The sequence below is a fragment of the Xyrauchen texanus genome, chromosome 25, assembly GCF_025860055.1.
Source record: "Xyrauchen texanus isolate HMW12.3.18 chromosome 25, RBS_HiC_50CHRs, whole genome shotgun sequence".
NCBI lineage: Eukaryota > Metazoa > Chordata > Actinopteri > Cypriniformes > Catostomidae > Xyrauchen > Xyrauchen texanus.
Genome location: NC_068300.1, coordinates 7,117,192 through 7,259,691, shown reverse-complemented (window position 1 = coordinate 7,259,691; position 142,500 = coordinate 7,117,192). Strand labels below are relative to the sequence as shown.

The 142,500-nt window shown below is 39.2% G+C and overlaps 4 protein-coding genes across 4 annotated transcripts in view; 2 read left to right on the top strand and 2 right to left on the bottom strand.

Annotated features, from left to right (window-relative positions):
* LOC127618496 (protein-glutamine gamma-glutamyltransferase 2-like) overlaps positions 1 to 11,461 on the top strand; it is an 11,918-nt gene extending 457 nt beyond the window's left edge. The window contains exons 2-13 of the mRNA XM_052090986.1: positions 867 to 1,046; positions 1,770 to 1,997; positions 4,737 to 4,855; positions 5,029 to 5,157; positions 5,779 to 5,956; positions 6,667 to 6,796; positions 7,158 to 7,261; positions 7,339 to 7,581; positions 8,672 to 8,947; positions 9,085 to 9,245; positions 9,862 to 9,995; positions 10,291 to 11,461. Coding sequence (XP_051946946.1) covers positions 867 to 1,046; positions 1,770 to 1,997; positions 4,737 to 4,855; positions 5,029 to 5,157; positions 5,779 to 5,956; positions 6,667 to 6,796; positions 7,158 to 7,261; positions 7,339 to 7,581; positions 8,672 to 8,947; positions 9,085 to 9,245; positions 9,862 to 9,995; positions 10,291 to 10,438 — 2,030 coding nt within the window. The 3' untranslated portion in view covers positions 10,439 to 11,461. The remainder of the gene's footprint in view (positions 1 to 866; positions 1,047 to 1,769; positions 1,998 to 4,736; positions 4,856 to 5,028; positions 5,158 to 5,778; positions 5,957 to 6,666; positions 6,797 to 7,157; positions 7,262 to 7,338; positions 7,582 to 8,671; positions 8,948 to 9,084; positions 9,246 to 9,861; positions 9,996 to 10,290) is intronic.
* Positions 11,462 to 22,182: 10,721 nt separating this feature from the next.
* On the bottom strand, positions 22,183 to 42,695 carry LOC127618497 (regulation of nuclear pre-mRNA domain-containing protein 1B-like). Its single transcript, XM_052090987.1, has 8 exons — positions 42,480 to 42,695; positions 41,560 to 41,735; positions 36,795 to 36,924; positions 36,571 to 36,710; positions 36,326 to 36,450; positions 36,007 to 36,133; positions 24,953 to 25,128; positions 22,183 to 23,353 (listed from the first exon to the last, which is right to left on the bottom strand). Exons 2-8 carry the CDS (start codon positions 41,708 to 41,710, stop codon positions 23,204 to 23,206), a joined length of 999 nt encoding a protein of 332 aa, XP_051946947.1. The 5' UTR covers positions 41,711 to 41,735; positions 42,480 to 42,695; the 3' UTR covers positions 22,183 to 23,203.
* A 61-nt stretch (positions 42,696 to 42,756) lies between these two features.
* tti1 (TELO2 interacting protein 1) lies at positions 42,757 to 59,574 on the top strand. Its single transcript, XM_052090985.1, has 8 exons — positions 42,757 to 42,982; positions 45,161 to 47,498; positions 48,012 to 48,170; positions 49,744 to 49,892; positions 50,024 to 50,164; positions 50,824 to 51,028; positions 56,644 to 56,731; positions 56,861 to 59,574. Exons 2-8 carry the CDS (start codon positions 45,185 to 45,187, stop codon positions 57,060 to 57,062), a joined length of 3,258 nt encoding a protein of 1,085 aa, XP_051946945.1. The 5' UTR covers positions 42,757 to 42,982; positions 45,161 to 45,184; the 3' UTR covers positions 57,063 to 59,574.
* Positions 59,575 to 63,449: 3,875 nt separating this feature from the next.
* Positions 63,450 to 129,351, bottom strand: LOC127618498 (V-set and transmembrane domain-containing protein 2-like protein). The gene is made up of 4 exons (XM_052090988.1): positions 129,080 to 129,351; positions 81,764 to 81,933; positions 73,644 to 73,688; positions 63,450 to 66,974 (listed from the first exon to the last, which is right to left on the bottom strand). The coding sequence occupies exons 1-4, from the start codon at positions 129,195 to 129,197 to the stop codon at positions 66,642 to 66,644; spliced, it is 666 nt and encodes a 221-aa protein (XP_051946948.1). The 5' UTR covers positions 129,198 to 129,351; the 3' UTR covers positions 63,450 to 66,641.
* Between the last annotated feature and the right edge of the window lie 13,149 nt (positions 129,352 to 142,500).

Genomic DNA, 142,500 nt, shown 5'->3' with positions numbered 1-142,500 from the left:
TCCAATGATGCTTTTGCATCTGTATCAAGCTGTGCATGACGTTCTTGCCCATTGCAAAGCATGAGAGTCCATTCCTGTTGATTCCTCAGATGCTGGTCAAGAATTTGTGGGTCATGTTCCATAATTAGGACTTCGTCCAGAGTTAAGTCGCTCTGTAAATTTAAAGTAATTTAAACAAGTTGGACGAATTATCCATGATCCTGGATGAAAATCTTCTGTTGAAAGATCCTTAAACTCTAATTGATTGATAGGAATGTTGATACAGGAACGTTCTTGTCTTCAAGTCCTACTGACAAGTTCCTACTTATGAGTTCGGAATTCGCACAATGCGACTAGGGCATTGAAGTGATTTCGTCTTAATAAAGCAACAAAATAAAGAGAAAACAAACCACATTTGGTGTGTAATATATGCTTTATCATGTGCATATTACTAATATCATGCTGCCATAGAGAATGATGGGAGTTATGTCACACAATCCTGACACCTGATACTGGCTAAAGGCCAGAGTATATTTGTTTTCAGCATACATTTCAAAGTATACATACGACCTATACGGACACATACGTGGACAGTCTGCGTGTATTGTGCATTTGATGAAATTTGCAATGTACCGTGGCAAACCAAAGTATACTTGGGCCTTAAATTCTTTGTTTTGTACAGTACAGAAAGCATTCACAATTACAACCAATACCAGTCTGCTTCTGCAATGATCCTTGAACTCGGAGGCTTTAAGTCGAGGCTTTCCATGATTTTCCACTGGTAATCATGACATTGACGTTCATGTGTGACAGTCAATGTGTGATAAATATAATCATTCCAACGCCCTTTTTCAAAGATGGCTGTTCTCTGTTTCTGCCCTTCACAGCCTTGCAGATTGAACGCATTGATCTGGCATGTGAGGTGAATAACACGGATCACCGCACGCAACTGAACAGCATGGACAGACTGATGGTGAGGAGAGGCCAGCCGTTTACCATCACACTACATCTGCAACCTGGACCTCACTTTCAAAATGGGGCCAATGTCAACTTCATTGTCCAAACAGGTTCCTTATTCAATTCTGTCTTAATCTGATATTTAATAGAACATTTAATTATGAACCAAACACTGTTTGGCTTATAATTACAAAGCAGAAACTACTTTTTCAACTAAAGCACATATAGGAAATGTAACAGCTGTCACTAGAACTTGCAGTTGTATTCAAGGAAAGGGGTGGGAATAACTCTATCAGTTTCAATGTTGTCCAGGGCACAAATGGTGCAGAATGACTTACACACTAAAGTTTAATATTGCGGGTCAAGGGTTTGTTCAAATGACTAACCTTAATTATGAGCAAAAGTAATAGTGATGCTTGCCTTAGGACCAGGGATGGATTACCGATCGGCCAATGGGGCCAGTGCCCAGGGGCCCTTGACTGCCCGGGGGACCTGGTCGTTAAGGTTGCTAGATCTAGTTTGGTGATCCCCCTGCTTGAAAACCCATCAACCATTTAAATGACCACTCCAACAACTTTTGGAGAGAGGCCTGGAGATAATTGGCCTTTTCAAGTCATAATCCATCCCTGTTTAGGACATTGCATTACAGTGATGTTCACCGTCCGTTCAAGTTTACAGTGCTGAAAGGCTTGACAGTACCACTGCAGATAGTCATGTCATATTGCAAGTACTGTATATAATTAGAAACATGACGTTAAGGCTTCCAAACGTGCATGTCCCATTAAGAGGAGACTTGTGTTCATGCATCCATGTGTTTTTCTTTTTGATTTAAGGTCCAGTTCCTTCAGTGGATGCACAAACCGAAGCAAAATTCAGCGTTAGTAAATTCATCTCTAGATCATGCTGGAGTGCTACTGCTGACCTGATGTCAGAGAATACAGCATCTCTGACTGTGTGCTCACACCCAAATGCCCCTATTGGTGTCTATAAGCTGATCCTGGATCAGGAAGCTGGAGTCGTTCTGGGAGATTTTGTGCTGCTCTTTAACCCTTGGTGCAAAAGTAAGTTATTTAAGTATGTTGATGTTATGTTAAATCACTTGAATGCACAAGTCATATGCAACTCGACAGACAGACAGACAGACAGACAGACAGACAGACAGACAGACAGACAGACCGATCGATCAGACAGACAGACAGACAGACAGATAGATAGATAGATAGATCGAACAGACAGACAGACAGACAGACAGACCGATCGATCAGACAGACAGACAGACAGACAGAACAGACAGACAGACAGACAGACAGACAGAACAGACAGACAGACAGACAGAACAGACAGACAGACAGACAGACAGATAGATAGATAGACAGACAGACAGACAGATAGAACAGACAGACAGATAGAACAGACAGACAGACAGACAGATAGATAGACAGACAGACAGATAGATAGACAGACAGACAGACAGACAGACAGACAGACAGATAGATAGATAGATAGATAGATAGACAGACAGACAGACAGACAGACAGATAGATAGATAGATAGACAGACAGATAGAACAGACAGACAGATAGAACAGACAGACAGACAGACAGATAGATAGATAGATAGATAGATAGATAGATAGATAGATAGATAGATAGATAGATAGATAGACAGACAGACAGATAGAACAGACAGACAGACAGACAGACAGACAGATAGATAGATAGATAGATAGATAGATAGATAGATAGATAGATAGACAGACAGACAGACAGACAGACAGACAGACAGACAGACAGACAGATAGATAGATAGACAGACAGACAGACAGACAGACAGACAGATAGATAGATAGATAGATAGATAGACAGACAGACAGATAGAACAGACAGACAGATAGAACAGACAGACAGACAGACAGACAGACAGATAGATAGATAGATAGATAGATAGATAGACAGACAGACAGACAGACAGATAGATAGATAGATAGATAGATAGATAGATAGATAGATAGATAGATAGATAGATAGATAGATAGATAGATAGATAGATAGATAGACAGACAGACAGACAGATAGAACAGACAGACAGACAGATAGACAGATAGACAGATAGATAGATAGATAGATAGATAGATAGATAGATAGATAGACAGATAGATAGTCAGACAGACAGATAGATAGATAGAATGTCTTAGAGCATCTAATAAATGACTTTGCAACCAATATTGACACATTTCTACCTTGTCATTGTTGGCTCTTTATGATTCATTGCTTGTGTAAAAGAATGTGCTAATAAAGAACTGTAAATGTAATGAAGTTCTCCTGCCCATCATATCTCAAGGATATACACTCACTGAGCTCTTTATTAGGAACACGATGTGTCCTAACAAAGTTCCCAATGAGGTATTTTTCAGTTGTAGCCCATCCGCCTCAAGGTTCGCATTCTGAGATGCTATCCTGCTCACTACAATTGTACAGAGTGGTTATCTGAGTTACCATTGCCCTTATGTCAGCTCAAACCAGTCTGGCCATTTTCCATTGATCTCTCTCATCAACAAGGCGTTTCCATCTGCAGAACTGCCACTCACTAGATTTTGTTTTTGGCACAATTCTGAATAAACTCTAGAGACTTCCCAGGAGATCAGCAGTTACAGACAGGGCCCGTGGGTTTGTGGGACCCTAGGCGAAATCATGAAAATATTCCCTATCCATAGAACCACTGCAAACGTGATGAGCAGATTATTTTAATAGAAAGCACCAAAGAGAAGCACGATAATGTAGAAGCAGCTCATTAGATGACAAATAACATGTCCAATAGCTGTTTTTCTCAAAATGAAGACGTTAGATTAAAATGTGCATGCATGCATAAGGGAATATATGTATTTTAGTCACCATTTTATCACCTTATTTTGGTCACCTTTCAACTTTTTTTCTAGAAGTACAAATAAACCATTGTCTCAATTAATATGAGGTCATGGAAACTGTAAGTAGGGTAACATTTAACAATAAGGTTTGCATTACGTTGAATTAACAATGTATAATGCAATTTTCCGGCATGTATTAATCTTGGCTAATATAAATGTATAAAAATGTTTTTATTGTTTGTTCATTTTAGTTCATATTGTATAAACTAATGTTAATTTATGCAATTTTTATTGTTAAAAATGGACTAGTATATGTAGATATTAACATTAACCAAGATTATTAAAGGTGCTGTAAGCGATTCGTTTTTATCATGGAAAAGTATGCAAATAAAATGTGCTACTCCCTGAAAAATATTAATGAAATAAGTGTTGTGAGATATCTCACCGGTCTCTGTGACATCTGTAGACTTTGTAAACAGCAAATAAGAATGTGTCCGTTTCACCTGTCAATCAATATGCTCGTTCTCATAGTGTTGTATTTGAAGCAGATCATTGAGGCTATAATTCATAATGTTTGCCAGTTGAGGGCGCTGTTGTGCCACTGTTGAGTTTGACAGCCATAGCAACAAACAATGCTGCTGTTTTGGTCTCAAAATTATCTTTGGAGGGCGGGGTTTTGGAATGAGGGGCGTGGCTAATTAAACGGCTCAGTCACGTGAAAGCTTCAGGATGCTAAAATCACTTACAGCACCTTTAAGTATTGTTCATTGTTAGGTAATGATAACACAACCAAATACAACCATAAGTGTTAGCCATTAAAGTAACACAAATGGACAGCACGCCAAATCCATTTAAATTAAAACACTAGAACTACATGAACCAGTGAACATGTGAAATGTAAATTTAATGAGTGAAATATTTTTGTTTCTTGTTTTAGGGGACTCCGTGTACCTGATTAGTGAAGCTGAAAGGGAGGAATACATCCTCTCGCAGGATGGGCTGATCTACCGCGGGATACCCAAACGTATCACAGCCCTCCCATGGACCTTTGGACAGGTACTAAACCTCAAAACTTTCAGAACATCCTTAGGATAACTTTACAATAATGACGCATTCATGAATACCCCTTAAACTCTTTGTCCTTGTTGATGTTCCCTATTGAAATCACTTTATGTTAACCGAACAAGGATATTACAGATTCCCAGTAATAACTCGTTTTGTCTTCATAGTTTGAGCCAGGCATACTGGACATCTGTCTGCAGATTCTGGATGAAAACCCCAAATATATAAATGATGCAGCTCTGGATTGTTCTGAAAGGAGAAACCCAGTGTATGTGACTCGAGTGCTCAGTGCCATGGTTAGTAACGCCCCTCATAAAATGTTCCATATTCCATCTGCCACATTCCAAACAATTCCAAACAGGAATATGTCAAGCCACTATAACTGCAATTACTGCTTGTTTCTCCTATCACCAAAAAAAATGTCCTTGAGTACGTGAGAACACACGGCAATAAAGCTCATTCTGATTTTTCGGCCTTTCAATGATAGTTAGTGGAGAGGAGGCAGGAAATGACAGGGGAGAAGAGTGGGAATGGGATTGGGGAGAAGAGTGGGAATGGGATTGGGAATGGACCTTATGAGCTGGGAATCAAACTCGGGTCACCTGCGATGCATCAACACCACATGTCATGAGCGTAGCACGCTAGGTTACGGCTCTGACCTGATTCCTCTTCTGAAGACTAGAGGGGTGCAACACATACCAAAGAATATATCAGAACATTGATTAACAAAGATAAATTTGATTTATACTATAATGTAAACTAAATTTAACGAGATAAAGTTGGCTAATAATCTGTGTTAAAGATCGAAAGCGCAGTAGTTGTTCACTATTAACAAAACAAAATGTGTGCGCTTCATAAAATACAAACTACTGTTTGATTTCTTGATTTGTTCATTGGCATTGTCTTTTATTGCGCAGATCAACAGCGATGATGATAAAGGTGTTCTGGAGGGTAACTGGTCGGGTGAGTATGAAGATGGTGTGAAGCCGACCGCCTGGAAGGACAGCTGCACCATCCTCCGGCAGTGGAGTAATGGCAGCTGTAGGAGGGTGCGTTACGGACAGTGCTGGGTGTTCGCAGCTGTCGCCTGCACAGGTGATTATTAACTACTGCACTAATTGCCACAAGTCAATTAAGAATCATCAAAACCAGCAACTACATCCTTATACTGTATTTTTACAGTAACATAGTGAACTCACAAGTGGACAGAGGTTTTTATATGCTCATTTTATTTATCCAAGGTGGTCTGTTTTCCAGAATTGGTTTTGGGAAATTCCATTCATTATATCAGAAAATTATCTATAATGAGGCAGTCATCATAGATGTGGTGAAGAGCATTTAGACATTTCTAGGTTCATAACCAGGGCTGGACTGGGAAGAGAAATCGTCCTGGGGTTTAACATGGCAACTGGTCCAACTGCTGAGCAGGGGGGAGGGGGGGGTTTGGTGTTCGCTGTCCTTTTCTGCATATTCCGGTGCCATTTTGTAGTCCATTCCGCATAATGCGGCGGCACATTTTAGCTTACCGCGGCCCATTCGGCACATTTTGCAGCCGGCCCACCAGCCCGCTCTGTTCTCCCGATGGCCAGTCCGCCCCTGATCGGCCCCAAAGTGCGTCGGTCCACCGGGAACAGATTACCAGTCAAGCCCTGTTCATAACCCCCACTTTTTGGGAGATAATCGTTAATAAAATCCATATCTTAACGTTTACCCTTACTTCTCAAATTGTTTGTGCTAATGAGACCCATTTATCTCATATTATTCTTGTTCTAAAATCTCTGCTTTGTGTTTAAATTGTGTCCCAGTGTCCAGAGCTCTTGGAATCCCATGCAGAATTGTCACCAACTTTGGATCAGCACACGACAGCAATGGTGATCTTTTAATGGAGCGTTTCTACAACGAATTTGACGATAACATATCTGACGACTTCATATGGTATGTTAAGTGACCTGTAGATGATTACAGAGTTGTTCACATGGACATTGATTCAATTCCTGGTAGTTACTAGTTGCTGTATTATTGGTTGCTAGTAGCCTTTCCTACGTGACCCACAGGGATCATATGACCTCCATAGTGTGCACTGCCAGTGTGCTTGAAGGCGAATTGTGACAATGCACATTTTCATAAAATTAGACTCTGCCCAACTTTCCACACCATCAACCATCACAGTCACATATGTTGCCTCAAATCGCCAACAATCATTGAAAACGAACAACATCCTATTGCTTTGTCGCTATAAACTACAGTCAACTTTATTCTTCAAATGTTGTCTCGATCAATAGTTGTCTTTCTTCAGGAACTTCCACGTATGGGTGGAGAGTTGGATGACACGTTCAGACCTGACACTTGGGTACGAGGGTTGGCAGGCAAGCGACCCCACACCCCAGCAAAGGAGTGATGGTGAGCCAATAATCAATATGCATGATAGAGCAGCTGAAATTAAGTCAATGAAGAAATAACTGCCCTTCCTCTGTCAGGAGTGTACTGTTGTGGCCCGGCCCCTGTAAGAGCCATTAAGGAGGGTGAGCTCACTGTCCAATACGATGTCCCGTACGTGTATGCTGAGGTGAATGCTGACGTGGTGGAGTACATTAAACTGAGAGATGGAAGAGTGTTTAAGATGGGAGGATCAGCTACAGCAGTCGGGAAGTTCATCAGCACCAAGGCAGTGGGCAGAGACGAGAAAGAAGACATTACACACAACTACAAGTATCCAGAGGGTAGGGCAATTCTTGTTACTTCATTCAAGCAGCATGATAGCCTTCTCCCAAATGGCACATTTCACGTGGACTTCCGGTTTTGTGTGATTTGCTTTGCTTACATTGGGTCACCCATTTGTCATTTTAAGAGTCCGGAGTGGTGTTGGCGTAGTGGGCTAAAGCACATAACTGGTAACTGGAAGGTTGCTGGTTCGATCCCCACAGCTACCACCATTGTGTCCTTGAGCAAGGCACTTAACTCCAGGTTGCTCCGGGGGGATTGTCCCTGTAATAAGTGCTCTGTAAGCTGCTTTGTATAAAAGCGTCTGCCATATGCATAAATGTAAGAGTCAGAAAGGAACACCCCCTTTATGGATGCAATGCACTCTTAAACAAAGTCTGCACATGTATGGGCTTCGCAGCTGACTACTATCCAGCTGTTTTTGTGGCATTACATCATCTAATTGTGGACTCAAGACAAGGGCTGAGGGTGGCATTTGGGACAAGTCTTCATAATGCTGCCCTAAAATATTTTGGAACAACCTTAAATAACCAGCAGCCATAGTGGAACAAAAAACCTTGGCTATTTAGTGTTGTTATATTTTGCTTTGCTGAAGCTTAATGGTACAGATGCTTTCATGTTAGCTGGGATAGGCTCCAGCCCCCCGCGACCCTGTACACAGGATAAGCGGTTGACGATGGATGGATGGATGGATGGATGGATGGATGGATGAAGCTTAATGACCAAGGTTATCATTTACATTTTCATTTATGCATTTGGCAGATGCTTTCATCCAAAGTGACTTACAGTGCACTTATTACAGGGACAATCCCCCCCGGAGTAACCTGGAGGTAAGTGCCTTGCTCAAGGACACAATGGTGGTGGCTGTGGGGATAGAACCAGCAACCTTCTGATTAACAGTTATGTGCTTTAGCCCACTACACCGCCACCACCACTACATACTTATCATGCTGGTATAAATGCTATGCTGGTACAGCATGAACTCTCTACTCTTGAGAGACAGAACTTTAGATGGTACAGCTCTATTGTGATGTTAACAAATCCCACTGCTCCCTGTCAAGTGGCTAAGAAAGATTCAATTCTATTCAGGTTCTGAAGAGGAGAGAAAAGTTAATGAGAAAGCGAATCATCACAACAGACTCGTACAGACAGGAGAGGAACCTGGTTTACAGATCAAGATCAGGGTGACCCCAGACATGCAGATCGGCTCTGACTTTGACGTCTATGCGCAACTCAAAAACAACACCATGGTTACAAAGACCTGTCGGGTTATGTTCTACGCCCAAGCTGTATCCTACAATGGCAAACTCGGAGAAACCTGTGGATTGAGCGAGTTTACAGAAATTAATTTGGGCTCTACTGAGGGTAAGCCTGGTTATTGCTTTCCGATATTCATTTGTGTGGTCATAATGCTTCTTTAACTTTAAAGTTCAACTTAAAGCTCATATGTATTCAACAAGTTCCTTTTTAGAACCATAATTCTATCTCCTTTGGATTTCCAGGTGGCAAGGTAACTCTTCGACTGGAGTATGCAGAGTACGGTAAAGCCATAACTCAAGACAGAATGATAAAATTGGTGGCTCTACTCATCGATGCAGAGACACGAGAGTTCTTCAGAGCAACGAAGACCATCGTACTGGACAGCCCTGAAATAACTGTTAATGTACATTTAATCTCTGATCCATTTACACAGGAATCTATCGGTCTATCTGTCTATCAATCAAGCAAATTATACTCCAGCAATTGCATAAAATCTGCTTAAAAATACCCCAGCAACTAGCTAGAACACCCAAGCAACTCCATAGAAATGCCCTAGAAACCATCCAGAGTACCCCAAAAAAATCGATACTGGAGAACGTCCAAGCAACCAGCCAGGAAACCCTATCTGTCCTGCTGTTTGTCTGGAAGGCACTATTGTCAGGCAAGGTTTTGTCAAGACATCTGATTATTCATAGAATTAGATCTTAAATTTGAAAGCAAAGACTGTCGGCTTTAATTGGCATAAAGTATTAAATACTTAGAGGCTTGTTTTGTACATTTTGAACTCTGCAGACATTCTGGGGCTAGTAAGATTATGCACATTTTAGCTCAATCCAGTTCTGACCTTAATTTACTCTGGACCTAATTAGAGCCAATCTAAATCAGGAGGGTCTTCAGTTGCTTGTCCTTCACTATATGAGTCAGATAGCAAATTCCTCAGCTCAGCCAGTACATATTTAATTTGAATGAATTTCTCCTTGACTGACAACACTAATGAGGTGTGATTCTGCCTCTTGCAGATTTTGGGCGTTCCAAAAGTGGGCCGGAGCCTTGTGGCCGATTTAGCATTGCTGAACCCACTACCAGAGCCCCTTGAAAACTGTGTGTTTATTATACATGGTGCCAACCTCACTGACCAACCAATTACTCATGAGTAAGTCACCTGATCCCACGAGGTGTAAAACTACATTCCCCCACTCCGCCAGTGAACATGCCTAGTTTCCTTTTCAACACATCTCATGACTGATTTAGAGTGCTCTTAGCTACTTTTTTAAATGAGTGCCCTTCACTTAATATCATCTTCTCCAGCTAAGATCTGAAATCAAATTCATGTACATGTTCAATTATTGCACGCCATAATTATTAGTCACATTTTGCCTTGTTTTTTTGACTATAGCACACAAAAAAGTACAAGTCTCGTGGCTGTAACAGTGTTTTTTTGTCTACAGGGTTGGAAAAGTTGGCCCTAAGGAGTTTGTCACCGCTAAATTGGAGTTTACACCAAAGCAGCCACGACAAAGAAAATTAATTATAGATTTTGCCAGTGATAAACTTCATAATATTGAGACTTATGAGAATCTTGTAATTTATGAATAAATTTGCCGATTTTACTTATGGGTAATGTTATTGATCTTCTCAAAATTACAAACACTTTGAATAATGTTTTAATAAAATCACATACAGTACTACAGGAATTACAATAAAAGTGGTTAAAATACAGGTTGGATGCACCAAATGTCGGGGGGACCAAATTAAGTATTGTGGGTCTTGCCCCCACCCCCAAGATCCCCAAATATTTATTCAGGTACCAACATTTTGTATAGGACTGAATAGTGTGAATAGTTTTGTTGGAAGAACTGTTTCCAACAACATTTTATACTGTCTATATTCACTACATTTATAATTTTTAACGTGTATAGGGGTGCGGCAGATTTAAATTGCCAGTTCATCTACATGTTTGCGTTAAATCAGATGGTGTCAAACTAGGATCTACCGAATGTGCTTTGGGTGTTCGTGGACAACCAAGACTCTGAAGAGCAAGTGAAAGTGAACACTTACTGAACTGTACTGATTGTAAGACATTGGTGTACTTTTTTTGGACCGTTCTACATCCTCCGATCTTCCTGAAGCTCACGGGATTGCCTGTTCACTGTCAGATGGATTCTGATCACCAGCTCAAGCTTAATAGTTACATTGGGTGTCGTTGCATTTCCTAACTCTGTTTCGATAGAACACCTTGTTTTTTATCTCTAAAACTGTACAGTTGCTTCATGGTCCCGAAGGCATTGGTGCGTCCTGGACCTGGTGATGATGTCATCAGAAAGAGGCTGTGAACCAGGATCAAATCAAGGCATTTTGGATCATTCTAACAGTCCTGCTTTATCATTTTGTAGATTTAGAGAGGTATATTTTGTCCTGGTCTACTGCCTTGTGTTCAGGTATAATGTCAGGATTTGTACAGCCTTTTCTGTATCTTATAAGAGTAAGCAAACTGTGCTTTTGTTAAAGGCACTTCCATGAATAGGGTGTGCTATGGTGTGTCAAAATTAGAGGCATGAATCCAATGTTTTTAAGAACTAATGGATAGACTATATAACACTATATATGACATTATATGTCTCTGGGTGTAAATAAGGTTGCTCTGAAAAACTGCTTTTGTTTTGTTCCTAATCACGTCAACTGTATCTGACAAATATTTTGTGTTGATATGAAAAAGCAATCAAAATTTAAAACAAGACATCAATTATTTATCAAAGTATCCAAAAACATCTCCATGTGTCCAAAAAACTCTCCAAACAAATAAAACATAATTGTACATAAGAACTAATTACACATGCAAACACAACAATGACTAAAGGTTTGCACAGCATAGAGACATGATTTTAGTAATGAGATTTCACAGAGTGAGTTTCATTCTGTGTCATTTGAGTCATCATTGAGTCTGTGTCGTGTATTTGGCGCCATCTCCTGGTTGTCACATGTAACATTGTGCTTCATGTGGATTATCTAATGATCTATGCATCATGTTCTGTTAAAGTTTCTGGAAGTTATAGTCGAATATATGCCATATAAGCAACACCAACATAATTGGCAAAGTTATCTATTACTTATCTATTACTCACTATATTTTTGTCTACGAGTAAAACAAATACTACTCTTTGAGAGCTTTCCAACAATATATGACACATAGCCATTTGATCAGTTTGATGTTTTTACTGAGTGCAATAATATGTACAGTGCAATTATTTTAAATAAATCATCAAAATGGAGCACTTCTGATTTGTCTGCAAATTTTGAAGCACTTCTTCAGTTTTGGTCATAATGCATGCAAGCATTGGAAAGTAGTGCTTCTATGCTTTATAACAATACCTATTTTGTGTTGGTCAAGACTGAAATTGTTAATATTTAGATTTTTTTTTTAGGGTTAATCACCTTGAACTAATCTGAAAATGACAAATACGTGTTTTTTTCTATAAAATAAATTTGATCATTTCAGAGATTCATTAACATATCTTTAAACTCTTTAAATTATATGAAACAGCCTAGTTACATTACTTGTTTTCATGGTTTTCTTTGTTACATTTTCACATATAGGCCTACATCTTGTGTGTCTGTGTGCGTGTGCCATGTGGGGGAGAGAGAACAGCTGGAGTTTGTGGGGGCAGAATGTGGTCAAATGTTTGTTAAAAAGGAAGCTTGGTTTTTCCACAAGAAGTCTTTGTTTTCTAAGATGTAGACCATAATTGTGAGAGTTTTTATGAATTGGTTCTCGCAGAGTTCTTTGACTTTTACGACATCTTATACCAGCCTTACACTAACATGCATGACTCATGAGCTACTAGCTAATGTAGTAAGTTAGCTAAGGCAATATATCATGGCCATACAGGCTAATGTACTGTACCTAATGGAGACACTACAGGTGAATACAGTAAAATTTGTGTCTAATAAAGTCATCACAATCGCCATATTGATATGCAAATTAGGTGTTAACTAATTCAAATGCGCTAATTTGCTTATATTTGACAAAGCACTGCAGGTGCACCCATAAATAACTATGAGAAGTGCCCTTTCTTCCACTTGAGACCCTGCCTCCCAAAATCATTACATCCACAGACCAAGAAAAAGAAGAAACGAAAAATATGTCTTGCGTAACATATTATACACGGTTAACCTTGAATGGAAAGAATGGCTTAAACCACCTGTTTGTGTAACATAAATCTATCATCAAGAGACTCAGTCACACAATCACACACAGCTCATGTTTAGGAGAAAAAAAACCAGGTGTTTGTTGATTACCACAGACCATGTTTATTAATATTTGTGCAACCTTTAAGCCCAGTACCCCCCCTGGGTACTGGCCCCATTGGCCCGGTCGGTAATCCATCCTGCAACCAATACAGATGGTAACAAAGGAAAAAGTTTCCCACTTTTAGTTAATCTTCTCTTCTTGTCCTAATGCACTTCTTGTCTCTGTACCTGCCATCCTATTCACGAGGGCCAATAAACTATTGCTCCTATACATTGAATGGAAGTCAATCATCCCATAATAACAGTAAGAGACTACCTTGACTTTGAGGCATTTGTCCAATATGTCTACCACTAACATGGAGCAGATGGAGCTGTAATAAACGATCGAGACATGTTCATCTCGTGGTATCAGACCAGCAGTTCAGATCTCAGCATCAGACTCAGTCTACCGTTACACCTGCATTTGAATGATCCCGGGAACTACAGCTGCAAACCCAATCAGCAATAAGAGCATCTTTCTTCACATGAAACAACTTTTATCCACATGATGAAGGTAAAATAGCATTCCAATGTATCTCAAAGGTGTTCAGATGGGTTTCAGTCTGGTCTTTGTGCAGGCCAATCAAATTTCTTCTACACCAGCCTCAATAAATCATTTGTAAAACAAAACACAGAATTCCACTAAAAGAACATCGTACCTACGGTCAAGCATGGTGGTGGTAGTGTGATGGTGTGGGGATGCTTTGCTGCTTCAGGGCGACTTGCAATAATTGAGGGAAACATGAATTCTCTACCAGAAAATCCTAAAGGAGAACGTCCGGTCATCAGTCCATGTGTTGAAGCTCAAGCACAACTGGATTATGCAGCAAGACGATGATCCCAGGAGTAAGTCCAGCTCTGAATGGCTCAAAAGAAGCAAAATTCAAGTTTTAGAGCGGCCTAGTTAAAGTCTTGACTAGAACCTGATTGAGATGCTGTGGCAGGACCTTAAACAGGCTGTTCATGCTCGAACACCCTCCAATGTGGCTGAACTAAAGCAATTCTGTAAAGAGGAGTGGGCCAAAAATCCACCACAGCGTTGTGAAAGACTGATCTCCAGTTAACAGAAGTATTTGGCAGCAGTTGTTGCTGCTAAAGGTGGCACAACCTTTAAGATTTAAGGAGGCACTTTTTTGCTTCAATTTGTTTTTCCAAAGGTTTTCTCTTCTATTGTTCAACATTCAAGTCATTTTGGTATATAATTGGATTTCCTGCATAGAGATGCAATTTTCTTTTGTTCTTTGTAAATGCACATTTTGCTTCTGTTTTCAGATTCAAGATTCAGTTCTGGAAACTCAGAAATATAAGAAATGAGTCACAACAAAGAACACAAATTAATCTCAATTAATGCCTTTTATTAAATAAAACTCATAACAGTCACATTCACATTTGGTCACATTCTCCATAAAAATGCAGATTCACATTTCAGATCACACAAACGAGATAAGCCACTTTGAACGCACCATGGCCTCGATTAGAAAAGATGATATCACTAAATATCTCACACGTTTCTCAGAAATGGATGATAAGACTATATATATATATATTGCACATATTGTTCTAATCATAATCCAATATTACCACGTTCTGTGCAAGACATTTCTTCAGTGAAACTGAATATATGTAAATCAATCTACTTGTGCATATTTCTTTGGCATCTTCAGTTATTACTTAATACTATGTCAGCCTCGTTGCTGATATGTGGAATAAACATCCTGAAGATTGTGAAGATCATATTCCAGTACAGCATAATGACACTTGTGAAGCCAGTGCGCTGCATGACAACCATAATGTCTCACACAAAAACTACTAAAAATAAACGAAGACAAAAGATACATTTTTCAAAACATCAGCATTAAATTGTTACAATAAATCTTGGCATATTTTCAAAAACTGTGCAATGCATTACAAAGCCTCCAGTTTGTAGGTAACACTAGGAGGAGTCTCGAAGGGGCAACAGATCTTGCTATAAGAGGAGCTAAAAGTACAGTTTTATAAACAGTCATAAATACAATTTAAATAAAATAATGGTCATAAATAAGAATTAAAATGCTGTGCATATGCAAAAGTGGAGATGTGCACATTGAAACAAAAACAACACAAAATGATAGGTTAACAGAGAGAGAGAGATTATGTGGCACCATATCAAGTTTTCTTGTTCCGCAGTTCTACAGAAATTACACTGAAAAACATTTCTGTAATTTTAATGATAAAAGACTGTAAAAATGCTACAGTAAAAAAAAAAAACATTGTTTGGTTAACGAGTAGTTCCCTTAAAATATACGGCAAATATATATATTCAACAGTTAGTTCCGGTCCTCGAATCTGATTGGACGAGAGACGTTCCATGAGCACTGATGTTCTGACACCTTCATCACTCCGCTTGTGTTCGTGCTAAACAGAAGTGTAAGAGCGGTGCAGATGTGTTAAGAGCTACTGTTTGACTTTTATTTTTTTACATTACATATATTAGCCAGCAGATGGTGGCAAAAGATCATTTGTGTGTGTAATATGAGCCAGTTATGTGATGTGAAGCGAATCCATCAGTCAGTGTTTACATACAACAGCGCTCCGTGATCGCTTGTATTCCCGTATAATTATAGGACAAAATGTATATTATGTTCAACAAGAGAGTACAACAATAATTGGGCGTTCCCAGAACTCCCTGCATGACCCATTGCATTTCATTATATTTTATAGGAATAGTAATACTTCTTATTTAAACCACAGCTGCCAGTTTTGAGTTTTTTTTTGTTCAGTGTAGGGACAAAAAAAAAAGGGGAATGTAACATGTGGTGCTGTCTCCCTGTCACTCTATTAAGACATTCCTTTGTTTGTTTGAGCAGCCAGAGAGGTCAACTTCTGACTTAAGCAGCGGCATGACTTTCGGGTGGGACTACAGGACCGGTAGGAAAACACATTTAGTAACACTCATTACCATTCCATTTGGTGCCACAAGTGGCAGGTTTTATAGACTGTGAAAACTTTTCATGTAACGTGACTTCAGGGAATCTCTAAAATAAAAGTAACAAGAATCCTGACTAAAGGGGGCATGGGTAGCTCAGCAAGAATTGACACTGACTACCACCCCTGAAGTCGCAAGTTCGAATCCATGGCGTGCTGAGTGACTCAAGCCAGGTCTCCTAAGCAACCAAATCGGCCCGGTTGCTAGGGAGGGCTGAGTCACAAGGGGTAACCTCCTCGAGGTCACGATAGTATAGTGGTTCTTGCTCTCAATAGGCCGTGTGGTAAGTTGTGTGTGGATTGCGGAGAGTAGCATGAGCCTCCACATACGGAGTGCTGTATGTAATAATGCACTTGTGGTGAAGGAATCCTCCATGCTCTGCCTCTGTTCTTTGGGCTACACAACACATTCTGGCTATTTCTCCATCATCTCGTTAATCTTGTTGTCCTGCCGCTCATTCAGTTGTATTTCATTGTAATCCCTCTGCACGTCAATACAAAAAAAGACAGTGTGTTATGTGAAATGAATGTAATAGTTCTGATGTTAAAGCTACATTTATGATCATTTTCAAGGTTCATTTTCATGTCAAGTAGTTTTACAAATTCTGAAAAATTGAGGCAACTCGGATAACCACTCTGTACAATTGTAGTGAAAGATAGCATCTCAGAATGTGAACCTTGAGACGGAAGAGCTACAACCGCAAAAGACCATGTCGGGCACTTTATTAGGACCATCGTGAGTCTAATAAAGTGCTCAGTGAGAGTATATCTTTGTAAATGGGTCCCTTGTGTGGGCGGCACATCCAGCCCAAAATGGACAACCAATGGCGGGAGTTGGTTTGTTTGAACTTTAATTACTGGCTGCCAAGATCAAGAAACCATAAAAAAAAATTGTTGTACAATTAACAATTTTGATACGGTGTTGGGTCGCCGCTTGATCTCCAATGTAAAATCTAGATCCTGTAGCAAAACCAGTTGAAAAGCTCTGATTTAAAGCAACATACGCAGAAGGTAGCCATAAAGAACATCCAAGATGCTCCTTAATATACCCTCACATTTTAGAAACAAAACTGTTCTGAACAAGACGTGGACGAAAATTACTGGCAACTGCATACTAATAAATGCCAATTAAAATCTTGTTGCAAAATTTAGTTTGCTACATTTCCCTGAGATAACACTTGCCTTCCAATGATTCCAGCAGAAGACACCAATGATGATGATAACCACAACGATGACAACAACGGTGACAGGGAGTGACCAAAATAAGTGCCAGAGCTCTGTAATAAATGACAATAACAGAAAACGACTTTATATCAGCTAAAACTGTATATGTACCTCAGTCAGCTATATCTTATTGTGAATGACAACATTTACAAAACAAACTAGCCCATTATTTATAAGTCCCCCTTTTAGCAGTTTTGAATAGTACTTTGAAGTAAGCAAAGGTTGCAGGGTAAATTGAAGGAATAGTCCACCAAAAAACTAAAATTATTTTATAATATTCGTGACCTCATGTCGTTCCAATCCCGTATTAATTGAGAATTCATGAGAAAGTGCAGATGTCCGATTCATGAAGGTTAATTATGGGCATGCAGTTCCCTATTCACCAGTAGGGGTCAAACCAATGGTTGTGAAAGCTGTGCAATGTCCTCCTCTATTGAATGACACTAGATCCATGCCTCTATCTCCTTCAACAAAAAAGCCATTACAAAAAGAAGGTTAATTTTGGCCATGCAGTTCCCTATAAAACCAGTAGGGGTCAAATAAAAGGTTGTGCACTGTCGTCCTCTATTGAATGATGCGGGTTTCGTGCCTCCATCTCCAACAAAAAAGCTATTATTTACAAAAAGAAGGTTAATATTGGTCGCATCGACCAAGATCGGCATGAAAGAATGATTAATTCATGAATTGGACATGACTACTTTTCTCATGAATGCATGTTGGCGAGCTGGACCGGATGTCAAGATTTTTAGTGAATAACAACTTAAAATTCAGTCTTCTCACCTAAAGCCATTATATGACTATAGAAGACTTGGAATACAGTGCACGAGTCATTTGGACTACTTTAATGATACTTTCATGGTACGTTTTGAAGTTTGAAAGCTTTTTTTTTGTTTTGGCGAAACTATCCTTCTTTCAGAACAGCGTGAAATCTAAAGTGAAAAATGTGATGTTTACAGTATGTGGCATCAGAGAACTGCAGAGCTCAAGCATACCTGGCTCAGTGATCTTGACTGCTTCATTTGTTAGACCCAAAACATGAAGAGTGAAATTCTGGACACGTGTATGACCATTGAGGGCCACAGTGTACAGGCCCGAGTTACTGATGTTGACATTGGGTATGACTAGACATACATAGCCTTCAAGTATCTGGAAACGCACAGCTGGTGAATCGTTTTGACAATTCCCGTTATCACAGAAGTATTGTGCATACAACACCAATGCATTTGAAGTGGAGTTTCCTTGGAAATATATCATCAGTTGATCATGTATTCCCAGCAGAGAAGCATTCAAGACTTGTATGGTCACCGTTTCTCCAATCGAAATGTCCTTAGCATTTGTGACATGGAACAAGAAGCCCACTGAAAAAGAAAAGAGATTCACATCGACTCTGATTAGTGGACAATCAAACAGGTTGAATGCCTAAACCTAGACTTGGTCATCCTTAAAGGCATATGGACACTTTTGGGCAATTAGATCACACTTAAAAAGGAATGAATGCCATTTAACTCTAAACAAAATATGAAACCAAGTGTCATATGTGCTTAAACGCTGCTAGATCTTCATTCAGATCATTACTACTGTACTCATACATTACAGCTGGTTTGTTCCCAATACTTCATCTTCATAATTCATATATTAAGCCCATGTGAGCCTTGTATATGGCATTTATTTTACTTTGTTGACAATACATAATGTCACACAATTGCTCCGCCCATGGATTTTTTTCCAAACTAAATAACATGTTGCCAAACCAAATGTGAAACTATTAGCTTTGATGGGACACAGCGACTTTAGACAGTGGAAGACCACCAGATGGAAGTAAACCATAAATTAAAGCTTTGAGTAACCAGAATTTCTTCATGACTGATGTAAAGCATGGCTCAGTTAATAAGCTCTCAACTTGGGTAATATCCATTGGTGTAGAATTGGGGGGGGTCGTTCTATTCAATGATACTGGTTTAGTGCCTCTGTTATTCATCAACAAAAATCTATTATAAAAAGGTTAATTTTGGGCATGCAGTTCCCTACTCAACCAGTAGGAGTAAAACCAATGGTTGTGAAAGCTGTGCACTGTCCTCCTCTATTGAATGACGCAGGTTTCGTGCCTCCATCTCCAACAAAAAAGCTATTATGAACAAAAAGATGGTTAATATTGGTCGTGGAGTTCACACACCAAGCTACTGCAAAAAAAAACACAAAAAAATTGCACTCTCAACGGTCCCTTACTTACCGCTCTTCCCGGGGTAACTCACATTTTGACTGCATTTGCAGGCCAATGCTCATAATATCGAGTGAAAAAAATGAAAACAAGCTGGTGGAATATCATTAGCACTGTTTACATTAATACTATTTTGGAGTAAGTATTTGCTAATCTGTTATCTCCGTTTGTCGCTGAATGTGTCTGGAATATACAAAATTTTGGTACGATAACTTAACGCTAGAATCAGGGGCGTTTCCAGCATTGAAGGACATCCGGGGCTTAGCCCAGACCATTTTATTTTCACACTAGCAACCACTTCCCTGTAGTCCAGAGCTGGTGAGAGGGTATTATTTGAGTTTTGCTCTGGCTGGGCCTGTTTCTACAGTTCCTAAATCTTCCACTCTAGTACTATCCTCAACATCCTCTCTCCTCCCTGAATCATCTGTGATGCAAAAGAACAGATACAGCACATAACTTATTGCAAATCAGCTTCAAACAACTAATTCATCAAGTGCTACATATGTCAAATTGTGGACCAATACCATTGAAGAAAATGTACTGGGAAGAGCAGATCAGTGGGATTGCCCTTAGATCTGTCATGATTCTTGAATTTTCATGTACATTAACATAAAGTCATCACAAAAGAGTTATATTATAGTGAGGTAAAAAAAAATTTTAATATAAATAATTAATATTTTTTGACATAAATAGTCAAAATGATGTATAAGATCCGAAGTTAAAGCAATACATGAATGACTTTAGTCTAAGTTCATTGACACACCATGGCATCGAACTGTATATAATTCTCATCATCTCTATGAGAATAATTCATCTGTCAAAATCCTTTCATTAGGATCATTAGGATCATTGAGATAAACAATGTTTCACTTTTAACTTTCTCTAAAGTAAAGTGACTGATTAATTGTTACCAGTTTCCATGCCTGATTCTGGCACATCTTTGCTACCCTCAAAGTGTATATTTACAACAAACTAATATCACAAAACAAGTCACACATACAATTTATCCGACGACTCCGGCGTGGGAGACGGGTGAGCTAACAAGGAGGCTAAATGCCTTAACCACTTACTTCCTTCGGGAAAATCCCCAAAGCCTCATTTGCTTAATTTTCGCTGTCTTTGCGGTTAACTCGCCAATAAGTAACTTTAGTTGACGTCAACGACAGTGCTAGCTCCTCCCCTACCTGCTGCATATTCAACAAAGAGGAAGAAACGGAGTCGCCCATAGGCTACCGGAATTTATAGGCAAAGGAACTTATTCTATAGGCTAGATTATTTATAAGACCCATGTCTATTTTTACAGGCTGTATGCAGTATGTGCAAAGCCAAAACACAATGAAATAAGGCATCTTATGATTTTGGGGGTTTACACAGGCTTTTGTCCGGTTTCATATTTGTCAGTCAACTATTCGAAATACATTCGGGGCTACACTCAAAACATTCGTGGCTGAAGCCCCGGCAAAATCTAGCCTCCGTCTGACGCTGGTACTTTGCAAACCAGAAAAAAACGTTTCTCACATGGCTGTCCTTTTATATACGCCTTCCTTTTTTTTCTCGCAATAGTCTCAATGATGTAATAACTACAACTTCCTGCATTATCTCTGAGCTGAGGAAACAAATTCCTTAATTTCACCGTCGGCTCCCTTCATAAACAAATCTTTGCGATTGAATGGAACGCTTAAATGAACATTCCATTCTCCTATTCGTACTCGACTATGACGTAATAATGATCGCTACACAACGCATTTAATGTGTCACACTACTACTATACATTATTGCAATGTATAATAGAGTAACGTTATAAATCCCGTTTCCGTCTGTTTACTGCTCGTGTTCACATATCGGTGCGATTCATTCATCGGATTCCCCTTTTAGGAGGCTAAAGAGAACTTCGGGGTAGTCCTCTGGGTTCGCGATATTAATAATAAAACTAATAAGCATGTGCGCACTGTAAATGTATGTCTTTACGACGAAAGCAGACCCGCTGTCAAAAGAGAAACAATGTCCGGTTTAACTTTTCAGCACATGGCTTACCTGGAAAACACGTAAATATAAGAGTAGATAGCAACACGTTGACAGTCTTCATTATTGTTGCTCCTCTTATGACTTGATGTAGCGATATATGCAGCCAGGCGAATTCCTCTATCTGTAACGGAGCCGGTGTTTTGACGATCTGACCAACTTCTCAGAAAGCGCTGCTATGTGACTGCTACCTAAACGCACTGCGTCCCCGCCCCACTGTGTTGCGGTTACCTGTGGTTGGCACACACCTGAGAGTGTAGGCGTTCGTCTTTAATCGGTTTTATTTCGTTTTTTGCCCATAGACTGAACACTAGCACTGTAGCAAAATGTCTGAGGTGCTAGCTATTGCTGTTCAGTTGCATACAGTTACAGAGATGACTGACAGTTACGTAATGATTTTTCATATTGTTTTGTTAATCTATGCATTTGTATTATTTGAGTATTTTCATTCACACGTGTTTTAAACTGGTAGTGGTGCTATTTTTGTTTTTTGTTGTGTACATTTTGTTTCAGTGTGCATATTATCCGTCCATATTCTGACCGTGACCTAACTCTGTCTGACCTTATTGACTCCTGTTCATTCAATGAAGAATATGCAAATGAAATATTACCAAGAGATCAAGTTTATTCTTTATGCTGCAAAAGAAGTGAAGCAATCCATGTTCTGATAAACATGCTGCAAAGTTGATCCAGTCATGGGTAGCCAAAGACAAAATAACAATACATCTTATCATTTCTATTGTCTCTGGGTTGACTTACGCAGTGTATATCACAGTCACTCTAATCTCTGAACTATAAAACATAATTACAATGGAGCACCATGAATAACTTTTCGTAAAGATTTAAAAGACGAGAAAGAACGGTCTCAGATGTGATCAGAGGTTTGAGGGGTACATTATAAAAGGTCATTTGAACAGATTCAACCCGAGTTAAACCGGTTCTGTATATATTTCCTGGATGCTTTATCTTCAGATACCACAGCAATTCAATTCTGAAGCATTTAAGAACATCAAAATGCTTACCGTTATATTGTGCAGTCATGGTTCTTCGGTGTGGCCGTATAAGAAATAAAAAAATGGCTATTTTTCAGAAATATGAGCGCATCATTATATTAGCTAAAAAACCCAGAGAACACATTTGAAACGAAAATATAAAACTTTGAATAGTGTCTGATGGTGAGCATTCTCTTGATATCATGAACGCAGTCGGAAGCGGGGTCATTTAAAATTTTAATCCCATATTCAGTCTCTTCCAAAACCACATAATATGCAAATCTAGTCCTTTAAAGCAGAACAACTAAAAATCTACTGATGTAACACAAAACAAAGGGTGTTGCGTTTTCACAGCAAAGTCACTCAAAGCAAATATTCCACACTTTGAATCAGATTTAGTTATCGGCCGTTGAATTTGGTCGCACTGACATTTCGTTCGTGCAGCAAAAATCGTATCGGCTGCCATAAAACCAAAAGAAACTGCACACATGTGGGCGAGAGCTCCGCTGGTGGGCTAGAATCGTCGTCCTGTTGGTTTCTCAATCTCTGGCTCCTCTCGTGGTTGTTTTGGAGCCGTTCTGATCATAGAGGGACTTTGAGTCTTTAGAGGGGCAGGTTTGGTGGTGCTGGGGTCAGATTTAAGGGACTAGACCATCAGTCAGTGGAAAAGAGATCTCCAGCGGACGGGAGTGGGGCGAGCCCACCAGTAACGTTCGGTAAGAGAGAAAGATCTGGAAGACTTTGGATGTGCGACTTCAGTTCCTTCCGCACTTGTGTGACTCGAGCAAGTTTCTGCTTGTATTCCTGCAGCAACGGCAACAGATAATGGATTCATTGATCAGTCAATGTATACCAGACATTTAACAGCAATTAGTGATGCATTGTGTTAAAGAAATAGTAAATGCGGAGTCGTTCCAAACCTGCATGACTTTCTCAATTTTGAAGAATGTCCGAGTCTCTTTATTCCATAAAACAAGCTTCAAAATGGACAAAAATCATCACCATAAATGTACCATGTCAGAAGTTCGTATGGCTCAAGTCTTCTAAAGTCATATAATAGCTTTATGTGAGAAATGGACCACATTTTAAGTTGAGACATGAATAAGACAATATTTTAATTTAAGTTTGTTCCTCACACAAAACAAACACACGGCTTTAGAAAACTAGGCCTAGGAATTTAGCATACGAGTAATTTGGACTTCTTTTATCATGTCGAAAGCCAATTATTATTATTACTCTGAGAGCAAACTTATAAAGAGTAACTCCTCCTGAAGCGTTTAAGCTACATCCACCAAATCCAAGTCTAAAGTGGTCTCTAGGTGTTCTGATGAGGACTAATGAGGTCTAATGTGGTTTTTGGGGGGGATCTTATGAGGTTAAATAGGATCTGCAGAGGTCTAATGTGGTTTATTGGAGGTCCAATGGGACTTGAAGTCATGTAAAAGGGTATGAAGTGGTCTCTGTGGGTTTTCATGTGGTCTAATATGTTTGTTTTGAAGGTCTGATGTGGTCTGAAGTAGTTTCTTGGGGATCTTATGAGGTTAAATGGAATCTGAAGAGGTCTAATGTGGTTTATTGGAGGTCCAATGGGACTTGAAGTCATGCAAAAGGGGATGAAGTGGTCTCTGTGGGTTTTCCTGTGGTCTAATATGTTTTTTTTGAAGGTCTGATGTGGTCTGAAGTAGTTTCTTGGGGATCTTATGAGGTTAAATGGAATCTGAAGAGGTCTAATGTGGTTTCTTGGAGGTCCAAAGGGACTTGAAGTCATGCAAAAGGGATGAAGTGGTCTCTGTGGGTTTTCATGTGGTCTAATATGTTTTTTTTTGAAGGTCTGATGTGGTCTGAAGTAGTTTCTTGGGGATCTTATGAGGATAAATGGAATCTGAAGAGGTCTAATGTGGTTTCTTGGAGGTCCAATGGGATTTGAAGTTGTGTAAAAGGGACTGAAGTGGTTTGATCTCTGTGGGTTCTAATGTGGTTTAATGGAGGTCTGATGTGGTCTCTAGTGATTCTGATGAGGTCTGATGTGATCTAATATGGTTTAAGAGGGTCTAAAGTGGTATTCTGTGGTTTCTATGGGGCTGATGATGTCTAATGCAATCTTTTGTGGTCTAATGTGGTCTTCCTGAGTTGTTATTGGTCTGTCTAACTTTCTGTCTCACTGAAATACCTGTCTAGTCTTCAAACCTCAAACTTTTAAAACTGTTTTAAACTTTCAGACAAGGCTTTGTTAAGCCACCATCAAAGTCTACAAACTTGATCTATCTAGTTTTACCTTTATTATGCTTTTTCTCCTTTCAATGAATGGCTTGGAGATGAAAGAAAGTCAAACGGGTTTGGAATGACATGAGGGTTAATGGAGTTAATGATTTTGTCCCTTCAAAGCAGTTAGGACTCTCATACCTCCAGTTTCTTCTCCCTCTCGTTGAGCGCCTCCTTCTGGCTTTGGATGTATTCTGTGAGCATGCGGGCCAACTGCCTTCGGTCCTCTAATTCGGCCGCCAAACGTCCGTTATACTCCGCCAGCAGCAGACACGCCTCGTCCACTGTCTTTGAAAGTTTATCTGCGGCTTCTTTATCTGCAGAAAGCAAAACACAGAGATACACTTCCAGTTAGACAGGTCACACGAGTCATGTCTAGAAGGTAACCCTTGTGGTTGCCCAAAGTGTCGCTGTGTTTCTAGAGAAACCTACCCTTACACCTAATCTCAACCCTCCTTCTTAATATAACACTACACCTAAACTTTGTTGGGCTGCTGGGATGCTACCTTCTAGAGACAGCCCATCAAAGGCTGCGTCAATCTAGCATTATGAACAAAAAACTAGAATTGAAACCTTTGGGTTTTCTAATAAAACCCCAACCTCTCCAGACTGAACTATAGGGCTAGGTATTGATAAAGATTTCCATATTCGATTGGACTCCGATTCAAAAGCTCTCAATTCGGTATTTCCCACTGGGGATATTTCAGTTATATTGTCCATTTTGCTAAAATAAAGCTAACATAGATTTTATGCACTCGAACCTAGACTAACAATCACAACCAATCACATATATATCATAAAAACATGAGATATGGGGTCTGGGACAATAACCAGACTTTTAATTTTATAGATAAAACACCATTATGGGTTAATAAATCAGCTGGAAGTCCATTCCAGTCGTGGGTTGCTTTAAAAGCAAAAGCCCAAAAGCACTCTTTCGCTAATGGTATTTCACAATCACCCCTATCGCATATATATATTTTGTTACATGTTTATTGTTTACGTGCATAATTTCCATAAGGGGTGGTTAAAAATATCGATTTCCCGACGCATCGCAATCATAATTTGACATCAATTCTTAAATCCCTAGATCGATCTTTGACTCTACGTGCAACCCTTTACTACAATGAGAGGAAATCACTTGCATTTTCAACCAAATTCTGCCCTTTGTGACTAAAAATGTATATATTTAGCAACTGGCTGTTAAATGTTTAACTGCATGTTAAGAGTAAAAGTTGTTCCGTATAATGCACGTCCAAAGACAAGGTCCACAAAACCCATTTGCCATCGAATTATGTCTATTTTAATACCCTTTCTGTTCTCTACAGTCAGTTGTTGATCAAAAACAAAAATATTTAGTTCTAATCATGAATAGCACATAAGAGATTAAAGGCGCTCATTTACAGACGCTCTTTACAGAAGTGAGTTTTGTTAAAGAGACAGTACCGGTTTTTAGTATGTTCAACAAATCAATGTAAATACTTGTAAATAGTACACATTATGCAATCAAACAATAAACATGTAATAAAATATATGCAATATAATATCATATTTATTGATTAAATACATTGATTTGTTCATTTTTAAAGCTAAAATGTGACTAAAATTATATTTAAAAAAAACATAATTAGTAAAATGTATATTTACGTAATGTAATTAGTTAGAAGGTCCCTTGTATAATTACCAGCATTAGCTGGGAGAGAATTTCTTTCAAATGTAAGCAAAATGGAGGTTATAACTAAAATATACCCATATAAATCAAAATCAGATTCGAAAGGAGAGCTTATGAATCGAGAAATCTGTATCAATACCCAACTCTAATTTTCATCGAGCTGTAGAACAAGTACTAAAATGGTACTGTCTCCTTAAAAACAGGGGCAGTTCAACGAGCGTCTCACAGAAATGTTTCGATTGAGCCCACATTAACAAGAGTGGAGTCGCGTGCTTAATTACTGTATTGGTGCTTTGTGTGATTAGAATCACATGCTTCTGTTTTTGTTGTTGTTATTTTTATCAACAACTGAATGTAAAGAACAGAAAGGATATTAAAATAGACATTATTAAATGACAAATGGATTGCGATTGATGATTTATACTTCTGCATCAAACCTACGCCGTAACCTGATGTGCACCTAAAACTACAGTTTTGATTGGTCCGTATGTAACCAGAGACCGTTCCCCAGGATAACAAAAACAAAAATTCTGAGCAAGCGGTGTATTTTCTCAAAGATTATTTATACGCATCAGGGGGCCTGGGTAGCTCAGCGAATAAAGACGCTGTCTACCACACCTGGAGTCGTGAGTTTGAATCCAGGGCGTGCTGAGTGACTCCAGCCAGGTCTCCTTAGCAACTAAATTGGCCCGGTTTCTAGGGAGAGTAGAGTCACACAAGCGCCGTCCGGGAGAGAAAAGCGGTAAGGGCTAAATGATGACTAACACCTGTGTCTAATTTCAGTAACATGAGGAGAGCGGCATAAAAGGGCAGCAGTGACGGAGCATGGGGGCCCGACAACCCGTCCAAGGAAAAAAAACCCACAACACCGATATTGTGTATAGTGAACAAGAGAAATAAAAAGCTTAGCCCTTAAGCTGACACCTGTTTCCGTCCCTTCCTTTGGCGGTTGTCACATTGGTGCGAAACCCGGGAACATTTATTTTTTTTTATGAGTTATGGAACAAGGTGGAACATAGACTCCTCCCAGCTGGTGGAAATCCTCCATTCCCTCGCTACTCTCCATCAAGGCCACCAACAATCCCTGCTTGAGCTCCGGCAGGATCAAGATCGGCGGTTCTTCGAGATCATGCGGGCTCAGGCAGAGGACCGACTTGCTATCTGGAGCCTCCTCAGCCAGGAGGCTGCGTCGGCCCCAGCCGCGACCCCGGACATTCACGCTACGCTGCCCCCGCCCACGTTACAGAAGATGGGGGTAGCAGATGATCCTGAGGCCTTCCTCGACTTATTTGAGAAGATGGCTGAAATCTGGGGCTGGCCGCCCGAACAGTGGGCAGCCCGTCTAATTCCTCTCCTGTCCGGGGAAGCACAACTCGCGGCACAACAACTGCCGGCGACTAACCTCCTGGCTTACTCTGACCTAAAGAGGGCCATTCTGCAACGGGTTGGTCGGAGCCCGGAGGAGAATCGCCAGCTCTTCCGGAGCATGAAGCTTGAGAAGTCCGACCGCCCGTTTGCGTTTGCTCAACGGCTCCAGGACGCCTGTCGCTGGAGGCAGCTGTTCAGCTCGCGGAGGACCACTTGGCGGCGATACCGAGGGCGGATGAGCTCTCCTCTCTCTCTCTCTCCCCTTCCCCTGTGTCTTCCCCTGCTTCTCCCCCCCCCGTTCCCTCTCGCTCTGCTCTCTCCCCAGGGCCTGTTCCTGCCCCCCGCAGGCATGGAGGATACACCAGGCCAACTTCCCGGCCGTGGGAGAACCCGCCTAACCCTTCCCCGTCCTTCAGCCGCTCTCCTCCTCAGGTGGTGGCTCCTGCCAGCACGGGTGCGGCCGTGGCGCCTGGGCCGGTCTGCTGGAGGTGCGGAGACCCGGACCACTTCCGGGATCAGTGTCCGCTGATGGAGGTGGGGATGGTGGTGCGGGTCTCCGATGTCCCGCAGGCTGCCCCCGGTCGGGCTGGAGCGTACCGGGTCCCGGTAAGGATCCAGGGGGGTACATACCAAGCATTGATGGATACCGGCTGTAATCAGACCACCATCCACCAACGCTTGGTTCAACCCGGGGCTTTGGGCACAGCTAAATGGGTGAGGGTGAGGTGTGTGCATGGGGATATTCACAAGTACCCCATGGTGACTTTAGCGATCAAATTCCGGGGAGAAAAACATAGTGTGGAGGCAGCGGTTAGTTCCCGCCTCACCCATCCGCTAATCTTGGGTACTGATTGGCCGAATTTTAGAAGTGTATTAGAGGGAGTTTGTGCGGATGGGTCCTGCATGAAAGTGAAGAGGTGTGTGATGTGCGATGCTTTGGCAGGGAAGGCGGAGCCGGGGCCGTCCTCGGCTGCTCCGAGTGACGAGGGAAGGGGCGAGGGGGTCACCCCTCCTCTCAGGGAGTTCCCTGAGGGGGACTTTCCCTTGGAGCAGTCGCGGGATGAAACCCTTAAGCACGCTTTTGACCAAGTGAGAGTAATCGATGGTCAACAACTCCGGCCGGGTATCGCCATTTCATATCCGTATTTTTCAGTTATTAAAGATCGGTTGTACAGAGTGACGCAGGACGCTCAAACAAAGGAGGAGGTGACACAATTGTTGATTCCACGGAGCCGCCGGAAATGGTTTTCCGGCGCTCACTATAATCCTATGGCCGGTCACCTAGGGGAACGGAAAACACTTTTTCGTCTAATAGCCCGTTTCTATTGGCCGGGCATTGGCGGCGACGTCCGCAGGTGGTGTGCGGCGTGCCGTGAATGTCAGCTGGTAAACCCACCGGCCACCCCAAAAGCGCCTTTGCGCCCCCTTCCATTGATCGAGGTTCCCTTCTAGAGAAATTGGAATGGACCTCGTCGGGCCATCAGAACGGACGTCACGCGGATATCGCTTTGTGTTAGTCCTGGTGGATTACGCAACGCGGTATCCGGAAGCAGTGCCTCTGAGCAACATCTCAGCACGTAGTGTTGCCGGGGCACTCTTCAAAATAATCTCCCGGATGGGGGTTCCGAAAGAAATCCTCACCGACCAAGGCACTACTTTTATGTCACGAACACTTCGCGAACTTTACGAACTATTGGGCATTAAGTCGATTCGCACTAGCGTGTACCATCCTCAGACGGATGGACTGGTGGAACGATTTAATAAAACACTCAAAAATATGATTCGTATATTCGTGCACGAAGACGCTAGGAATTGGGATAAGTGGCTGGACCCCCTGTTATTCGCAGTACGAGAGGTTCCGCAAGCCTCCATGGGATTTTCCCCATTTGAGCTGCTGTACGGGCGACGCCCACGCGGGGTCCTCGACGTCATCCGTGAAGCTTGGGAGGAGGGACCTTCTAATGCTAAAAATGAAATTCAATACGTTCTTGATCTTCGAGCAAAACTCCACACACTGGGGCAATTAACACAGGAGAATTTGCTCCAGGCTCAAGAACGCCAACGCCGGCTGTATGACAGGGGTGCTCAGCTACGGGAATTTGCACCGGGAGATAAAGTACTTGTACTACTCCCAACATCGAGCTCGAAATTACTCGCCAAGTGGCAAGGACCCTTTGTGGTCACACGACGAGTTGGGGATCTCGATTATGAGGTTAAACGTACCGATAGAGGGGGCGCGCGTCAAATATATCACCTCAACCTCCTGAAATTGTGGAGGGAAGAGGCGGCCTCTGTGACGTTGGCAACGGTAGTTCCGGAGAGGGCGGAGCTCGGACCGGAGGTAAACAAAGCCCGCAATCCTAACACCCCGGTTCCTTGTGGAGACCACCTCTCCCCACGCCAACTCACAGAGGTTTCCGAACTACAAAAGGAGTTTGCAGACGTGTTCTCTCCCCTACCGGGCCGCACAGACATCATACAACACCACATCGAGACCGAGCCGGGCGTAGTGGTACGTTGCCGCCCCTATCGCTTGCCCGAACACAAAAAGAAAATAGTTCGGGAAGAATTGGACGCGATGCTTGACATGGGAGTAATAGAAGAATCTCACAGCGATTGGTCCAGCCCGGTCGTCCTTGTTCCCAAGAGCGACGGGTCTGTACGTTTCTGTGTGGATTATAGAAAAGTCAACGCGGTGTCTAAATTTGACGCATACCCAATGCCCCGTATTGATGAACTGCTCGATCGGTTAGGTACTGCTCGGTTTTACTCGATCTTGGATCTAACGAAGGGATATTGGCAGATCCCCTTGACACCAATATCCCGTGAAAAAACAGGCTTCACCACGCCGTTCGGATTACACCAATTCGTGACGCTTCCTTTCGGTTTGTTCGGGGCACCAGCCACGTTTCAGCCCCTCATGGATAGGATCCTCAGACCGCATACTGCTTATGCCGCTGCCTATCTAGATGATATCATCATTTATAGCAATGATTGGCAGCGGCACTTACAACATCTGAGGGCCGTCCTGAGATCGCTGCGGCGGGCGGGGCTCACGGCAAACCCGAAAAAGTGCGCGGTTGGGCGTGTGGAGGTACGGTATCTGGGGTTCCACTTGGGTCATGGCCAGGTGCGTCCCCAAATTGACAAGACCGCGGCGATTGCGACTTGCCCTAGACCCAAGACCAAAAAGGGGGTGAGGCAGTTCCTGGGGCTGGCTGGCTATTACAGACGGTTTGTACCTAATTATTCGGATGTCACCAGCCCGCTGACTGACCTTACTAAAAAGGGGGCTCCAGATCCGGTCCAATGGTCGGAGCAGTGCCAACAGGCGTTTACACAGATTAAAGCTGCACTTTGTGGGGGGCCGCTTTTGCATGCACCTGACTTCTCTCTCCCTTTTGTTTTGCAGACGGACGCTTCAGACAGAGGGTTGGGGGCCGTACTCTCGCAGGTGGTGGAGGGAGAGGAGCGCCCGGTGCTGTACATTAGCCGGAAGCTCTCCTTGAGGGAGACTAAGTACAGCACAGTAGAGAAGGAATGTCTGGCCATCAAGTGGGCGGTCCTCACCCTCCGATACTACCTGCTGGGGCGGGCCTTCACCCTCTGCTCGGATCATGCCCCACTGCAGTGGCTCCACCGCATGAAAGATACTAACGCCCGGATCACCCGTTGGTATCTGGCCCTCCAGCCTTTTAAGTTCAAGGTGGTCCACAGACCGGGGGTGCAGATGGCTGCCGCTGACTTCCTCTCCAGAAATGGGGGGGAGTGGTAGGCGGGCCGGATGACGCCCCGGCCTGAGTCGGGCGGTGGGTGTATGTGGCAGCGGGGGCGTGGTCAAGCGCCCGTCCGGGAGAGAAAAGCGGTAAGGGCGCTCACACCTGAGCTAAAATGATGACTAACACCTGTGTCTAATTTCAGTAACATGGGGAGAGCGGCATAAAAGGGCAGCAGTGACGGAGCATGGGGGCCTGACAACCCGTCCAAGGAAAAAACCCCACAACACCGATATTGTGTATAGTGAACAAGAGAAATAAAAAGCTTACCCCTTAAGCTGACACCTGTTTCCGTCCCTTCCTTTGGCGGTTGTCACAATTGTATTTATAACTATATTATTTAACTCAATATATATTTAGTATGTGTGACACAATACTTGTATTTTACATGGGAACTTTCCGATTTGTAGGATGTTTTGACAGTGGCGTACATTAAACTTCTATGCAAGCAAATTAAAAAGCACTCATTAAGAGTTGATTATTTTACCTATATGCATTGTAACACCCCCTTTGTGTTGGTCAAGCAAGTAATAATTAGGCAAGGCACAGAGCATCAAAAGAATAACAAAACATGTATTTGTTTTATATTTTTAGTGACTCAAGAGCAAGCATAAATTAAATGGCTGATTTATTTTCTCTCTGCATGGCAGACAATACGTATAGTTATTAATATTGTGCGGGACACAGAGATCGTTTACGGACATGTCCGTCATTTGCGTGTTTGTCTGTTGTTTAAGTTTTATATTAAACTATTATTTATATTGAAGAGCCGGTTCTCACCTCCTCCTTTCCATTGACTTCTTTACACTGAAGTACTCTAATTGTGGAATAAGTGGAGTCGGAGCTCTTTTAAGGAAACACGCCAGCGTAACATCTTTAATGCAGTTTTAATGTGTTTTAGCTTTATTAAAGTGAATATAATACGGAAGCAGATCATGTAAATAAGTACAAACTCCGAAACTGGCATTTCTCTGTGTGGTCAGCGCCTCTTCTATGAGTTGTGAGTGTCCCGATCTAAGGGGGAGAGATTGAAACTGCACCTGCCGATACACACTCTGTCACGGGACGCTCATCCCTCGAGCGCACACACTTAATGCAGCTAGACTATAACATGATGACTCGCGACTTATTGAATCATAATATATGTGTCACTGTGCATTTCTTATCGTGAAGAAAACTGGCAATACGCAGCTTTATTAATAAGAGAGTTTGTTTTTTTATGAGTTAAAGATGGACTGAAGTGAACAGAAAGTGAGAGGAAGTCTTCACCCCCATTATACACGGAAACAAAAGACATTTATGATGTTTTCCAATAGAAATATCTGAAACTCATTTAAAACAATGTACATTTACTTTAGCAGCTACTGCAGAAGTAACAAATTATTATCTGAGAATGTTGAATATAATATTAAAAATACAAATATTTTAAAATATCTAAAAATCCTTTAAAAAAAGATGCATTCACCTGAGAAGCAGCATATCAGATATTTAGACTTGCTTTTAGAGAATAGATCTTGAATATATTCAAAATACCCTTATATATTATATTAGAACAGAATATTGTTCCTGATGTTTGGAAATCTGCTTTGGTTGTACCCCTGCTGAAAGGCGGTGATCCAACCATTTTAAATAATTACAGACCGATTTCGAAGCTATCACCTGTGGCTAAAATTTTAGAATCTATTGTCACCGAACAGCTAAAGGAATTTTTAATTAACAATAGTATTTTATCTAGGTTTCAGTCTGGTTTCAGAAAAAATCATAGTACAGTAACTGCTACTATGAAAGTCTTAAATGACATTACCTGCGCCCTAGATATTGGAAGGTCATGTGCTGCGATGTTTATTGATTTGACTAAAGCTTTCGATACAGTCAATCATGGTATTCTTTTGTCGCGTTTGCATTGTATCGGTCTTTCTGAAACAGCATTAGGTTGGATCAGGAACTATTTAAAGAATAGGTGTCAAAGAGTGCAAATTAAGGGGTCTCTTTCTGAAAAGCTCACCATTGAATCTGGTGTGCCACAGGGGTCCATTTTGGGTCCCCTGTTGTTTACATTATATATTAACAATCTTGGTGATAATCTATCAGACGCTAAGTATCCATTTATATGCCGACGATACTATTATCTATTGTTTTGCATCTTCTATTGATAATTGCATTTTAAAGTTGCAGAAAGCATTTGAATTAGTTCAGTGTAACCTATTTTCTTTAAAATTAGTCCTAAATGATAAGAAAACAAAATACATGGTCTTTTCTAGGAAACATAAGACTGATTCTTCTCCACCACCTATTTACACGTTGCAGGGTAACTCTATAGAACTGGTCTCCTCTTACAAATATCTAGGGTTTGTGTTGGAAGAGGACTTATCATTCAAGTTACATGTTAAACAACTGCTGTCTAAGTTAAGGTTACAGCTGGGGTTTTATTTTCGAATAGTGCATGTTTCTCACAGTCAGCCAAGAGAAAGTTGGTGGAATCTACCTTCTTACCTATCTTAGATTATGGAGATGTTTTTTACAGAAACACTACTAAAGCTCTCTTACAATCAGTAGATTCTGTTTATCACTCTGCTCTAAGATTTATAACTTGCACAAAATATCACACTCATCACTGTGCACTGTATGAAATGGTAGGTTGGCCTTCACTTCACATAAGAAGGTACAAACACTGGCTCATACTTGTATATAAGGCATTAGTCGGCCAGCTTCCTCAATATATGAATAGCTTAATAACTTTTAATATTCAAGGGAATAATCTACGTTCAAGTAGATATATTCTTTTAAATGTTCCTGTAATGAAGACAGAGTTTGGAAAAACTGCTTTTATTTATAGTGCATCAGCTGCTTGGAATGAGATCCAAAGTTCATTGAAACTTGATGTACTTATTTCTATAAATGAGTTCAAGTTACATTTAAATAAATTATTCAAATCTGTCTGCACTTGCTCTTAACGTTTAATCTTGTTTTATTGTTGTATATGTGTGTGTTGTGTAATCTGTTTTATGTAGTTATGTATATTGTGTGTTGCTACCTTGGCCAGGGCTCACTTGTAAATGAGATATTTATCTCAATGTGATTATTTCCCTGGTTAAATAAAGATTAAAGAAATATTAAATACACGTATATTAAGAGACATTCTCTTAAAGAAAGTCTAAATATCTTATATGTTGCTTCTCAATTAAATGTTTCTTGTTTTAAGTATTTTTAGAAAATTTAAATGTAAAACAAGACAACAACACTTGATAACAAAAGGAGTGAATTTTTTGCAGTGAATTTCTTTACTGAATTAAACGTATGCTTTCCCTTAAATTCAGTGAATTTCATTTTGTGGTATTTTTAAAAGATGTTTTTGTCCTCTTTATTGTTAGTAAGCACATTTAATACAACCTTTTAAGTCAGGGCGCAAGCAGAATAATCGATTAAGAGCTAACGATTAATCGTTGCAATAATTGCTGATTAATCGATTATCAAAATAACCGTTAGTTTTAAATAACCGGTACTCGCCTGCCAATCATCCCTTTAGCTTAAACAAGGTTTATGCTTTCAAAAAATGTATTCTGATTAAACTAGTGCTGTCAGTCAATTACCATTTTTAAATTGTGATTAAACGAATACTTTTCCATAGTTAGTTGCGATTAATCACAGATTTTGAAAGTGCTGAAATTTTACTAAATGTACATCTTTTTCTGTCAAAATGCACATTTTCTGAGGAAAGAAAACAAAACAAAATGTACCAATATAATGCTTTATTAACATTTTCCAAACAAAGCCTTACACAATATAAAAACAATCACCAATTCAAGTAACATTAAACCTTTCCCAAAATCAAAGTGGGAGTTTGACTAATTGAAAGAAGTAGCCCCACAATGGGCATTAAATCTTTTAAACTCTCATCTTCCACAATATTAATCTGCTGGTAGACTGTGGCTATCCACTTTGCCACAGGAATCGTGAGGCCGCATTCATAATTCACATCAGGGCGTCAATGCCAGCCTCAAGTGCCACTTTGAACTCCACATGAAAAGCGCTTTGCATTTTAGTGATAGTTAAGACTTGACGTGCTTCTGTGGTAATTAAATTGCTCCTTATAGGGACTGCAAGGTCCCATCTGGGCTTGTTTTGTATAACAAATAGCATCATGTGATCACTGACATGGCTGTTGTGTGTTTGTGGTGTATGCGTCAGTGAAATGACTCCGGGCAGACACGTATTAATGGTAATCGCAATTAAGAAAAATTAACACGTTAACTTTCACAGCTCTACATTAAATCAGTTGTAAAAGTGCTTACATACAGTATACATGCACAAGATGTGACTGCGGATGAAGAATGTTCTTCCTGTGAAACCTCAGACTCCGTTCACCTGTCAGGACTTACCTGTGATCTTCTCTAAAAGAGAAACGTCCTGCACCTCCTGCGGAAGAGAGGCGATCTTCTGTCTCACAGCAGCATCACCCGACGCCGCGTTCTCCAGATCCTGCAGCGCTTTCACCAGATCTTCCGTCTGTGAAGTCATGAGAACTTTCATTGCATCTTTTTTTCATTCAATGAAAGTGAATGGTGACTGAGACTAACACTCAGCCTAACATTTCCTTTGGTGACAGAATTGATCCCTTTAAGCTTGACAGACACGCTTGGCGCGAATCACTTTTCTCTATGTAAATATTCATAGCTAAATCTTTAAAAATATTCATACCAGTTGAGGAGCTGCAACATCAGTCTCATGGGGGGAGTAGTGACCTCTGTAATCATCATCTTCCTCCTCCTCCTCCTCTTCCACTTGCACCTTCTGGTAGCTTCTCTTCAGGTTTTTCCTGTCATCTGCCAAGTATAAAGTGAAAGTCAATTCATGGCTGTTGACATTCATAATAACAGCCCAAGTCTTTCAGGAACCCGATAAAGCATGTAATAAATGCCAAATTGATGGTGCATGGTGCTGACCTGCAGACTTGTGTTTGGGGCTGTCAGAGTCTTCGATGGCCAGTTTGAGCTGCTGGATGAAGTCAGAGCGGTAGAGACTGCGCTCCTGCCAAATATTCAACAATCTCTCCATTTGCTTCTTAGCACCGTCGTCCCCATCTCTGACAAAGACAGACAGAGGGAATAAAGGTGAGACAGGACAGTTGAATTATTTGAAATACATAGGACGTTGAAGGCGAGTTTACCGTGCAACATGCGAACAGGCATCAACCAAGACGCTTTCAAAGTCTTTTGTAAACTCAGGACCCTTTTTCTTACTATTCTGAATGACATCATTAGCCAGATACAGGAACGTCAACTTCCTGCTGCTTTTAGCTGAAAAACAAACATACAAATAATGAAAAATTGTATTGACAAGAGTTAGTTCACCACAAAATGAATAGTCTCTCATTATTGACACAAATCCATATGATTTCTTGCGTGCAACACAAAGGGGGCAAACAAAAGATGTTTAGCGGAACGTTCATGCTGCTCGTTTCCATACAACGAAAGTGAATATGGGTTTCTGCTGTAGAGCTACAAAATGGCACAAGTATTCCAAGTCGCACAATAGCTCAGACTTTCAAAGTATACTTCATTTGACTGTTGGTGCATGTGCGCGACTAGGGCTGCAACTAATGATTATATTGATAATCGATTAATCTAATGATTATTAAAGCGATTATTCGACTTTCCGGGCGATTATTACAACAATTATTCATTAGCACTTAACTGACAATTTAGCTTGTGCCCCAAGTAAAAAGGTTGTATTAAACGTGCTTAGGAAAAAAGCATCTTTTAAAAACACCTCTAAAATGACAATTAAAAAATACTTGTGGATTTCAATTAATTTTAATTTAATCAACAACAAATAAAATCACTGTAAAAATCCAATGGTTATCAAGTGTTTTTGTCTTGTTTTCCATTTTTAAATATCTAAAAACCCTTAAAAAAAAAGATACATTTACCTGAGAAGCAACATATTTGATATTTAGACTTGCTTCCAGAGAATATATCTTGAATATAAGCGCCACTTGTTTATGCTTCTGCCAGTCCAGTAAAGATAAAATATACTTATATTCAAGATATATTTTCTAAAAGCAACGACAAACATGAACGCAAATGAGATTTGAGAGCTACAACAGAGGGGAAGATTATCAGTGAACAACAACTTACATTTTATAACACATATTGGGGAATTTTGTGTCTCTTTTTGTCTGTTTTGGAGCTTGGCAGTATAAATCACCATCCAATTTCCTTGTACAAAAAGTAGAGAGCTCAGATATTCTGCCGAATCATCTTTTGTGTTCCACCGATGAAAGAAAGAAAGTAATTTGGGTTTGGAACGACATGGAGGTGAGTAAATAATGAAATCATTTTCATTTTGGGTGAACTATCCCTTTCAATACACTCATGAGAGGTAACAAAAGTGAGCAGGTGTTCCAGTGGTATATTTTCAGTTGATTTGTTTGTTGTATTTAAAGCTTTTTTAAGTGTTTCAACTTAAACTACCCATTTCAAGCAAACAAAATGTAACCAAACAAATACATTAGCTTGAAAAAAGGTGATTTTAGCCAAAAGGTGAGTAGTTTGCATCCCTGAGTACAACATTATTATCACATTTGAAAACAACCTTCACCTTATGAAAAAAGTAATATTGTATTACAATGAAATATAACATAGAAAATATATTTTATTCGTTAAAGGACCTACATTATCATGGTATATATCAAAGTACCATGGTACTACCCCAGTACATTTTGGTAAAGGACTCATAGACTATGAATTAACTTTGGAAAAGCAAAATATGACATGCTGGTGCCAACCAAACTCACAATCCTTAAAGGATTAATTCACCCAAAAAATTATAATTCAGTCATTGTTTACTCATCCAACTTAAACTTTTTTAATGACTCAAGTGTAGAAAATTATCAGCACAATTGCGCAGAATTAGCTGCAAGAAATAAAGTATATTTTGGTGAGGCTTCTGTTTCACAGATTTGTTCAGTTTAATTCATTGTCTAGTTCAGTGGCTACTTCTGGAGGTGCCAGTAGGTGGCGACAAATGAGCGTCTTATGTGCAATGAGTCACTGAATAATTTTGAGATGTACAAGACCAGGGCTGGACTGGTAATTTGGCATACTGGGCATTTTCCCATTGGGCCGACGCACTTTGGGGCCAATCAGGGGTGGACTGGGTGGAGCGGGCCGGGCCGAGATAAGCCGAAAAGCAGAAACGGACAGCAACGATAGAATGTACCGTCGCTCGTCACTGCTGGTTAGGACAAACACTCAGATTAACATAGAAAATATACTTTTTTATCATGTGTCGTTTGCCTGTAGCCTCCTCTATGTTTCTGTTTGATATCCAAATACGTTCAAAAACAAGGCTGGGCATAGAAATGCATCAATTCCTCATCTACAAACTCTTCAGACATGTTTAGTAAGTTCTGTTCTCGGTTTTGTGTGCAGCTGTGTTGTGTTCTGTTGTAACAATTGCTGTGGAGGACCTGCTTATAGATAAACAAAATGAGTTCTCTTGAACGCCCCAACGCTCCGTTCAATGCCAGCGTCAAGCGGCTTTTTGCCCTTCCATGACAAGTGTCGCAGAAAGCGTCATGGACGGGCAAATTTATGTGCTTGCCACTCAAGAAAGTGAACATTGAAAACAATTATTTGAAAGAGAAAAAATATGGTAATTGCTTTGATTGCAGAAAATTAAAAGAGGACTTGTTTATCTTTAGGTCTTAGCGTTTATTTTTTTGGTGAATGTAATTACTGGGGTCTCTGGATACTCAGAAACGATATGGTAATAATTAATAAAAAATTCGAGACATGAGACATTCAATATCTCTTCATAAATTTGGATAGTTTTAAAATAATTATTGTAGCTTAGTACTCTCAAAGACATTATTTGTGAGGCAAAAACGTGTGTGAAAAACACTCTGGTGTGAAGTTGGAGGTGGCACTGCAGCGTCACTTCAACATGTATAAACATCAGTTACTTTTTACACATTAAAAGTTCAATGATGAACAATGTAGATTCACATGCAAAAGCTGAAGTAAACTAACATCATGCCCCCCTCTGCGTGCTGAGTGACTCCAGCCAGGACTCCTTAGAAACCAAATTGGCCCGGTTGCTAGGGAGGATAGAGTCACATGGGGTAACCTCCTCGTGGTCGCTATAATATGGTTCTCGCTCTCAGTGGGGCGAGTTGTGCGTGGATGACGTGGTGGATGGCGTGAAGCCTCCACACGCGCTATGTTTCCATGGTAACGCACTCAACAAGCCACGTTATAAGATGCGCGGATTGACGGTCTCAGACGTGGAGGCAACTGAGATTCGTCCTCCGCCTCCAGGATTGAGGTGAGTCACTACTCCACCACAAGGACTTGGAGCGCATTGGGAATTGGGCATTCCAAATTGGGGAGAGAGAAAAAACAAAACAACAATATGCCCCTCTCATTCAGTCGGTACCTGTAGAAGGTCATTCCAGTTGTTTATTAACGAGAAGTTTCACGAGTAGGTGCCGCTTCTCAATGTTCATGCACTGCTGTTGCCAAGCACACGATTGGCTGCTGCTGTAATTAATCATGAGGGTGTAAGCGCCCTTAACCGTTGATTTTGTTTCCCAATCCACAGACGCCAGCAGAGACAAAACAATACGAATGTATATGCATTTGACTCCTACTCCGAGTCCCGTTCATTACCATGTTTTTGTGCATGTAACCTTGCTAGCAACACAGTCAAACCTTTTATTCTACTGAAATATTTCCCAGGACAAATAGTTATTTTCCAGGACATTTAGGTATTGTTCTGGAAATCTTTTTCTGGAAAACTGCATTGCAGAATTCCATGTTTTGCAGGACGCGTGGGAACCCTGATCATTTAGATGTCTAATAAATTATTCCATGAGACTCATGATTGTTATGAAAGCAAACAATAAGAATTGATAAGAAAATAACAAAATCGAATGTATTAATTAGTGAAACTGTTGACCGACCGTTATTCTAATGCTCTACTATAGCTCTTTGCACGAGAGCAACTGTAGGGCGTTCAAGTGAAAACTTGCACCAGGACCACCAATGATATTAACAACAGGACACACAACATAGCTGCACACAAACCAGAGAACAGAACTTACTAAACATGTCTGAAAAGTTTGTACTTGAAGAATAGATGCATTTCTATGCCCAGCCTTAGAATCAACAGTGAGATGGAGTAGGCGGGAATGTCCATCACCTCTTCTCAATTCTGAATCTGTGAGTATTTGTGACAGACCTGAACAGAGTGAGATCTCCGTGAAAACATTCAGTAGTTGTACTCTGTTCAAAAACAAGGCTGAGCATAGAAATGCATCAATTCCTCGTCTACAAACTCTTAAGACATGTTTAGTAAGTTCTGTTCTCTGTTTTGTGTGCAGATGTGTTGTGTTCTGTTGTAACAATTGCTGTGGAGGACCTTTTTATAGATAAACAAAATTAGTTTTCGCTTGAACGCCCCAATATCACAAGGGCGCAGCATGAACTGTTGCTTTCGTGCCCTTCCATGAATACACACAGGACAGCAATGGTCAGTGAATATTTTGACTAAATAATACATTAGATTTCGATTTAATTCTCACCAAATCTTACCGTATGCTTTCATAATAATCATGAGTCTCATGGAATAATGTATTAGACTTCTGAATTATACTTTTGCATTCTTTTAAAGCTTGAAGAGGTGGTCACCATAAACTGCCATTGTATGACATCACTGAGCACAAACTTTTTGCACAATTTCTCCCTTTGTGTTAAGAAAAAGAAAGAGAGTCATATAGGGTTGTAACAACACAGGGATGAGTAAACAATGACTACATTTTAATTTTTAAGTGAACAATCCCTTTAACAGATCCAACAGATCTGAGTGTTCCCAGAAAGCTCTAGTAGTTAACTCACAAGTGACAACAGCAGCAGCACGGTAAATCTTACCCTTCTTCAGTTCTCTGTGCCACACTCGCACTATGAGCGATGAATGTTTGCGGTGGTGTATGATCCACAGCGAGAGAGTCTGAACGCTCTGCTGCGAGTTACTGAGCTCAGACAGCTTCTTCTCCAGAGCAGACTCAGAGAAAGACGACATGCTGGACGCTCTCTCCAACAACTCCCTACAAAAAAACAGATCAGGTTGAAAACAAACTTTAAACACTGAGAATGGCCTGTTTAGCTCAAGAAGTTTCAAGAGCAGCTTATGGAGTTAATCGGAAAGTCTGGTCAGGTTTACAAAGTGTATGGTTGGTTGATATGAAAATGACATACGGTGTGAAACACCATACTTCATTACGACTTGTATAATTATTATACAGGCTGTTTTTATGATCTCATGGATTATTTGTACTTTTAAAAATCAGTTTGTCACAACACAGGACTATTTAAAATTAACTATGAGAAGGCAGAATGGTGATTACACATTAATACACATTTTAACCTAAAATCTTGATGTTGAAAAAAAGTCACGTCCATGTTATTTGTCAACTACCTATATAAATATGATATAGTTGCATTCAATTTTGTTATGAAATTAAAATGCATAAATCTTACATATTTTGAGTGCATTTAAACGTGTCAGATCCAACTATAATAACTATACATTTTGGTTGTACATTCATATTATATATATATATATATATATATATATATATATATATATATATATATATATATATATATATATTTGACTTTTATTATACTCTACACTCAATGTATAGATACTGTAAATATAAGTTATTGATTTTGTTGAACATCTGATTAGTTTGCTTATGCAACCCATCAATCAGACAATAATTATAACAATAAATACAATATATCAACTCAAATAAACAATTAAAAGAAAGGGCTAAATATAGTCTTACCTGTGAGCCGTTTTGAACGTCTAATCTGGATTCAACTCCAATATGGCACAAAACACGCGGACACCACTTCAATACGTTTTAACTGCAAATCGGTGATGTCTATGCGAACGAAATAAAACAGAATCGATTAATATTAACAGAATGCGTTCGTTAGTTCCTCGATACTTTTGCAGAATGTTTAATTTAAGCACGATGAGATTTGGCTGCAAGTTTCTCTCGCGGCGGATAAACAAACGAGCGTCGCGTAGAAACGTCATCGAGACGCGCGGAAGAAACACAAGAAACATGCTGGCTGTGTCCATCTCATGCGACACTGTCACTTAATAATACTTCGCAAGTAATTTCTGACGGAAAGTCTTTTTTTAGGAGCTCAGTTTCTGTTTGATGACCAGCAATGAGGAATTATATGACATAACATTACACAGAAGTGTAGTGGCGTGATTATGTGCTTGAGTCTGCATAAATGCTGCAGATTATGACTTCTCCGGACTGAATTATTACAAGTAAGTAAGAGCATTTAATGGGACGTACTGCAAGTGAATGTTCAACTGGCTACGTTTGACCTTCACTTGAATTAAAATGAGATGTTACCATATAAAAATACACAACAAAAATACTCGTTTAACCCTTGTGCGTGCTTCGGTTTTTTTGTCTTTTTAATTGTAGTTATTTTCGATCATTTTGACTTGTTGTTGTTAATGCCAACGGGATATATTTGGCCAAAGGTGTGTAATTTTTGGGCAATTTTGATATTTCAACCTCAGTTCCTATAATACATTTATAACACACCGTGGACACAAAATAGTCACACTCAGAACCTTCAGGACAAAATTAATGCCCCCATTAAAACTGCAATATTTGATCCCAGGGCCATTGAAACATAATATCATGAATTCTATGATATTATGCTTTCATTCTAGAGCACTGGCTTCAAAACTTGCATTTTAAATATTTCCCACTTTTCTCATGTTTAGCCTATGGAGCAAATACAAGCTTTTCCCCTATTTTCTGTATTATAGAGCACTGCAGGCCATAATTAATAAATGATGCAGCTAAATGTGTGTGTGTGTGTGTGTGTGTGTGTGTGTGTGTGTGTGTGTGTGTGTGTGTGTGAGTGAGTGTGAGAAAAGCAACAGAGACATTAGTCAAGTCAAGTGGTTTTTATTGTCGTTTTGACCATATACAGTTAGTACAGTACACAGTGAAACGAGACAACGTTCCTCCAGGACCATGGTGCTACATAAAAACAACATAGGACAAACACAGGACCACATGAGATTACACAGACTAAATAACATACCTATGTAAAGTACACGTGCAAACGTGTGCAAAAAGTACAGGACAGTACAATAAATGACTAAAAACGAACAGGACAATAGGCACAGTGAGAGACAGTGCAGCGCCGACCAGTACACAGTAGTGCAAAAAGATGACAGTTTCTAAAAACGTAAACATAACATACTATGAGATAATGTTCTATGCACATAGCAGTTATTGAGGTAGCAGACAGTTATAAAGTGACAGTAATTAAAGTGCAACTCAGGACACGTGTGTGTGTGTGTCAAACCAGTCTCTGAGTATTGAGGAGTCTGATGGCTTGGGGGAAGAAGCTGTTACACAGTCTGGCCGTGAGGGCCCGAATGCTTCGGTACCTCTTGCCAGACGGCAGGAGGGTGAAGAGTTTGTGTGAGGGGTGTGTGGGGTCATCCACAATGCTGGTTGCTATACATTATGTAAAGAAGCTGGCATTTAAAGGGTTAAAATTCTGAAAATGAGTGAATATTTGGTAGTTATCGACTGATGTTGGTTAAAAAAAAGGGAAGTCAGTGAAAGTGTAAAATAATATTAATATATCATATATTTATGGCAGTTTTTTTGACACAGACATTTTTGTCCTCTGAGGATCTCTTAGTAACTTTTTTTATTTTTATTGTCACGCAAAGGTTAAGGTTTACATATATGCAAATGTGCACACATTCATAGACGTACTATAGATTTCTATACTATACTGATCCAGTACATTTTATAGCATAGTGTATGAGCAGTTGATATGAGAGTGACAGCTGTGACATGCTATACTAATTTAAACTATTATTCTAGTTCTTGTATAATTATTAACATTTTACCATATTAAATTAAACAAAAATAAGACTATCTATTTAAGGTTTAAAATATGCTCAATGTGCATTATATATAAAAAGTGATGTAAACAACAGAAAATTACATGTTTAATGTAATTTATTATAAGACATTAAACATGTTAAAAGACAACTTTATAATTGTCAAGCCCCTTTTCAGTTATTATAAGGTTCCTAAAATGCTAACAAAAAGTATCAGCAAAAACATTGAAAAGTAGGATATAATATTAGGGAGTGTGTGCTTGTAAGAAAATGTGAGATATTAATTTGCTAGAGCGAGATGAACAAAATATCTCTTCAGAAAACTACTGCTAATTTAATACTTTATTTACTTGATAAAGGTAATAATAAATATTAATATTGTTGGCTATTCTTTCTGATGTTTTCTGCATGTTTAGTTGTTTCCACTGAATAACTATGAAAATGTGCAAATTACTCCTCTCTCTTTGTCATACATTCTCATAATTGTGTTTCATATTAGCCTATTTTTCCTCTCTCTTTCTCCATCATCGTGTCTTACAACTATTATAATCTGCTTCACAGATCTCATAACTCCCTGCATGAAGAATGGCTGAACATCAGATTGATGATCCCAAGATTGCATTTGCATATCTCCGTCCATCCTGTGTGCTCCTGACCAAAGAACCTACAGCCGCTAATGTAAAGACTGTCAGCGGCCACCTCCGCAGTGTTAGCTATGGAGCTCTCCAACAGCTCCAGGACTATGTCCTCTTTCCTCTCAGATTTGTCCTCAAAACCCCTGGCTCCAAGCGCGAGGGTCTTGTCCAGGCGGTCATGGAAACCATGACTTATGTCCTGGAGAACACTTGCGTTCAGAGTTGGCAGTCTCTGCAAGATCTTTTCTCTGAGCTGTGCCTTTGTCTTTGTTCCCCTAAAGACCCGGGAAAGCCTGGCGTGACTTCAGAGGAACTCAAACTGGCCGTCCTGAAGTGCCTGGACACCCTCCTGCACTCTGCATATGGTGACATTGTTTTTAAGCTCTATGACCCGAGCATGTTGCCTGGACTTGGAGCGGCCGTGTCATTACTGCTTGCACTCACAGAGCAGGAAAAAGCCAGAGGAGTCCAGACAGCTGCACTGAAATGTCTCCTGTCTCTGTTTCTACAGTGCGATTGCTCGCAAGAACACATTGAGCCAGGACAGGAAGAGAGGTATCTGCTTGGTTGTGCCTTAGCCACATTTCTGCCTGGCATCTCTCGTGCCTTGAGCCTCGTGATCAGTGGAGATGTCAGACAGGGGCATGTGGTTACTGTAAAGGCCATGAGGGTTTGGTATAGAGCTGTAGGTCTAGTAATGGCCGACGAGCAGCTTCAGATAACGGAAGCAAAGGACACAGCAGCCGTTGAGATGGGGAGGGTTGAGAAACTCATTGTGAAGAGGACTCCGTCTTGGTGCAAGGACACATCCAAGCGTCTCTCAATGGTCCTACAAAATATTATTTCCTGTACTTCTGCGCACCCACACTGGAAAGTGAGGCTTGAGTTAGTGAATATGTCCCATCTCCTTCTCTCTCAGTGCAGCCAGTCTGTAGGTGAATGTATCGGCCCTCTACTGGAAGCATTGGTAGGTGCCATCAACGATGACGAGCCCAACGTTAAAAACAGGTGTAACACAGTTTTGAATGAGGTGGCGCAGAAAAGCCAAGCCACCGGTGGGCAGGACTTTACTGACATTCTGTCTGAAAACCTCCACAGCTTGGCGTCATCCTTACCTCGTCTCATGAGAACTACAGATGATCAACGCAAGCTCTTCCTTCTTAATGTGTTCCTGGGGTACCTCAAGATTCTTGGGCCCAAAGTGGACTCTGTACTAACTTCAGCAGTACATTTGGAGCGCATCTCCAAAGCACTGATGCAAGTATTGGAGCTGGATGTAACAGATGTAAAGATCATCGAGGAGAGAACTCTTATTCCTTTAACAAACCTAGGACCTGACATGCACCAAATGCAACCACAGAAGAAATACTTCCTCTTCTTCACAGATGACAAGATATTCTCGGCACTCTGTAAGATCTGCCGGACGTTGGGATACTACGGGAACCTCTATCTTCTTGTTGACTGCTTCATGGAATTGTACAAGGAGTCCTCTGTTTACAAGAAGCAAGCTGCTTTGGCTCTCAACGAGGTCATTGTTGGTGCTGCAGGCATTGGTCTGGAGACCGACAATTCCAGAATGGACTACATAGGAGTTAGTCAGTCCACACCTTCTAGAACAAGTAAAGAGGACTTGAGATCTTCCATCGTTTCCATCATTGAGGAATACATCAGTTTGGGTAACTGGCATCTCCCTACAGTTTCCGAGGCAGTGGACAATGAGACTCAAGCAAACTTGGAGTCTACAGCCTCCTTATTGCCCCATCCAGAAAGAAACTCTTTGCAGATACTTCCAACATCCAAAACACCAACTCTCCACCAACTGAACGGCAACATCTGGCAAATCTGTATCCAGTTAGAGGGCATTGGAGGTTTCGCCCTTGCTTTGGGCACAGACTTCCGTTTGCTTCTAATGACATCACTTTACCCTGTGCTGGAGAAGGCCGGGGATGAGTCGCTTCTTGTCAGCCAGTCGGCCTACAGCGCCATTTGCGACCTCTGTAAGGCTTGCGATTACAGTTCGCCCAAGGAACTGGTCATCCAGAACTCTGACTACCTTCTTAATGATGTTTCTCTAAACTTAGCCAGACCCAGCATTCACCCTCACGCTACGAGAGTTCTTGCAGTCATGTTCACTCATTCAGATGCAAGTCTGCTGCCCCTAGTGGCTGATGTGGTGCAGGACGTGTTAACGGCACTTGATCTTAGCTATGAGCAGAGAACGCCACAGTTCTGCACTGTGTTGCATTCACTCATGAAGGCACTTGGTAAGCAATAACTGACTGTTTTTAACATCATGCAGTATTGCTATAAATGAACTACTTGGAACTTAAAGCCAAAGCATACTTCGATTTTCCGCGTGATGCTAATTTCGTCATCAGCAGAGTACGTGTGGACTGTTTTTATAGGCACGCGGTCAGTCTGCGTTTGACTCGCTGTCAAAAGAGCATACATACTTTGATAGGTAGAGCACTTGTGTTAGATGGAACAGCTTGCAGAAAAAAGTATACCCAAGCCTTTATACTGATATAATGTGCATATATGTCAATTTTCTTTTAAATAGGCCTTGATGCACACGTACATCTCCCAGACGTTTATCTGATTGTAATTGCCATTTTTACCCTTAATTGTGCTGCATATCACAAGATAGTCACCCCAACAGAATATATAAAGATACATTTGAATATGTTTAAGGTTAATGACTGTTTTAATATTAGATGCTAAAGGATTCTTCATCTGTTATTTTGAGCCTAAAGCCGTACATGTCTGTTTTACTACAGTGAGATGGTTTCCCGCCAATATTGGACACCAGATGCCGCCCAACAAAGAGACCCAGAGGAAAGACTGTTTGAGCCTGAGGCAGTTTCTTCTTGACTATAAAAAACAAAAGGAGCTTGCAGAAGGCATTGGAATCGAGGAGGAAGATCCTGATGGTCTAGGTTATAAATGTTAATTTATTATTTAATTCTTCATTTGCTTTGTCACAATTATTAGTGGTGCTTGTTAAGTGCCGTTTGTGCTATGGACATTGAGGTGAGGTGTGTGTTTTACTCTTCTAAGCAATCGGACATGCAGTTTTAGCTTCGCTGATGATAAAACTGTAAAAAAAATATCCAATAGACTTACACTGAAGAAGGGACTTGAGCCATATCTGGAGACCAGAATATCATAGATAACCCCTCAGATTTTCTGGAGAAAATCTAAAAATCTAGTTGTGCTTCATAGTTTGCATTTGAATACTTGCACAGTAGATGATAGTCGTAGTCACCGTAAATTAATGGTTTTACCGTAAGTTCATATAAAAACTTCAGACCTATTTAGCAGATTGTGCAGACAAGTGTCTTACTAGAGGTAATAGAGCATTATGATCACAGAAGCTTGGTTTTTGGCTTCAGTCCTCAACATGCTGTGGCTTCAGATTTCTGATCGTTAAACCAACACCACACAGAGTCTTAATTCCCAGAACAATCCATTATTCTTGCCTTCCCACTGTTACACTGTAGGTTTGTGGCTTATAAGACACATTCAACAGTTATCCGTGTTAGAGTCTAGCCCACATTAACCGCTTTTCCACTATCGGGCCAGTGCAGGGCTATCAACTGGCAGGTCCAATAGCCTCGGACCTCGAGCCGCAAGACCAAAATCGACCTGCGTTCCCACCATCGGGCCAATAGCCTTGCAGTGTCACCCTAAAACCCACCCTTAATATGCCGCCCTGGTGCCAACATCACACACCCCGCCCATTTCACAAGCAAGAGGGAAGATCACGCTGAGGTATCATGTTATCTAGAATATCGAGTTTGTATCATATGTAAACATTAGCTAGCTATCTAGCTAGCAAGATAAGTTATCGTTGACAACTCGCCGACTGTAACGGCCATGGTGTCCCGAAGGGTCTCTCCACTAACAGCAGGATGATGTCCCATCACACCATTCGTGATCTCGAACCAGGGAAAGCTCTTTATTTGGATACCGCTTTGTCCATTGCGAGTTTTAACCGATTTGATCTGTGCCTGCAATTGTACATTTTTCCAGAAAATTTTTCCAGAACACTGTTGTGTGCTGGGGACACAACCTGGCAATTTCGGCAAAACTCCGCCTTTGACATTGACCCCGCCTCAATCCCCAGTTGGCCTTGTTTGGCCCAAGAGTAATCGGTGAGCCAAAGGCCATTGGCCCTGAGAAAGCCCTGGAAGCGCACCCTCATTTGGCCCGACAGTGGAAACGTGGCTATTGTTGCTTATTCTGGCCAAGAACTGCCCACTTAGAGAGGCCCAGCTAGAACATTTGATGTGAAATTTAGAAGCTGGTAGATCTAGAACTGACACAAATCGAAATAACAGACTGTGGTACAAAAAGGAGTTGCTTATACATATAATGGCACGGCAGTTTTTCATGAAAGTTTGCACCGAACTTGTTATTTTGCAAGATATTTGGCATTATTGTGCAATATGAATTCAGAGGGCAGTCGAGAGACTAGCATTACGAGATAATATACTCTCCTGTCCACAGACATCCCTCCATCAGCATCCACTTCTGAGGAGGACATGGACGGCCCTGATGTGAAAGAGGAACTTCCACTTCATATACAAATTGCAAAAGACGTCATGGAGCGATGCATCCACCTGCTGTCCGATTCCAACCTTAGAACACGACTCAAGGTTACAGAATTCACTTTGCATCTGTCCACTGATTATGATTTTGGCATCACCAAAAACCTGTTTTCTTTATTGTAACATGGAATATCTAGCACAGACGTGTTGTAATTGAATTCCTCGTGTGCCGTTTGCAGGTGTTGGACATCTTGGAGTTGTGTGTGTGTGTTTTATGTGCGAGAGAGAACGAGCTTCTTCCCATGGTGCACCGGTGCTGGCCTGCTCTCCTCCACCGTCTCACCAACGATGATCCTCTCGCTGTACCACGAGCTTTCAAGGTCAGATGATTGTGTGTGTTTGTGATGTGAAAATTGATTTCTCTCAATTAATATTCCTCTCTGAGTGAGTAGACTGTGTGTGGGAATTAGTGATGTAAATGGTCTGCACTTATATAGCGACTCTTTAACCTTAGCGGTATTCAAAGTGCTTTACACTGTGACTCATTCACCCATTCACACATTCATACACCAATGATGGTAGAGCTGCTATGTAAGGCGCTAGCCTGCCATTGGGAGCAACATGGGGTTCAGTGTCTTGCCCAAGGACACTTCGGCATGTGGAGTCATATTTCTAGTATATAAAAAGGAATTTTCAATATGAAGACAGGGTTTGTACGGTCTTGGAAATCCTGGAAAAGTCATGGAATTTTGAAACTGTGTTTTCAAGGCCTGGAAATGCCATGTAAAAACAAGTTACACTGAATGTTTTGGAAAAGTCATGGAATTTTCTAACTCTCTCTCTGTTTCAATCTCTCTCTCTCTCTGTTTCAATCTCTCTCTCTCTCTCTCTCTCTCTGTTTCAATCTCTCTCTCTCTCTCTCTCTCTGTTTCAATCTCTCTCTCTCTCTCTCTGTTTCAATCTCTCTCTCTCTCTCTCTCTGTTTCAATCTCTCTCTCTCTCTGTTTCAATCTCTCTCTCTCTCTCTGTGTGTGTGCAGGTGTTGTGTGTTCTGGGCGAGTCGTGTGGCGATTTCCTCAGGAAACGGGTGTCTAAAGAGGTCCTGCCGCGTATCACCTCCTCTTTGATCAAACAGTCAGAGATCAGTGCTCGTTCGGGGGCCGTCTACACACACACACTGGCCTACAAACTCCAGCTCGCAGTGCTGCAGGGTCTCGGGCCTCTGGGTGTTAAACTGGATTTGGGTAAGTCTCAACATCAGTGTCGCAAAACTACTGCATCTTTATGAATACCTACTGAGAGCTTTTGATCATTGATTACTCAAACAGAATGAAAGTCAATGGGAGATTTTAAATGTTGTTCGGACGTTCTGTATGATCGATATCATTTATATAAAGTTTAACTGATTTCTGTATGTCCTGTAAAATAATTGCGTTCAGTAATTTCATTAATAAGCTTTAAGGACATGAAATGCATTTAAGTTCTCTACCGTGCCTTATTTCGGAGTGAAAATGAATATTTAGTGATAAAATTACGTAGGATGCAACTTGATTTTATTCATCAGGATCACATTAGATTGTAAAAAGTAGGATATTTAAATGGTTAAAATTATTTATAAAGCTGTCAATCGATTATAAGTTTTACTTGATTGAATTACATTATATGTTGATTAATCGCAATAATCACAATTAAAGGAATATTCCGGGCTCAATCGACCGCATTTGTAGCATAATTAAACACAAACAATTATTTTGACTCCTCCTTTTCTTTAAAAAAGCAGAAATGTGACTCTTCATTTTATAAAAGTACTTAAATTCATTCTTGTGTATCATTAAAGGGTAACTAAACCCTAAACCAACTTTTTTTAGTTAATGATCTGTAAGCATGGGGCTTTATTAGCACTGGTCATTGATTCAAGTAATTTTTTTGACATTTGTGTATAAAGTGTTTTAATTCTACAATATATGGTGTAAAAACGTCTGAGTGCTGCCCTCTTCAGGTTGAACGGTGGCTACTGCAGTTGAATTTTCCTATTGGCTGTTGCGGTACTTCGTGACGTAAGCGGTGACAGCTGACGTAAGCAGGTTCCAGCTCACCACGCCAGATTCATGTACATGTCGTTGTCTTGCGAACGTGTGAGGAATAATAATAACATAGAGTCTGACAGCAGCTGTCAATTAATCCGTCACTACGAGTCTCAGGTGCCCCCGCTCAGCCCCGCACTCGGTTCGTTCCCTCTATCCCCGCTGGGGTCTGCCCACTTTTCCTGCATTTTCAAATATTTCTAGTGGGTGGAGTCAGACTCTGAGCAGGTGATTAGTTACCCTTTAAACCTGTAAAGTTGTTTAAATCGTTGTTTTTACAGTAATGTTAATATGGTAATATGTGCTTAAAAAGGCCCCCAGTTAAAGAGAATTCAATATAAAATAATAAATACAGTGAAATAAATAAATAAAAAATATTAATGCATAATAATAATAATTTTTCGCTGGTTTTACATTTATGCATTTGGCAGAAGCCGATGCAAAGATGCGAATAGATGCGGATTCGTGCCGGGTGGCGCAAATGGCGCGAATCGAACACGAGAAATCGCTTCATTCGCGTGAGTTGAAATGTTTCAACGTGAGCAAAAAATCTGCACGACGCGTTGTCGCGAAAGCCTATCGGCATTGAGATTGTCTGAATGTCACTGACGTAGTAGCAGAAGAAATCGATGAAATAACGCGAGTTTAAACGCACATTTATAATCCAGCGGTCAAACTTGCACGAGGTGAAAATGTTCTTTGCGGTGTATGTGAACACACCATTACAGCGTCTGGTTTTCAGCATCTCTAGCCATAAGCGCTGCATTTTTCTGATTTTGTGTCAAGTTAAATGTAGTTTGTGACTTTAAAAACATGTCTTGAGACCCCTGCACGCACTGCCCCCTGCTGACCGAGATCCGCAACACATGGAGGCACTTGAAGCTTTAATTGCTCCGTTGTTAGGAAGAATCAGTATTGCATTATGCGTGTACACGTTCAGTACACATTATTCATGCCATTTCTCACTCAAGGTGGCGCTGATGTGTCAGCGATTGACTTGATTGACATTTGCTATTTGATGAAGAAACAACGTGGAAGTAAACTATAGCAAGTGTAACACATAAACAGCATGATTTGACTATTGTCTTTTGGGTGTGCTAATGAAATTAATGAAGTTGTGTTTGGCTTTTGTGTTATGTGAAGCTCAATATGTGTTTGAAAATCAGTTGCATCTCATCAAATCTCCGTGTGGAAGTAATAAATCCTTTTCTATATTTGTTGCATCATCTCGTTGATATATGACGACAACAACAACAACAACATTTGTGATGGATATAAATGTCTATAAAGACCCCAGTAATTAATGTTTGGTGAAACACTCGTGCATTTAAGGGATAACCCACTATTGTTTATACAATAATCGCACTGAATTAATGTGTTGAAATGACAGCCTTAATCATTCAAGCGGTTACATTTTAAGTTGTTACACTTTGATGTACATGCACAATAGAGCGACATTAAGAAAGTAAATGGGGTCCGTTTTGATTTCATGTTGTCTGAGCAGTTGTTAGATCTCACCACCAGATGGCAGACTCGCATGAGTCTGAAGCAAACATCAGTCTGACATCATGAAGATGTGTTCCTGTGGATGGGACTTCTGAATTACAGATTACAGTTGAAGTCAGAAGTTTACACACACATTATCCAAACACATTTAAACTCAGTTCTTCACAATTCCTGACATTTAATCATAGAAAATATTCCCTGTCTTAGGTCAGTTCAGATCATGACTTTATTTTAAGAATGTGAAATGTCAGAATAATAGTCGAGAGAATTATATATTTCAGCTTTTATTACTTTCATCACATTCCCAGTGGGTCAGAAGTTTACATACACTTTGTTAGTATTTGGTAGCATTTGCCTTTAAACTAGTTTAACTTGGGTCAAATATTTCTGGGTATTCTTCCACAAGCTTCTCACAATAAGTTGCTGGAGTTTTGGCCCATTCCTCCAGACAGAACTGGTGTAACTGAGTCAGGTTTGAAGGCCTCTTTGCTCACTTAAGCTTTTTTCATCGGATTAAGGTCAGGGTTTTGTGATGGCCACTCTAATAACTTGACCTTGTTGTCTTTAAGCCATTTTGCCAGAACTTTGGAGGTGTGCTTGGGGGTCGTTGTCCATTTGGAAGACCCATTTGTGACCAAGCTTTAACTTCCTGGCTGATGTCTTGAGATGTTGCTTCAATATATCCACATAATTTTCCTTCCTCATGATGCCATCTATTCTGTGAAGTGCACCAGTCCTTCCTGCAGCAAAGCACCCCCACAACATGATGCTGCCGCCCCCATGCTTCATGGTTGGGATGGTGTTCTTCGGCTTGCAAGCCTCACCCTAAACATAATTTTGGTCATTATAGGCAAAAGGTTTGATTTTTGTTTCATTAGACCAGAGGACATTTCTCCAAAAAGATACAATCTTTGTCCCCATGTGCAAACTGTAGTCTGGCTTTTTATGGTGGTTCTGTAGCAGCGGCTTCTTCCTTGCTGAGCAGCCTTTCAGGTTATGATGATATAGGACCCGTTATACTGTGGATATAGATACTCGTCAACCTGTTTCCTCCAGCATCTTCACAAGGTCCTTTGCTGTAGCTCTGGGATTGATTTGCACTTTTCGCACTAAACTACGTTCATCTCTAGGTGACAGAATGCGCCTCCTTCCCGAGTGTTATGATGGCTGCATGGTCCCATGGTGTTTATGACTTGTGTACTATTGTTTGAACAGATGAACGTGGCTCATTCAGGTGTTTGGAAATTGCTCCCAAGGATGATCCAGACCTGTGGAGGTCCACAGTTTTTGGCTGATTTCTTTTTATTTTCCACACAAGTTCTAAGCACAAACGGTGTAAGAACATGCATGTAAACATGCTAAATTGGGGTGGAGGTAGTCAACTGTACCCACAAGGAAAATAAATATACTTTATGATATCTTACTGAAACTGTAAAAATGTAGAAAGGTTTAGAGGTAAGTAGCATTAGCAAGTCAACTGAAAATCCCCACCATGAAAAGCAAACGAGCATTTGGTTTGTTTCAAAGTGAAGATGGTTAAAAGCTGAAGGAAAACTGAATACTGATTGAGTTACCATGGTTATAAGAGACACCTGAGAGATAGGGAGAGACAAAGGTCATGCTGTATATTTCCCAGTAGCGTAGTGTTGTCTCTCTCCCTACCTGTCTCTCTCTCTCTCTCTTTCCTCTTTGTTATTCTCTATCCATCCCATATCTCTCTCTCTCTCTCTGCATCTGTCCCTCGCCTCACAGTCCCTCTGCATTTACCTTTGTAATGAGCCTCTACATCATGCTGCTTAATTAATTAATTAGGATAATGCTGCCATGGAGACTATTAGAATATATTAGAACTGTGATCTGTGCTCATTATGACGCAGCTGTACATTGTTTGTGAAATAGAGTATTAAATTGTTTCGTTTTATTTATTTATTTATTTATTTTTTTAGGGGAACTGAATTAAAACATCCACTAAAAATCACCTTGACATCAGTCGATTAAAAGTCATTGCAAAATCTGTTACTCTGCGCAGGCGACACTTGCTTTGATTATTTGAATGCAATGGCATTCATGCATTATTACTGTATTGAAAAATCTCTCATTTACTCGCCCATCCCAGATGTGTATGACTTTATCTGCACAACACAAATTAAGATTTTTAGAAGAATATTTCAGCTCTGTTGGTCCAAACAATAAAAGTTAATGGGTACCAACATTTGAAGCACATAAAAGCAGCAAAGAAATCAAGAAGACTCCAGTGGTTTAATCCATGTCTTCAGAAGTGATATGATAGACGTGGGTGAGAAACTCCTTTTCTACAATGGAAGTGAATGGGGCTAATTATTGGAGGGTTTAAAAGGCAGAAATGTGAAGCTTAAAATTTTATTAAAGCACCTACATTAATTCTGCTGCTACAACTTCTGCTTTTTTGGTGGAAAGTTGTTTAAATCGTCATTATTAGGGTTTTAGAGTTTGTTGACATTACATTTTCATGGCAACGATGTTGTAAAATTGGATATAACTTTACACAGAAAAGGTTAGTAAGCAATATTATCACACTAAAATCATGTTTACAAGCATATTGTTTGTCCAGTTGCTATATTTTTTGAAAGAGTATTTTAACTTTCAAAAACATGCCTACATTCACTTCCATTGTAAGTGCCTTACTGTAACCCGGTTTTTGCTTTTCTTACATTTACATTTACATTTATGCATTTGGCAGACGCTTTTATCCAAAGCGACTTACAGTGCACTTATTACAGGGACAATCCCCCCAGAACAACCTGGAGTTAAGTGCCTTGCTCAAGGGCACAATGGTGGTGGCAGTGGGGTTCGAACCAGGGACCCTCTGATTAACAGCCCTGTGCTTTAGCCACTACGCCACCACCACTCCATTATTATTTTCTTAAAGAAAATAAATTTTTGTGGTAATCAATATTATGCCACAAGTGCTGTCGATTGAGCTTAACTTGTGCTGAACCCGGAATAGTCATTTTAACCACTCAGTTAACTTTTATGCTGCCTTTATGTGCTTTTTGAAGCTTCAAAGTTCTGGTCAAAATTCACTTTTGCATTGTATGGACCTACAGAGTGGAGATATTCTTCTAAAAATCTTCATTTGTGTTAGTAACAAGTTATTAACATCTGGGTTGGCATGAGGGTGAGTAAATGATTTATAGGTGAACTGTCCCTTTAAATGGCCAAATACATGGAGAAGCCAGTTTATCTATATTAATGTGTATATAAGTTGAATTCTGAATGTCTGTTTTCAGCGGAGGCCGATCTGGATCGAATTTTTGATGCTTGTCTTCCTTACCTGAGCTGCCGTCAGCCAATTAAACTGCAGGAGGCGTGTCTCAGGTGTGTCCAACCTGTTCCAAGTGACTCTCTTATCTTTCGATTCATACATTTATAGGTTTTTTCTTGTAATTGGACTGTATCAATAAACAATATGATTATCCTGGTTTTAATTTCCATGTTTGTCTGTAGTGTTTTCCGGCACCTGATGAAGCTGGATGCGGATGCGTGCTGGTTCACTCTGAACGAACTCTTCTGTCCCGTCGTGTACGAACCGCCTCATCCGCTTCTACTGCCCGTGACACTGAGCGGATCGGACAAGCCAAGAAATGAATTCACAGACAATGTCCTGAAATTACTGCAGCAGTTTAATTCCCCGCTTGAGAGCATATAGGGCTCTGGTGATTTTAAAATAAGAGGGGTAAATACATGAGTGATTAGGTTATGACACTTCAAACCTGCACTACAACAGAAGGACTTGTAATCAGATTTCGTGAAGACTGTTTTATGTACAGAAATGCTTGTGTGATACAGTGAATGTTCTTGTAGGCTTATCGATCAGTGGCAATTGTAACTAGACAAATACATGCAACACTGGCTTGACAAAGCATTGTATAAAAGTTGTAAATCATTTTAAATGCTTGAATTTTGAAGGTTTTGCAGGTCCGACAGAAAAGGCCAGAGAGATATATGCGTCTATGCAAGGCTACAGTATTTTTGGCCACTTTGAAGGTCAGATGGAGGAGAACTGAAAGTCTGATTAGTTAGAAAAGAGACGGGACACTAAGTCAGAACAGTCTGAAGGGCTGTACCAAGTTTGTTGGTTGTATCTTAAGGGATATATCGTGAGGTAGTTGGAATACCAAGCATAGTAATTGTTTTTGACAATAAACAAGTGAATAAAGTACAAGAAATCTGCCCGTACAGTGAGGCAAAATACTGCCGTCTCACCGAGGCACGGACTCGACAAGACTCCTGAAGGTGTCCTGTGGTATCTGGCACCAAGACGTTAGCAGCAGATCCTTCAAGTCCTGTAAGTTGCGAGGTGGAGCCACCATGGATCGGACTTGTTGGTCCAGCACATCCCACAGATGCTCAATTGGATTGAGATCTGGGGAATTTGGAAGCTAGGGCAACACCTTGAACTCCTCATCATGTTCCTCAAATCAGAGAATACTATTGCCATGAAGGGGTGTACCTGGTCTGCAACTATGTTTAGGTAGGTGACATATGTCAAATAGATGTCCACATGAATGGTCGGACACACTCCCTCCACCGGCTTGTTGTCTTCCCACAGTGCATCCTGGTGCCATCACTTCTCCGGGTAAACGGCACACACGTTTACTCCATAAGATGTTGGTTAATGGAGAACAATAACTTTGTGAGAAACCGTCAGTTCCCCTCTGGCTAAACAGCATGAATATCATGTAAATATGAGTTATTTCAGTGCTGTGCAAGTATGAGGACATTGTGGCCCAAAGACAAACAAAGTAGTGGACTGTGGGATCTTCTACTGCTTATTTACTGTACATAGGAAAGATGACCACTGAGAGAAAATGTTTGTGAAAGTCATAATCAACCACTTTCATATTGTCCTTAAAATGCAAATCAACCAAAATCAAACATAAAAATATCTAATAGTGTAAAAATACTGTTATAGCTATAGTGAAGTATAAATGGGCTGACTATCAAACAATAGAAATGTTTTTCTACAGAAGCAGAGAATTCATCATTTCAAAGTTTTGGTTGCCATCCATGCCAGAGATCAGGAAGACTACGCAGACTTCAGAGGATGACATTTATTTGATTAATATAAAACAGAAATGTAATGTCACTCTTTGGCGTAAGCCCCGTCTGGCGGTCTGAAGAAGTTGTACCCGGAACCGTCATATCCTGCCGGAGATAGGAGGCAGGGGCGAGGAGCCTACCCCTGTGCAGGACGGGACTCAACAGGTGGTGGTGGGGTGGTGGAGGTTGCCGTGTTAGCACACTGAAACAGCAATGTGATAGATTGTGAGCAGACTTATAAAGCATTGGCTTACATGTGATTGGCTGGGAGTTACCTAGCTAATGGTGGGATGATGTACAGCTGTTAGTCTTCCCGCTAGAACTACGCTGCGCTCACATTTCTCATCCATCTGAAGGCTCTCTGGAACCACAATACATTGTCCTGTCACAAACCTTGCTTAGCTGAACTGTCGGAGATCTGACACATGAAGCTTGTATCCGCTTCATTTTCTGCAGTGTATTTTAGCGAAAGATGCCGGTATCCAGCTATATTGCTGCTGAGGGGTGGACTGGCCGTTGGGAGCACTGGGCGGTTTCCCGGTGGGCCGCTGGGTAATTTGGGCCGGCCTATTGTTGCGCGAGTATCATAAGGAACTAATAAGCGATACAGGCAGCCACCTTGTGCTCCATGCGTGGACGTGTTTTTAAAATGTCAATTGGTATTATTAGTTGACTGCCACATTATTGTCTTCATTGTGAAACTATGTTTTCTTAATGGCATGAATCACACTGAAGGCCCAGACTTAAAATGCACAGGCCGCCACTGTCTTTGAATAATCACAAAATGACAAATAACTGCAAGTTACAACAAATAAAATAACGGCAGTGTATATAAAATCTGCAAACAGTAATGCTATGAGCAGTGCATAGTCATTTGTATAATTTATTCATAACACAGGGAGCTGAAGTGCAGCTTGTTGAATAATGCTCTGATAAAAATGCAGAAAATAAGTCATGAAAAATATTATTTTGTGTCTATTTGAGGCTTACTTTGTTTAAAGTGTAGCAAAAACAGCACTTGTAAAAGCTTGTAAAATTTCACTTTTTCTCAAGAATAATCTGGGGAAGGAATTAAAGATATAAAGATGCAACAAACTCGCATAAAATATGAGCAATTAATCTGCAAAATGTCTTCAAAGTTCTACAATTTAAGAGGTAATTTTATTTTGTTTTACATATATTTATATTTGTTTATATTGATGTAGGTGTACATATTCTGGCCAGCTTTGTTTACATTTTTTTAAAGAAATATTTACAGTTATGTTAGTAATTGACACATTCTTCGCCTAACTATTTTAAACGTCATTTTATAATCTTGTATAGCTAAATAACATATACAGTATATTATTATTTTACTTGTTTCAGACTTTCTAGACAAAAGTTGAATGTTGATCTTTAAAAAAAACACCTAAAATACACACTTTCCCTTGAACTTTCATGTATATTTGAACCGACCATCTGCATGTTGGGAAAAAAGTTATTTGTCAGAGCTATAAAGTGCTTATTTTTAATGCTTTCTCTAAAATAATCCAGTTTTATATGTTTTAAAGTTGACACTTTTTGCACTGTGGGGTCTGTTGTCATGACAACAGTCAATAGAAATGTTGCACAAATTGGAAATTGAGCCAGAAAATGAAATGAGATTTTGAATTTATCGGCAATCAGATCAGACAAAATAATGATTCTTATAATTAGAAAAATTATGAATATTGGATCCAATTATTGGCCAGGCCGATATTCGGTCGAACCCTAGCTAGAAATAGTGTTTTAGTTTGGTATAAAGCTACATTTTCATTGTAGACATCTTTTTCTGCTGGCATGTGGATTCTCTCTATTAAGCTCCCGAGGGAAAGTTCTTCAATGGCATTGAAAGAAAGTAACTGTAATCTGATTACAAATCATTTAAATTGTAACCGTAGTGAAATAAAGTTACTAATATTTTGTATTTTAAACACGTAACAGCGTTACATGTCTTCCGTTACTCCTCAACCCTGTAATTAAAAGTGGGAAAACTATGGATTACATTCAGGATTATTCAATTACTTTAACCCTCCTTTTGCATTCGGGTCATTTTTGACCCGGGAGAGGTGTAGTCATTTTTAAATACCGCATAGTTTTTAGTACAGGAACCAAACTCTGGGACTTTGTTAAAACAATCAAAATACGCTTAATAATTATTTTTACACATGATATTATGTCGATTATGTAGACATGATCTATGAATGAGATTTTTTCTTATATTCACATCCCAAATTCTCTCACACACACTTTATTATTTAATTATTTTATCTCTCTGGGAGTGCAACACACACACACACACACACACACACACACACATTCCTGTACAAAACGGACGTCCTGTACAAAGGTTCATGCACACATTAGTCTAAATTGGGCTTGAAAAGGAAACTGTCCTCATTTTACTCTTTACAATGTCACCCGGGACGGAGAGGTGCGGCGACCTTGGTGTGCAGAAATTATTTCACCTCTAAAGAACTAAACTGTGCCAAAAAAATGACTAAAACAGCAATTGCAAGTAGGGTGGCCAGGCTTCGGTCCATTGTGACCACCCCTGGCCACCCCCTAGCTCCGCCACTGCACAGGGCAGCCCTGTATAGAGCTACTTAAATGTAAAAAGATTAGTCTGAGGTTAAAGCATAGGGCTCAGACCCCCCAAACCCCCTCACCAATCACATCACAATTATGACTTCCACAGTTGCAGCCCGGGAGGTTTGCGGCCTTGATATACACTTCTGGGCAGCATTCCCCAAAAGCATCGTAAGCCTAAGTAGATCGTAGAAACAATTGGCGCCAATGATCTCTATGATCAACTTTAGTTTGCAATGCTTTTGTGAAACGCTGCCCTGACCTGTTGGTTCCGAGCTGCTGTTCAGTCCCGTGTGGTCCGCGGGTTCCTCTCTGACAGTGTAATAAATGTGTCGACCCCAAGAGAGTTGAATTAAAGCTGCCTCATATGCTTTGTGTTAGCACGCCGGGGTGTTTTCGACACTATACTTCGCCATTTATCCTGCTGTCAACGCTGTACAGAGGCGTTATTATTCACCGGGCCCGAGTGGCAATGGCGGCCACGCAGCTCACGAGGCTAATGCAGTTCCCTCTTGGTCGCTTCTGATAAGTATGCTAGCATCATTAAGGAGTCAAACCGCTTGACATGAGCATTGTTTGAGGGACTCACTCCCATTTAGGATAACAAAGCAAACCGGAGAGAAGCAATAATGAAGAATGAAGGTGATTTTAGAGGTCGGGAAGGTGGAGAAGCCATTTGTTAGAACACAAGGCAAAAACGCCACCTTGAAGGGTTTTTTCAGTAATATAATTCATATATAAGTAGATAGTGTTGCCATGAATCTATCAATTTTGGTGCTTTAGGGAACAAGAGACAAGTTTGCATTTTTTGCATTCTCTTTAACAGCCCAAAGCTCAGTTAACAGCAGGGTAAAAGATGCCGCTGGGCCGCGATTAGATCGTTTGTTTAGCCAATCAGAAGACTTTCTGCCTGTCAATCATTAGCTGGATTTCCATTCCGGTATTTTTATGCGCATTTTGGGATATCGCATAAAAACTGCTGGACGGGAACACCAAGAAGCGAATCAAATTTTGAAAATGCGCTTAAAAAAAAACGTATGCGCTCGCTTGAGGTGGATACATCTTTTATTCTATAAAAAACGCACAAACTAAAGTTATAATAAAAGCGTCACAGTAGCTACAATTTCTTCAGAAGTGACGATTTTGTTCTATTGAACACACGGGATGGAAACGAGGCTTTACTCGCATATTGTTTTTACGATATTGTATTTTCGCATAAATTAAATTCGCAACTTGGATGGAAACATAGCGAGTATGCACGTTTACAGGACAGCCCATATATGCTCTTATAAGTGTATGGTGTCCTGCTCCCGCAAAAAGTAGACCTCGGTTGTTCGCGTTACAGATCGCTCATTACGCGGGACGCAAATTTAGTCTGCGTGCGGCCCAGATTTTCTCGACACATACACAGTCCTCGTCTGTGCCTATCATCTAGAACATGTTCGCATTCGCTCGCGGTCAAACAAGTATACGTTGATCCGCGATCCGATCTGGAACGCAGACAAACAAAGTATACACAGGCCTTCAGGGTCAGATGGCAGATTGCCCAGGGGGACCATCATCCGCCTCCTGCTCCAACACAACGGCTGCGTCCTACGGAGGTCGCATTTGTCTGCCGCATACGCCATCGAGGCTGTCTTCGTTTCAGAAAAGCAAGTAGGACACTTCGAATGCGACCTTCTTTCACAGGCGTATCCTTCGTGAGCACTCGCAACCCACAATTCTTTGCTTCAAAGAAAATGTCTGAATAAAGTAAATTTGCCCGTAAATATGATGTTCAAATGCATGTAATGTTAATTCCCAAGTTGAAATACCTCAGTATACGTGTGTAGTGTATATTATATGTATAATTATAGTAATATATAATTAAAAGAAATTATTATACAAAAAGTACACCTGTAAAATCGATTTACTTTTCTCTCAACATCATTATAATTCCCTTCTAGAGGGACTTTGTTCCCTTCTCACACAATGCGCTCGCGCTTGTTAAAGAGTGGCGTGCTGTCATAGCAACCATGTTACGTTACGTTTCCGCTCGTCCTTCGAAGGCCGTCTCGTTTAAACGAGGCTTGTTTAAAGGAGTTCCCTTGAAAGGACGCATCCTACCTAGTGTGCAGCCTTCGAAGCAAGACACAGCCAACTGACTCGTGTGTTCGTGTCTTTGAAGTACGCGGTTTTGGCAAAAGGGGGCGTGGCTATCTCAACGGTTAGTCTGGCGGCAGTTCCAAAATGGCTTACAGCACCTTTCAGCAAACGAATGAAGTTTCATGATAAAAGTGATGTAGTCCCTGATATGTAAACAGCATACTGAATGTTAAATGGTTGTGATGACTAGAACGTCCATCTTTATTTCAAAAGAGCATGGCAATTAAGATATATGATCAATGTTTTTATTTATTTGATAAAGGCATACATTGAAGGTGAAACCAGTCTCCTGCAGGACTACTGTAATATACACAATCTGTACACAGCTATTACTTCCAAAAACCAAAACTATTGAATCAAACCATAAAAATCAAATAAACCAGAAACAAAGCTGTTATTAATACCATTAAACATACTGTGATTGTTTTAAAGCTGCATAAAATCACAAAACATTGTAATATTGTGCGCACCATCCCTCCACTGATGAGACGAAAGCCTAATGGAACATTTTGGCACCAAGGAAATCACTTATGGTGCGTTCACATACAACGAGAAGCGAGCGTTTCACGCGGCGCGATTACATAAAAAGTCAATGCAAAGATGCGAATAGAAGCGAATTCAATGAAGCGAATGGCGCGACTCGAACATGCAAAATCGCTTCATTCGCGCATTTGTGCGAGTTTACATTTTTCAACTCATGCGAGAAATCCGCATGACGCGTTGTCGCGAAAGCCTATCAGCATTGAGATTGTCCGGATGTCACTGACATATTGATGCAGTAGCAGAAGAAATCTGGAGAAACGGATGAAAACATTGTTGTAGCGGTGTGTGACACAACGTCATACATGTACAGAGACCGGACGAATAAAGACGTCGCTCGGAGGAAAGTGATGAGGAAGTTGGACTTCCTGGTAAGTTCTGAAAATATGCGCGTATACTTGATTCCAGCGATTGGTCATACTTTACTATGAACCAGAGCCATATAGAGAGAGAGTTGCGACAACTCCATTGACTCCAATGGAACATTTTTTTACAGCAATGGCGGCTCGTGGAGCCTCTCAATAGTTCCCGGAAGTAGCAGCAAACACTGTAGAGATGCATCAGAACAAACCGTTTGCGACGCACCTTTAAAAGGTGAGACGTTTAAAGAATAATATTATCTTATTCTGTATATTATCAGTACATCTAAATAAAAATAACTTGTAAATTAAAACCTTATAGTTGAGTATTACTCATTAAATTAGGAGATAAGGGATGTTATCGGATAACTAACAGATTAGGCAAGGACTGGAGCTGGATAAAGTTAGTAACGAACACCCTATTAATTGTAAAAGCTGAATTTTCAGCCTCATTACTTTTGAACAGCAGTTTATATACGAGTATGCTTAAGTTGTTTTAAAGCTGAATATATTGTGTATATGAATAAGTATTGTAAGAATTATACATTAGATATATAATATTTATAATACATAAATAATTATATTACTATATATAGAATTGTAAGAATTGTAAACAATAAGCTTCATTTCACTAAATTTTACATTTACGTAACTGCTGCTAATAGTTAAAGTTCATTGACCCATTGTGCGGCGTGAGCTGGACATCACCTGTCACCAGCCTGTCTCTGTACTATCTGAAAAGTCATAAATATGACATTAGTTACCATGAGATTAGTGAAAACAATGAACATGAGGTAACATAAAAAGGCAACAGAAACCCTAGCCTGAAATAAGTTGAGGCAAATAACGGTAGCTGAACACTAATCCTCAAATATTAGCTGATTTGATCTTTAAAAAACAACATCGCTGTAACAACATACTCATGCTACATACATATGTCGGTGTGTTACAGAAATATATAAAATAAATGCATTTATTGACTACTAATTACCAGAAATCGCAGTTCTGTCACTCTACTCTAACAGTATGAAATGCCCGCCAAAGCACTTCCTGGAACTATCTGAAGTCTACGTGAATCACGTGACGATCACGCATTTTGAACTTCCGTTGTCGCAACTCTCTCTCTATGAACCTAGTCGTAGAAGCCCCTCCTCCTGTCCTTTTCCGGAAGAGCAGGGGGAATACTCGCGGGTTCGCGTTACTCAACACTTAAAACACACATTTATAATCCAGCGGTCAAACTCGCACGAGCAATGCGAGCTGTACATTTTCGTCGCGTTGTATGTGAACGCACCACTAAATGATACCAGTCCGAATAAAACCCTCAGACTGGTGCCTTTAACATTATATGTAAACAATGAGAGTAATTACAGCATGTAAATGATTGTTTAGACCCGAAGAATTCACTTTTGTCCTCTCTGGAGGGTTCTCACAAAACCGTCAAGAAACGTCCAGGTCATATTTCACCAAAAAAGTTTTTTATTTTTACATAAATAAAATGAAGATTATTATTTTAAGGACCGTTCAGATTTTTTTGCATTGTGAGATTATTTTTATTTCATATTATTTTATTGAATAATAAAAAAAAAATAACTTGACGTATTATATCATTTTCACAAATTATTTGTATCTTTTATTATTTTGATTTAAAAATATATAGATTTAATTTTATATTATGTTTTTACTTTTTCCTGATAATTTGGGAGTGAAATATAATCCGGACATTTCTCTGTGAGAGTCACTCGTCTGTCTACAGGAACACCGTATCAAAAACATGAATCCGATTGTAGGAATGACCAAAGAGTTTAATTCAACGGTCCGATTTGGTTGTTTGCTCTTTAGCAAATATTATTAGAAACATTTGTGACATGCACTCGCTGTTCTAAACACACATCTACTGCTATTTTTATACAGAAATATACATCTTGTTTTAAAGGAAAAGTTCACCCAAAAGAGAAAATTCTGTAATAATTTATTCACTCTCATGTAGTTCCAAACATATTCAACTTTCTTTCTTCTGTGGAACACAAAATTATATTATTTTGACAAATATTTTGAAAGTATACTGTAAGAATGAATTTTCTTATTGAGTATTTTTGTCTTTTTTTCCAAGTAGAAATATCTCAACATTCTTAAAAGAAGATAAAGGTTTATTTTTTTAATAAATGTAGTAACGTTTATGCTTCCAAATTCCATTTTTCAGTTACCGGAATTTTTTATTTTGCCATGGAGGCTGTTTTGAGCTCCATAAAGGACAAAAAAGCACTATAAAAGAACTATTAAAATATTACAAAAGTTGTCTATACGACTTGTGTGCTATATTCCAAGTCTTCTGAAGCCATACGATATCTTTGGAAAAGAGCAGTGTGAACATTCTTCAAAATATCTCCTTTTGTGTTCCACGGAATAAAGCCATACTGGTTTGGAACAGCATGAGGGTGAGTAAACGACAGCGGAGTTGTAATTATTGTGTGAACTATTTCTTTAAGGTGTAGGGCTCTTGGCGGGAGGAACTGAGGGTTAAACGGAGGAACTTAAAGTGCACAGCTCTCTATGCAGTCAGTGGAACTATCATCAGCGGACCTCTTCCTGAGCTCTCGGCCGGGTTTGTGGTGCCCGTGCTGCACCGGCTGGTGCTTGTGGTGCTCGGACGGCAGAAGTTCCTCTTGTGATGTTGCCCCCTGCTGGGGCGGAGGAGCCGCGTTCCCCTCGCCATGCTCCACCTGTAGGTATGCCCGCACGCGATGGTGGCGCAGTTTACTGTCGCTGAAATCGATGACGCGGCATTCATACGTGCCCTCGTCCGTTGGCTTCACACTGGATAGACGCAGCTTGTGGGAGATGTTGCTACCGGCAACCTTCACCACCTACGGAAAGCGGAAATGAGAGTTGGTTATCTCTAAGGAGACGATAAATCATGATCAGTGTATTAAGTAACGATTGAGCCTCATACACTGAGTGTGTGTGCTGAATTAAAATGGACTACTGAGGCAGTAGATATGAAGTGTATAATATGCCAAAATATGAACTGACATACATCAGATCTATAACTATACAGCCTTGAAATATAAAGACTTCTATGCTTATCAGCGAACAGTCTCAGTCAGCATTTGCAGTTATTGTTTTATTTGAAACTTCACCTTGATTTCAAGCCCTGTGAGCTGAAATGGGCCCCTGAATCACAGAACATAAGGGCCCCTGTGTGCCTCATTATCTGCTTCTGAGAACCAGCAATTGAGGCGATAGGATGATGTAATCAGATAAAGTACCCCAATGAAGTTTGCGACAGTCATTGACAAATGATGATGGGGAAATGACAAAAGCACAGCACCACCCCCTTAGAGTTGTAATCCATGAACCAACCCAACCAACGGTTGTGAATCGCAACATTGCTAACTTTGATTTGATGCAATAAATGTACAAGATGTATTTAGGGCGGGAATCAACTCCAATCCCATGAAGCATTGTGAATGACATAATCTAATTAAAAACAATGGATTTATAATAGTTGATAGCAAGTATAGAAACACTATATATTTACTGCAAAGTATTATGATATATACAAATATAAATCAATAGTTTGAAAGTGTAGGGAGACAGTGTAGAGTGCGTCATGGGCGTGGGCAGTCACTGCAGAGCACCTTTGCTGCACTTTGTTTGCTGTGATTCTCTGATTGGTCGATTTTTCTCTGCTGGATAATGGGTAGTGTAGGTCAAATCATACATTTCCCGATTTAATTCAAAAATATTTTTTAAATGAAGCTGAAATAACGTGAACTGATACATATACCATCGATTAAGCTCACTTTTGGTGGAGTAAAAATAGCAGAAAAGATGACATACTTTCTAATAGAGATGTGTGCATTAGTAGCCGAATATTCGAATATTCGTTCTGCAATAATTATTCGAATAGTAAAAAGTAAAAGAAAGTTTTGCTGGCCATATATACGGTGAGATGCATGTTAAATCCTGAACATGCAAACTAAAACTGGCAGTTATAACAGAATGCACTGGGTGGCGCTGTTGAGTGTGGACACGAGTTGATCGCATTTGTTGAGCAACCGGTTCAGTACGTTCAGATGGACACCAGAAAGCTGGGTCCCTGTTTAAATGTACTGGATTAGCGGTGCACACTTTATTCTCGTATATGTGCAGCTTGTCATAAAGCAGCGTTCCCGTAGCAACAGAATCCCGCGACGCTTCTGTAAACAACAAACATGGCATCCGAGACTATGCTAGCTGAGGTAAGGGACATTCCATCATTTAAACGTGTGTATAAATGAGTAAGTTTACAGAGCACGAGGATATTTGTTTGTTTGTTTTTCTCAACAAAAACATGAGATACAATATGAGCATGACGACTATTATATGCCGAGTGTTTATAGTCGTCCTGTACGTTAATTGCGTCAGTCTACTTCATTAGCGGATCCTTTTTCTTCGCTTTCCGTGAGCTTAAATGCTTTTTTTACGCATTGCTTGTTTAAATATATATTTATAAAAAACACAGGACAATATATAAGCTTGTTTTGATTATAATTAGAAGCTTGTTTTTTTTATGACTAAAAAAAATCATTTTACAATGTCTCTTTCTCATTAATTACCTTCAATTAAATAACAGAATATTCGTTTTTTATGAGCTTAAATATTCGAATATTCTATTAATTAATTGAAGGTAATTAATGAGTTAGAGATGTTGTAAAATTATTTTAATAGTCATATTTATTTGCTTATTTGAGTAAATTTCTCTGGGAAATAAAATAAGTACATAAGTACAACTTTTCGAAGCCGGTGTTCCCAGCATGCACCGGACTTAATTAACCAGCATGCACGGTTTCACTGTTTGCACATTTATTTAAACAGTTTTTAGCGTTGATTATATTAAGTTTGGTAACTTCTTAATATAACTTTTTATATATAATGTAACTTTTCGTCTCAAAATTACCCATTCATAATCAAAAAAATGATGTTTTGTGCACCAAGTGTTGAAGTCTGCATGCACAGCTTTTCATCCGTTAAGTTTCCCTGATGAAGACTTCTGAATGTCAAGTGATATACGATATACATGACTTCCTGTAAAGCTGTTTTGAAACTATGTGTGTTGTGAAAAGTGCTATGCAAATATAAATGACTTATCCTGCCAGTGGAGGCAGTAGCGGAAGCTGTGAAATGCAACATTGACTGCAGTCAGCGAGTGAAAGGCAGCAGTGAGGGGCAGTGGAGGCGATGCAAGGCATTAGTGGAGGCAGTGACAGGCAACGGTAGATGCAATGTGAGGCAGTGAGATGCCAGCAGTCTGTAATGGCAGAGAGACACACTCACTGAACAGCTGTCTGTCTCCCTCTCAGTTTATTTATACCTTCTGTCTACCACGCTACATGAAATACAAAAACAATAGAACAACATCTCTCTCTAAAGCGGAACGAATTCCCAGAGGCTTTCAAGCACGAGCCCAGACGCTCAATAAAGCCGTCTGCCAGTGAAACAGATTGAGTGTGGACTAAGATGGATAAATAAGCATACATTCACAATAAACATGCTAACAGTAACTTTTTCACTGGCGATGTTTGCACAACGTTACATATGTTGGATATGTTAGCTAACATATATTCAATCATACTAAGCTGCTATCTTAGTGGGTTAGTTTAATCAAAATGAAAAAAATATATACATTTTGGGGAGAACTATCTCTTTAACACTTGAATGTCATAATACAGTACACAAATGAACTTGAAAATAACTGATCAAAGCAAAAGCGAGTTTCTAACACAGATGAAGGAGTGGGTTGTGGTAAATGTTAGGGACTGATAGCGTGATGCTGCGGTTCTTCAGCTGCAGATCGAGAGCTCTTTCAGCATTTAGACAGGAAGCAAACGTCCTTGTGAATATTTTATGGAGCAGCAGAGAGGAGATGCTTTGATTTATCCACCCACCACCCACCCATAAACACATGCACAGTACATATTTATACCACAGGGCTGTTTAATGATCGATTCTGATTGGTTGACAGACTTTTTAAGGTTTATTTTTCACACAAGGCTCCAGGTCTTGTTCCAGTAGTTCCAGTCCTTGACCGAATCGCAGATCCATATCACTTCGCCAAATAACGTAGTTATTTCGACGTAGGGCTGCAACTAACAGTTATTTTTATAATCGACTAAAGTAAAGATTATTATAATGATTATTCGACTATTCGTATGATTATTATAACGATTATTAGACTTTTCGGATGATTATTATAACGATTATTCGGATGATTATAACGATTATTATAACGATTATTCGGCTATTCGGATGATTATAACGATTATTCGACTATTCGGATGATTATAACGATTATTAGACTATTCGTATGATTATTAAAACGCTTATTCGACTATTCGGATGATTATTGTAACGATTATTATAACGATTATTCGACTATTCGGATGATTATTATAATGATTATTATAACGATTATTCGACAATTCGGATGATTATTGTAACGATTATTATAACGATTATTCGACTATTCGGATGATTATTATAATGATTATTATAACGATTATTCGACAATTTGGATGATTATTGTAACGATTATTATAACGATTATTCGACTATTCGGATGATTATTGTAACGATTATTATAACGATTATTCAACTATTCGGATGATTATTGTAACGATTATTATAACGATTATTCGACTATTCGATGATTATTGTACCGATTATTATAATGATTATTCGACTATTCGGATGATTATTGTAACGATTATTCGGATGATTATTGTAACGATTATTATAATGATTATTCGACTATTCGGATGATTATTGTAACGATTATTCGACTATTCGGATGATTATTATAACGATTATTCGACTATTCGGATGATTATTGTAACGATTATTATAAAGATTATTCGACTATTCGGATGATTATTATAATGATTATTAGACTATTCGGATGATTATTGTAACGATTATTCGACTATTCGGATGATTATTGTAACGATTATTATAATGATTATTTGACTATTCGGATGATTATTGTAACGATTATTATAATGATTATTCGACTATTCGGATGATTATTGTAACGATTATTCGACTATTCGGATGATTATTATAACGATTATTCGACTATTCGGATGATTATTGTAACGATTATTATAACGATTATTCGACTATTCGGATGATTATTATAATGATTATTAGACTATTCGGATGATTATTATAATGATTATTAGACTATTCGGATGATTATTGTAACGATTATTCGACTATTCGGATGATTATTGTAACGATTATTCGACTATTCGACTATTCGGATGATTATTATAACGATTATTAGACTATTCGGATGATTATTGTAACGATTATTCGACTATTCGGATGATTATTATAACGATTATTTGACTATTCGGATGATTATTATAACGATTATTCGACTATTCGGATGATTTTTGTAACGATTATTCGACTATTCGGATGATTATTATAACGATTATTAGACTATTCGCATGACTTTTCGTTCTATTGTATTTTACTGTACTTTTCGTTCTATTGTTTTTTACTGTACTTTCTGTTCTATTGTTTTTTACTGTACTTTCTGTTCTATTGTTTTTTACTGTACTTTTCGTTCTATTGTTTTTTACTGTACTTTTCGTTCTATTGTTTTTACTGTACTTTTCGTTCTATTGTTTTTTACTGTACTTTTCGTTCTATTGTTTTTTACTGTATTTTTCGTTCTTGTTTTTTACTGTACTTTTCGTTCTATTGTTTTTACTGTACTTTTCGTTCTATTGTTTTTACTGTACTTTTCGTTCTATTGTTTTTCCATTCTATTGTTTTTACTGTACTTTTCATTCTATTGTTTTTACTGTATTTTTCGTTCTATTGTTTTTTACTGTACTTTCCGTTCTTTTGTTTTTCTGTACTTTCCGTTCTTTTGTTTTTACTGTATTTTTCGTTCTATTGTTTTTACTGTATTTTTCGTTCTGTTGTTTTTTACTGTACTTTCCATTCTATTGTTGTTACTGTATTTTTCGTTCTATTGTTTTTTACTGTACTTTTCTTTCTATTGTTTTTACTGTATTTTTCTTTCTATTTTTCCATTCTATTGTTTTTACTGTATTTTTCGTTCTATTGTTTTTTACTGTACTTTCCGTACTATTGTTTTTTACTGTACTTTCCGTTCTATTGTTTTTCTGTACTTTTCGTTCTATTGTTTTTACTGTATTTTTCGTTCTATTGTTTTTTACTGTACTTTCCGTTCTATTGTTTTTTACTGTACTTTCCGTTCTATTGTTTTTACTGTATTTTTTCTATTTTTCCATTCTATTGTTTTTACTGTACTTTTCATTCTATTGTTTTTACTGTACTTTTCATTCTATTGTTTTTACTGTACTTTTCGTTCTATTGTTTTTTACTGTACTTTCCGTTCTATTGTTTTTCTGTACTTTTCGTTCTATTGTTTTTACTGTATTTTTCGTTCTATTGTTTTTTACTGTACTTTCCGTTCTATTGTTTTTACTGTATTTTTATTTCTATTTTTCCATTCTATTGTTTTTACTGTACTTTTCATTCTATTGTTTTTACTGTACTTTTCGTTCTATTGTTTTTATGTTCTATTGTTTTTACTGTACTTTTCATTCTATTGTTTTTTACTGTACTTTTCGTTCTATTGTTTTTACTGTACTTTCTGTTCTATTGTTTTTCTGTATTTTTCGTTCTATTGTTTTTACTGTATTTTTTGTTCTATTGTTTTCCGTTCTATTGTTTTTACTGTACTTTCCGTTCTATTGTTTTTACTGTATTTTTCGTTCTGTTGTTTTTACTGTATTTTTCGTTATATTGTTTTTTCTGTATTTTTCGTTCTATTGTTTTTTCTGTATTTTTCGTTCTATTGTTTTTCTGTTCTATTTTTCCATTCTATTGTTTTTACTGTACTTTTTGTTCTATTGTTTTTTGATTCTATTGTTTTTTACTGTACTTTTCATTCTATTGTTTACTATTGGAACTATTGAGTTCCAATTTTTTTCTGTTTGATTCTATTGGGTTCTCTTGAAAGCACATTAAGAGGAACATACAAACAGCATATTCAGCAAGCATCGGCTGCACACCAGACTACCTCTAAAATACAAGTAACTCTGTCTCTCTCTCATTCTCAGGTTGTGTACAATGGCTCTCTGACATTCTATCATTTTAACATAAAGAGGTTCCCGTTGTGGTTGCTATGGGGCATTTTGCTCCATTAGTTTATGCTACTCACAAAACCGATCGCTGTACACACACATACATGCACACACACCATGGAGCAACACAACCAGCTAGAGCTGAGCGAGTTGCTAACATATCACCTTTAGATCAACCATCCAAGATGTCATGTTGGAAAGCTACAATTATTTGCCATCACAAAGACACTCAATGTATTTTTACATGCCATTACTGAGAGCAGATGCTAACAGCTGCACATGAACCAATGAAACACATTAAAAAGACATTCACAAAGGAAATGAGGAGAAAATTTCAGCTGAACACTGCAAACTTCACACACTTACACTGATTTTGGTGGCATCCTTCAACATCTCGTTTTGGGGCACCACCTGGAATTAAAAACAGCACACAGTCACACTGTTAGAGAGATATATTGGATATTATACACTGAAAAATGGTACTGCATCTTGCTTTACTCAAGGAGCAATACCTACTTAGCATTTAGCATGCTAATGTATGCTATTGCTAGCTAAAAGTTAGCTAACTAGTATAACCTTACCACATAAATTTGTAATGTGATACAAAAAATATATTAAGTAAAACTGAGGAAATTGATCATATTAGGGACACATAAAATAATTTTCAGGCTACTTATTGGGTTATTTATAAATAACTATTCCATTATGTTAAAATTACATGAAACATATTATGTTTTCTGACAAAGAATAAATGAGGTTAACCAAGAGGACAAAATATGTTGATGTAAATGATTCAATCATGTAAATTTAAAAAACAAATGTAATTGTATATTACAGAAATGTTGGAAACATTTAAATAAAAGTGCTAGGGGTCGTTCACAGTTTTTAAATAGTTTTCCTGTGTAAACATGCGTCTTTGGTCACTGAGCTGCGTCTCAATGAGCAGATTTACATGCACAGATATATGCTGATTACTCCCAAAAATCATCTTACTTAAAAAATCTGATAAAGCAAAAAACATGAGATTTGAAATAATCACGTTATACTCTCCTTTTGAAGTCAAACCGTGAAGAGACATGCGCTCAACACATTGGTGTTTACATGCCACACAAAATTGGTATGATGGGCAAAAATCTACCCGTGTCGACCGGTTTATTCTTACGCCCCTTATGACCTTACGCCGATAAAGGAATACCTTTTATTGCATTGTTGGCTTATTAAGCATAATCAGTGTAAGAACGTGCATGTAAATGCTCACTGTTTTTTAGCATTTCCTGCAGGACTGCTAGTGTTATTCAGACGTCATGTTAAAAAGAACTTTGACTGTTAAAAACGCGTCTCAAGGCGCTGCGTTCGATTTGTTGCACTGCGTCTTGCTTTTTTTTTAGTGCAAGATTGCGTTTGGTCTGAATGGCCCCTTAGTTCACCCAAAAATGAAAGTAGTCAAGATAATCAATTAAAAAGGGGTCTGGGAGTCTCAGTGAGTATTGATGCCGACTACCACTCCTGGAGTCGTGAGTTTGAATTCAGGGTGTGCTGAGTGACTCCCGTCAGGTCTCCTAAGCAACCAAATTGGCCCAGTTGCTAGGGAGGGTAGAGTCACATGGGGTAACCTCCTAGTGGTCGCGATTAATGGTTCTCACTCTCAATGGTGCATGTGGTGAGTTGTGCGTGGATCACGGAGAGTAGCATGAGCCTCCACATGCTGTGAGTCTCATGCACAACGAGTCACATGATAAGATGCGCGGATTGACGGTCCCAGAAGTGGAGGCAATTGGTTCACGCCAATGATGCCATGCACCATTGTTATCAAGGGTGTTGTATCCGTTTGCGTCATGCTAAGTTTGAATATACGAAGTGTGAATTGTTTGTGAATGCCGTAATTTCCGGACACCTCCTCACACAAAGGTATCAGAAGACTTAGAATAAAGCACACAAGTCTTATAGACAACTTGTATTGTGTTTTCTTGTACTTTTTGGAGCTTGACATTGCATGGACAAGGAAAACTGGAAAACATTTAGCCAAAAAAGTCAGGGGTTTGGATTTATAATTGGACCATCGATAGAGAACATTGAAGCTGCTTAATTCAACTACTATCAGTGCAACAAACAGTTACTGCAGTAGAACAGATACAAATACAGTATAATGCAGCTCAAGTCCAGTATGCTCGAACGAGCTATTAGTTCAGAGGTGGTATAATAACTCTGTGTGCCATACGGTCTTAACTGGCCTCGGCCAATCCTCAAGAGCCTCTCATGAATAATACATGATGTAAAGGTGAGTGAGAGTTTCTATATTTCCCTCTTTTCATCCATCCATCCAATTAAACAGCATCTTGAGTTCACAGCAGGAAACTCTCCAACACACACACTCACTCTCTCTCTCTCTCTCTCTCGGGAAGCTGCAGATATTTCTACCTGTGTGATTAATGTGTGGTCTGTTACCTGCAGCAAACACCCTAATCCATTAATACCGGTGCATTTCCTCTCCTCATGCGAATCTCATGAAAACATGTTACATTTCAGCCCAGAATAACAAGAAAAATAAATATATATATGGCTTTAATTATTTAAATAAATCTTTTAATATCCTTTCTGTTGTTTACAGTTAGTTGTTGATTTAAAAAAGAAAAAACAAACATTAATTGTAACCACACATACTGTGCATGTGGTAAAGACGTCGTGTAACTCCTCTTGTTAAGATGTACTTGAGATGCTCGCTAAACTGCCTTTATTCTTAAAAAGACAGTACCGCTTTAGTGCTCGTTCTACACATTAACTCAATGTACACATTTGCCATCTAAACAACAAACATGCATGTGATCAAGAGCCAGGGAACCCATACTTTTCAAGGCACAATGATGCATATTGTGGTTATTGAATGGTTATTCTTTTCATTTTGAAGTGTGCAGCACATGCAGATTGTAAATGTATTTAATTAAATCGCAGTCTTTTGTTTAATAATCACACTAGGACATATCTCAATTTTAATTTGATTACTTTTCCGTTCAAGCATTCTTTTTCATCCCAAATATTTCAAATTATGAGACATTCCGTATTCTATAGCTCAGTGGTTCTCAAAGTGTGGTACATGTACCACTAGTGGTATGCAGACTCCCTCTAGTGGTTCGCAGACTCCCTCTAGTGGTACGCAAAGGAATCACTGAATTTCGATCTCACCGGTGTGAGTAGAACGGTGAGTGCATGACTTGACCAACTGATAAATTCAAACCATGCTTTCGCGCGTTGGCTGGCGCTGAGCCAGAGACGTACGCGCTCAGCGGAGTCATATCATTCACAACTATTCAGTGTTTTCATCCACATAATGTTTATTTTTGGTTTCAGACATTTAAATTCACATAAGTACTAAAATTACTAATATTATATATAACTAATATTCCTATCCATTATAATCAGGTGGCGCCCATCGCGCATAGAGCTCAACTAACATGATCATTATAAAGGTAATGTTTATAATGGTGATGTTTATAAAGGTAATGCTATAGTATAGCTAACAAATTTGTGAATATTTTGAATAAAAAAGGAAATAAAAGCAGATCATCAGTCATTCAGTGGCTGTGGTCACGTGACAAGCAATGACGCATCACCATGGAAACAATAATTATTATTTTATTATAAATAAAACTGCCTGGTTTTTGAGCTGTGCATAACTGTAGCTGAATAGTTAGGCCTACAACTACTATATTTTAATGTTGGTTGTTATGGTGGTACTTGGAGAACCAAATATTTTGAGGTGGTACTTGGTGTAAAAAGTTTGAGAACCACTGCTATAGCGAATGTCATTGTTTGTAGGGTTTATCACAGTAAATGAACTACACACTTCATGTTGCCTGAAAAATGAAACATGTGCTTTGATCCTGAAGGAAACTGCTGCATCACACATTTCTTTACCTAATTGCCTGTTGTGATGTCATATTCTCTGAATGAAGACCTTTTTAACAACTATGTATAAAGACTACATATACATGCAGTGCTAATCCAGATACAAGGAAAACATTATTAGAGGTAAAAGTACATTTCTCAGTTGTTTCCAAGTCTTCAGTGAATTATTGTTCGATATGATGCATTAATACAGATTTGATGCTGCTGGGTTTGGACTCAGAAGCAGATCTGTAATTAAAATTGTACTAATTAACTGCTTGTTATGATTTCTATGCCGATAAATCCGCCACACAAGGAAAAAAATGCTTATTTTTGCTTATTGTGGTGAGGCAAGTGGCTTATTTTGGGCTTGTTTTTCCAGAACAGGTCACTTGTTTCACTTGTGAGATCTGGCAACACTGCAATTGGTATTTCACCCACCCCTTACCACAGAGTACTGTCATTATAAAAAGAACGTTATTAACCGTTCTTTTATTGTGTTCTAACCGGTAAACTTTTGGAAAGGAGGCTGCGCAACTTCTGAACCGGAACGAAAAAATACAGTTTTGCTCAGAACGAACCAAAATGAGAAAGATTTAGTTTTTAGTCCCCGTTTATTAGCGATGCTTGAGCGCATTATACTCCGGCCTCCATTGTAAATGGAGGGCAGTAGGTCCTGCTTTTAGTACCCAAACCAAGTTTAGTTTTTAGACTGTATATATTTTTGTAACTTTGGTTTTATGCTGGCTTTTAAACTGATTTATTTGCATATTTTGCACCTCTTACGAATTAAAATCACCTTTGGAAACTCATTCCCGCTTCCTGATGGGATCTCCCTTTGTGACCAAGTTGGTCCCATCACAATGCAACAAAATGTGTATCAAATGTTTAAATAGGCTATATAAATATTTAAAGGGGCAATCATATATTAGGAAATATTTGTATGTCAACAGACATGGTACAAAATATTCAAATTTAACAAATAGGCTCCTACAGGACCTATCCTGCCCCATAAAACTTATATTTTTTAACATAATACTTTTTAAATATTAGCACTTACATTTTTGCTGTGGAATTTTTTAGGTTCCAACCTTTTGAATATTTGGTATTAAAAATGTGTAGCTGACATTACATTTCAAACAGCGACAGCTTGTGTAATTATTATTATTATTATTACACTTCGTGCACAATTATTAGGCAAGTGAGTATTCCGATCTTATCATTATTTCCATGCACATTTTCCAACTCCACACCATATAAACTTGAATGCTTATTGGATTCAATCATTTTCAGGCGGCATGTATTTGTGTAATGAGGGAGGGTTTGGCGAAAGTGACTAACACCTTATAACAAGGTGTGCATAATTATTAGGCAGCTTCATTAAATGGGCCAAAAAAGAGATTTACCTGTCACTGACAAGTCAAAAATTGTAAAATACCTCTCAGACGGATGCAACACTGTTGAAATATTCAACTGGGGCGCAAAAAATGCATTGAGAGAAAAGGCGCAAATTAACTACAAAAGACTTGAGACGAATTAAACATGAAGCTACCAGGAACACATTATCCTCCAATGCCACCATATTCCAGAACTGCAACCTACCTGGAGTGTCCCGAAGTTCAAGGTGTCAAGTGCTCAGAGACATGGCCAAGGTCAACCAGGCTGAAACATGACCAACACTGAAAAGTTGAAGTGTCAAGATAGGACAAAAAAATACCAGAAGACAGTTTTTCAATGGTTTTATGGACAGGTGAAATTAGAGTGACTCTTGATGGACCAGTTGGATGGGCCCGTGTCTGGATCACTAATGGACACCACTTCGAGTCAGGTGCCAGCAAGGTGGAGGAGGGGTACTGGTATGGGCTGCTATCATTAAGGATGAGGTATCTGGACCTTTTCGAGTTGAAGATGGACTGAAACTCAACTCTCAAATCTACTGCCGGTTTCTGGAATGTACTTTCTTCAGGCAGTGGTACAGGAAGAAGTCCTCAGCATTCAAGAAGACCATGATCTTTATGTAGGACAATGATCCATCACATGCATCCAAGTACTCCACTGCTTGGCTAACCAGCAAGGGCCTCAAATATGCCCAAATAACGACTTCCGCACCTGATTTAAATCCTACTGAGAACTTGTGGGCCCTTCTCAAACGTGAGATTTACAGTGAGGGAAGACAACACACCTCTTTGAACAGCATGCTGCTTCAGCGAAAGTTGATCGTGAACAGATCAAGAAACTGACAGACTCCATGAATGGAAGGCTCATGGCACTTACTGAAAAGAAGGATGGTTATATTGGTCACCGAATATTTTGGAAAGGCCAAAAATGTTATTTGTCATTTTGTGTTACTTATTTGTTGTACTTACTCTAAAAATTGAGAATAAACAATTGAGTTGGGAGAAATTCTTTTTTGTAATTTAGTTGCCTAATAATTGCGCACACTTATACAGTACATCTAACACCTTATAGGTTGTCCCCAGCAAGCAATGACCTTCATAAAGTCAATGGACTGAGCAAGTTATCTTGTGGTACTCACATTGCAGCCAAGTTAGCCTGACTCACTGAACTTTCACTTGACCATCCGAGGAAATTAATCAGCTTTTTTTTATTATTTTGTGCTGGTTCCGCTAGCGGCTGGAGCTTGTTTTGTGGAGGAACATGCCTTCGGGACAGTTACGTGGATGAATCTACACATTCTTTGTGTTTGTTTTATAGATTACAGTATATAAACTTGAGCAATCCGACGGCAAAGTTGTCGCAGGGGCTCTCGTAGGCGTACATGGACCGTTTGGGTTTAGAGGGATGGTCGTAAGCGGGGTTAATGCACACATTTGTCTTTTTTGGTTTGGGGGGAAGTTTGGAGTTTGATTGTTGCACTAATGTTGGAATATGGTCTTTATAATTGTATTTTCTAATATGTCAAAAGTTAGTAGAAGTGAATTGTCTCTCTCCACGTGGAATGTGAATGGGTTGGGTCACCCCATAAAAAGAAGGAAGGTTATTTCTCTTCTTAAACGTAAGAAATAAGATATTGTGTTTCTTTCCCTGCAGGAAGCTGAACATTTTGGGAAGATATGGGGAGGACAGGGGAGTCATTACACTGATAAGTAAGCATCTACAATTCATGTCTCAAACAGATTAAAGATAAATTAGGAAGAGTCTTTATTGTTTTAGCAGAAATTCAGGGGCAAATGTAGATTTTGACTAATATTTACACACCTAACACTGATGATCAGGGCATTTTTATAGATCTTGAAGGGATGTTGCAAGCCGCTGGCACCCCTCATGATATAATATTGGGAGGAGCTATAACTTCTATCGAGAGATTATGGGAAAAATGTCAAATCTGCACCTAGAGATGCAAGGGTGCACCTTATGCAATTCAAGATTTTACATAGATTCTATTGGACCATCTCTAGATTGTATAGGCTTGGCTGGCGATGCCAATCAGAACATGGAGACACAACCCAAGTTTTTTAGTGGTGTGTTAAGATCCAAGAATATTTGTTGAAGTTTCCGTTTTATGTGTGGCATATTGGGCACTCAAATTTCATTTTGCCCCAGACTCTGTATTTTGGGCAATGGGGGGGTGTGACAGGGCGGAGGGCGGGGCCGGGTCGTGATGCTACGCACCTGGCCCCTAATCAGGCTAATCTAGCCTCAGAGAGGGATAAAGGCCGACTGTTAAGCTCTTCATTAAAATATTATTTATATTGCCAAGCTGGTTCTCGCCTCCTCCTTTCCATTAATCCCTTTACACTGGTGCTGAAACCCGGGAAGGAGAAGGGATGCGCCGTACTAGAGTCCTCGCCACTACCATCCACCCAACCAGAGCAGCCGCGACCATCCGCCAGAGGACGGAGGAGCCCGGCCACCTGGAAGCGGAGGAACACCCACCACTTTAAATCTTTAAGGTCTTGAAAATAGGTTTCATGCTCTTTATGCAAAAATTATTTCTTATTTTGATTTTGGGGGCTAGGAGATGGACATGTTCTTGTCAGGTTTAAGTATAAATATTTTATTTGTAAAGATGCATTAAATATATATTAGTAAATATTCTATCTACTGACACAAGTCAGTGTGTTTGATATTTGGCTCTCCATGGTGCTGAAGCCTTAGACAGGCAGCGGGTTATAAGTGTGTGTGTGTGTGTGTATGTGTGCATGCATGCGTGTGTGCGCACTGGACAGGCTGCAGAACTCTCCATCCCTGACTTATTAAAATAGGCTGGTCTGTTTGACTGGCACAGCCACAGAGAGAAAGCAGAAATGTGACTATAATTGCAGGCCAGTGACACAATGCCTGCTGTGGATCATTTTGCTATGTTTATTGTTAGCTATAGTAAGTGGTGTAATTGCAGATAGATCTCTGCTGGGGTTTATGGTTCGACTCAAGGGTACAATGCTGACAGAGTGAAGGGACTATGGTCTTAGTTCCTATTTGGCTTCTGGATCATATGTAATCTTCAACACACTGGAATTGAGCTCACATTTGTAAATATCAAAGGTCAAGTGTGTTTTTTTCTGTGTTGAACAAAATGTCTTGCACATCACTTGCCTTGAATGGTTTGAGTGAAAAGGCATATGGGTCATTGAAGCATTTACCTGATTGGTGGTCCATGTCTGCTTGTCCGTCCATTCTCTGTGGTTCCTTATGTACCACCACTGTATCTCCAGCGAGTAGGATGGTGACCCCGCCCCCCGGAACGAGCACGCCATCTCCACATCCTGTCCGCTCTGTGCTGTGATGTCATGAGGGACCTCTGTGAAGAGAGCTGTGGGAGAAGAGACATTCTTCAATTTTTACATTATATTATTCATGTTCCTAGTGTTAAGCACATTTACATGCATAATCTTACACCTTAATAAGCCGGCAATGTGTGTGGTGGTCATGTAAACATGACATGTAAAGGCCCCGATATACTTCCGGAGATCTTCTTTCTCGTTCTTCGTTCAGGGGTAAATATAAGTTCTAAACAGCTGAGTAATGGTATATTATTTGCAAACATTCAGACACTGGCCACAGCTGTGGGAGGTGTTTAGAGGAGCATTTAAATACACCGATCAGCCACAACATTGTCTTGAAGGCCCCCCTAGTGCTGCCAAAACAGCTCTGACCTGTGAATGCATGGACTCCACGAGACCTCTGAAGATGTCCTGCGGTATCTGGCACCAAGACGTTAGCAGCAGATCCTTTAAATCCTGTAAGTTGCGTGGTGGGGCCTCCATGGATCGGACTTGTGCACACTGGTGTTTTCAAGCATTTATCAAAAGTTTCTCATCCACATGGAAACGTATAAAAAATGACCTGACTGCGCATGTGAAAAATTGCCGTTCCACGTACGGTCTGAAATGCAATTGTCCTCATGTTCGGTCGCTGGACAGCAATTCCAAGTAAACTTCCCGTCGTCTTTGAAGAATTGCAATGGGATGGTTGTACAAAGTAAATTTATCTTTAAAAATTCTATCAAAGTGAATAGCAGGCACAACAACGTCGCTACAACAAGGGCCGCCATCTTGATTGTTTTGGGTTGAATGTATCACATGACTGTGTCACATGACAACAAATGCGTTATAGTTCCCCGTCTGTCACTCACTTCGACGTTGTGTCGAAGAAGCGACACTAGGGGTCTCTCGAGCGCCTTTTGCATCTCTGATCTATTAGAAAAGGCCAATGAGAAATTGACAGACATAATTTGCATGTCCCGCCCCCGGACATACAGGTATAAAGGGAGGGAAATGCGTCTGTTTCATTCAGGATTTTTCTGAGGAGCCGACAATGAGGTTCGGCCACAACAGTGGCTCAGTTCAGCGACGTGGCCGGGAGGACAAAACGTCTCATTCCCTCCATCAGGGAACAGAGGTTACATCTGTAACCTAGACGTTTTCAGATACCTCCGCTTTCCCTGTCCACATTACAACATAAAGACCTTTGGTTTCGGCTTGTCTAAATGCGCTTGCGTGTTGTCGAGTTAATTGACAGGAAATGTCTGTATCTAAAGGCTCTTTTACCTGTAAAGTGGGACTTCCTTTATACATCCGTTGACTGATTTCTCCCATTCATTTTAATGTGAAGAGTGGCCTGTCTCTGCTAAATAGTCTCTGGTACAACTCTTTCCTCTTGATACTATTTTCATGTTGAGAAACACCCAAAAACATCAACCTGTTCAGTCTAACATCAGATGTAAAAGTTATCCGACAGATAACTACCTCGTTGATAGAGTTGTTCTTAAAAGTGTTTGGGCAAAGGACTTGAGTGTATTGTTTCCCATGACTGGCCCTGTGAGTGAAACAAGCTTATCAACAACTTCAGACAAACACAATTCAATTACCCTTCATGTCAAAGCCTAGAAGATATGACTCCCCCTCAGCTGGCATGAAACCACCTTCTACAGCAAAACTGCAGAAGAGAAGCCCTCAGAATGAGCTCAAATCACTGTGAAGGAATCATTTCTCCAGGAGCAGGAGTCAATGTCTTATCATTCCCTACAGACCCTGCAGAAAGTGTTGCGAACACTTCAAAGAAAACCGTTCAGCGTCCCTGTGCTCTCTCACACCTGACTGTCAAACCCTCAAATTGAGAAAGAGGTGGAGAAGTTTGGCACAGAACGATCACAGGGATACATGAATCCATGGAAGATATCACTGATATCTAAAATGAGCAGGGATTTTTGCAGCTAATTCAAGGACCCGAGACTTTGAGTGACACAAAATAAAAATCAGCAAACACAGTTTCATAAATACTATTGCTCATGGTCGTGATTTTACACACCCTTATCAGGCTAATCAAGCCTCCGAGAGGGATAAAGGCCGACTGCGGAAGATGGTGCGGAAGAGAGAGATCCTTTATGGGCATGTCCGTCATGTGTATGTTTTTGTCTTTTGTTTTATCAAGTTTATCATTAAAATATTATTTATATTGCCAAGCCAGTTCTCGCCACCTCCTTTCCCCTAAATCCCTTTACAATCATATTTAGGGTTAGGGATATGAACTTTGTATTAACTTTGCTGTTGTAGGATCTTACGGGCAGAAGAATAAACTACTCTGAATGACATAAATCCAGGATTTACACTGATATATACTTCCAAGTTATTAAAACTAAGACACAGAGAGGCCCTCGAAATTAAAGATTCTGCTTGCTGATGCCAAAAAGTGCATAAGCAGTTAAAGATGCCTAAATAGTGTCCATAAAAGCTACTCTGTTGAGTGTCAACTTGGGAAGAATGGGAGTTCTGTGGATGCACCAACACCCCTCCTCGTCCAGTTTGTAAACCAGAAAGAAAACTCATATTAATGGTCATCACATGACTGATACCGACATCTCAGCAAGGAAACGCTCACCCCCTAAAGGGCAGAGGTGATGTCAGTATAATCCTCACATTCAAAAACACATCCAAGACCGATTGAACAGACTCACTGGATCTGAACTTTTTAAAACTCTCTTTAGCCAGACCAAAACTAGTGCTTTTTTCATCCAAAGGCACAAAACAAACCTTTCTTGGGTTTTTACAATGCATATACATATATTATGAACTATAACACTATAACAAGACATTGTATGATAATTCCACACTTTTGAATGCACATAAACTTGTGGTGAGTGGTGGTGGTATAGTGGGCTAAAGCACATAACTGGTAATCAGAAGGTTGCTGGTTTGATCCCCACAGCCACCACCATTGTGTCCTTGAGCAAGGCACTTAACTCCAGGTTGCTCCGGGGGGATTGTCCCTGTATTAAATGCACTGTAAGTCGCTTTGGATAAAAGCGTCTGCCAAATGCATAAATGTAAATGTAAACAAATTTTAATATGCTAAGATGTATCAACTGATGCCACATAACTGTGGTTAGACTCATAGAATGCATTATTCTGACCTTGTGCATACATGATGCTCAATTATACAATGTATAATAATGTATATATAAATGTTAATGTTTTGTGAAGTAACCATAAAGAGAAAGTACGTCATGTTTCATACGTAATTGCTTGCCTTTATGTAGAGAATGTTGATGTTAACAGATGTCATGACTCTTAGACCGATTTCATTATATAAAAGTCAGGATAAAAGTATGACCTATTTTGAGCGAGAAACAGAAACCACAAGAACAAAGACTCATAAATCACCTTCAGACTAGGATGAATGATCTTGCTTTTCTCTTCGCTTTGGCAGCCCTCTGCCCAAGTTCTGCACAATGTAAAAGTTCAGAAAAGCTCAGAACGCTGTGCTATGACTCACACATGTGGCGGGAAGTCGCAAGTCTCCCTTGTGGGAAGCCTCGCTTCAAAGTCCCGCCTGATCATTCTAGCACTGAACTCATGGCGTCCATGTCTTAACAGAGGTCCAAAACTTTGACAGAACCAGAACTTTCTACTGACCCAGCCAAAAACCAAAGCAAAAACACGCAAGTACATCTCCAGACTTTTGTTAGAAAGTGCTGGTGTTTTATTTAACTACTTTGGGTAGCCCGATTGCAAATCGAGGTATACTAAATTAAGCATCGACGGTCCAGGGCATGGTCTCAGCATAGCCGAGTGATCAGACGTACACTAATTCTTTCAATGTTCCCCCAATTAATCATAATTCCCTTTCTGAGCTCAGATACAACATGCCTGTTGTATTACATATTTAATGGTTTGGAAATGTATTCAGATTTCTAATCTGATCATTTGTCATTTATCCTTTATATAATGGTGGTCAAACATGGCTAGGATCCCTAAACTAATTCCATTATACAAATTTTACATATTATTGGTGATGAATGCTGGCAGTTGTAAATATACCCTGCAACAAAGTCACAAATTTCCTACACATTAATACTACCAAAATGTCCTACACTGTGCATAAATTATATCCCATATCATGCAGCTTGTTGAGGAGAGGGTTGCTACGTTCCTATGCAATCACATTTTCACCTGGCAGATGATAAAAAAATACTTTAAGCTTACATTGAGGGAGGGACCTGAGCCATATTTAGAAACTAGAATATCATGAGAATTTTTAACTTGGGTCAGCAATAAAACACATAGCAACACCCCAGCACCCATACAGCAACCAGCCAAAAGGCATATCTCCCAGCAACCATACAGCAACCACCCAGAATACCCCAGTAACCATACAGCAACCACCCAGAATACCCCAGTAACCATACAGCAACCACCCAGAATACCCCAGTAACCATACAGCAACCACCCAGAATACCCCAACAACCATACAGCAATCACCCAGAATACCCCAGCAACAATACAGCAATCACCCAGAATACCCCAGCAACCACCCAGAATACCCCAGCAACAATACAGCAATCACCCAGAATACCCCAGCAACCACCCAGAATACCCCAGCAACCATACAGCAACCACCCAGAATACCCCAGCAACCCCATTACAACATAACGCAACCACATCTCCTAGCAACCCCCCACAACATCCAAGAAACCACCTAGCAATGCTATAGCAATCACCTAAAACATCCTAGTAACTATGCAGCAATGCCCTAGCAACCATTCACAACACTCTTGCAACCACCTGACAACACCCACTCAACCAAACAACCAAGCAACATAATCGCAGCCATATCAAATGTATATCAAATGTATGTGTGTGTGTGTGTGTGTGTGTATATATATATATATAAAACGGTACAGGTTTCCTCTCAAATACATGTTTGTAATGGTTGTAAGCCACATAAATAATAAAATATTGATTTTAAAATAATAACACTAATTAAAGCACTAGGTAAGGTAATCAAAGTACCATAGTTTTACCATCATTTTTGTTCCACTACAGTACTATTTTTAAGATAAAGAAGCCACTAAAACTCTTACTGCATTTTAGTGTGTGCCACTTAAACAAGCTCAGTGTGGAATGAAGACACGTCGAGCAGCAGAATCACACCACGTACGGTTATTAACACACCCAAATCCTCTTAAACGTTTCCTCTAGAGAGCCTCTTAATTTACCCATAATCCCATTCAAATGTACCGGGACACAGTGAGGGGCAACTGTCAAACCCACGGGGCATCCAGATACTTCCTTCCAGACAAAAGGCGTGCTGGGAAATCCATACACACTCATAACCAGGCCTGGAGATAAAACTTCTGTTCGTTATGTGTAAAAGGGGTCTATATCTCAAACGATGAATATATGTCAGAAATGAAGAGATGACCCAGCATGTGGGGCCGAGGAGGTACAGAAAAATGGTTTCTAATGATTGAATGATATCTGATGTGTCTCGCACAAGAAACCAAGTGCAAACTCAACAGCTGTCAATCTTTCCGAGTTAGTCCTTATAGGACAAGGAGATTTCTTTAATATATCAATTGTTCTTCTAGAGTTTCAAATGAAATCTCAATAAGGTCTCAAAACTGTGCTCATATTTGCAATTATACTGTACCAAGCCAGAGGATTTTTTTTAATGCTCAGAGATTGCTTTTTCATAGCTCATGAGACTTAATGAAGTTTCTTTTAAATATCAGCTTTGTCTTAGATGTTTCTCTTAAAATCCCTTAAGTAAAATACACTGGCAGCCAAAGGTTGGAATAATGTACAGATTTTGCTGTTTCGGAAGGAAATTGGTACTTTAATTCGTCAAAGTAGCATTTGACTGATCACAAGCTATAGTCAGGACATTACTGATTTTAAAAACAGCACCATCAATATTTTGAAAAAAAAAAAAAGTATATTTTGATCAAATCTAGACAGACCCCATTTCCAGCAGCCATCACGCCAACACCTTATCCTTGAGTAATCATGATAAATTGCTAATTTGGTACAAGAAAATCACTTAATCGCCATTATATCAAACACTGTTGAAAGATATTTGGTTCGTTAATTTAAGCTTAACGTTGTCTTTGTGTTTGTTTTTGAGTTGCCACAGTATGTAATAGACTGGCATGTCTTAAGGTCAATATTAGGTCAAAGTTGGCAACAGCTTTCTCTAGAAACTCGTCAGTCAATCATTGTTTTGAGGAATGAAGGCGATACAATGCTTGATAAAGGTGTAACTACAGTCTTCAAAGACAAAGCACAACTGACTCTATCAAGGACAGAAAGAGATGTGGAAGACCAGATGTGCAACTAAACAAGAGGATAAGTACATCAGAGTCTCTAGTTTGAGAAATAGACGCCTCACATGTCCTCCGCTGACAGCTTCATTGAATTCTACACGCTCAACACCAGTTTCATGTACAACAGTAAAGAGAAGACTCAGGAGTGCATTATGGGAAGAATTGCAAAGATAAAAACACTTTTGAAACAGAAAAAAGAAAAGGTTCGAGTGGGCAAAGAGACAGACATTGGACAACAGATAACTGGAAAAGAGTGTTACGGATCTGAACCCCATTGAGCTTTTGTGGGATCAGCTAGACTGTAAGGTGTGTGAGAAGTGCCCAACAAGACAGACACATCTATGGCAAGTGCTACAGGAAGTGTGGGGTGAAAGGTCATCTGAGTATCTGGACAAACTGACCGCTAGAATAACAAGGATCTGTAAAGCTGTCATTGCTGCACGTGGAGGATATTTTGATGAGAACTCTTTGAAGTAGTTTGTTAAATTGTAATAGTAATTTATCACATTATTAATGTCCTGACTATACATTGTGATCGGTTGAATGCCACTTTAGTGAATAAAAGTACCAATTTCTTTCCATAAGAGCAAAATCTGTACATTATTCCAAACTTTTGGCTGCCAGTGTGTGTGTATATATATATAGCTAAATCTGGTCCGTTTGAGACATTGTTGAGATCTCTTCTGAAACTTGAGGAGACACAATTGAGAACATATTCTTCTAAAATATACGTTAATATAACAACATTTTCGCAAACGGAGTACTATGCTTCGCTGCAGTTTCATGGTGAAATGAACACTAGAGCGCAACAACAACTGTGAGTTTTATTCACTTTCACACAAATCATGAGTACAGCAGATGATTAGGACTTATGAACACTTATTTTTTGACCTTTATTACTAAAGCTACAAGTTAGAGCTACTTTGATGTATAAAAAGCACTCAAACATTTTGAGTTTGCTATTCAAAAGAAGCATCTGTTGATGTGGACCATGCATGCCTCACAAAAAAGAGATCTCAGAAGACCTTCGATCAAAAATTGTTGCTTTGCATGAAGCTGGAAAGGGTTTCAAAGTTATCTTGAAGAGTTTAGATATTCACCTCTCCACAGTTAGACAAATTGTCTATAAATGGAGGCGATGTAGTACTGTGGGTACTCTCACTAGAAGTGGCTGTCCAGCCATGATGACTCTGCACTGCACTGCAGAATGCTCAATGAGGTAAAAATAAAAATCCAAGCGTGACAGCTAAAGACTTGAAGGAAGCATTGGAACTTTTTGGAGTCTTTTATATGGAAAACATTAAACAGGCATAGTGTTCATGGCAGGACACCACAAAGGAAGCCACTGCTTTCCAAAAAAAATCAACCATGACATTCCACAACTCTACTGGGAAAAATATTTCTGAACCAGAAAGAGCTTTATTGCCAAGTGTTCTCACCTACACAAGGAATTTTTTTTTTTAGTGATAGGAGAAACAAGTGGAATGATGAAACAAACCTAGCAACCGGGCCAATTTGGTTGCTTAGGAGACCTGGCTGGAGCCACTCAGCACACCCTGGATTTGAACTCACATCTCCAGGGGTGGTAGTCAGCGTCAATACTCGCTGAGCTACCCAGGCCCCCTTGCACTCGTTTTTGGCAATAATGATCATGTTTTACTGATATTATAAAATAAGTATTTGCTGAATATAAGCACCTTATGCTTGGTAAAAATTCTGTATATTATTTTATTGAAAAAGCTTGTTGAAATCAATACATTTAAATATGATACAACAGGCATGTAGTGTTGTGTTTGGTACATAAAATACATATGATAAAAATGGTGTATTGCTTATTTCAATCCATATTTATAGAGCAAGGAGAGGAAGTTGTCATGGCCAAACTCTCAAACATTCCTCTGATCATACCCCAAAATTCACCCCTGTAGCATGTACGGGCTAAGAAAAACTAAATAGCAAATGTCCTACACAAAAATAAATTGCTGGGCCTCAGGAGGATAATGACCTTTAAAGCCTAATGCATTTCTTTTTATAGTTTGTCTAAAGGTACTAAAACCAGTTTAATGTAAAACAAAATTAGAACTTTCACATGTCATATGGTTAAAATTCTGATTAAAGTCATTCACCTGCTATAAATGAAGCAGAATGTGTAGTATTGCTATAATCCAGGCTGAACTGTACAATATTTAACATTTGTATGATCATTTTACTTTTGAATTGTAAGGAGAATGCTACCTTGCTAATGCTATTTCATGTGCATGTGTCGTTAGTGGTGTTACTGTGTGCTAGTTTGACTTGAGCCAGTAAGAAACCACTTAGCAACCACTCAAAACACTCCAAACACCTTAGCAATTACATAGCAACGACCTGGCAACCACTCAAAACACTCCAAACACCTTAGCAATTACATAGCAACAACCTGGCAACCACTCAAAACACTCCAAACACATTAGCAATTACATAGCAACGACCTGGCAACCACTCCAAACACCTTAGCAATTACATAGTAATGACCTGGCAACCACTCAAAACACTCCAAACACCTTAGCAATTACATAGCAATGACCTAGCAACCACTCAAAACACTCCAAACACCTTAGCAATTCCTAGCAACAACCTGGCAACCACTCAAAACACTCCAAACACCTTAGCAATTACATAGCAATGACCTGGCAACCACTCAAAACACCTTAGCAATTACATAGCAACGACCTGGCTACCACTCAAAACACTCCAAACACCTTAGCAATTACATAGCAACAACCTGGCAACCACTCCAAACACCTTAGCAATTACATAGCAACGACCTGGAAACCACTCACAAAACCCTAACATTGTGAAATAGCTTAATTCTTCACAATTTAGAGCATTTTAGGGATGAAATTCATGAGGTAAAAGGGGAATTGTAGTCAATTATATAAACAGATAAATCTGTGATATGTTTGAACCGTATTTGCTTTGATTATCTTGATGCTTGATGCTTTATTTCTGTGTATCCTGATCGATTTAACAAGTGGAAGGCTGAGTGCATCCGTGATATTTTTTCGCTGGCGTGTTCTCCCTTCACAAAATCTCTCATGATGCAGCCTCTCTGGGACAAAGATGACAGGGGAAAGTGGTTGCTGTAATTACTTCTACCCCATCTGCATATTACAATTGGAGTCCTGGGGCATCATTATTTCAGAGGGAACAGAAAAAAGACATCAAATACAAGAGAGACATCGGCATAATCACTATCTCTATCAGAGTACGCTTTCGACCCGGTCCATCAGCCCAGCAAAGTCTCTAATAAAAACACCAGCCGCATTATATCTTTCTCGCTTACAGAGATGAGGAGGAAATGGCCCAATAATCACACAAGGGAAGCAACACAGAAGGGGAGGAAAGGTTCATTTAATGGAGACTCTAATTTGAAGAAGCAGGCAGCAGGTTTCTCGACACAGCCCTTTAAAATCTGAATCTCTTGTTGATTGAGTTTAGATCAAAGCTCTGTATAGGAAATCAGACACTGAGCGTCTCACAGTTATTTTATGATCAGCTGCTTTAAAACAGAATCTAGATGCAAGAACATCAAGAGCTGCTTCTAAATATACAGATAAGAAACATGCACAATTATAATACATTCAACCGGTCTATTTACTGTACAACAGATCAGAATAGATGCATGCCCATAGAGTATGTTTACAGAATTCTTCTGGCCTGTAAAGAGCAACGAAGATCACTTGCACAAAAAAAAGGATGTTTGCTGCTTGTCGACCTTTATATGAGACTATGAGCACACAAATCTGTACAACTGCAATAACAAGTGATAGGTCAAAAGCTAAAAATGGTGAAAGTTACGTTGCCTCAACATAATTTAAATGATGACTTATGATATATTTTTAACTAGTTCATAACTAAGTTCACACAACAAGACTAGATCAAATCCATTCAAACAAATATATATTTTTGTTGTGATAATGTAATTCAATTGCATGGAAAAGTTTTCAATGTTTTTATTTTTTGAGTGGTTCATTTGATGACAGCTTCATTGGGCAAGATGAGAATCTTAAGACCATTTCATTAGGGTTGGAAATCGAGAACAGATTTGAATTCTTATTCAGAAACGATTACATTTCATGTTCGTTCATGTGTGTGAAAAGTTCGTCACTTGACGCATCACTTCATAGACGTATCTGGCAGTGCTGTCGCGAATCATACGAAAGCCCCTTAATGTGTATAAATATCAGTCACTTTTACACATTAATAATAGCTGTTCCGTCCTTTTCTCTCCAAGATGAAGAAGGTAGAATCACATACCGATGCCGGAGTGAACGAAAAACACGCTCTTCTCATTCAGTCGGTCGGTACATGTCATTCAGCTTGACGAGTGTCGCTTCTTGTCAGACACAGCATCACTGTGCACGTGCTGCTGTAGCCAAGCACTCGATTGGCTGTAGCTGTAACTGGTGAAACGATCTGCCTTGGAAGGGCTGCGATCGATAAGCACTCGATTGGCTGTAGCTGTAACCGGTGAAGCGATCTGCCTAGGAAGGGCCGCGATTGACAAGCACTCGATTGGCTGTAACTGTAACCAGTGAAGCGATCTGCCTAGGAAGGGGCGCGATCGACAAGCACTCGATTGGCTGTAGCTGAACCAGTGAAACGATCTGCCTTGGAAGGGCTGCGATCGACAAGCACTCGATTGGCTGTAGCTGTAACCGGTGAAGCGATCTGCCTAGGAAGGGCCGCGATCGACAAGCACTCGATTGGCTGTAACTGTAACCAGTGAAGCGATCTGCCTTGGAAGGGGCGCGATCGACAAGCACTCGATTGGCTGTAGCTGAACCAGTGAAGCGATCTGCCTTGGAAGGGCCGCGATCGACAAGCACTCGATTGGCTGTAGCTGAACCAGTGAAGCGATCTGCCTAGGAAGGGCCGCGATCAACAAGCACTCGATTGGCTGTAGCTGTAACCGGTGAAGCGATCTGCCTAGGAAGGGCCGCGATCGACAAGCACTCGATTGGCTGTAGCTGAACCAGTGAAGCGATCTGCCTTGGAAGGGCCGCGATCAACAAGCACTCGATTGGCTGTAGCTGTAACCGGTGAAGCGATCTGCCTAGGAAGGGCCGCGATCGACAAGCACTCGATTGGCTGTAGCTGTAACCAGTGAAGCGATCTGCCTAGGAAGGGGCGCGATCGACAAGCACTCGATTGGCTGTAGCTGAACCAGTGAAGCGATCTGCCTTGGAAGGGCTGCGATCGATAAGCACTCGATTGGCTGTAGCTGTAACCGGTGAAGCGATCTGCCTAGGAAGGGCCGCAATCGACAAGCACTCGATTGGCTGTAACTGTAACCAGTGAAGCGATCTGCCTAGGAAGGGGCGCGATCGACAAGCACTCGATTGGCTGTAGCTGAACCAGTGAAGCGATCTGCCTTGGAAGGGCTGCGATCGATAAGCACTCGATTGGCTGTAGCTGTAACCGGTGAAGCGATCTGCCTAGGAAGGGCCGCGATCGAAAAGCACTCGATTGGCTGTAGCTGTAACCAGTGAAGCGATCTGCCTTGGAAGGGGCGCGATCGACAAGCACTCGATTGGCTGTAGCTGAACCAGTGAAGCGATCTGCCTTGGAAGGGCCACGATCGATAAGCACTCGATTGGCTGTAGCTGTAACCAGTGAAGCGATCTGCCTTGGAAGGGCCGCGATCAACAAGCACTCGATTGGCTGTAGCTGTAACCGGTGAAGCGATCTGCCTAGGAAGGGCCGCGATCGACAAGCACTCGATTGGCTGTAGCTGTAACCGGTGAAGCGATCTGCCTTGGACAGGCCGCGATCGACAAGCACTCGATTGGCTGTAGCTGTAACCAGTGAAGCGATCTGCCTAGGAAGGGCCGCGATCGACAAATTATTAATTTATTCTTACAAAAAACATTAAGTAAAAATAGAGAAAATAATTACAAATATCTTATAATATTACAAAACTTTGCATCTCGAGCAAATGTATCTTTTTCCAAGGATGTTTAGATATTTTTACGGGAAAAAAATACTGATTGAGAAAATTATTATTTCATATTATTTATGTAATTTGCTGTGATAAAAATGTAGTTGGTCTACCAGAGTAAGCTGCAATATAGACCAGACTTTATTCTGATAGTCAAAAGTCGAACTAGTGCTACTAGACTAACCTCAAGATGAACACAGGCTCTACGATTTCAAGATTTAGCTCAGAGCAGATAAAACAGTCTTTGGTTCATTCAGGAGTCTTCTGGGCACAAATTCTGATGCTTCGAGACGTTTTTCTTCTTGAAAGCTCCACAGGGGCATGAAAGCAAGAGCGTGAGATCCCTCCTCAAACCTCATGAAAGCCTGGACAAACTGACAAGAGCCCCACTGGCAGACCTGCCCATCTGTCACAGAGATACACCGTTTGATTTAGCACAATGCTTTGAGAGATCAGCGCGAGAGACAATTGAGCAATCGAAAAGTCAAACAATCTATTTGTGACAAAAGGACTGAGAAAACCAGAATGACCGTCACCATAGAGATGTTTCTAATGAAGACCAAACCAACATACTGTTTATACTGTGTACTCTCTACTAGTTTTTAAAAATACCACGTGAAACCGAATGTCTTATGCAACGATAAACGTTTCAAACAGTACAATACTGCAGAAATAGTAAGATGTATGATATTGTATATAGCATACACGTATGTAGTAGTATGCTATTTCAAAGCTGTTACTACATTATTTTGTGCATTAACCACATTTTAAAATCAGATTTACGCCAAAAAATGAAAATAAATAGATTTTAAGGTTTCATATCATGCAATGCATTTTGTGACAACGATCTGGCTGCTGCATTTCTTGGGTGGGTCAGTGAATGTTTAAGGATAAACGAAGGATTATTTGAAATCCTTGAAATGTAATTTTTGCTGATTCTTGACGGTGGCGTGTCTAACGCGAGTAAAAGCTTCACTTCAAAGCAAACGTGCCGTTTAATGTTCATCCTGCGAACACTTGCACACATGAGGTCTCTTGACAGCCAAGTGCTCCCGTTGCCCCTGGAAACCAAAGGTGGCTCCGCACGTACAGCCACTTCTTCAAGAGAGAAAAACACAGAGAGCGAGTAAGTCCAAGTAAGATGTTTCTTAGCCTCATTACTCTAAGTCTAATATCATCCCAACAAAAATCAGAATGGTAACCATAGTTTCAGCTAAACATAGAGATTTGTGGTCTCATAGAATCACGTTACTATTCCTAAAGTTTTGCTAAATGATTTTTACTTGGCTCGTTTTACACATCCCGTCAGTTTCCTGGTGAAATGACCACTAGAGGTGCTACAACCACGACTTTTATTCTCTTTCACAAAAATCACGATTAAAACGGCAGATTATCAGTTCATAAACACTTACTTTTCACCATGTTCCTCAAATTAAAACACTTTATTATAGCGCATGACTTGGAAGGCGATGAACTGCCACCCTACGTTTAAGGAACCATGTAATATAAATTAACAAACAATGGTCTGCACTTATATAGCGCCTTTTTAAACTTAGCGGTATTTACATTGTGACTAATTCACCCATGATGGTGTGTCACCAGCTGCCACGCAAGGCGGTAGTGTCGTCTTCGCGTATTCAAATGTTTCCGTCCCCGGACCGGTCCCCATCCACAGGATAGATATCTGAAAACAATGACATATTTGTTGTCTTGTGATGCAGTCATGTGATCCATTCAACCCAAAACAATCAAGTTGTAGAGGCTTTATTGTGCTTGTTATTCACTATGAGAGCATTATTAAAGATAAATGTTACTTTGTACTACCTTCACAATGGACTCCTTCAAAGGCGACGCAAAGTTTACTCAGAAATCCTGATTGGTGACGGAACACAAGGGCAATTGCGCTTCAGCCTGTACATGAAATGCCAATTTTACACTACACATTTTGTATATCTCCCTTTACTGACACGCCCAATTCAGGTCTTGGAGTCTCCACTAACGAGCTGATGAGCTATCCAAAATGTGCAGTGTTGGGGGACCTCCAAAAACAGGGTTGAGAACCACTGGCATAAAGGAACAGATATCATTTCTGTTACATACGATAAAATCACCTTCCTCCTTTGGGAAAGCGCAGACCTCTTTGTAGCGATATACGTACACTTTACTGTGCTTTTCAGCTTCTGAAAGACTTCCAGAAGAAAAAACAAAGAGCATGAAGGATTAAGACTTTTTACTGTCAAATTTGCTGTCACTCTCTCAGCAGCTGTAATAGAAACCCCCTCGCAGCTGTGGTAATTCATTTTTTAAGTATAATGTTATAAACTCTATGTTAAGTCAAGATTTGGTGCATCAGTTGTTTTGTCTGAGTCTCTCTGCAGGCAAATGGAGTTTTTGGCCTTAAATGTTGAAATATTTAAGTCCCTTTCAATAACTGTTGTGGGGTGTTATAGACCTCCATCGGCCTCCAGGGAGGCTTTATCATCTTTAAAGCTTCTTTTGTCCAGACTAAACTATAGGGAATTTTTATTGGCCGGGGACTTGAATTGGGACTGGCTAAATGTTGTTTCTGATGAATTTAAATCTTTCTGTGATTCTATCAGTCTTAGCCAGTTGGTAAATGTACCTACAAGGCCTAATCTCAAAAATCCTGACAAATCTACTTTAATTGACTTGATTTTAACAAATGTCCCTCATAAAGTTTTATCTATGGGTGTCTTTTGTAATGATCTGAGTGATCATTGTGTTATTGCTACTTCGAGAGGCAGTAAAATACCCAAATGTAAATCGCAAATTATTAGAAAGACAAATTTGAAAAATTTTAAAGAACAAGCCTATCATCATGATTTATCTTTGATTAACTGGGGACAGCTTGGCCTGTTGCCTGATGTTGAACTTGCCTGGACACTTTTCAAGGAGAATTTTGAGAATATTGTAAATAAACATGCTCCTTGGACAAAGCACAGAGTGAAGGGACGGGAAAACCCTTGGTTTTCTCCAGAGTTGTCAGACATTATCCATCAGCGAAATGTGGCATGGGCTAAAGCTAGAAATGGTGATTCTGCCACTGACTGGTCCATTTTCAGACAACTAAGAAACAAATGTACCTCTCTTATTAAAAAGGCTAAATCAGAATATTATTTATCAGTCACAAGTGAAAATTTCAATAATCCACAGAAATTTTGGAAAGTCATCAAGTCTCTATCTGTGAATAAAAGTAATGAAGCCCTCCCAAAATTTGTCTTAAACAACTCTCTCCCAGTCTACGACAGAGTTGATGTTTTAAATTGCTTTAATGAGCATTTTGTATCAGTTGGTTCTCTGTCCGAGTCGACAGGAGTAGTCGCTGTCACTCCATGCACATACTCCCCAGTGTTTTCTGGAGAGCTTTGTAATTTTGTTTCTTTTACTGTGCAGCAGGTGCATGGAGCTCTTAAAGCGTTAGATCACAGAAAACCTCCTGGACCAGATTTAATAGAGCCTTATTTTTTGAATAAGGCGGCTGATTTTGTTGCTGAGCCCCTTACAATTCTTTTTAATTTGTCAATTCAAAATAATGAAATACCATCAGTTTGGAAGTCAGCTTTTGTTACTCCCTTGTTTAAAGGAGGTGATCCAGCAGTTTTAACTAACTATCGGCCTATATCTAATTTATGTGTTTTGTCAAAAATTTTAGAATCCCTTGTTTCAGACCAAATAAAAGAGTTTTTATACTCAAATGAACTTCTCTCTAAACTGCAATCAGGCTTCAGGAAAAAGCACAGTACCATCACTGCTGTTACAAAAGTAATTAATGACATACTTGTCGCCCTTGATAGAAAGCAATTCTGTGCATCACTTTTTCTTGATCTGTCGAAAGCTTTTGACACAGTGGACCATGCTGTTTTAAAGCATAGGCTTCTTTGTTTGGGATTGTCTGATTGTGCAGTTTCCTGGTTCATGAATTATCTGAATGACAGGACTCAGTGTATTAAATGTGATGGTCTATGTTCTGCATTAGTGAAGATCCACAAGGGGGTGCCACAAGGCTCAATATTGGGTCCTCTCCTGTTTATTATGTATATAAATGAATTGGGCCAAAATGTGTCGGATGCTAATATGCATTTCTATGCTGATGACACGATTATTTATTGTTTTGGATCGTCCCCAGCTAAAGCGGTTGAGTCTTTGCAGAAAGCTTTTGATGTGGTTCAACACACGCTTATGCAGCTTAAACTGGTTCTCAATGCTGATAAGACCAAGCTGATGCTGTTTAGTAATACTAAGAAGTTTTATAAAGTTCCTCCTTCTGTGTTCACTTTGACTGGAAGTGTCATAGAGGTGGTTCATTTTTATAAGTACCTTGGCATTTGGCTTGATGATGCTCTCACTTTTAAACCTCATATAGACAACCTTGTGAAGAAACTCAAACTTAAACTGTCTTTTTTCTTTCGAAATAAATTTAGTTTTTCTTTTAAACAAAAAAGCATCTAGTCACTGCAACATTTTTATCTGTCTTAGATTATGGTGACCTGGTGTATAGGACCGCTTCAGCACAATGTCAGCATAAGATTGACACTGTTTATCATGCGTCTCTGAGATTTATTACGAATTGTAAAAATTTGACCCATCATTGTGAATTATATTCCAGAGTGGGATGGCCATCGTTGTCCAACAGCAGATCAGGGCATTGGCATATTTTTATCTATAAGGCCATGCTTGGTCTGTTGCCATCCTACATCAGTAGTTTAATCACATGGAGAAGTGTTGGTTCTTATTCATTGCGATCAAATGATCACTTGCTGCTCTTTGTTCCATTTGCCCAAACAGAACTGGGGAAAAGGGCTTTTGTCTACTCCGCTCCTTCTGCATGGAACTTTTTGCAAAAAGACTTGAAATTATCTGAACTCATTTCCTTAAATGCTTTTAAGTCCAGATTGAGAGAACCTGAATTGACCTGTTTAAATTGTAAATGTTTTTAATTATTTGTGTTGTATAACCTTTATAAATGTAATTGATTGTGTTTTTGCTGCCTCTTGGCCAGGACTCCCTTGAAAAAGAGGTTTTTAACCTCAATGGGACTTTCCTGGTTAAATAAAGGTTAAATAAAAAAAAAATAAAAAAAACTTACACTCATGTTTAAAAAAATTGACATAAAAAGTTTACTAGATTTACGCTGCTAAAAAAGGCAGAAATGCGTCATCACAGTCTGTGAAAAAGGTCTATTGAGAGAGCAAATTTTGACTTGTGATAAAGTCTTCGGATTCTCACATGTTTTCCCTGACAAAAAGACACAATCAAATGTCAGAGATCTCAATATGAACTCATGAAAAAGCTTCTCATCAACTTTTCAAAGAGCAAATGATCTCATCTATGCTATCCAAATTCATACTCTCACTGTATGCCAACAATTGTCTCATTGAGTAGTTACTGTGAAAGTTTGGTGGAAACTAGTGCCGGATGCTTATAGAGAGGGAATGCAAAGACAAGAAATGTAAATATAATGGCCTAATAAGCCATTTAAAATCAGCACGACAGAGAAACTCTGTTGTTTTATGACAACTCACAGCATGAATATTGCTGAGACGCGTGAAGAATCCAAACCCAGATAATAGAAAGCTGCTGTTGCATCCTTTAGAAATCCTTTATCCTTTAGCGTCTAAATTGAAAGCATCTAAACTAACCTCTCTGGAACCATTCTTAAAAGACCAGTTTACACCAGAATAATGGCTCTTTTCCACGGCACGTTACGGTTCGACTCGCCTCGACTCTACTCGCTTTACGTTTCTGAGCTTGCATTTCCACTGCAGTTTAGTGCTGCATCAACGTGGGTGGGATTATAGGCTGATCGTCATAGTTGTACCGCCTCTACTGCCATGACATCATATTAAACACGACACAAACTGACCAAAACAATAACACAACCGCTAGCTGTTAGCTACTAGCTCATTGTGCTGCATAAAGCAGTTGTTGCATGGTGATTTTACACAAGTGTAACAGTTAAATTGGTCTGGTTGTTTCAGAAGCTTCCAGTAGCTGCTCAACTAAATAAAGTGAAGCTTTCAAGCAGAATATAGAGTTAACGTAACAAAACGTACCATCCTCCATCATGGATCAACGCCAGTCCAGGGCACTCTCCCTCCCATTGCTCGCCGGTTTAGAGAGTGTCCATTTGGTCGAACCACTTCCACTTTTCCTTGATGGTTCTGTAGTCACTTTTAAGTGTTTTTTTACTTTTCCCTTCATTGTTGGTAGGTCCGGTGGTAGCCGTGTGCGGCCAACAGCTGAGACACTTCCTGAGAGACTTTATGGTTTCGCTCATCGCTAACAAGTGGACCGTCTGCACCTCGTTTATTGACCACGGCGTGGTTTTGCGTACAGCCATTTCTTTTTTAACCATTTGAAAGTCACGTGAACAAATGATACTGCTTTCGCTGTTGCTAACTTTTAAACTAGCGGGTTGATGTCCCATGGTGCAAATCCAGTGATGCTGGTAGTGACGATTCTCTCTGAACAATCAGTGATCTGCAGGATTTTAGGTCACATTTAGTATCGGCTCGGCTCGCTTGGAATCTCTACCGAGGTGGTACTAAAAAAAAGTAGCAGGTACCAGGTACTATCCACAGTGGAAAACCCCAAAAATCGAGCAGAGTCGAGTTGTACTGTGCAGTGGAAAAGCCCCATAAATTTCCATGCTGTTCCAAATGGTTTATGTTGGTTTTTGTGCTGGTTTAGCTGGTGGTCTGTCTGATGAAGCTGGTTAACAAGGACATTTAAGAAATCTAGCAGTGATCAACACACCAGTATCCAAAACAATGGGTGTAACAAACTATCACACTGTGGGCAATATGGAAATTGTCTGTATGCATGGAAAATCCAGATGACCTACTTGCTAAAATGCACTGTATACACCATATCCCACAATGCGATCACTGACCTGACCTTTTATTTCCAGTGTGACAAATGAACTGGAAGTCATATCAACTGCTATTTTAAAGGAATATTCCAGGATCAAAACAATTGACAGCATTTTTGGTATAATGTTGATTATTTTCTGTAAAAAAAAGCTAAAATCTGGGTTACAGTGAGGCACTTACAATGGAAGTGATTTCTGGAATATTTCTAAACATCTAGTTTTTGATTGATTCCAAAACAGACCACCAAAACATAAGACACTTAAAGGATATCTATTATGCCCCTTTTTACAAGATGTAATATAAGTATCAGGTGTCCACAGAATGTGTCTGAAGTTTCAGCTCAAAATACCCCACGGATCATTTATTATACCATGTTGTAAATGCCTCTTTTTGGGTGGAATCAAAAACACGCTGTTTTCGTGTGTGTCTCTTTAAATGCAAATGAGCTGCTACTCTCCCGCCACTCTAATGTGACATCACTTTAGAACAGAAACGAAAGCCGTTCATTTTGACACTGTTTTTGATTAATAGACATATAATAAAGAGGAGTGGGTGGACTTTTACACACTGCCGACTCACAGTTATGTACAAATGTAAAAGTGAATTTTGCATAATAGGTCCCATTTAAAAGGTGCACTTCTTTGTGTCATCTTGGACTTACACTGACACCTAGTGTCTTGGATGCAGCATAATTTAAAATCAATAGTTTTCAGTTTCAGATGCCATTGTAGAAATTAAGTATTCACAGTCAGCCATGATTACTTTAATCAACGAGTGAAAGTGTCAAATAACAGGACGGTTACTGAGATTAAGCAAGTAGAATTTGGCTGGTCATGTGATTCTAAAATGGCAGCCCCCATGTATGGACCCTCTCCATGTAGAATAAAACAACTTTTATAAGGTTACATATGTAACCGGCCTTACTCGCCCCGCTCCGTACGGGACTCTCCGGCGTGGGAGGCGGGTGTGCTAACAAGGAGGCTAAAGGCTACAGCCCCTAGCGTTAGTTGCTAGTGCACCACTTGTGGTCAGGAGAGTGAGGTTTACACATATATGACTGAATGGGATGGGATATAGCATGGGAGGCGGGCGTGCTAATGAGGAGGCTAAACATCAGCCGCTAGTGCGCCTCGAGGCCAGGGAAGTGTGATTTATACACAGCACAGCTACTTACCAGCTGGCTCCCGTTACACTCACCCCCCTAAACCTCACTTCCATCTGGGTCATGGCACCAGAGGAACCGGTCCTGCTCAGCCAGCTCAGAGCAGGATTCGAACCAGCAGGGCTGTGCTAATGAGGAGACTAAAGGATTCCTATAACGTCAGTAGCTAGTGCGCCTCTTGAGGCCAGGGAAGTGAGGTTTATACACTGCACAGCTACATACCAGCTGGCTCCCATTACACCCTCCCCCCTAAACCTCACTTCCATCCGGGTCATGGCACCACTGTAACCGGTCCTGCTCAGCCAGCTCAGAGCAGGTTTCGAACCAGCAGGGCCGTGCTAATGAGGAGGCTAAAGGCTGAAGCCTATAACATCAGTCGCTAGTGCGCCTCTTGAGGCCAGGGAAGTGAGGTTTACACACCGCACAGCTACTTACCAGCTGGCTCCTGTTACACTCACTCCCCTAAACCTCTCTTGCATCCGGGTCATGGCACCACTGTAACCGATTCGAACCAGCATCTCCAGCATGGGAGGCGGCCATGCTAATGAGGAGGCTAAAGGCTGAAGCCTATAACGGCAGTCGCTAGTGTGCCTCTTGAGGCCAGGGAAGTGAGGTTTATACACTGCACAGCTACTTACCAGCTGGCTCCTGTTACACTCACCCCCCTTAACATCACTTGCATCTAGTCATGGCACCTGCTCAGCCAGATCCAAGCAGGATTCGAACCAGCGTCTCCAGCATGAGGAGGCTAAAGGCTACAGCCTATAACGTCAGTCGCTAGTGAGGTTTACACACTGCACAGCTACTTACCAGCTGGCTCCCGTTACGCTCACCCCCCTAAACCTCACTCTGTGGTTATCTGTGTAAAGTTATTTCCAATATTAAAAATGTGTTGTCATGATGTACGATGGTAAACCTTTTGATATGATAAATCCCTTATTTTATCACCCTAATACCATGTTAACTTGTATGATGTTTACATATTGTGACTATACTGTTGAAACCGTGTGTATCTGGATGTTTATGAACTGGTCCCTTTCACTTCAACTCATTTTTGCTTTTTTGATTAATCTAACTTTAATCTGGAGCATTCTTTTAAGTTTATTGTTCTTACCCCAATGGGAACTGAACTTGCTGACAAGTTCCATTTCTCTTGTTTTAGGGATGTTTAGATGTTTTTACTGATTAAGTTAAAGTTAACGTTTTATTATTATTTATTTCTTGCAGTACAGCACACTAGCACATTCCAAACATAGCAGTTACAGTCAGTGTGCACACAGATCAGCAGTTTTCACTGCACTTGCATCATCACAGTCTGGTCATTTCCATCTGTCTCCAGTGTCCTGGGTCGGGTGGATCGTGCTGGCGTAGGGTCTGTATTACGAAGAGAACGTGCTTGCTTTATTTGTGTCAGTGGGCGGACAGGCGACTCACACGCCCTGAGAATGATGAATGTGCCGCTGCTAGCTCATATTATCCTGTTATTATATCAGTGCTGAATCTGCTGATATGAATCACACCAGTATGTGTCATCACTTCAGTGTCACATTTATACAACAAATAAAGCAGCTGAGCCAGAGAATTTAAACGGATGCTAAGATATACGATGCTTCCTTCCATTAAAAATAATAACAGAGAAGGGAACGAGAAAGACATAAAACAGAAAACAGGAGACGAGAGGAGGTCAACGATAGAAATCGACATGGAAAATAGTTCTATCAGGAAGACTTGCAGACTTGAGTGAAATTTAAGATGTCATTTATTTGATGAATATAAAACAGGTAAGTAATGTCTCTCTTTGGCGTAGGCCCCGTCTGGCAGTCCGAAGAAGTTGTACTCGAACCGTCACATCCTGCCGGAGATAGGAGGCAGGGGCGAGGAGCCTACCCCTGTGCAGGACGGGACTCAACAGGTGGTGGTGGGGTGGTGGAGGTTGCCGTGTTAGCACACTGAAACAGCAATGTGATTGTGAGCAGACTTATAAAGCAATGGCTTACATGTGATTGGCTAGGGGTTACCCAGCTAATGGTGCGATGATGTACAGCTGCCAGTCTTCCCGCTAGAACTGCGCTGCGCTTACATTTCCCGTAAAAAATATATTATTTAATATCTTTAATTTGATGGCTAAGAAATAAGGATTTAAATTGACAAATGCTGTGTCTATCGTGAGATATCAGCAGCAGCTTGAACCTCGTACATTGTATTTTCACTTCGGAATACGCAACGCATACTTTAATTGAATGAACTACAATACCATGAAGCATTGGGAATTATGTCAAATATATATATATATATATATATATATAAAACTATTGATTTCAAGTTGTTGATAATTCTAGGATCAATATATTTGTATTTTATTGCAAAGTATTCTGAGAATGTAGGGGGACCGATTTGATTGCGTTATTCACAGCGCGTCATGGGAGTGCGCGGTCGCTGCAGAGCTCTTTTGGCTAACGCCATTCTCTGATTGGTGGTGCATTAGGTCTGTATATGAAGGTTTATAAGTAATCGTTAATAATAAATGACCCTATGGAGAAAATGAATGGGATTTTACTTCCAGAACTAGACTGTTACACTCTACTGTAAGTCGAGACTCCCTTGAGTGTCACCATAGTGGTGCTGCCTATGTAGAGCATTCCAAATGAGTTACTTATACAGTTAGGATGCTGACGAAGAAGGCCTTTGAAAACAGAAGAAAACAAGACAGCACACCACAGTTTGGAAAGGAGCCAAAGAGACTCTTTGAACATTGCATTTGCTCAGAGAAGAAATTATACACTCCATTCTCAAATTACACTTCCATCCCAAATCCGAGTATTTGAGCGGATTTCAGACGCACTGAGAGCGAGAACAGAAAAGCAAATGATGCAATTGTTTGTTCATCTTAGTGCTGTAGGGACCTGAATGGACCAGCCTCATGCATATATGCAAAATGAAAGGCAAAGCAAAATCAAGTTTGTCCTTAAAACAACCCCTGATTCTTAACGTAAGGACTATTAGATGTCGTCAAACAGAGCTTTTGTCTGTCTGGGTGCAGTCTGGTAATGTCCCACACTATAAAACCACTCGTCTGTTCAGTCACTGTAGTTAACCTTGAGCGGTTGAAATCTGGACTGTATAAATGTCAGCGTTTCACCGCAGAACTATTGAGAATTTTATAAGGGCTGCAGAGCCTCGCTTGTAAAAAGAAGAAATCTTTAGAAAGAGGAGGACAGCATTCAAGAAACGTCACAATTCCTGATGATGGCTTTATTAACACGGGTTCCGCTGGGATTTTATCTGATGTATCCATGACAACAACAAACCCAAGCAAAGCACATACGACCATTATTCAACATCGACCAGAAAGAATCCAACAATCGCTTCCATTTTAAGAACATCTGTGCATTTGGGTGTTGATGAGAGGGAGAATGGTGTTCAATGAACCCGTGTGAACTTCATATTCAACGCAACTTCGTCAACTCCAAAAGATGAGCTCAGCGTTTAGGTTTAAAAGTGTTAACAATGTCGTAAAGAGACTATCGTGACCTTATATAATAAAGAATATGCTGCAAAGTGGAACAGACTCTATTCCCAGTCAAAAGCCAGACTGTGATAGCAGATAAAACTAAATCCCAATATATTCTTCAACACTGAAGCTTTTGGGTAGTAAAAGTAGTCAGATAATGTCTGACAGATGAATGAAGACATCCTTCATCTCTCAGCCCACCACAACAAATCTATCGGACCACCCAGGGACAGAGAGAGAGAGAGAGAGAGAGAGAGAGAGAGAGAGAGAGAGAGAGAGAGAGAGAGAGATAAGTCTGATATGTATCAGAGGATGAGCTGTGTTCACACATATATATACTTCATGTTTAATCTCTTTATCAATGTATGAAGACATAAGCCCACCAGGCAGAATACATGCATAGATATGAAATGATATCACTGATATCAACATACATGAATGTACAGTACATGCAGCGCTTTGAGACTTTGAAAAGTACACAACCAAAAGTGAACATTTTGTATCCCTATTTTTATCCACTGGTTAATTGATCCCCATGACCCAAAATCTATGAGGTTTCTATCAAAAGTGTTTTTGATTCATTATTATGTCAAATGATCCTTTAAGCATCCAGGATCGGTTTCCTCCACTTGAATCCCTGACTTTCCATAATGAATGCTATGGCTGGTCTCGGATCAGCAACTCTTGGGACATCATTCCAGATGATTTCTAGTTTGAGAGGCATCTCGGTGGGATTAGTTAACATTCGTCTCTCTGCAACGCCACCTGAGGATCAACACAGGCTTTTTGGAAAACATGCAGTCCAGGGAGTTGAACAAAAGATGTGTGAGTTTCCTCACACGTTCAGCGTGACATTGACAAACGACACAGCGGAGGCGGACATGTGCAGCATTCCTCTAAACACAACCAAAGTAGACAGCTGCAAGCTGCTGCACCAATAACCAAAACAGAAAGAAAGAAAGATGAAGGAAAGAAAGAAGGATAGAATGATGAAGAGAGGAAGGAAGGGAAGATGGAGGAAGTAAGGATGAAAGGAAGTCTAGAAAGATAGAAGGAAAGAATGAAAAGAAGGCTCAAAATCATAACGGAATGAGGGAAGAAAGAAAGAAAGAATGAATGATGGAAGTAAAATACAAATAAATGGAAGGAACAATAGGAGGAAGAAAGGAAAAATGAAGGAAGAAAGGAAGGAAGGAAACAGGCAGAAAGGAAGAAAGGAAAAATGAAGGAAGAAAGGAAGGAAGGAAACAGGAAGAAAGGAAGGATGGATGGAAGGAAATGAAGGAAGAAAGGGAGAAAGGAAAAATGAAGGAAGGAAGGATGGAAGGAAACAGGCAGAAAGGAAGAAAGGAAAAATGAAGGAAGAAAGGAAGGAAGGAAACAGGCAGAAAGGAAGAAAGGAAAAATGAAGGAAGGATGGATGGAAGGAAGGAAACAGGCAGAAAGGCAGAAAGGAAAAATGAAGGAAGGAAGGAATGGATGGATGGAAGGAAATAGGCAGAAAGGAAGAAAGGAAAAATGAAGGAAGGAAGGAAACAGGCAGAAAGGAAAAATGAAGGATGGAAGGAAACAGGCAAAAAGGAAGAAAAGAAGAAACAAAATAAAGATGGAATGAGGGAGGAAAGGAAAGAATGATGGAAGGAAGTAAAATAAAAATAAAAGGAAGGAACGATAGAATAGAAGGAAGGAAGTGCGTAAGGAAGGAAGGAAGGAACGAAGGAATAATAAATGAAAAGAATGAAGGAAGAAAAGAAAGGAAAGGTCAAAGAAAGAAAGATAGAAAATAAGTAATAGTTCACTTAAAAATACAAATATGCAAACACAAAAGAAGAAACTTGGCAGAAAGTTTTCTCCAGAAATGACAAAAACACACATACCAGAAGTCCATATGACCTGAATGGTGCACTATAGTCCCAGTCCAATGAAGCCGAACAATACAACAACAAATAAAAGATGTTAATTAAGGTAAATAAATTAATCTCGTAATGGTATTATTATGGTGCTTGATCTTTTATGAAGTTAACAGCCCCGGTCACTATATGCTTCCATTGTGTGTAAAAGAACAACATGAACATTCTGTCTTACATCTATTATGTTCCACGTTATCAAGAAAGTCATACGGGTTTGGTACAATTAGAGGTTTGAGTAAATGATGACAAAATTTTAATTATTTGGTGAATTAATCTTTCAAAAACTAAGTGGTCCTCATTCAATATATGCTCTAAAATACAAAGAGAGACCTTTATGTATACTATGATGTCATAATGGAGGGTGGGGCCAATTCAAAATGCATACAAATCTGCAACAAAGAATAATGTTCAGATAACCAGCAATTCTTTTTACTTAATCCCTCAGTTTTTGTAAGCAAATTAGAGTTAGTTATTTCAAATCTTCACAGCGTGAGGCCAAAACAAAGAACAAACACTTTTAAAAAGCACTCAGGCTGTGTGGCACAAAAGACAAAAGCGGAGGATGGATTCGGCATGCTGCATTCGATGTTCAGCCACACATCCGGAGAATATGGCACAATGTCACACTTTAGAAACTTTAGAAAAAGACAAACACCTAAACATTGTCAACAGCAAACACTATCAGAACTGACTTCCTTAATGGAGCGTACATAATGTGTTGACTTCTTGACAGACCGTTCACTTTCATGAATGAGTGATAGATGGTAACAGAGAGTTTGAACATCAGATGTTCCAGCTAAATAAAATGATTTTGCCTGACAACAATGATTGCTTCAAGAGATAAATATAAAAAATCTAAATGCTGTCACCCTTTACTCACCCTCATGTTGTTCCAAACCTGTATGACTTTCTTTCTTATGTGAGACACAAAATATGTTAGGCAGAATGATAGCCTCAGTCACTATTCACTTTCCTTGCAAAGAAAATGGTGACTGAGGCTATCATTTCTGCAACACCACTACTAGAATCAGAATCGTGAAACAAAGTGTGACTAGTGTAGTCCGATTCCCGAACAAATGAATCGTATTAATTGGTTCTTTTTAATCTATAGCACAAAACATACAGTTTCGACCAGTTTAGTCCAATTCCAAAATGAACAGCTTTTATGAGTCGTTCATTTTGAATGTACATCGGATCATTCAGTGCAACCAACATAGCACAACTCCCAAACAAATGACTCTTATGAACCAATTTTTTTTCAATCTATGCTGTAAAACATACATACGTGACCAGTGTAGCCCAACTCCAGAACAAATGACTCTTATGAACCAATTCTTTTTAATCTACGCTGCAAAACATACAACGTGACCAGTGTAGCCCAACTCCTGAACAAATGACTCTTATGAACCAATTCTTTTCAATCTATGCTGTAAAACATACAACATGACCAGTGTAGCCCAACTCCAGAACAAATGACTCTTATGAACCAATTCTTTTTAATCTACGCTGCAAAACATACAACGTGACCAGTGTAGCCCAACTCCCGAACAAATGACTCTTATGAACCAATTCTTTTCAATCTATGCTGTAAAACATACAACATGACCAGTGTAGCCCAACTCCAGAACAAATGACTCTTATGAACCAATTTTTTTCAATCTACGCTGTAAAACATACATTGTGACCAGTGTAGCCCAACTCCCAAACAAATGACTCTTATGAACCAATTCTTTTCAATCTATGCTGTAAAACATACATCGTGACCAGTGTAGCCCAACTCCAGAAACAAATGACTCTAATGAACCAATTCTTTTCAATCTACGCTGCAAAACATACAATGTGACCAGTGTAGCCCAACTCCAGAACAAATGACTCTAATGAACCAAGTTTTTTTAATCTACGCTGCAAAACATACAACGTGACCAGTGTAGCCCAACTCCAGAAACAAATGACTCTTATGAACCAAGTCTTTTTAATCTACGCTGCAAAACATACAATGTGACCAGTGTAGCCCAACTCCAGAACAAATGACTCTAATGAACCAATTCTTTTCAATCTACGCTGCAAAACATACAACGTGACCAGTGTAGCCCAACTCCCAAACAAATGACTCTTATGAACCAATTCTTTTCAATCTACACAGCAAAACATACATCGTGACCAGTGTAGCCCAACTCCCAAACAAATGACTCTTATGAACCAATTCTTTTCAATCTACGCTGCAAAACATACATCGTGACCAGTGTAGCCCAACTCCTGAACAAATGACTCTTATGAACCAATTCTTTTCAATCTACACAGCAAAACATACAACGTGACCAGTGTAGCCCAACTCCCGAACAAATGACTCTTATGAACCAATTCTTTTCAATCTACGCTGCAAAACATACAACATGACCAGTGTAGCCCAACTCCCAAACAAATGACTCTCATGAACCAATTATTTTCAATCTATGCTGCGAAACGTACAGCACGAACAATGTAGCCCGATTCCCAAATAAATGACTCTTATGAGCCAATTCTTTTGAATCAGATGTATTTAAAAAACAACATTAATGGAGTCACCAAGGAAACGGAAACGTTAAGAGGAATCAGAACCCAAAATATTAAATTCCTTATGACTCCCTTCACTAATTATGTCTACATATCACATTGAAATCTTAAAGAAGAATCGTGTTATCCATGATGCCACCCTTTTAAACACAGCAAATGTTGCATGAATCATTTTTCAGGTGTGAAAACCATGAATGGCTCATGTCCTTTCGGATTGTAAAAATGTCTTGTTGTAGATGACAGCATCAGTGTAAATGCATCTCTCTCGTCCCGACAGAGCTGTCACTGACCACTCGCTCCAGCATCTGGATGACATCTTTTTATGAGCGACTGCCTCAGTCCTCGGGCGACTCCAATCATTCCCCATTTCTCTCAAGCAACGCCTCATAAACCTCAATCTATAGTCTAATGTCATGAGACAACAACCAAGATAAAGAGATGCCTCGACCACCAAAACACGAACATTTTCAACCCTCTGGCCAAAAAACACATCATGATTCAGAACAAAAGAGGGGTTTTAATGTGCCCTTCAGAAAATCACTGCTGACGGGATAATGAGTCAGTCCACTAACATTATGCAGTTAGTGGATGGTATGGATATGTGAATCTATGATTTGTTAATGATGAACACAGACTTGTATGATCACACTTTCTGGTGGTATTTTCACTGAGGGGGTGTTTTTAAGAACTGTTTTAATCAAATTTGAACACTTTCGTCATGCATGGGACTAGAAAGTGAAGTCTAGTTAATCCATTTTTCACACTCTCACTGTTTTATTTAAATTTCAATTAACAATGTCTAACAGTGTATTTACAGTGGCAAGAAAATGTATGTGAACCCTTTATAATTAGCCGGTTTTCAGCATTAAATGTGATCTTTATCAAAGTCACAATGTGCTTAAGCTAACAACACACAAACAATTAAAAAAGTCTTTGGGGTGGCGTAGTGACTCGCCTCAATCTGGGTGGCGGAGGACGAATCTCAGTTGCCTTCGAGTATGAGACTGTCAATCCCACATCTTATCACGTGGCTTGTTGAGCACGTTACCGCGGAGACGTTACCGCGGAGACCTAGTGCGTGTGGAGGCCTCACGCTATTCTCCGCAGCATCCACGCACAACTCGCCACACGCCCCACTGATAGCGAGAACCACATTATAGTGACCACGAGGAGGTTACCCCACGTGACTCTACCCTCCCTAGCAACCGGGCCAATTTGGTTGCTTAGGAGACCTGGCTGGAGTCACTCAGCACGCCCTGGATTCAAACTCACGACTCCAGGGGTGCAAGTCAGTGTCTTTACTCGCTGACATACCCAGGCCCCCTAAAAGTCACCCTCTGGGACATGAAAGTGCTTCAAGTTGAAGAAATACCAATAAATGATACATTGAATTACCGGCATATTCATTCAGAAATTGGTTTAATGGACCATAACAATACATTATGTAATTTCTGTACATATAAAAGCTTAAAAGAAAAATACATAAAAACGGAAACCTACTTTATTGTTATGGTTTTTATTAAATCACTATCCCTAAATAGAAGCAACAGAACTAGTGATGCTTGCCTGTTCAATGACGCCGAGAGACAGTGGTGTGTGTGATTGTCGCAATGGCGTTCGGGACGACACACTGCTGTCATACATTCTTAAAGCCTGGAGACACACACACACCAGTGTCTCTGATAATTCTTCCCATCGGGGCAATCTGTGCCGACCAGTGCCTGTGGCTCACACACACTCACTTTATTGACAATCTTTAGCTGTGTCTCTCTGCATTCAACATGCACATATGTGATATAGAGAGAGCCTAGAATCACTCACACACACACACACACACACACACACACACACACACACATACAGACCGACAGCTGGTGAATCATTAAAATAAGGTGTGAGGAGAGGTGCAGAGATGGATGAATTATTTAATGCAATGCCAATGAAATGAATAAACAAACAGATGAGTCGCCCCCGCTACACCCACAGCTGACAGAAAACACACACTAACAACTTCCTGCTACCACAGTCTCAATATAACCAGACATTCAACTGCAGTAAAATATTCTCACAAAGCAAGACTTTTGACTTTTAGCATGAAGTGTGGTCCACTCTTCAGCTCATTCTGGCCAAGAAATGTCCACTTAGACAGGCATGCAAAGCGACCAAACACAGTTAGTTTTTTTACCTGATATTTAGAGGTGTTAAATCTGTCACAATTCTCTTCCATTTATTTCTGTTATAGATAAATATGACAAAAGCAGTAAGAATAGTATGGGTAGTATAACATTATGGACATGACCACTGTGTCTATAGCGCTTTTCATGTGGAGTTCAAAGTGGCGCCTTACACCCTGACGCGAATCCCAAAGTGGATAGCCCCAGTCTGCTGGCTGATATATATTGTGGAGGACGAGGGTTTAAAAGATGTGATGCCCATTGCAATGAATATGCAACCTATGTGGGGGAAACTAGTTCTTTCAATTTGTCAAACTCTCACTTAGACTTTGGGAAACGATTAATGATACTTGAATTGGTGCAATTTTAGTGCATTTCTACATTTATACTGTTGAAGGCTTTATTTGAACATTGTTAATAAAGTATTATATTGTTAAATATTGTTTGTTTTCTCTAATAAGAAGTAAATAAATGCAATGTGGCAGGAAAAGAAGTATATATAGTCAAATTTAAGCACTTTCAAAATCAGCGATTAATCGCGATTAACTACGGAAAAATCAGCGATTAATTGTGATTTAAAAAAACTCCTAAGGAGGAAATAAAAGCATTTTAACAGGAAAATAATTACATTTAGAGTAAAATATCAGTACTATCATAATGGGCAATTACTTGCAATTAACTATGAAAAAGAAGCGATTAATTGTAATAAAACAAATATTGACTGACGGCACAAAAAATCACATATTTTGATCCATTTTTAAGGCAGTCAATCCAATATTTGCTATTGTCAGATTTGGGCAACCTACTCAAAATATTTAGTTTAAAAAATATATATATTTAAAGTCAACTACTCGACAGAAAAATGAGCTTAGCTAAGCTGAAATCTACACTTTAGAGTAAGTAGCAAGTTACACTACAAGCTACACAATAAAACTAGCTTGCTAAATTTAAGCTGTCTGGGCTATTCAGATTGAACCACGTACCGATTTAGACCACTTTGTAAAGAACAAAAGAGTGATTCATTTGAGAATCAAACATCTTCTGATTCAAAACTGCAGACAGTAAATAACAGACACATGGCTTGATGTAAAATGCAATGTCGTGGCGACATTGTGCCAATCACAGAAATCTACCATTCATTCCTAGCTTGTCAGAGTGAGCAACAGTAACCAAGTGAAGGGTCAATTGTGCCAAGACAGCCAATTAGACTGGAGCTTGTGATTGAGCTTGCTTTAAACATTTTTTTAGTCCAATCACTATCAGACCTGCCATAAGCCGTCCATAGATGTGTTCTCTGAGCACAATACAGAACTCACGGAAATTGTGTTTAAATCGATTGCAGTCAGCAGTTTTGAGAAAGCTCTTGCCTTTTTTGTTCAGATGGTCAGTCTGAGGCTGAGATTTACTTTTACAGCATATTAGCAGGTGGTAGTACGAGTGTGTGTGTTTGGACAGAGCTCAGGTAAACTGGCTGAGTGAATCTTGGGTTGTAAACAGAGCTAATTAAACAGGGTTATTTAACATCTTGTGTCTTAATTTGTCGCGTTCAGTCAGAACACACGTTTCAATTAACCTAACCGTCCAAATGCCACTTGATTATTTTCATTTTGCTCATTTGCTCAATCCTGTGGATTCAGCACTCGATGGCAAACAAAAGACGAGTGCTCAGGAAAGACGGTGTGTGTGAGGCTCAAGCTCTGTTTGGAGAGTACATGGAGTCGAATCACTCATCTCTCACTCTGTGCCGGCGGACTGCTCCTGCCAACGGCTCCCCAGGAGGTAAACGATGGCCAGCCTGGCAGAAATGTGTCTAATGTGAGATAAGGTGGCACTCTACAGAGGATAACTCAGCTTCTCTCTATGCTCTTCACATCAAGGGGGGGGGGGGCACAAAGAGAAGCTAGAAAACAAGCTGCTTGAAAATAGTAGGCTGGGATAGAGAGACAAAAATGTAGAGAGAATGAAAAGAGAGAGATGGGGCTGACAGGTTGAGAGACATAAAAGAACTACAGGAGAGCAGAAGACAAGCAGTAAAGAAAGATTGAAAGATATTAACCAAATAATACAAAAAAAGACAAACGAGTGGAAAAAAACTAGAAATAAAAATAAAAAGAATTAAAGACATGAATTAAAGATACAAAAAATGGCATGAACAAACAAAACAAGAACAAAAGAAAATGAGTACATGAATGAGAGATTAAAACTAGAACAAACAAGAGTAAAAAATGCTAAATTCACAAATAAAAGACTGGAACAAACAAAAGACATGAACAAAAGAATGGAACAAACAAGAGTAAAAAATGCTAAATTCACAAATAAAAGACTGGAACAAACAAAAGACATGAACAAAAGAATGGAACAAACAAGAGTAAAAAAGGCAAAAGACACAAACAAAAGAATGGAGCAAAAAAAGACACGATCAAAAGAATGGAACAAACAAAAGACACAAACAAAAGAATGGACCGAAAAAAAGACACAAATAAAAAAATGGAACAAACAAAAGACACGAACAAAAGAATGGAACAAAAAAAGACACGATCAAAAGAATGGAACAAACAACCGGAAAAAAGGCAAAAGACACGAACAAAAGAATGGAACAAAAAAGACACGAACAAAAGATGGAACAAAAAAGACACGAACAAAAGATGGAACAAAAAAGACACAAATAAAAGAATGGAACAAAAAAAGACACGATCAAAAGAATGGAACAAACAAGCGTAAAAAAGGCAAAAGACACGAACAAAAGAATGGAACAAAAAAAGACACGATCAAAAGAATGGAACAAACAAGCGTAAAAAAGGCAAAAGACACAATCAAAAGAATGGAACAAACAAAAGACACAAATAAAAGAATGGAACAAACAAAAGACACGAACAAAAGATGGAACAAAAAAGACACAAATAAAAGAATGGAACAAAAAAAGACACGATCAAAAGAATGGAACAAACAAGCATAAAAAAGGCAAAAGACACGAACAAAAGAATGGAACAAAAAAGACACGATCAAAAGAATGGAACAAACAAGCGTAAAAAAGGCAAAAGACACGATCAAAAGAACGGAACAAACAAGCGTAAAAAAGGCAAAAGACACAATCAAAAGAATGGAACAAACAAAAGACACAAATAAAAGAATGGAACAAACAAAAGACACGAACAAAAGATGGAACAAAAAAGACATGAACAAAAGAATGGAACAAACAAAAGACGAACAAAAGAATGGAACGAACAAAAGATACAAATAAAAGAATGGAACAAACAAAAGACATGAATAAAAGAATGAAACAAACAAAAGACATGAACAAAAGATGGAACAAACAAAATACATGAAGAAAAGATGGAACAAACAAAAGAACGGAACACACAAGAGTAAAAAAAGGCAAAAGACAAGAATAAAAGAATGGAACAAACAAAAGACATGAACAAAAGAATGGAACAAACAAGAGTAAAAAAGGCAAAAGACACGAACAAAAGAATGGAACAAACAAAAGACACGAACAAAAGAATGGAACAAACAAAAGATATGAATAAAAGAATGAAACAAACAAAAGACAAGAACAAAAGAATGGAACAAACAAGAGTAAAAAAGGCAAAAGACATGAACAAAAGAATGGAACAAACAAAAGACACAAATAAAAGAATGGAACAAACAAAAGACACAAATAAAAGATGGAACAAACAAAAGACACGAACAAAAGATGGAACAAACAAACGACATGAACAAAAGAATGGTACAAACAAAAGACACGAACAAAAGATGGAGCAAATAAAATACACGAACAAAAGAATGGAACAAGCAAGACATGAATAAAATATGGAACAAACAAAATACATGAACAAAAGAATGGAACAAACAAAAGTCAAAAGAAAATAAAAAACAATAGACATGAATGAAAAATACAAACAAAATACACAAACATACAAAACAAAAAGAACAAAAGGAAAAATATAACAAAAGACATACAAAAAAACAAATGACTGACATACAAACCAACAAGTGAAAGAACCACAGAAAGTCAAAAGACATGAATGAATTATACAGACAAAAGAAAAAAGAACAAAATAAAAAAAATAAAAAAAACAAAAGAAATAAGTGAAACAAGAATTCAAGAACGAAAGGTGTGAACAAGACATGAACAAATGAGCAACAAATGAGTGAAAGAAAAAAGAAAGCATGAAAGGCGAAACACACTGAACAAAAGACTCAAGGAGAAAAAGAAAAAAGAGAGGAAGAAAGAAGAACAGAGGACACAAGAATAAAACAATGAAAGACATTATGAAACGATACAACGGAAGACGAATCAGTGAAAAAGAAAAACAAGAAATAAAGACATAAACAAAAGATACAAACACACTACAAGAACAAAGAAAAGAATAGAGGACATAAACGAAGGACACTAAAGTCCCGTTCACCGCCAGCGACACTGTCACTTGATGCCGCTAGTAATTTTACTGTACTGTATGTCGCTTATAGGCGTTCCTGCTATTTTCGCTCTAACATTATTGGTGGATGGCACACCTGGCCATAGCTTTTGAAAATCTGATGACAGATGATATGTACAGTCAGTGAAACATATCATTATAATTTCATTAGGATTCATTTTTATTGCCCTTAAAAAAAGACATTCTGCAGAGTAGTTTGCTTTTATATAAAATGCAGTGCTCATTGCATCATTTAATGCAGTGTTTCTCAACCACTAGTGTGGAAAATGATCAAATTCAACAAAATAAATAAATGCATGAAAAAATAATAATTTCAGGGATCCAAACTCCTCACCTTGCAGAGAAATTTGCCATTTTGAAACCATAATTGGTCACTTTTATGATTGTGAAGATCAATGATTAATGATTAAAGCTAGTGATATTTATAGAGTTAAAGGGTCATCACATGACTCGTGTCAGCGCTGCAGAATACATTGAAGTCTATGAAGTGAGTGATATTTATACGCATAAAGGGTCATCACATGACTCGTGTCAGCTCTGCAGAATACATTGAAGTCTATGAAGTGAGTGATGTTTACACGTTTAAAGGGTCATCACATGACTCGTGTCAGTGCTGCAGAATACATTGAAGTCTATGAAGTGAGTGATATTTATACGAGTAAAGGATCATCACATGACTCGTGTCAGCGCTGCAGAATACATTGAAGACTATGAAGTGAGTGATATTTATACGAGTAAAGGGTCATCACATGACTCGTGTCAGTGCTGCAGAATACATTGAAGTCTATGAAGTGAGTGATATTTATACGCAGTAAAGGGTCATCACATGACTCGTGTCAGCTCTGCAGAATACATTGAAGTCTATGAAGTGAGCGATATTTATACGTGTAAAGGGTCATCACATGACTCGTGTCAGCGTTGCAGAATACACTGAAGTCTATGAAGTGAGCGATAGTTATACGAGTAAAGGGTCATCACATGACTCGCGTCAGCGCTGCAGAATACATTGAAGTCTATGAAGTGAGTGATATTTATACGGTTAAAGGGTCATCACATGACTCATGTCAGCGCTGCAGAATACATTGAAGTCTATGAAGTGAGTGATATTTATACGTGTAAAGGGTCATCACATGACTCGTGTCAGTGCTGCAGAATACATTGAAGTCTATGAAGTGAGTGATATTTATAGAGTTAAAGGGTCATCACATGACTCGTGTCAGTGCTGCAGAATACATTGAAGTCTATGAAGTGAGTGATATTTATACGTGTAAAGGGTCATCACATGACTCGTGTCAGTGCTGCAGAATACATTGAAGTCTATGAAGTGAGTGATATTTATACGGTTAAAGGGTCACCACATGACTCGTGTCAGCGCTGCAGAATACATTGAAGTCTATGAAGTGAGTGATATTTATACGAGTTAAAGGGTCATCACATGACTCGTGTCAGCGCTGCAGAATACATTGAAGTCTATGAAGTGAGTGATGTTTATACGTGTAAAGGGGTCATCACATGACTCGTGTCAGCACTGCAGAATACATTGAAGTCTATGAAGTGAGTGATATTTATAGTTAAAGGGTCATCACATGACTCATGTCAGCGCTGCAGAATGCAGAGTATTTCTTAACCGCAAATCTCCTAGAAAACTCGCATATTTTCCATTAAATTCAACCCAAATCATTATCAAAGGACATCGTTTATACATTTTGTGCTTCACTCACTCTCATTCAAACATATCCGAAAGGGGGAGACCGGAAACTCAAGCTCATGCAAAGAAACTTTGTATACCGCTGCATACCAAAGTTCAAAAAACCCTAAACCCTAACTATAAATCTACCACTGCCAACAAGCATAACAGTATGTGCTTGCGTCAGAGGTAAATCAGGACTATGTTCATGTAGGTTCATAGAAAGCGTTGCAGAGTCGTTGAAATGCAGCTGCATACATGCAGGAAAGATTGAAGAGCTTTGAATGAAAGTTCACAAGACCAAGCTCCATCCAATGAAAGAAAATCAGCCAAACCGGGACAGATGTCAGTGGTCATTTTTGTGAGTGATGACTGGTGTAATGGAGGTTGTGTGTGGGACAGGATTAAGTGTCAGGTGTGTCTCACTCCTCATGAACACACCATTGATGACAGCAAGTATGCGTTACCACATAGGGCACTATAGTAGACAATCGAGTGAACTGTCTGCTTCAACAGTAGGGCTGGGTATTGATACAGATTTCCCGATTCGATTCACAAGCTCTCGATTCGATTCTGATCTCGATATCAATTCATATGGGTACATTTCTGTTACAATGTCCATTTTGCTTACATACAAAAGAAATTCCCTCTCAACTAATGCTCTTAATTATAAAGAAACCTTCTAGGCAACCCTTCTAGGTACAATTAGAAAATATGACTTATACAAATTATATATTATAGTTTTTCATCAAAATTGGTCACATTTTAACTTTTGAAAAATTTTCAAATTCAGTCTAATCCATCAATTAATGTCTTGAAATTGCATATATTATGTTGCATATATATATATATTTGTGTTAAATTATTATTGTTTACAGTATTTACATTGATATATAGAACACATGCTTAGTATCAGTACTGTCTCTTTAAGACTAGAGGCATCAGCCAGTAAGCGCATATTAATGAGAGTAGACATGCATAATTTCTTTAGCACGTCCATGTTTGATCAGATTTTAATGTTTCTTTATTGTTGTTTTTTATTAACAACTTTATAAAAACAGAAAGGGTAGCCTGGGTAGCTCACAGAGTACTGACTACCACCCCTGGAGTCAAGAGTTCGAATGACTCCAGCCAGATCTTCTAAGCAACCAAGTTGGCCCGGCTGCTAGGAAGGGTATAGTCACATGGGGTAACCTCCTCGGGGTTGCTATAATGTGATTCGCTCTCGGTGGGGCGCGTGGATGCTGCCAAGAATAGCGTGAAGCCTCCATAAGCACTATGTATCCATGGTAACGTGTTCAACAAGCCATGTGATAAGATGCGCGGATTGACGGTCTCAGACGTGGAGGCAACTGAGATTCGTCCTCCGCCCCCCAGATTTAGTCCATACGCCACCATGAGGACTTAGAGAGCATTGGGAATTGGACATTCCAAATTAGGGAGAAAATCCGAAAAATAAAAATAGACATGTTTATGGACATATGGATCCGTGGATCTTGTCTTTGGACACACAGAATGAGTTAAACCAAACTTTTAGTCTCAGCATTCAATGAAAGGACCTCTTTGAGTAGTACAGTGGAAAAGAAGTTATTAGCAAACACTGGTGAGGGAAATCTGAACATTTACTAGCCAGTGGTTAATCATAGACATTTTTAGTGGGATAGTGTGAGATTTGGTTGCACATGCGTGGGATTTACTTGCATTAAAGGGGGTTGCCACATGGGTTGCGAAGTGAAACATCGATCTAGGGATTTAAGAATCAATATCGGGATTGTTCCAAATGAAAATTGCGATGCATCGGAAAATCAATATTTTTACCCAGCCATATTCTACAGTGAATTTTCTCTTTTGAGTCAACTACTGTCATGGCAGAGCAACAGTTTGAAGAGAATATTGCGTTAAAGTAAATACTGTATATTTATAGCAACTTAACTGAATTATATCATCCAGTATAATGGCACAGACATTTAAATTAAAACAATTTTACCACCACAGTAACCCAAGAAGGCACGATCAGTATATTCGACCAATGCATTGGCCAAGCATTTGCATTTGTGTGCACATTCTTGAAAGTATGTTTCTAGCCTTCCTCTCTCTTTCTTTGTCTTTTTCTACTTCACTAAATAAAAACCACTGATAGCTTGTATTAGTATGATACTGTATTGTCCACTGTAGTGATTGCTTTAACACTACATAGGAAGCACAACTTCCCCTTAAATTACATAATGCAGCAATATTGGATTTAAAATATGTACAAATAATCTATATAATTACATATTACTATGTCAAACATTCAAGTAACACAGCGCCTTTTTCTACATGTCCATATTAGACAATGGACGCTATTTGCATTGGATATGCATCTGTTTGTCAATTGGACATTGGGCTTTCATTAAATGTCTTTGGGTCCCACTCGGAAGCCCGGCTTCACTCCGTGATTGGTCGAGCACTCATTTGGGTGAGACTCTGCAACAAACAGCTAATAATTGAAACGGTGATGTACGAGATTGACAGCGCATGAAACGTTAACGTACCGCTTTTAAGTGCAGAGTGTTTGGCGGGTCGGACATACACATGCAGTTATTTGTAATTTGACGTAGCACAGTTATTTCAGCTTCCAAAATTGGATATATTACTGCAATTTGAGAAAGTATTGGAGAAGCTTTTTGGGGAAACACCAACAACAATAGGGTAGTTTGTGCCACCGCTCCAGTTTTATTCAAAATGCTTTACATTGAATAAAAAATATTAAATAAAAACAACAACTAAAACATCATAAAAAACCATTGTGACATTATTCTGATGCAGAACACCCCAACTGACCAATCACAACCTCACAAAACGTCTGTGATATAATACATCAAACCCTATTAGAAAACCGTCAAGAAATGTCCAGGTCATATTTTACCCCAAAATTCAATAATAATAAATAATAAATTATATTTTCCTTGAAGAAAAAGAAGACTTTTCCCATTGTGACATTGTTTTCATGAAGATTAATCCAAACTGTCAATGGCCCAGGCAATTCTTTGTGAGATTCACCCATGGAAATAGAGGTTTTGACTTCATTATTTCAGTGATATGGCATCACAAACAAAATACTAGTGCAAACTAATAATAGATAAACATTATCACTTAATACAGATGTAATTTTAGCTCCTATGGAACACCACACCAGTCAGACATGGTCTTACATCTGTAATGAAATTACTCCTCACTGCTATTCTTTGATCTCCGTGACCAACCGATTTACCTAGACACACACAGCGAGAGAGAAAACTCAACGCTCCATTGGGGAATTAGTTGAGCAGGTGACATTATCAAGAAAGGTCACCGTGAGAACTCTGGACGCCCTTAGACAAAAAACTATTTCAGACTCTGTACAAACCAGTCTAGTGTTGGTGGAAATGACACTGGCCATAGGGAACCTCCACTGAAAATCCTTTTGAGTCCAGGTCTAAATATACTTCATGTACCTTTGGTGTGGGAAAACCATCAATTGGAAAAAATATATATATTTCAAATAGATCACTTCAATCAAGATTTTCCAGTGAAGAGCTGATCCACCTTACCGAATGCTCATAAAGTCAACATGAAACAACGTTCGCAATAGGTATTGGCATTTTCAAAAAAAACTGTGTAGTCGAGTACTCAAACCCACCAAAAACTAGTAATTGATTACTGTAAATTAAACATGTATGACACGTTTTTGTTAACATATGTTACCAAGAACAGTTTCAAAATAAGGTAACTTCAACATAATGTGTTTTGTTTTTCTTTTGGGAATTTTTGTTTTAATTATCAATATGCATTAATAATAATAATAAATAAATAAAAACATTTGCACTTACCCGGCTATTAGAAACGTAGAAACCAATGCTGACGGCAATAGACTAATGCACATGTATAAATTCATAAAGGCTGTTACATTTATTTAATTTCACATGGTTCACATGGTGGTGGAAGTTGGCTTTTAATAAAATGCGCTCTGCCCATATTAAGAGATTTAATGCACAGACAAATACCAGTCTGGTAAGCTTCCGAGTTTCTCGTACCACTTTGCAGTTTCTTTCTCCCATAAAATCAGATCCTCGTCCACTGGTTTGCGTGACTCCAACAAGAACTGAATATCAATAGTAGAATTCAATTTGATCCAAATATTAAAAGTATTGCTAATTGCTTCACTAGGCTATGCTTTCAAATGCAGAGATGCCATGATATCTTCTCTCATACAACAACTTGAAGACACGTATCCATAGCGCCCCCAGGTGGACAATTGTGAAGTGTGCTGTGAGATTTGGTGAGTGATTCAGCAGGAAAGTACAGGAAAATTCAGCGTTACACACGACGGGCAAATGCACAAAGGAAAATGTATTTGCGATATTTGAGTTGTATTTTTAATAGTCAAATAGACTGGTGCAGAACGAGTAGAGCGAATTTAGAGGGGGGGGAATTCACAGATTACCGATATGGTGGCCGATAATAATTTTTTATAAATTTTTGAGCTGGAATGAAAACAGACCTTTTCTATGTGGATTGCGCACCGATTTTGCCCCGATATGACTATGCAAAGTTGCTTTCATAAATATTTGACATTATTATTATACATTGTCGAGAAATTCTAGACAAGAAAATAAAGAATAAATAAAAAAATGACTATATATAGCTAAATAAACATCAGTACTGTTTAATATCAGTCAAATGCTGACCATTAAAATAAATAATAAATAGAAAATACAATAAATAGCTAAATAAACATCTGTACTGTTTAATATCAGCCAAATGCTGACTTTATTAATATTGCCAGTCAATTAGAGGCAGGATGAAGCATTTACACCTGCCGAGTCAAGCGGTGTTACACCATATAGTACAATTATACATATATACAATATCAGGGGAAGCTTTTAAATATTACATTTTATAAATGCAATGACTGGAATTGTTTGGTTGAAGGAGGTACCAAACTGCAAATCCAACAAAACAGTTTGGTGAATACATGTTTACACGTTAGCTTCCACTCAACTGACAATGTATGAAAATGGTTAGCTAGTTAGCGATAAGGGAGTAAAAGATGGACGTTGTTTATTTACTTTCCAGAATTGCGTCTCACCAATTAGGTAACAACGTAGCATGAAATCAACACTCAACAGACACAATCCACCACCGCACCGTTGTCTGCTGACCTGCAAAAGATGCTCTGATGTTTACCTTTCAATCTGCTACATAATTGACTGCACTGACATACTATAGCTGGCTAACAGCAAACAGACGTGATAAACATGAGTGACATGGTTGTCAGGGACAGGGTTAATGTTATATTAGTTATACTGAAAAGGGAAAATTATGGAGTCATTGTTTATTAACTTTCCAGTATGTATTTTACAAACTAGTTAGCAGCTTACCGAGAAGACACCGCTTAACTCCACACCGCTTAACTCCACACTGACTGCAGAACCACCATCAGCTCAACTCGGCAAACAATGGAGCCGGAGCGCGCGCTGCTGGACGAACTATATTATGACAGCAATTCTAAAGCATTGTTTTCTGCATCATATGTTCTGAAAAAAGTTTTAATTTCTGTGCAGATCGGAAAACATATACGCTGATACCGATATAGCTGTGAAATGCTAAAATCAAAATTGGTCAGGCACTAAGAACGAGTACTCAATTACTTGTGCACATCCCTAGTTTGCAACCCATTTTATTGCCACAATCCGATGCATTTTCTGAGTGAAACCTAAAAAAAAAAAAGGATTTCAAATCTTCATTGGATCTTTACAGGATGAACCTGGTGCATCAAAGTGCACTTCCTGTATCCCGCTATAAACCGTGAGGGTGAATTAAAACTTTCTTGGTAAAGAAAATGAGATTCTTAAGTGAGGTGTGTTAAGTTGTCTTAAGTTGTTTTTGTTGTTGACATTAATTAGGCCTGGTTACCGCAGGCCATGGTATTCTCATTGGCATGAAAACAAAGGTATTAAATGTGAAAACTGTCAATCACTTTGGAGACCCGGAGAGAAGAAGCAGATCTGTTTTAGCCATCAACCAGAAAAAATGCTAATTTTTCACAAGAAAAGAACGTTCTTATTGGATGAATCTTTTGAAAACATGTCCAGGTCACATTGCACAGAAACAAATCAATAGAAAAATAGGTACAACTTTACAATAAGGATATAATGGTTAACATTAGTTAATGCATTATGTATCATTAACTAACAATGAACAATAATCAGCATTAATTCATGTTAATGTGTGCAACTTTTAATTAAAAAACGAAATAGTATATATTTATATTAACTAGCAATTGTTAGTTCATGTTCACTAGTGTAGTTAACAAATGTAAACAAATTAAACCTTATTGCAAAGTATTACTGAAAAATAAAATTAATTATTTTCAAATAATTTCAAAGACATTTTTTTGCATTAAAATTTGCATGACAATTAAGCATATTTACCTTAACAACCACAATTATTTTATTGTAATTCCTGTTATTCTCAATGAGGAGTCTCGTTATTGTAATACAGTACTTATTACTATATATACTATATTAAAACACACAATAAATACTACATAATATATCTTGTTGCAAGGCACTGAGATTAATGCAACCATGATGTAATACTTAAAGGACTATTCCGGGTTTAATCATAATAATTTTCAAAATAATAATTTGTGGTATTCAACATTATGCCACAAATGCTGTCAATTGAGCTTAACTTGCATTGAACCCGGAATAGTCTTTTCATTTAAATAATATCTCATTATTATTGCATTACAATAATAAAAAAGTGACTTTTTTTAACCAGAATTTATACAGAATGCAAAATATTAATTATCCTAAATTAGTCCTCATTTTCTAGTTAGAAATAAGGCTTTATTTTCCTCTGATCGGAATATAATTTGTGTAATGATGCAAGAATACAAGAATTGAAAATGCAAATACAGTGTGGAAAAATCAACAAATATATGCAAGTAAAGATCCTCCTGATACTTCCTTAAACGAGCAATCTAATTTAAAAAACACTTTTTATATCCATCAAATGCCGTCCGCTGTACGTAAATCTTAAAATCTTGCAAGTGTTCTGGCCTGTATAGTTTATATAATTCAGAACATTCGTTTACGATCAGATCTCTTTCCTGATGCTACTGTAGTGCAGTTCTTCCCTCTTAATATTCCTCATGAATATGCCCCGATCACAGACTGCCCTTTAATTTCATGGTGAGCGACCCACAATCCTGCGTACCAACTCTTTCATCAGTATGATGTGTGCCTGGGTTCATCAGCATTGATTTATTCATTGCATTAGTCATCTTTTGTAAATGCAATTGTCAGAACTTCTCACATGAATGCAAAATATGCATGTTTTGATAACCTTTTCCTTTTTTCAGTGCTTTACACCGATCAGCCACAACATTAAAACCACTTGCCTAATATTGTGTAGGTCCCCCTTGTGCCACCAAAACAGCGCCAACCCGCATCTCAGAATAGCATTCAGAGATTACATTCATCTCACCACAATTGTACAGAGCTGTTATCTGAGTTACCGTAGACTTTGTCAGTTAGACCCAATCTGGCCATTCATTTATGACCACTCTCATCAAAAAGGCGTTTCCGCCCACAGAACTTTTTGGCACCATTCGGAGTAAATTCTAGAGACTGTTGTGCATGAAAATACCAGATGATCAGCAGTTACAGAAATACTCAAACCAGCCCGTCTGGCACCAACAATCATGCCACAGTCTAAATCACTGAGATCACATGTTTTCCCCATTCTGATGGTTGATGTGAACATTAACTGAAGCTCCTGACCCGTATCTGGATGACTTTATGCAGTGCACTGCTGCCACACGATTGGCTGATTAGATGATCGCATGGATGTCTGTTGGTGCCAGACGGGCTGGTGGTTTTAATGTTGTGGCTGATCGGTGCAGTTTGAGAAATGTGCCATAACTACAAATTCCTATTTGATGGATTTATTTGAAGGATTGGCTTGAATGCAAGATGTTGTCCTGTAATGAAAACACCTACAAGGCCTATTTATGTAGGCTAATTATAAACTATATTATAAAAACACTATACAGAAAACATACCATGGTATTGCCATTATAAATACCAAAGTATTAGCCCACAGGTTAAACCTAGTAAATCCTATGGTACATGAATATGCCAAATATACAATACAGTAAATGATTTAACCATCGTAACACCATGTTTTCTTGTACATTTTCATGACAGTAATACCTTGATATTCATTGAGGTACCATGGTATATAAATATGGTAGTCACCATGGTATTACCGTCTCATGCATCACAGTACATGAACACCATGTTTTGGACATAACACCATGAACGTAACAAAATTATTTTCTTTGAAGTACTTAGCAGCCGCGGGGGACATGGGCGACCCCCCCACCCTTTAAAATGGTGATTTTTGTCCCCTACACTTTTCCAAGCTAAACCCATACCGAGTCCAAATGGTGGATTTGTATGCAGTATTCTTTGCGTTTTGTTACTTTGGGTTGATTGAGCAACCATCCATCCAATCACAGGTGCGTTTCATGAGCCGAAACAACCCTTACGTAACATGCCGTCAATCAGAGAGTCTGATCAACACATTGCTTTCAACAATGCTCATTTATCTCCATTGATGTTGATCTAAATGAATAATCTATTGATCAGCATATTGTTCATGATTGGCAGCATTACGTGAAATGCACTGCAGAAAAAAAAACAAAGGACAATCGTTCTTTTAAACACGTTGTAAGTGGAGATTATATCAGCACATGAGGCTTCATTAAGTTATGCTTTTTACATGATGTTTGTGAGGTTACCGTACGTTCACACCAGAAGCGGCGAGAGCGTCAAAATTCGCTCTGGCTGCCCTGCCTTCAACGCTCGATGACGCTCGTGGACTCTCTGACGTAGTTGAAATAGGCGCCAACGTTTGTTCAGAATGCTTTGTTTTGTGAACTATATTTAAAGGGGCCGCAATTTAAACATCCAGACATGTCGACCATTTACTTTTTGCCAACCTATCACAAGTAGCGTATATCCTCATGGACTCTTTACAATGTGAAAATAAGAAATCGCTCGATGGCAGAAAGTAATTCAAATTATAGTTGTTTGTTATCAAAATAAAATACATTTATAATAATAACTGTGGTCTCGGTTGTTTTATATCCCTGTAAGCAAACAGGGACAGATCATATATTACTGGGAAACCCGCCACGGCAATAATCAGTTTCTCCATTTTATTTTCAGAACTAATGTTTGGTGGGAACCAAAGTTTACACTGTTGTGTTCTCTAGACTTCGCTAGAGCGGAGCACTTCTATACTCCAATAGGTTGCCGCCGAACCGCGTCACAGCTCATTACCATAGTGTTGACTGCACTTGAACTTCTCGCCGCCGAGAGACGCTCGCGGTCATTGAAAATGAATGACTTCCGGTCGATTTGACGCTCTCGCCGCCTCTGGTGTGAACGCACGGTAATAGTTTGATCAGGTGTTTTTGCCCATATAAGCAGATTAATAGATCTGTGTTAAATATGTAAAGCTATTTTTAATATCAGCTCCTGATTTTTACATCCATGTTGGTGTGCAGTCGATAAACTGTAGGAAAAAGAAAGATCATCTGTGCATTTTACTGAAGTGAATATGTAGATATGGACGTTATTGAAACTCATAATTATTATAAGACTATTATTAATGTCACTATTATAAAAGTCATGCACAGCAGTTCACAAACTGTTGGGAAATGACAGATTTGCTTTGTTCTAATAATGATTTAACCCTCTATTCAATTCTCTTTGTAGGTCTGTAGACATGCACAATTTAAAGGACTAAAATTTTCTTTTGATCGTTGATTCAGTGGCATCACCAGAAATGGTCACTGAATCATTAAATGGACCTGAATGAAATTTGGTCAAAACACTCGAGCCACTTGGATACATTTAAATCCCACAATGCACAAGCACGGAGTAAAAAATACAATTGTGCACATGCATTCAAATATTTATTCAGGACCAGCTTGTGCTCAGTCTTTTATTGTCATGTGTGAAACAGAAGCAAGTGCTCCACAAGATGCCCTTTTATTTCCCAAATAAAGACTCTTTAAACTACTGCAAATATTAAAAGTTAATAATATGCATATATAAATATAATACTTAAAGCATGCTTGTAATATATTCAAACTGCACTGTTAAGTGTTGGGTCTGTGTGAGTCACCTACTGACAGCTGTGTGTCCCCCCACTTTTTAAATGACTGCTACGCCCCTGAATTACCCTGATATGTGAATATGGTTATCATTCAGATTAATGTCATATATCAAAGTTCCATGGTATTGCAATTTAACACCATCACTATACCACATGTCGATAATCATGGCACAGTTTTGAAGGTCTGGCTCCATGAAGGATGCATCTGTGGTGCGCATTACGATCATTGTGCCGTTTGTGCGCAGTTCGGACCAAAAGCAGACGATTTACGAACCAGAAACCCGTTTATGCGTGTATTGAATCGGAAACATTCCACAAATCTTACCGTTGCTGGATATGTGGTTCTCTACCTCGTCACTTCCAGCTTGTCTGACACTGGCACTAAGTTGGATGTAGAGTCCCACACAGTGTAAACTCCTCAAGATCACTCCAAACGCGCCCATCGCTGCTCCCTGCAAAACACTCTCTCACATCAGGTGAAAATATACAGATTAGAGAGATAGATCCAGATTTGAGAGGGGTTACTGGTGGGTTTCGTCCGCGATGAGAGAGACAGGAGATGCTGAGGAGGCTGCGTGTGCTTGCCGTCGCCCACTGACGCGCTTTGTTTCTCCGCGAGGAGAAGAATCTCCCCGGATCTAACCAATGCGGCGGAAGGAAGCAGCGCGAGCAGCGGAGAGTGCGTAGTTTGGCACTAGGGAATTTCAACTAGGCGGAATGATCTTATGGGAGAGATTTTTTACAGTGAAGCTTTCCGCCAAAGATCTAACGGTCGGCGTGGGAGGCGGGAAAATGACATTTGGAAATGTTCTGAGGTGAATTTAACTAGGGTGACCATATTCTGGTTTTCCAAAAAGAAGACACCTTTTTTTTTTTTTTTTCGCTGGGGGGATTGGTGTGGAGTGGAATAATAGGGTTTAAAACAGTGTTACTATGAAGGCAAACATTAATACAGTAAAAAAAAAAGACACTATTAGAATAACATGAATATATATAAATAAATAAAAATGTCCGACATTCTTTTGAATGTTCATGTACTAAAATAAAATATTTGATGCCATGAGTCATTCTGCTTCATTTACTATGACTATTATTTTGAATGGCCATGGAAAACGAAGCAATGTGATTACAATTTTACCTGGTTGCAAAAAGTAGTCAGTTAATTTACCTGATGAACTCTCACCTTTTGCTGGCCCTTTATGCTTCGCAGAGCTAATGTGTGCTTCTAAATCACTTGCACCTTTATTAGCAACTGACACATAAGTGCCAGCTTTACATGTCAAACATTCTGCTTCCCACGGATCTCGACCTGGAAGAAAGCGTGGCAATTTTTTGTGCAAATCTTCTGTAAATTTGCATTTTCGTTTGGACATTGTTTCCACTCAGCTGTCATTTGCTAGGCAGGAATTTGGCCAATAGTTGCTGCAAGCCTCTTATAATTGACCAATTGGTGTGCGAGAAGGCAGCACTTACAAAGAAGGACCAAAGCAATGCAAAATATGCACGCACACACAATGAAGTCTTAAACCAGATGCACATCAATGCAACTAAGGCCGAATCCTGTACATTTTCGTAAATTCAGAAATCCAGGCCGGGCGCTTTAAGGTTCGAAAAAGAGGACATGTCCGGGGAAAAAGAGGACATATGGTCACCCTAATTTAAATGACGACTCCATATGTGTTAACGATTTTATTTCAGTCATCAACCAGTCTTGTTGGTAGCACAGATTGACTTACTCCAGTGCTAATCTAGCTAGTACTAGTAGTTTTTAAACGTCATTTTCAGGGCCTTGAAGATAACCATTGGGTCCCATTTCAGACACTATCCAAACTAAAAAGGTCGCAAGATAAAAATGAGTGCTTCAGAAATCCTAGTACCTTGCAAAAGGTATGCCAAAAGTGCCCATATGATATACATACTGTATTATACAGTTGAAATCAGAAGTTTACATACATTTAGCTTTAAGTAATTAAAACAAATTTTTTTGACCACTCCATAAATGTCACATTAGCAAACTATAGTTTTGGCAAGTGGTTTAGGACATCAACTTTGTGCATGACACGAGTCATTTTTCCAACAATTGTTTACAGACCGATTGTTTCATTTTTAATTGACTATATCACAATCCGGTTAAGTTTAAGTTAACTGTGCCATTAAGCAGCTTGGAAAATTCCAGAAAATGATGTCAAGCCTTTAGCCAATTAGCTTCTGATAGGAGGTGAACCGGTGGATGTATATTAAAGCCTACTTTCAAACTCAGTGCCTCTTTGCTTGACATCATGTGAAAAAGAAAAAGAAAAAAGAAATCATCCAAGATCTCAGAAAGTTTTCTTGGACCTCAACAAGGTCTGGTTCATCATTGGGAGCAATTTCCAAACATCTGAAGGTACCATGTTCATCTGTTCAAACAATAGTACACAAGTATAAACACCATGGGACCATGCAGCCATCATACCGCTCGGGAAGGAGACTCATTCTGTCTCCTAGAGATGAACGTAGTTTGGTGTGAAAAGTGCAAATCAATCCCAGAACAACAGCAAAGGACCTTGTGAAGATGCTGGAGGAAACAGGTAAACAAGTATCTATATCCACAGTAAACAAGTCCTATACTGACATAACCTGAAAGGAAGAAGCCAATGCTCGAATGCAAAGGTCGATTTTGAGGTAATTTGTTCAAAAATGTAATAACTTTTAAAATGTTGGAAATGTACGCTATATACATGTAGCTTATGAGAATCACTGAAACGATAATTTTGAGACAAAACACTTATTATCAGTTTTGTTCAATGTGATTAAATCAAGAGTTTTTTTAATAACTTTTCAATAAGTGAAAGGATAGTATTTGGATTAATAATAATAAAAAAGCCCCCTAGCCACCTTTATTTATAATTTTATAAATTTTAATAAAAACAAACTTCCGCTATTATTTACGTTCACACAAATGAGGTTTCTCCAATATTCAATAAAGATAATATTTTTTTTTTCAGTCTTGATACACCTTGCGACCACAAAAAGCTAATTTTCATTATAAGGGGTGCCTATAGCCCCATACATTGTACCCTACTTTATCCATTTCCATATGTACATACTTTTAGCGCATAGTTTATCAAATTGGGATGCAGCAATTGTCGTTTAAAAATGTATTAAATACTTCTAAAATTTTAGGCTATGTTGTATCCAATGTACTTTCAATCTTGGCTAAAATGAAATCCCTTTTAAGATTGCGTCCAGTAAGATGATTTCCTGAGATGAAAACAATGTGTACTCGTAGTAAATGACAAGAGAACTTTCATTTTCAAGGTATTTTATTTCAAAATGCATTTCAAAATTTTTGTAATTTATTGTTTATTTTTTCACAAGCTCAAATACTCAGGGAAAGACACTGACACTTTTCACTGACCCAAATAATGAACAGGCCTTTTACTGTGACCAGTACAATGCAAAGATCATTCGGTGGGAATAAACAAATGTTCTCGCCACAGGTTTGTATCCATTTACCCACCGTAAGGAGGAAAAATCAGTGCTCAACTCAATCACTCGGAAAAAGACAATTATTCTGAGCTCTCTGGGCTGTGAAATTGCTGTTGAATCACCGTTAGCACGCCGGTGTCATAATCACTGATAAGAGATGCGTGCTGGGATACCTGCCCTTCCAGTCAATTCAAAATGCAAATAACAATCCTGAGTTTTATATCAGTGATTTTAGGGGGGCAGCAGATGTTGCTCTGCGTGAGCTGCTGTGGCCTCCACCCAGCCATGGCAAACTGGCGAGACGAGAGTGATTGGCATGCGCTACCGACAAGCATCGCTACGGTAATAAGCGTGTCCTTGAAATGGCACCGGGTGCTCGTCTCGGTCTGTAGTTACCGCTCATTTGCATTTCTAGTTTGATGTGTCGGCAGAGGGGCATCAATAACACTCTCGCTTGTGCATGCATGCCAACACGCACACAATTCATCATAATGTAGAATTCAACAGATGGTTAACTGTCACACACGTCCTCCCTCCAATTGTCGGCATTCCACTACAATATCTACACCACCCTCTCTTTGCAAACCATCTCCCTTGTAACAACCAGAACTAGAGACAATCACTGATCTCCAGAGACAGAGGGAAATAGAGAGATCTCGCAAATAAAGCTGTGCTTTGCCAATAGAAGCATGGAAAGGACAACCAGAGAATATTGAATATGCCAGGAGTGTCAGCCTAGAGCGAGAAAGTAGAGCCCCTCGGAGGACAAGGCCGATGGATAAACAAAAGAGAACGTGCATTGAAAGTGTCAGGGAGATAATGGCTCTTGTGCACTTGTCCCGGGGCTAAAGGACAGGAAGTTATCACTCTACGACAATGGCGGGAAACGAGGAGAAGCATTCAGGGCCTTTTCTTGGGTTCTAGGATATGAATTATTGATATCAACATTTCAATATTGTCTAGTTAAAATACTTATTCTTGATATCAAGTAAAGATATTATTTTAAAAATCCCTAAACCGAGACAATATCTCTAGCACTAACTCCTCTTAGTTCAAGCTACAGCCACCAAACTTGGTACAGACCTTCAGACTGCTCTGAAATAGTGTGCCGTGTCTTTCCTAACTGATCAGATTTATGCGTTTCAAACAGTGGACAATAAAATATCTGAAAACTCCTTTAGACTTACATTGACAAAATGTTTGTGGCAATCAGAATACTCGTTAATTCAAAAATCAAAATGTTAACAAACCCAAAAAAGGCCTTCTACCTGCTTTAAGTTTCTCTCTATCTCTATTTATAAGGTGGTTTGTTATGCAACAGTCTGTCTGGGTATCTATCTATCTAGCTACCTGGCAGTTCCTCTGCACGAGCAGACTCAAAACAACACATGCAGACTGTTTTGCTGAGAGGTATGACACCCTTGCCGATTAATAATGGTGGAGGGGTGACGCACATAACGACTCGCCAAATCTATCTCTCACTTATCCATGTCCCCTGGAGCTCGCCAAAACAACAACATAAAACTGCAATTGCAATTGAGTGATTTGGGGCATTTTCAGACCTGTAGATTGCTTGATTGTGCCGAAAGAGGGTCTAAAATAGTTACAATGTTGCATTTTCTTCATGGTTCGGTTGGCTTTCACAAGGTTATATTTTTAAATGCACCAAAAGAGTCAAATGTCCGTCAAGGCTATTTTTATCCATCATTTGCTGCTTTTGCATTATTTCTGCAGAATGGATTTTAACCATATAATCATCTTGTCAGTTCTTCTCAGTGACAGACACACTGGTGGCCAATAGTTTGGAATAATGTACAGATTTTGCTCTTATTATTCACCAAAGTGGCGTTCAACTGATCACAACATATAGTCAGGACAATAATAACGTGAAAAACGACTATTATAATTTGAAAAAAATGTCAGAACTACTTAAACTACTTCAAAGAGTTCTCATCAAAATATCCTCCACGTGCAGCAATGACAGCTTTGCAGATCCTTGTTATTCTAGCGGTCAGTTTGTCCAGATACTCAGGTGACCTTTGGCCCCAAACTTCCTGTAGCACTTGCCATAGATGTGACTGTCTTGTCGGGCACTTCTCACACACTTTATAGTCTAACTGATCCCTACAATGGGGTTAAGATCCATAACACTCTTTTCCAATTATCTGTTGTCCAATGTCTGTGTTTCTTTGCCCACTCGAACCTTTTCTTTTTTCTGTTTCAAAAGTGTCTTTATCTTTGCAGTTCTTCCCATAATGCACTCCTGAGTCTTCTCTTTACTGTTGTACATGAAACTGGTGTTGAGCAGGTAGAATTCAATGAAGCTGTCAGCGGAGGACATGTGAGGCGTCTATTTCTCAAACTAGAGACTCTGATGTACTTATCCTCTTGTTTAGTTGTACATCTGGTGTTCCACATCTCTTTCTGTCCTTGTTAGAGACAGTTGTGCTTTATCTTTGAAGACTCTAGTGTACACCTTTGTATGAAATTTTCATTTTTTTGACAATTTCAAGCATTGTATCGCCTTCATTCCTCAAAACAATGATTGACTGACAATGTTTCTAGAGACAGCAGTTTCTTATTTTGCCATTTTTTACCTAATATTGACCTTAAGACATTTCAGTCTATTGCGTACCCATCCACACTTCAATGCAAAGACTGCAAATCAAATGTATACACTTGGGAGAGCGTTTTTGAAAAGCGTAATTTTTGCCGTCAAAAACGCAGTCTCAGTGTGGACGAAAGGCCAAAACATAAGAGAAAAAGATGCGTTCTCAAACTGTGGACATGGCCTTAATTGTTGGCATCAGGAATGGATATTTGTACTAAGAACAATTTAATTATTTATTGCAAAAATTATAATTTTTAATTTAAGTACGTAGCTATAAATACATTTGGAATTTGTAAGAAATTAATAATAGATATCTGTAATGGTGATTTGAATAGGAGCGAATGACAGATCATTGTGAAATTCTACTAGTACAGATATCAAAATTAATTTACAAGTTAAAATACAATTTGACATTCAAGCATGTGTATTTTTTCGTCATTTTTCATATCAAGAGTTAACATTTTACTAGTGCTCTTTCAGTAGTAGCAGCTCCATTCCTGATATCAAGAATTAACATTTTAACTAGTGAAAATTGAATTGTAGATATCTGTAATTCATATCCTGCACGATTAAAAGTTAATTCGTCTTGCCATAGTTCTACAGCGTACGATGACCACAGAGGTCTCGAGCAGTCGATGTCTGATAAAGCGCAAGCCATTATGAGGCTGCGGCACTTAATTACCTCGCAAAACGCAGCACTGCCTTTATCTTCCCATCAAACGAAGCCGATTCATCAACGCCTGGAGCGACACGGAGATGTTTTTGTTACAACAGTAATTTCCTTACCTAATGTCTGTTTTAAAGCTATGGCCCTCTAGTGAGCATAAATACACCATAATGGCCCCTGTTCCCTCAGCAGAAGTATTCCACTGGATTGATTCAATTTGGCTCTAACAATCATTCTCACCTTCAACTAAAGTCTCTGTCCATTAGGAAGCAGCGCTTAGTAAGCAAACTGTCTCTCTATACACCACACCGTTCCCTGGCGATATATACACTAAACCCATGAGATTGAGGGAGGGAGGAGAGAGACTGTAAAATAACAAGGGAATGTAAGAGAGGCTCAAGAACAAGAGAGAGTTGTAGCATCTTTGCTAGCTCAGCAGGCCCGCTATTAGCAAGGGCTTTTGAGTCTCTAGCTCAATGCCACTGGACAAACATCTAATTAATGATCATTAGAATCACAGCAGCTCTAAAAGAAAAAGAGACATCAAATTCAGAGTTCACAATAAGCACTCGCCAAATGGCAAATACAACAAATTGGCTTTGGCGGTTTTACCAAAATAGTGGAGCGTGATTTGTATTTAACCCCATAACACTGCGTGTCAAATATTATATACGTTTGACAGCTCATGTTTCACTCTCTGTAAAAGCTGATGAGCCAAACAACCAATGGTATGGTTGCCGTACATGTTTACGGCCCCATCTAGTGTTTATTTGTGAAAAAGTGGTTTCAATGTTTATAATCGATCTATTTAAAATGGCGGTGGACTTGTGGTAAATGTGACTTATGTTGGGATAAATGACAGCTTAATTTAATAAAGTAAAAGTGACTGTAATGATTATATTGTAACTGACATTTTAAAATGAGTATTTGCTGAATATAAGCAATGTGTGCTTGGTTAAAAGTTTGTATATTATTTTATTGAAAAACACCTTTGAAATCCACGTATCAAAAATGATACAACAGGCTTTTGAGGCATATCTCTCAATTACCATTACATTCATGCCCACCACACAAAGTATGAATTAATATTTCTGTGTATTTTTATATATGTAGCCTGTCATTATAAAGATCTCATTATTTTACAAAACAAGCTATTATGATGTCATCTTACCATCATTTCCTGAGACCCTGCGAAAAAAGTTTGACAATTTCCCTTTTGTAGATGTCAATACATAGTGTTTGGTCCATAAAATACATATGATAAAAATGGTGTATTGCTTATTTCAATCCATATTTATAGAGCAAGGAGAGGAACTTGTCATGGCCAAACTCTCAAACATTCAGTATCTCTGAAAGTACTCTGATAATACCCCAAACTTTACCACATTAGCATGTACAGGCTAAGAAAAACTTAATAGCAAATGTCCTACACAAAAATGAATAGCTGTTGCTCAGGAGGATAATGACCTTTAAAGCCTAATGCATTTCTTTTTATAGTTTGTCTAATGGTACTAAAAACAAAAATGAGAATTTTCTGACAAATCTTTCATATTTCAGGCTTTGTTCAACCTGGGCACTTTTAGCACAGTGGATTCCGAGAAAGTCTCATTGAAACATTTTTCATCACTTCCAATTATGTATTCATTTTATTTTTTCCACCGTCACCTCAGGCGATATTGGTCTTGAAAATTCACACTACGGTGTCATTTCCAGCACATCTTAAATGAAGTATTATGTACAATATAATTCTGAGATGGAAATTACATTTTTAATGTTTTTTTTTTTTTTTAAATAAAATGGCCCCCTCATTTTTCTTGTTAGGCCAATTTAACAGCTGACATTTTATGTATCCTAAATACACACAGTCAAATAATAATTCTATCACATTTTTTGCACAATTTGGCAATATTTCAGCTTGATTGGAAATGACACCAATAAAAACGTCTCTGCTCACAAGTGATATTTACAGTGATTATTATAATATTTTTCAATCATCACTTGTATCATATTTCATCTCAACAAGCGCTTCACTGAAACATCTGATGGCTCGGTAAACAAAGTACACTATTAAAGAATTAGGAGCAAAATACTTGCGGCCAATCAACATTTTGTATTTGTGGCATAATGTTTATTTTGACTCGTCTTTCCTTTTCTTTAAATAAAGAGTAATAATCCAGGTTACAGTGAGGCACTTACAATGGAACTGAGGTCGATTTTTAGACAGTTAAAAGGCAGAAACGTGAAGCTTATAATTTGATAAAACACATGAATTCTTCTGTTAAAACGTGAGCGTTATTTGCGCTGTAAAGTTGTTTAATTTGTCATTTTTACAGACGTTTTAGTGTTTGTTGACAATACATCATCATGGCACTGAAGTTAAAATTGGCTATAACTTTACACAGAAAATGGAAGTGATTTTATCACACTAAAATCATGTTAACATGCATATTGTTTATGTTTTTTGGCTATACTTTTGAAATGGTATTTTAACGTTTATAGATTGGCTCCCATTCACTTCCATTGTACTTTAAGTGCCTCACTGGAACCCAGATGTTAAGATGTTACATCAATGATATATATGAGTAGAAACTAGACTTAATCAGCTGTCTGAAGGAATGCTGGAAAGACTTAACACAGAGTCGTAAATGTAACATTTTCCTAAAGTATGTTTTAGCACAAGAGTTGTTCTCTGGTTGAACTGGTCTAATGAGACGTTGAGTCTAGTGGAGGCTGATGTATGAAAGCTAGAAAGGAATCAGCACCAAAGAAACTAAAAAGCACAAACTTTAATTACAAGAAAATTTAAGTTGTTCTTACAGCTTATCAAAAACAAAATATGTATATTAAAAAAGAAAACAGCAGTAGACAGAAAGTAAATGTTTCTTAGGAAAGATGTCCATTACCCATATTCAATCAGGATCTGTTGGGATTGCGAAGCTCAAAAATCCATGCATCATCACATAGACGTTAACACAAAACTCAGCGGGACACTGCGGTAAAACTATGCCAAACTCTGAGTGGAGCTTTAGAAGCTATCGAGTAGCTCCATAATCCTCTTCTGCTCACTTTCTTTAAACTCCTCGGTCTTGCCGTCACCTATATTTTCAGCATATTCTGAAAAAAATGAGAAAAAAGGATGTTTAGTAATTTGGATGAATTTCATGTTCAGCACAAGCCCTGCCAAGAAACCCTTCCTAATGCCGTCTCAAAGGAAAGCATGTATACTTTAATCCTACTAACAAGAAAGAAAAAATAAATCAAAGAGAGCATTTGTATCCCTTCAAGTACTTTTGAAAAATTAGTCATATATTCCTTGACTGCCCACCAGAGTTAATTTCCAGTCCCCCTCTTCATGTACGAGCTACAGAAAAAAAATGGATTTAGAAGCTAAAGTGTGCCGTCTAAACCATTACGGGTTTGAAGTATTGGGATTTAAGCAGTGCCCTCCTAAAACGGGCAAATAGCTTTAAGAGCCGAGTCGGTTTGATGTGAGAGCGTGTCCCTGTGTCAGATGAAATCGGGCATTTCGATTGAGGTCTGGCTATTTCAGGACGCTCCAGTATCCTGTAACCTGCGGCAAGCTGGAACCGTGCCAGAGACCTCAAAGGACTACAGGCATTACGAAAAAGGCAACATATGCCTAGGAATGAGACTTTTACGATGAGTAGAAAGCAAAACTCACCCCAAAATGAAAATGATTTTATTATTATTTACTTACAATCACGTCGTTTTAAACCTGAATGATAAATACACTGGCAGACAAAAGTTTGGAATAATGGACAGATGTTGCGGTTTTGGAAGGAAATTGGTACTTTAATTCACTAAAGTGGCATTCAACTGATCACAAGCTATAGTCAGGACATCACTGATGTAAAAAACAGCATCATCACTATTTGAAAAAAGTCATTTTTGATCAAATCTAGACAGCAGCATCACTCAAACACCTTATCCTTGAGCAATCGTGATAAATTGATCATTTGATACTATAAAATCACTTGCCATTAAATCAAACACAGTTGAAAGATGTTTGGTTCATTAAATGAAGCTTAACGTTTTCCTTTGTGTTTGTTTTTGAATTGCCACAGTATGTAATAGACTGGCATGTCTTAAGGTCAATATTAGGTCAAAAATGGCAAAAAAGAAACAGCTTTCTCTAGAAACTCGTCAGTCAATCATTGTTTTGAGGAATGAAGGCGATACAATGCTTGATAAAGGTGTAACTACAGTCTTCAAAGTCAAAGCATAACTGTCTCTAACAAGGACAGAAAGAGATGTGGAAGACCAGATGTACAACTAAACAAGAGGATAAGTACATCAGAGTCTCTAGTTTGAGAAATAGACACCTCACATGTCCTCCGCTGACAGCTTCATTGAATTCTACCTGCTAAACACCAGTTTCATGTACAACAGTAAAGAGAAGACTCAGGAGGACTTATGGTAATTTCTGTTTTTTTTTCTTCTGCAATTTATCGATTATATCTGACAAATAAAATATTTCTTTTTTTTTTGTTCCTGTTTTTTGGCCTTTTCCGTTCATTTTCAATGGTTCAATTTTGACTGTGAATACCAAAGGTGTTTTTTCACGACCCCATAGACTTATCGAATCAAGTCCAATTTGTTATTTTTATTTTCTATGTGTGGATGGCTAATGACGGAAGTCTTGTACTGCTCAGATAAAGGAAACCATTTTTAATAAATGAGTCAAAAATGACCAAATACCTTAGGAGGGTTAAAGTTTAGGGTAGGGACATTTAACTCACTTTTAGCGCCACTCAGTGGACATTTCACCTTGAAACTGCAGCAATACGTGGAAGAAACCCCATAATATCACTTAGCAAAAATGTCACCACAGTCACATCTCTCACAGGCTCTTTTCCATATAAAGACATTTCATAATAAAAAAAAAGTTTTGATGTCAAATGCCTTTAATGGTAACCGAATGTGACACTTTGAATAACGCAGTCATTAAATTATAGTATGTTACAGATTTGAGCGACATTTGTAAAATTCTGGTTGCAAATGCATAAAAAATTCTACTTTTGTGTTCAGTGGAAAAAATACCAGCATACAGGTTTGAAAGTACATTTTTCATTTTTTGGTGAGGTATTCCTTAACAAAAGTAAACGGGGTACATTTTGGTTTCATATCGATAAGAAGGTGTGTGTTTTAGGAGTGCGTGCATCATGCGGCAGAAGTGGAAAGGTAGACATGCTCACGGATTACTTTCTAAGCCCTGCTCAAGCCCTAGGACAGAGGATCAAACCCAGCCAAAAATAAATATATAAAATCAATAGGATGATTTTTAAGAAAAAAACAAGGCGCCACATTGAAACACAAGCCCGAGGGCTGGAGAAAGCGGCTGATGTAACACACAGGGAGGATTGGAGGAGTCTGCATGCGGCGTGATTTGAGGAGGATTATCCATTATGAGCCCAGAAATGCTGTTGGAAACTTCAGCCCACATCAGAGGCGCTTCCCACTGTCACCAGTATACACAGCTCAAGGTCACATATAATATAGAATGACACACTTGGTATGACTCAGAAAATGTGTCCTTCGAGTGTTAAGGGCTCTGAAGGTGTTTTAATTTCTGCAGTAAAACATCATTAACAAGCAAACAAAACCTGTTTCTGTGATGTGCTAATGGGAGTGTGAGCACTTCAGGGAAATTTGGACCCAATCAGGCAGTTGTAGCCCAAAATGGCTCCCAATTTTTTATCTTATGGCCAAGTAGGGCAGTGAGATAGACTAGAGCTCTGGTCCAAGTTCTAGTGAGTGTCCATGTAAGCAACATTTTATGTAATTAAAGGTGGGCTCAAATATACCAAAGGCAGCATTAATGTTCCAGATTCAAAAGAAGATAAGCTTAATCAACAGCATTTGTGGCATAATGTTAATTACCGCAAAAATTAATCTTGACTAGTCCCTCGTTTATTTTTTAAAAAAAAGTAAAAATTGCAGATACAGTAAGGCACTTAGAATGATGGCGAATGGAGCCGATCCATATACAGTGCATTAAAATGTCCATCGCCAGATCCCTTGCCATGTATTCTCCAACCTCATTAGGCATTATAAGAGAAGTTATCTTGGCAAAGGGAGGTTGCAAAAAGTATTGAATCACAAATCATCAGTAGGTTAGACTAAAGAATATAGTTCTGATGTGTGGCAAAAGGTTGTTGAGTCTCACAAAATGGAAAGTGGCTATAAGAAAATACCCATTTCCACCATCAGTGCAATAATTAATAAGTTCCATTCAACTGGAGATCTTAAGAATTGGCCTGGAAAAGGACATGAGTCTATATTGTCTCCAAGCACAGTGAGGATAGTTTGAGGGGCCAAAGAATCTCCAAGGATCACGGCTGGAGAATTGGAGGAATTAGTTGGGCCTTGGGGTCAGCAAGTCTCAAAAATAAATAAATAAATATCAGACATCGCCTACATCACCACAAATTGTCTTGAAGGGTTTCAAGAAAAAAATTCCTCTGCTCTCAACCAGCAACAAACTCAAGCGTCTTCAGTTTGCCAGACACGACTGCAACTTCAAATGCGATGGGGTTCTATGGTCAGATGAAACAAAAAAAGGGCTTTTTAGCAGCAAACACCAGAGATGGGTTTGGCACAGACAGAGATGAAGTACCCAATGCCCACAGTTAAATGTGGTGCTGGATCTTTAATGTTGTGTGGCTGTTTGTCTGCCAGAGGTCCTGGACATCTTGTTCGGATACATGGCATCATGGACTCTATCATATACCAACAGATAAAAAATAAAAACCTGACTGCCTCCACCAGAAAGTTTACAATGGGCCCAAAACAAACACAAACATGGTTCACTGACCACAAAATAAAGGTTCTGCCATGGCTATCCCAGTTCCCTGGCTTGAACCCCACAGAAAATGTGTGGGGTGACCTGAAGAGGAGAGTCCACCAACATGGACCTCTGAATTTAAAGGATCTGTAGAGATTCTGTATGGAGGAATGGTCTCAGATCCCTTGTCAT

Excerpts from the sequence above, each read along its gene's own strand:
- LOC127618497 (XM_052090987.1), bottom strand. The coding sequence starts at position 41,710 with ATGTCGTCTTTCTCTGAGTCTGCTCTGGAGAAGAAGCTGTCTGAGCTC. Across the intron at positions 36,451-36,570 it reads CCCCAAACACAAGTCTGCAG|ATGACAGGAAAAACCTGAAG; the intron begins GTCAGCACCATG and ends TATACTTGGCAG. Across the intron at positions 36,134-36,325 it reads ATGTTGCAGCTCCTCAACTG|ACGGAAGATCTGGTGAAAGC; the intron begins GTATGAATATTT and ends ATGACTTCACAG.
- tti1 (XM_052090985.1), top strand. The coding sequence starts at position 45,185 with ATGGCTGAACATCAGATTGATGATCCCAAGATTGCATTTGCATATCTC. Across the intron at positions 49,893-50,023 it reads ACCTTAGAACACGACTCAAG|GTGTTGGACATCTTGGAGTT; the intron begins GTTACAGAATTC and ends TGCCGTTTGCAG. Across the intron at positions 56,732-56,860 it reads CTGCAGGAGGCGTGTCTCAG|TGTTTTCCGGCACCTGATGA; the intron begins GTGTGTCCAACC and ends GTTTGTCTGTAG.
- LOC127618498 (XM_052090988.1), bottom strand. The coding sequence starts at position 129,197 with ATGGGCGCGTTTGGAGTGATCTTGAGGAGTTTACACTGTGTGGGACTC. Across the intron at positions 73,689-81,763 it reads AGACATGGACCACCAATCAG|GTGGTGCCCCAAAACGAGAT; the intron begins GTAAATGCTTCA and ends TTTTAATTCCAG. Across the intron at positions 66,975-73,643 it reads AGGATGCCACCAAAATCAGT|GTGGTGAAGGTTGCCGGTAG; the intron begins GTAAGTGTGTGA and ends CGCTTTCCGTAG.